The sequence below is a fragment of the Carex rostrata genome, chromosome 5, assembly GCF_964058835.1.
Source record: "Carex rostrata chromosome 5, lpCarRost1.2, whole genome shotgun sequence".
NCBI lineage: Eukaryota > Viridiplantae > Streptophyta > Magnoliopsida > Poales > Cyperaceae > Carex > Carex rostrata.
Window position 1 is genome coordinate 12849738 of NC_135922.1, and position 143387 is coordinate 12993124.

The 143387-nt window shown below is 35.5% G+C and overlaps 13 protein-coding genes and 1 pseudogene across 18 annotated transcripts; 7 read left to right on the forward strand and 7 right to left on the reverse strand.

Moving 5' to 3' along the window:
• Positions 1-5174: 5174 nt before the first annotated feature.
• LOC144553862 (putative disease resistance protein RGA3) lies at positions 5175-5723 on the forward strand. The gene has a single exon (XM_078302055.1). The coding sequence runs from the start codon at positions 5175-5177 to the stop codon at positions 5721-5723; it is 549 nt and encodes a 182-aa protein (XP_078158181.1).
• Positions 5724-25738: 20015 nt separating this feature from the next.
• Positions 25739-26749, reverse strand: LOC144553863 (uncharacterized). The gene is made up of 2 exons (XM_078302057.1): positions 26290-26749; positions 25739-26145 (listed from the first exon to the last, which is right to left on the reverse strand). The coding sequence occupies exons 1-2, from the start codon at positions 26747-26749 to the stop codon at positions 25739-25741; spliced, it is 867 nt and encodes a 288-aa protein (XP_078158183.1).
• A 7620-nt stretch (positions 26750-34369) lies between these two features.
• Positions 34370-37160, reverse strand: SFGH (S-formylglutathione hydrolase). Its single transcript, XM_078302386.1, has 7 exons — positions 36943-37160; positions 36711-36828; positions 36117-36164; positions 35615-35811; positions 35354-35452; positions 34882-34947; positions 34370-34746 (listed from the first exon to the last, which is right to left on the reverse strand). Exons 1-7 carry the CDS (start codon positions 37084-37086, stop codon positions 34570-34572), a joined length of 849 nt encoding a protein of 282 aa, XP_078158512.1. The 5' UTR covers positions 37087-37160; the 3' UTR covers positions 34370-34569.
• A 1747-nt stretch (positions 37161-38907) lies between these two features.
• On the reverse strand, positions 38908-44942 carry GPDHC1 (6-phosphogluconate dehydrogenase family protein). Its single transcript, XM_078302882.1, has 7 exons — positions 44041-44942; positions 43331-43538; positions 42150-42481; positions 41403-41624; positions 40418-40665; positions 39691-39830; positions 38908-39198 (listed from the first exon to the last, which is right to left on the reverse strand). The coding sequence occupies exons 1-7, from the start codon at positions 44192-44194 to the stop codon at positions 39075-39077; spliced, it is 1428 nt and encodes a 475-aa protein (XP_078159008.1). The 5' UTR covers positions 44195-44942; the 3' UTR covers positions 38908-39074.
• Positions 44943-51292: 6350 nt separating this feature from the next.
• On the forward strand, positions 51293-57568 carry LOC144554140 (TCP-1/cpn60 chaperonin family protein). Its single transcript, XM_078302392.1, has 14 exons — positions 51293-51458; positions 52162-52422; positions 52751-52876; positions 53272-53475; positions 54253-54422; positions 54523-54658; positions 54851-54967; positions 55271-55390; positions 55484-55582; positions 55675-55764; positions 55853-55934; positions 56458-56546; positions 56646-56720; positions 57197-57568. The coding sequence occupies exons 1-14, from the start codon at positions 51444-51446 to the stop codon at positions 57293-57295; spliced, it is 1683 nt and encodes a 560-aa protein (XP_078158518.1). The 5' UTR covers positions 51293-51443; the 3' UTR covers positions 57296-57568.
• A 667-nt stretch (positions 57569-58235) lies between these two features.
• On the forward strand, positions 58236-60141 carry LOC144554143 (uncharacterized). Its single transcript, XM_078302397.1, has 3 exons — positions 58236-58510; positions 59452-59748; positions 59913-60141. Exons 1-3 carry the CDS (start codon positions 58374-58376, stop codon positions 59980-59982), a joined length of 504 nt encoding a protein of 167 aa, XP_078158523.1. The 5' UTR covers positions 58236-58373; the 3' UTR covers positions 59983-60141.
• Positions 60142-60275: 134 nt separating this feature from the next.
• LOC144554138 (calcium-transporting ATPase 1, plasma membrane-type-like) lies at positions 60276-68293 on the reverse strand. The gene is made up of 8 exons (XM_078302387.1): positions 67991-68293; positions 66751-66805; positions 65618-66414; positions 63645-64799; positions 62952-63110; positions 62241-62412; positions 61314-61612; positions 60276-60863 (listed from the first exon to the last, which is right to left on the reverse strand). Exons 1-8 carry the CDS (start codon positions 68207-68209, stop codon positions 60555-60557), a joined length of 3165 nt encoding a protein of 1054 aa, XP_078158513.1. The 5' UTR covers positions 68210-68293; the 3' UTR covers positions 60276-60554.
• Positions 68294-76108: 7815 nt separating this feature from the next.
• Positions 76109-78215, forward strand: LOC144554699 (protein ACCELERATED CELL DEATH 6-like). The gene is made up of 3 exons (XM_078303019.1): positions 76109-76585; positions 76776-77314; positions 77480-78215. Exons 1-3 carry the CDS (start codon positions 76123-76125, stop codon positions 78071-78073), a joined length of 1596 nt encoding a protein of 531 aa, XP_078159145.1. The 5' UTR covers positions 76109-76122; the 3' UTR covers positions 78074-78215.
• A 2261-nt stretch (positions 78216-80476) lies between these two features.
• Positions 80477-87713, forward strand: LOC144554139 (CRM-domain containing factor CFM3, chloroplastic/mitochondrial-like). Of its 3 annotated transcripts, none has more exons than XM_078302389.1 (11): positions 80477-80584; positions 80998-81078; positions 81253-82763; positions 83262-83697; positions 83789-83919; positions 84449-84808; positions 85642-85798; positions 86453-86745; positions 87044-87103; positions 87204-87299; positions 87393-87713. In XM_078302389.1, the coding sequence occupies exons 3-11, from the start codon at positions 81444-81446 to the stop codon at positions 87444-87446; spliced, it is 2907 nt and encodes a 968-aa protein (XP_078158515.1). In that variant the 5' UTR covers positions 80477-80584; positions 80998-81078; positions 81253-81443; the 3' UTR covers positions 87447-87713. The 3 variants fall into 3 exon arrangements, with proteins under 3 accessions (XP_078158515.1, XP_078158514.1, XP_078158516.1); XM_078302388.1 differs by having other exon boundaries at positions 80478-80584; positions 80995-81078; XM_078302390.1 differs by lacking the exon at positions 80477-80584 and adding an exon at positions 80626-80696 and having other exon boundaries at positions 80995-81078.
• Positions 87714-88428: 715 nt separating this feature from the next.
• LOC144554142 (NAD(P)-binding Rossmann-fold superfamily protein) lies at positions 88429-91861 on the forward strand. Of its 3 annotated transcripts, XM_078302394.1 has the most exons (4): positions 88467-89018; positions 89065-89281; positions 90297-90360; positions 90582-91861. In XM_078302394.1, the coding sequence occupies exon 4, from the start codon at positions 90604-90606 to the stop codon at positions 91627-91629; it is 1026 nt and encodes a 341-aa protein (XP_078158520.1). In that variant the 5' UTR covers positions 88467-89018; positions 89065-89281; positions 90297-90360; positions 90582-90603; the 3' UTR covers positions 91630-91861. The 3 variants fall into 3 exon arrangements, with proteins under 3 accessions (XP_078158522.1, XP_078158520.1, XP_078158521.1); XM_078302396.1 differs by lacking the exon at positions 89065-89281 and having other exon boundaries at positions 88429-88615; XM_078302395.1 differs by lacking the exon at positions 88467-89018 and having other exon boundaries at positions 89047-89281.
• Positions 91862-92494: 633 nt separating this feature from the next.
• Positions 92495-95017, reverse strand: LOC144554141 (P-loop containing nucleoside triphosphate hydrolases superfamily protein). Its single transcript, XM_078302393.1, has 3 exons — positions 93735-95017; positions 93119-93286; positions 92495-93022 (listed from the first exon to the last, which is right to left on the reverse strand). The coding sequence occupies exons 1-3, from the start codon at positions 94833-94835 to the stop codon at positions 92657-92659; spliced, it is 1635 nt and encodes a 544-aa protein (XP_078158519.1). The 5' UTR covers positions 94836-95017; the 3' UTR covers positions 92495-92656.
• A 27301-nt stretch (positions 95018-122318) lies between these two features.
• LOC144553864 (SKP1-like protein 7) lies at positions 122319-122816 on the forward strand. The gene has a single exon (XM_078302058.1). The coding sequence runs from the start codon at positions 122319-122321 to the stop codon at positions 122814-122816; it is 498 nt and encodes a 165-aa protein (XP_078158184.1).
• Positions 122817-129448: 6632 nt separating this feature from the next.
• On the reverse strand, positions 129449-130817 carry LOC144553865 (BTB/POZ and MATH domain-containing protein 1 pseudogene; annotated as a pseudogene).
• Positions 130818-132353: 1536 nt separating this feature from the next.
• On the reverse strand, positions 132354-138858 carry LOC144554144 (disease resistance protein RGA2-like). Of its 2 annotated transcripts, XR_013511546.1 has the most exons (3): positions 134862-138858; positions 133743-133801; positions 132354-132975 (listed from the first exon to the last, which is right to left on the reverse strand). XR_013511546.1 is itself a non-coding variant. In XM_078302398.1 (2 exons), the coding sequence occupies exon 1, from the start codon at positions 138618-138620 to the stop codon at positions 134889-134891; it is 3732 nt and encodes a 1243-aa protein (XP_078158524.1). In that variant the 5' UTR covers positions 138621-138858; the 3' UTR covers positions 133473-133801; positions 134862-134888. The 2 variants fall into 2 exon arrangements, 1 of the variants encoding a protein (XP_078158524.1); XM_078302398.1 differs by lacking the exon at positions 132354-132975 and having other exon boundaries at positions 133473-133801.
• Between the last annotated feature and the right edge of the window lie 4529 nt (positions 138859-143387).

A 143387-nucleotide genomic window follows, 5' to 3' on the forward strand; every position in this document is an offset into this window, starting at 1 on the left:
CACTGAGGAGAAAGCAAATTCTAATGCAGCCGTGAAATCGTGGCTGGAGAAGCTTCAATCAGCTGCTTATGATGCTGATGATCTGCTCGATGAGTTTTGGAATGAGGTGCTGCACCGCGATGCCGTCAGACATGGCCACAAGGTCTCAATGTAAGTGCCTTCTTTTCCCTTGAAAGTCCTACTCTCATTTGCTATAAGATGAGTGGGAAGTTGAAGAAACTTGTCCGAAAGGTTGATGTTCTTGTTACTCAGATGCGGGGTTTTGGTTTTGTTCATGGCTGGAGTCAAGTGGCCAATCGGATCAGAACTGATTCTCTTGTGGTTGAATCAGAAGTTGTGGGAAGGGATGAAGATAAAGAGAAGGTAGTACGATTATTACTCGAAGGGTGTGAAAGTGACTGAAATTTTTATTAATAAGAAATAAATTAAATAAATATCGATATTAGATAACAGTTTTCAATTTTTTCGAGATATAGAAAAAATGTAATAGTTTATCACGTTCTCTAAACGTTATAGACTATCATGGCGAGGATTACCAACAAATTAATCACTCTCCCTTCTAACTGAACCTTGCAGAAAAAAATCAGAAAAAAAACCAGGACATTAACCTCTACCACGTGAGCGGGATGTCGTAAAAAACAACGTCCAGGTCCGCCAACCCGTCCATTTCGCCCTCTCCCATTCTTAATGTGAGTTTTTTTTTACTAAAATGATTGTAGAAATTAGTAATTTCTCAATAATTTATTGATTTGTTTTGTTGTGAAGAATATTGTTAGGTTTAATTAGGTGAAATTGCATCCTTTAGTAATTTGTGAAGACTATTGTTAGGTTTAATTAGGTGAAATTGCATCCTTTAGTAATTTGTGGAGACTATTGTTGGGTTTAATTAGGTTTAATAATTTTGTTGTGAAGACTATTGTTAGGTTTAAAACAATAGAGGGGCTCTTTACAAATTGGATTGTAATGGTTAGTTTATTACCACCACATGCATCGTGAATTTTTAGGTTTATCTTTTAGGTTTGATTAAAATTTAACAAATATTATATAGGAAATTCCTCATATTATGTAGGAATTCCTCAAAAATGGACACCTGAATCTAAATTATTTAAAATTTTATTTATGTAGCATGGTAGAAAATTTTAGCAATGTGTTATGGATGCCGCATGCACAGCATAAAATCTCATTATTTTCTGATATTGTAAGTTACTCAATGAATCATGTAATATCCAAATTTCATATAATTTTTTGTTAAGAGATATAAATGTTTGAATTACGACATTTTTGTAACCAAATTGTATAATAATGACATACTTGTAATGGGGTGAATGTTCAACACCACCAGGCTGTGATTCCATACCACGAGCTTTGCGAACCAATCTTGCGAAGGCTTGGTTTGTATCAGGTTGCTAGAATACGAAAAATAAATATTAACAAATGACTCATCGCTGACCTTATTGAGCGGTGGAGACTAGAGACGCATAATTTCCATCTTCCAGTGGGAGAGATGACAGTCACACTACAAGATGTTTCATGCCTATGGGGATTGCCAATAAAAGGGGGCTCCGGTGATTGCTTTTGCAGACCTAAAAGTGTCTGAATTAGTGGAGCAGCTTCTTGGAGTTAGGCTTGCAAATCTATTGCTTAAAAAGAAAAAGAGATCGACGCAGAACGAGGAACCTATTTTTCGCACGACTTCTGGATATTCCATAGATCTGAAGCAACTGCGCAATCAATTTGCTGTCATGCCAAATGAATAGCCAGGTGAGCCTACAGAGGAGCAGGTACAGTAGTACACTCGGGCTTACATACTCGACTTGTTCGAGACTATGCTTTTTGCTGATTCTTCGGGAGATTCTGTTCCGGCCATGTATTTGCAATTTCTTAATAATCTTGACTCGCCGACTCAATACAACTGGGGTGGTGCTGTTCTAGCACTACTCTATAGGAACTTGTGTAATGTCGTTGAGCGTAGGACAAAATCGGTGTGGGGAGCAACTATTTTTCTACAACATTGGTGTTAGACCAGATTACCGACCGGGCATCCTTATCCCCTAAACCAAGAGAGACTTATAAAATGTGTCTTCCACAAGTGCAACAACTGATAGTCTTTGACTATCTTTGAATACCGCATTCAACGATTCTGATCCATTAGTAGTTATAATTTTCCAACGAGCACCGCCGTCCATACATTGATACACCTTCCATAGTTTACGAATCTCATTATGGTTGGAATCTTGATATTTACTAATATTCTCTAAGTATGCAACTGCAGCTGGACTTTTCCTTCATGAAATTCGAAGTACTCCTCATACCTTCGTGGCTTCTTTTTGTTCACTAGTATCTTAAATATTTTGCAAATTTTTTATTGTGTACCTTTCTCATCAAATTCTCGGCGACGTGTTGAGAACACAATCTATGAACGTACTCACCACCATTCTCATACCAACCACCATATCTATCGGTGAATACTTTCTTGATCCCCATGTGCCGGTTGAAAACAATGAACATGAACTCATTATCAATTACCTCCAAACGCAACCACCTCATGAACCATCCCTATGTCTAGAATCTCTCTTCCTCGACTAATGCAAAAGTCAGAGGAAGCAACTGGTTTTCCGCATCATAACCACATGCCATCAACAATCTCCCTTGATACCGACCGAACAAGAAACATGTATTAATACTAATGATTGACCTGAGATGAGGAACTGTAGCAATGCACGGACCGTCAGTCCACACAGCTGCCTTAAACAACCTTTTTGTTTGATCTTCTATGGGTTCGTGCGAAACTCCATATTTTGTTCTAGGAGTTGATCTTTTAATTGCTTTCAACAGTGAGGTGAGAAGGTTGTACAAGCCTTCCCAACTACCAAATATTTGTGCGATTGCTAGTTCTCGATCACGCCACAACTTGTTATATTTGGGAATAACTCTCTTGTATGCTTGACGAACTAGCCCTTTAACGCTTAATATTTAAGGTAACATTTTTCCTAATATCTTCTCTTAGAGGAGGGTTTCAATGCCTCATTTTTTTTATACCTCATCATACCTCATATTTTATATCTTCATTTTCTTCATATTCAAAGTCTAAATTGTTGATTCGAACAGTTCAACATGATATCATACTAAAATATGGTTAGGGATGAAATTTTATATTTTTTGGATTTTTTTTGCTATTTTTTAAGATAGGTAGAAAATCACTGTTTTTTGAATGGTTCAAAAACAGTGATTTTGTACCTATCTTAAAAAATAGCAAAAAAATTTCAAAAAATATAAAATTTCATCTCCATGCACATTTTAGTATAAATATTTTGTTGAACGGTTCGGATTGACAATTTGGACTTTGAAAACGAAAATATAAAATATGAGGTATGATGAGGTATGAAAAAATGAGGCATTGAAACCCTCCTCCTTCTCTTATAACATTGACAATCATTTCTGCAGTTAATTGTGCATCATCAGTACGAGAAGTATCGATCAGATATGAGAGATTGTTGATGCATGTTTCTTGTCTGGTCGATATCAAGGGAGATTGTTGATGGCATACGGTTATGATGTGGAGAACCAGTTACTTCTTCTGACTTTTGCATTAGTCGAGGAAGAGATATTCGAGACATAAGGATGGTTCATGAGGTAGTTGCGTTTGGAGGTAATTGGTAATAAGTTTATGTGCGTTGTTTTCGATCGGCACATGGGAATCAAGAAAGTATTCACCGATAGATATGGTGGTTGGTACAAGGATGGTGGTGAGTGCGTTCACAAATTGTGTTATCAACACGTCGCCGAGAATTTGATGAGAAAGGTACACAATAAAAAAAATTGTGAAATATTCAAAATACTTGTGAACAAAAAGAAGCCACAAAGATATGAGGAGTACTTCGAATTTTTACGAAGGAAAAGTCCAGTTGCAGTTCAGACTTAGAAAATATCGATAAATACCAAGATTCCAACCATAATGAGATCCCTAAGCCATGGAAGGTGTATCAATGCATAGAAGGCGGCACTCGTTAGGGAATTATGACTACTAATGGATCAGAATCGTTGAATGTGATATTCAAAGATAGTTGAAGACTGCCAGTCGTTGCACTCATGAAAGACATATTTTACAAGTCTCTCTTGGTTTAGGAGATGAGGATGCCCAGTCGGTAATCTGGTCCAACACCAATGTTGTAGAATAAGAGTTGGTCCCCACACAGATTTTGTCCTACGCTCAACGGCATTACACAAGTTCCTATAGAGTAGTGCTAGAACAACACCACCTTAGTTGTGTTGAGTCGGTGACTCAAGATCGTCAAGAAATTGCAATACATGGCTGGAACAGAATCTCCCGAAGAATCAGCAAAAATCATAGTCCCAAACAAGTCGAGTATGTAAGCCCGAGTGTACTGCTGTACCTGCTCCTCTGTAGGCTCACCCGACTGTTTATTTGGCATGACAGCAAATTAATTGCGCAGTTGCTTTAGATCTATGGAATATCCAGAAGTCATGTGAAAAATAGGTTCCTCGTTCTACACCGATCTCTTCTTCTTTTTAAGAAGCAGATCTGCAAACCCAACTCCAAGAAGCTGCTCCACTAGTTCAGACGCTTTTAGGTCTGCAAAACCAGTCACCAGAGCCCCCTTTATTGGCAATTCCCATAGACATGAAACATTTTGTAGTGTAACTATCATCTCTCTCATTAGAAGATGGAAAGTATGCGTCTCTAGTCTCCACCGCTCAATGAGGTCAACGAGGAGCCATTTATCAATATTTATTTCTCGCATTCTAGCAACCTGATACAAACCAAGCCTATGCAAGATTGGTTCGCAAAACTCGTGGTATGGAATCACAGCCTGGTGATGTTGAACATCCACCCCGTTATAAGTCTGTCATTGTTATACAATTTGGTTAAAAAATATATCGTAATTCAAACATTTATATCTCTTTACAAAAAATTATGTGAAATTTGGATATTACATGATTCACTGAGTAACTTACAATATTAGAGAATAATGAGAACCTGTGCATGCGGCATCCATAACAGATTGCTAAAATTTTCTGCCATGCTGCATGAATAACATTTTAAATAATTTAAATTCAACTGTCCATTTTTGAGGAATTCCTACATAATATTTGTTAAATTTTAACCTAACCTAAAAATTCACGATGCAAACCCTAATGTTTCTATTTAAAACATGGAGCTGCTTCTGAGGCGTTTACGCAATGTTTTAAAAGGAAAACGATATGTTCTTGTGCTAGTTGATGTTTGGAATGAGAATGCCGATAATTGGAAGCGGCTGAGAACTTTGTTAAACGGTGGTGATTCTGGGAGTGCCATTATAGTTACCACAAGGAGCGACAAAGTGGCTACTATAATGGGTACAATAGAAAGTTATAATTTGGGATACTTAGGTGAGGAGGATTCATGGAGCCTGTTTCACGAAAGGGCATTTAACAAGGGGGTAAAGGAATGCCAGGAGTTGGCTGACATTGGTAGAAAAATGATTCAAAATTGTCAGGGATTGCCACTAGCCATTAATACACTAGGTAGCTTAATGAGTTATGAGGTGCGAGAGTGGTTGGTTGTACTCGAAGAAAGCAATATTTGGGAACAAAGGCATGCTAAATATTATGTTTTGCCATTATTGAGGCTAAGCTATGACCACTTGCCTTCATATATGAAAGTGTGTTTCACTTTCTGTGCAGTATACCCCAAGGATTATGAGATGAAAAGGAGATGCTGATCCAATTTTGGATGGCAAATGGATTTATTCCATCTGATGGGTCGAGTAACCTTGAAATGAAAGGCAACGAAATGAGTTGGCGTGGAGGTCATTTTTTCAAGAAGTTAGGCAAGTTGGTACCATGCCCATTTATAAATATATTAAGGATCGATGGGGAGACGGGCATTGTTCTAAAACCACGTGCAAAATGCACGATATGATGCACAACCTTGCTCAATCCATCATGGGTGACAGATGTCAATCTAGATCAAAATTACCAGCACAACATAACCAACCAATGGTCAATGTCCATCATATTTTAGTAAGGACTACTTGCGTAGATATTAACAAAGTCGTTGATTGCTTCCCTTCTATCCGGAGCCTTATTTCATCCTATGATCATTTTGATTCTCGTTATGTAAAAAATATTGGAATTCTAAAATCAAACTCACTGCGTATATTAGAATTGAGTGTAGACCGATTTATTGAGAAAACTAACTTAACGCCCCACAATTTGAAACACCTGAGATATTTGGATCTTTCAAACTTTGAAATTACATCATTGCCTGAAGCGATAATTAAGCACTCTCTATCTCTTGCAAACCTTAAACCTCATGGGGTGTGTGTTTCTTGAAAATTTACCAGAAGGTATGTGATATATGAGTAGCCTTCGGCATTTTATATTAATAATTTACATTATCAATTAAGAAGCATGCCCAAAGGTTTAGGAGAACTAAAATGCTTGCAAATACTGACAACTTACGTTGTAGGCACTGATGTCAATAATGGTATTAGGGGGCTGAAAAACTTGAATAATCTCCATGGTAAATTGCATCTATATAACCTAAGCAAAATTAAGCATGTTGTAGATGCAAGGTAAGCAAATTTGATAGCTAAACAAAATCTGGATGATCTGGCATTATGTTGGGGACCATACAAAATACACTGTGATCCTTTTGAAGTGTTAGATGCTCTTAAACCTTGCAACAAGTTAAAGGTTCTAAGAATCCCAAACTATAGTGGTGACAAGTTTCCTATCAGCTGGATGGCAGAGTACCAGATGTTAGAAAATCTAATTGAGTTGCATATTCTTGTTTGTAGACAGTGCACACGGAAATACTACCAATAGAAAAGCTACCTTTTCTTGAAATTTTCAAATTAGAATATTTAAATAACTTGAGGCATCTTTACAATAGTGAATCCACTAGTTCCGAAATGCCCGAGTAGCTTTTCCATCATTAAAAAACATGGTATTGACATAAATGCCAGAGTTATGCAGCTGGTGTGAAGGTGAAGTTGGCAACAAGTCAGCACTGATTTTTCCCGAGCTAAAAACACTACAAGTCATCAACTGCCCTAAGCTGATTGCAATGCCAATTGTACCTTCCCTTATGACCATGTCTATTAAAGAAAACAAAATCTTGTCGTATCTAGCTACAAGATTAACTACATTGCATAAACTCTCATTTGAGGGCCGTGATGAAAATGAATCTCTATCTTTTCAGCCTTGGGAGTCTCTCAATTATTTATCTTTAACAAAATACAACATATTGTATTAGTAGGTGTAGAGGAGGGAGAGGTGAGTATAACTCTAACAAAATGTCGAAGATTGTATATTTCGGCAGTGTTACATATATCCTTATGGTTCTGGAAGTGTTTTACATTTCTCGAAAGTCTGGACATTTGGGAATGTGACAGTCTTATTCATGGTTTGAAAAATCGGCCGATTCTGAGTCAACTCGGTATCGGACAGGACCGGGCCGAGTTTTATTTGAGTGTCGCGCCTATGCAAGTTTTTCAGCAAAACTCGGATGAACGGTGTTTTACTCGGCCGAATTTTCTGATTTTCTGGCCGAGTCAAGTTGAGTTACATCGAGTCAAGCCGGGTTACACCGAGTTGAGCCGAGTCAAAGCAAAAATGACAGAAGAAAAGAAGATCAATTCCAGCGGCTGTGCTCACTAACCTGGACCGAGTCTTAGCCGGCGGTTGTGCTATCCTAGGTCGAGTAAACAATCGGTAGAAGAAAAGAAGGAGATCGACTGAGGAGATTGGCTAAAGAAAACAGTCGATCAAACAATTGTTGGAGAAGTTCAAACTTCAATTACCTGAGGAGATCGGCTGAGGAGAAGGAAATGAGTCCCATTCGAATTTCGATCGAAATATTAGAAAGAAATGAGTCTGCGGAAGAGAAGGAAATGGGAAGGGGAATAAAAAGAAGAATTACAGTTGGCCCTCCTCATTTTACTATTTTTTTATTTTACTCTAAAATAAAGAGGAATTGGAAATGTTTCTTAAATCTAAGACAATTAGTAGTGCGCTAGTAGAGGGCTTTTGTTTTTTCGTGCGCTAGCAGTGCACTTTTGATTTTACTCCTGCAAAAAGGTAATAAATAATGCATGTGACTCTATAGACTACAGCACTATTCACTACTAACAGTTCACTAAAGTTAAATTAACAAAAGAATGCATGTGACTTCTTGCTCTTTTTTTTTTATTTGACTAAAGTTAAAGTAACTTTTATCTCTTTATAAATTGGAGACCAAGAAGCAAAACAATATCAATTCCACCCGTTGTACACTACTAATAGCTAGATATTCTTTCGCTACTAATTTAGATGCTCAAGTACTTAGCTCATATTTTGTCTCTATAATTTAATTACACAATAAATATAGTACATTTTTTCTTATTATAGATAGTTAATTTTAGATTTTAGTTAAATTTTTTTTCGTTTTATGTTATTTTCTTAGTATAAATTTAATGTTAGGATAGTACATATTTTTTTGCTAGTTAAATTTTAGTATACAAACCTAAGTTAATTACTAATTTTGTTCTCCATTATTTTATTCGACACTATGATCATAGACAAAATAATTAATTTATAATATCTTATTACTTAATTTAAATATGGCTGATAGAGGCAAATCGACATGTAGAGTAGAAGATGTTGGTTAGAAACACTTTGAAGCAGTTGAAGCTAATAAAAAAAAAGGTAAAATGTAAATGGTGTCATAGAATCATTTCCGATGGAATTTCTAGAGGAAAAAAATATTTGGGTGGGATAAAGGGTAATGTTATGGTATGTTCTCAACTTTCAAAAGAATTCGAGTTCAATTTAATCAACATATTCGAGGAAAAAAGCAAGAAAAACAAAAAACAAGGGCACGAGAAGAATTAATAGCAGATGAGTTGACAAGAGTCCCAGAAAATTTATCGAATGAGGATGTCTCAGATCCCGAACTTTATAGGGCTCTAAGAGAAAGTAGAGAGTCCCAAAGGGTTGAACAATTTCAACATAGGAGGAGCGAATGCTCTTCTAGAGCGGAGTTAGGGCGCTCTGCTTCTATGCGTGTGCCTGAAGGGTTTGGTCGTAATAAGAGACTGTTGAACGTAGGGATCGGGACATCTGATAGGCAACCTAGAGTCGATAATTATTTATACTCAAAACAAACAAGTTGACAATCCAAAATTTCTAATGTTGTGCTAAGGGGTATAAAAGATGCAAAACAATATTTAGGTCGAGCGTGAACAAAGTTCTTTGTTCATGATGATATCCCTGCACATGTTGTAGAGAGTGCCTACTCTAAAAAGGCTATTGAAGCAACACAGTAATGTGGAACTAGTGTCTGTGCGCCAAATTCATATGAGAGTTATAATAAATATTTATCAATGGAGGTTGAGGAAATTGAAAACCACATAAAAAACTTTCATAGCCACTATGATGATTTTAGTTGTACCATAATGTGTGATGGATGGACCACTAATAATAAAAGAAATATTATTAATTTTTTGGTTTATTGTGCCGAAAGGTATTTTTGAAATCTGTTGATGCGACGAATAATTACAAAAGTGTAAATTTTTGGTTGGTTATTCTATTTGGAGGGATTTGATGTCTTTACCTAGCACAAATTTTTGTTGGGATAAATTTTAGAATAATTCGGATAGTTATAAATTAATTAAAATAAATCAAATTGAAATAGAGTTATTTATCCTTAAGTATATTCCATTCATTGTGCAAGATGGAACCGCAACCAAGATAATCCGGAATTGTTGCTTCTTAGACACACCATGAAAGCAACTAACAATAACTCTGCAATATTCAGTAGTTGATCAGAATTAATCAAGTTGGATAATTAACAACTAACAAAAAATTGCACTTTTGTAATTATTCGTCGCATCAACATATTTCAAAAATACCGTTCGGTACAATAAACAAAAAAATTAATAATATTTCTTTTATTATTAGTGGTCCATCCATCACACATTATGGTACAACCAAAATCATCCCAGTGGCTATGAAAGTTTTTTATGTGGTTTTCAATTTTCTCAACCTCCATTAGTAGATATTTATTATAAATCTCATATGAATTTGGTGCATGGACACCAGTTCCACATTCGTGTGTTGCTTCAATGGCCTTTTTAAAGTAGGCATTATTTGCAACATGTGCAGGGATACCATCATGAACAAAGAACTTTGTCCACGCTCGACCTAAATATTGTTTTGCATCTTTTATGCCCCTTAGCACAACATTAGAAATTTTGGATTGTCGGCTTGTTTTTTTTTAGTATAAATAATTATCGACTCTAGGTTTCCTATCAGATGGCCCGATCCCTACGTTCAACAGTCTCTTATTATGACCAAACCCTTCAGGCGCACACATAGAAGCAGAGCACCCTAACTCTGCTCTAGAAGAGCCTTCGCTCCCCCTATGTTGAAATTGTTCAACCCTTTGGGACTCTCTACTTTCTCTTAGAGCCCTATGAAGTTCGAGATCCGAGACATCCTCATCTGATAAATTTTCTGGGACTCTTGTCAACGCATATATTATTAAGTCTTCTCGTGCCCTTGTTTTTTTATTTTTCTAGCTTTTTTTTCCTTGAATATGTTGATTAAATTGAACTCGAATTTCTTTTGGAACTTGAGAACATACCATAACATTACCCTTTATCCCATCCAAATGTTCTTTTCCTCTAGAAATTTCACCTGAAATGATTTTATGACACCATTTACATTTTACCTTTTTTTTTTATTAGCATCAATTGCTTCAAAGTGTTCCCAACCAACATCTTCTACTCTACATATCGATTTGCCTCTATCAGCCATATCTAAATTAAGTAACAAGATATTATAAATTTTTATTATGTCTATGATCATAGTGTCGAATAAAATAATGGAGAACAAAATTAGTAATTAACTTAGGTTTGTATACTAAAATTTAATTAACAAAAAATATGTACTATTCTAACATTAAATTTATAATAAGAAAATAATATAGAACGAAAAAAAATTAACTAAAATCTAACATTAACTATCTATAATAAGAAAAAATGTACTATATTTAATGTGTAATTAAATTATAGAGAGAAAAAATATGAGCTAAGCACTTGAGCACCTGAATTAGTAGCAAAAGAATATCTAGCTGTTAGTAGTGTGCAACATGTGGAATTGACAGGGGGGCAGCCCCCCCCCCCCCCCCCCTCTCCTGGATTTTGAGTTTTAGTGGTGATTTATTGGTACTGATCGACATTGCTCCTTCCTGGAAAAATTTTTGCCCTCTAGATGTTTGATTTGTAATTCAGGTTAAATTTAGTGTTAAAATCAAAATAAAATGTTTGAATTATGATTGGTAATATTAATTATAAGTAATGATCAGAAACTATAAGTCAGTGTATTGGAAAATATAAGTCAAAACATTGTTTTTTTATCGAGTACCCAATTAGTTAATGGGTTTAAATCCGATAAGTTATTTAAACCCGATTCGATATTTTTTTGCCCCCCTTATGAAAATCCTGGATCCGCCCCTGAGAATTGATATTGTTTTGCTTCTTGATCTCCAATTTATAAAGAGATAAAAGTTACTTTAACTTTAGTCAAATCAAAAAATTAAAAAAAAAATGCAAAAGTCGCATGCATTCTTTCGTTAATTTAATTTTAGTCAACTGTTAGTAGTGAGTAGTGTTGTAGACTGTTTTTCTCTCACCTTTATGTTTACCACTATGTAAATATTCTTGGGACTGGATTTTTCGAGATTAAATCTGTATCCATGTAAATATGATTACCCGAGGCATGCAAGCAATTGCATGATTAATGCATTCTTCAACAACACCACGATTCCATTGAGATCTAGACCACCATATATGTCAGTTTAAAATTATCAAGTGGTGAGAAACCTCTACGGTTTAGTACACCGTGAACGAACTGCAAAAACATTACCTCGGAATCAAACCCAGATCTATGGTAGTCAAAGTGTAGAGTAGCCATAGAAGTCCAAAGATCTATCCATCTTTTGGACAATATGCACGTGCGCACAACCTCTTCAGTTGTTAGTAAGAAGAGTATTTGTTTTATAAGTGGGTCGGGCAAATCACTTATTATGTCGACGACAAGATCTCTACCATCCATCTTTCACCCTTCAATGAGGAAGTTTGTCGAACACCTCACATAAATGATCTGTGTTGAAATGCAAGAAAACAACAAACTAACCATAAGTAATCTCAAATGTAGAACATGAAACATGAACAATGATATACCACCAAATCGCCGACGGATTTCTAAGGTCATGACAACTAATACAATGATGCACCAGTCAGTCATAGAGAGAAATTGGCCCAAATTCATAACTTTCACAAACTTGGGAAATTATCAAATTATCTAATATAGTTTACTCATAATGATCATGGATTTTATTTTTTTACAGAACCATTAAATTTTGACAAGAATGAAAAATGCATCAATAGAAGAGTATTCACCAAAAGCACTCACAATGCACAAATAAAAGAAATAAAACCTAAATTACAGAAAATTGGGGAGCATCGACTCAAATTAGAAATCTACAATTTGTTAGAAATTTATTTTAAAACTCAAAATTTAAATAATATTTATTTTAAGAGTGAGTCTATGGTACTATGCATATTACGATTTGGCACCATGCAACGGCTCTATATTCGAGTTTCCAAATCCTAACGGTCTATCCGAACCGTTCATCTTGTTCTCCATATTAATGTGTGTTTGGAGACCAAATTTTACATTTTTTTAAATTTTTTTACTATTTTTTTAGATTTATTGAAAATCACTGTTTTTGGATGGTCCAGAATTTTCAGATCAAGTGATTTTCAATAAATCTAAAAAAATAGTAAAAAAATTTAAAAAAATATAAAATTTGGTCTCCAAACACATATTAATATGGAGAACAAGATGAACGGTTCGGATCGACCATTAGGATTTGAAAACTCGAATATAGAGCCATAGCACGGTGCCCCCGTCGGTGCCAACCCGTGATATGCATAGTACCATAGACTCACTATTATTTTAATATTAATGGTTTTTTAACTTTATGAATTATGGAGCTATTTGTGAATTAGTTGTATGATCCAATTTTCATACGAAAGCTCTCTATTACATTGCCACAAAAGATCGAATCAAATATATGTGGTATTTGAGCTATGCATGACCTTTATGTTACCATTCTTCGGTTACTATTTATTTTAATCAATTGAAGAATTACTCAATTGAAATATGCACAAGCAATTAAATTATTTGTCCATTTGAGTTTTATTCATCAATCTCAACGTCTATTTTCTTTAAAACATTCAAACGGTAATATAATTGAATATCACTTTTTAATAGTCATGAATGCACAAATTTCATAAATTCAATTTCTATTCTCCCACAAATCATCTAATAATGAATATACTCTCTTCTTCCTGTTAGCTCCATGTTTCATAAATTCAATTTTTATTCTCCCACAAATAAATATTTTCTTTATAGAAAATATATTATTCTGCTATCATTGTTGAAAGAAGCTACATCAACCTCTACCACGGTTGCGCCCGCATGCAGAGGAATACCGGCGTAACTTGGGACAATCTTAACCGATTATTCATGCGCTTAGGATGAGAAGTTGCCTTAGGTCTGCATTTTACACCTCCGGGTAATAAAGTTTTAATTATATTCTTGATTATATTTTTTTAATATAATTGTTATTTATTTTATTGATCAAAATTCAGATTTAATATTAGTTGGTTAGTTCATATTTTTCCAACAATCTAAGGCAAAAACTCGTAATCTGAATTTGATCAAATTAAAATTCTGACTTTAATTATTTTATAAATTGTAGAATTAATTAGTTTACCAAAATGAAAGATAAAAAATCAAAATCAAAATATTGGTCATAACAAAAACTATTTTCTGATTCGGATGGTATTTTGTATGAACTGTCACTGTGATTTGTGATATAAATTTAGCAGTTATTATTACTATGAAATTGTATTCAATCATTATTATTTGATTTAAATCACAATTGGAGAAGTTAGGAATATAAATTTGAGTTTGAATAGACCGAATTTTTTATAAATATCCAAAATTAATAATAAATTACGGATTTTAACCAATTTTATAATTTATTTTCAAAAGTATCCAACCCGGTCTTCTAATAACCGGAAAACAGTAATCTTTCTGGTGAATGGGTGCCCGAAAAAATTAAAAAAATTCGGTTAGGGGCTAACCGGAAAAATATGAAACCGGTTATTTGTGCACCGGAAATGTAATATATGCACTGTTATTGATTAACCGGTTTTGTGTTCGATTAACAGTGCCCGGAAATTCACTCTACACCCGGTTAATGGAATAGCGCAAATCTCTCCCCACTCGGTTATATAACCCGCAGATAGATCTCATAATTTACTCTGAAGAATTAGAGTCAAGAAAAATAACAGGAAGAAAGTAAGTTTTTTTTTTATAATTAGTAATTAAGTTATTATTTTTTTAACTATCGATTTTTGAAATATAATAAAGATTTCTCCTCCAGTTCTTTGTATGCAAATTATGTCGAAATTTTTATAAATTTTTGAAATATAATTGTTTAGAATTTTTTGAAATATTGTTTAGAGTTATTTGGAATATTGTTTAGATTGTTTAGAATTTATTTGTTTGGAATGTTTAGAATTTATTTGTTTGGAACTGATCAATCAATTACAATCATCCATACAAAAATAAATCAGTAAACAAATATTACTTGCTCTATCAATAAATAAAAAATTATGTTAATTATTTTATCTTTTAACTATCTATCTTTTTTTGAAATTATGTAAATTATTATTTCTTCTAACCGGTTTTGTAATCTACTACAGATACGAAGCACACGATCACACTTAGACGGAGAGAAAGGAAGACACTCAGGCAAAGATAAAGGAAGATAAAAAAAGAAACAGGTAATTTTTTACAATTAATTTGTAATTATTTATGATTTGTACCAATCAAAACTAAAAATAGGTTAATTGCATATATTGTTTGGACTAAAAATAGTTTATTTTTTATTTTAATTTTAATTTGTAATATAATTAATTAGTTCATTTCAACTGGTTCAGGATATTGTCCAAATAATTTAGAATTTTTTCGAACATTCCAAAATGGTTTAGAATATTTTATAAAATTCAAAAATAGTTAAGGACATTGCAAAATGGTGCAGAATAAGTTAGGAATATTCAAAATAGGCTAGAATAATTTAGGAAATTGTAAAATAATATAGAATAATTTTCATAGGTCCGGACAATTTTTAATTACTTATATGTTGTTATTTTTTGAATTGCCAGACCAATTGAAACTAAAAATGGATAGAACTATTTGTGTGAAAATTTATATTGGAGGAGAAATCCAATACAATGATGATGGGGTATATTACAGTACTCGAGCTAAATACTCATTACCGCTAACCGCGAACCACAACTTTGATTATCTTCAGAATGAGATTTATAAATTGGTTGGGTATAATGTTAGTCAAGCAAATCTGGAAATCCAAGCCAGGTTTAATATGTCTACCGATGGGGGATGTGACCATCAGTTAATACCTATAATAAACCAACAATCGTTCGAAATGATTTTAGGAATTGTGTCCTCATTTTCACAAATATTACCGATTCTGGAGTTATATGTAGAATTGGAACCGAACTATACCAATCAGATTCCTGAACCTCGATCCCGACCTAGTACCAGTCGGAATCTTGTGGATCCCGACCCAATACCAGTTAGATCACGACCTAGTATTGGTCGCACTCTGTGCATATACCAGTGATACCCCGACCCAGTATCGGTAGCAACTCTGTGGATCTACCAGCTAGACCCCGACACAGTACCAGTCGAAACTCTGTGGATATACCAAGCACATCCTGACCCAGTACCAGTCGGGTCCGTAGACAGATACGTGATTATTCGCATGTCTCTGTGGATGCAATTGATTCTCACAATTTGGAAAGTGGAGATGAGATGCTCTCAGGTGAGTCATCGGGTTCGGATGATGATATTGAACTGCCCAGCCAGTCACCTTCACAGTACCGTCAAACACATACCCGTCAAGCATAGTACCCGATAACTGGTCGGGAAAGTATGACACATCCGGTTGATAGTTTCAATGACATATCCGGTTTTCGGCCTGCAGATGTCGATTTTTTTGGCAGCTCAAAAAAAACATTCGATAATCCATTGGCTAAGGGTGTAGTTTATGAGTCGAAAACAACTCTAAAGATAGCAATCAATGAGTTTCATCTCGATAAGAATTGCGAGTGCCAGGTCCTTAGAAGCGAACCTAGACGTTACGAGATGGTGTGCAGAGATAATTTTTGTAAATTTAAGGTATACGCGAAGCAGAACGGTCTTTCAGAATCTTGGATTATTACGAAACAAGCATATCCTCACACGTGCACAGTATCGGCAACACGTACTGATCATTGACAGCTTACAGCAGAGATGGTTGCCCTTGCGATTGATAAGACCATTAGAAGGGATGTGTGCTCTCCTATAAATCATATCCGAGATATCGTCATGCAGAAATATAATAAGGTAACCCCCAAGTACAACAAATTATGGAGAGGCCGTGAGCTTGCTATTGCAAATCTGTTTGGGAGTTGGGAGAACTCGTACAACTTGCTTATTCCACTATTGGAAGCCATCAAAAGAACAAATCCAGGAACAAAGTATTGTGTGATGTCGACCCCGATTGACAAAGAAACTGATAGGCACTTCCACAGAGCGGCATGGGCATTTGGAGCGTGTATTGCAGCGATACCGTTTCTCAGACCAGTGATTAGTATCGATGCATGTTTCATATCGGGACGATACCAAGGTAGGCTGCTAATAGCATGCATGTACGATGCCGAAAACCAATTGCTTCCGTTGGCTTTTGCAATTGTGGAGAAAGAAAGCACTGACAACTGGGCATTTTTTATGAGATGGTTAAGATTGGAAGTCATTGGAGATAATCAATTCTTTTGTGTCGTATCGGATAGCCATTTGGGGATTAAAGCCGTGTTCCAGGATCCACATCTCGGATGGGATGAGTCAACCGATCAATGTGTGCATCGGTATTGTTCTCAACATGTTGCTGAGAACCTCTTCAAGCACGTGGGGCGTAAGAGAGAGGTTAGCGATAGATTCATAGCTGGAGTGAACAAATTCAAACCTAGAAGGTTGCGGGAGATGTTACAAGACTTTGAAATTGGTTGTCCAGAGGCTATCGACTATCTTAACAAGGTGGGTAAGAGAAACCCTAATGATGAAGATGAGCTTCCATGTCCAGAGAAGTTGTATCAAGCAGAGGACGGAGGTCACCGATGGGGGATAATGACAACAAATGGGTCAGAGTCACTGAACACCGTGTTCAAAATTAGTCGGCGATTACCGGTTACAGCGGTCGTGGAGGATACATTCTATAAATTGAATAAATGGTTTTTTGAACGATGGAACAAAGCTCAAATGTCATGTCAGCATGGTCAGGTGTGGTCCGACCGGGTAACTAAGTTATTGCAAAAGCGTATCGAGAAGGGAAGGGACATGACTATGATTTCTTATCGTACCTGTCATGGACTTTTTGAGGTCCTAGTTAAGGGTGAAAAAAATCCGGCCAGGCGTAACCAACCGAGACTTGAGTATACTCATAGGGATGTCCGAGATGTGTGCAGATAAAAGAATATTTTCGAGATGAAATATCTGATGATGATTTTGTAGATAAAAAGGTCTGGCGAGCACGTCGTCTGGGAGATATAAAAAAGACTGGCTAGCATTGTTATTAAGTAGGTTGTCGAATTAAGTTTAGTTTGTTTTTAGAAATTATGTTGTACAAGTTGAATTATTTTGTGAAACATTTGTATGTGATGAGAACTATTTTATTTGTATGTGCTAAGAACTATTTTATTTGTATGTGTTGAGAACTTTTTTAGTTTAGAGGAGACGATTTCGATGAAATTGTTAAGTTATAGGAGACGGATTCGAATACCAATTAAAAGACAGAAGAAAATAAAAAATAATTAAAACAAATCAACTGGTTCCAAATCTAACGGGCAGTACAACTAAAATAGATGAATTATACAGACACGGATAAAAGATAAGAAAATAGATCAAAGGCCGGGCATGTGGTCGGGATAATCTGCATACCTGAAGCGCCGTACCGCACGGCGGCACCTATGACCCCTTCCTAGTTGTTCTTTCGGGCTTCTCTCGTCTGCATTACCATCAGATGGACGTGAATGGGATGTGGATGCCCCTGCGTCACCAGTATCGATAGACGGACGTAAATGGGATGTGGATGCCCCTGCGTCACCAATATCTATAGGTGGCCCGTCAAATAACCAACTAGTCCTCGGATGCTCACGTCGCAAAGTCTCCATAGATACTCGTCGTGCAATCTCGATTACCTCCTGCTCCTGAAAATCTAGCAAATCTTTTATGGTGCCTGTGCCTATTCCCTGTCTCTGATAATCCTCCCAAGACGGATTGTGTCCACTCTGATCCTGATTCATCTGCAATTCATACACAGCTTTAATTCGTACAAAAATAACTGTAATTCATAAAAAAATACTTGTTCTAAACGAAAAACATACCTGTCCGAGATCAACATCCTGATGTAGGCTGTAACTCGGCCCATGCGTCTCCAAAAGGCTGTCCGGATTCCAAGCTTGTGTCCCCTGAGAATTTAGTTTGATAAGTTGTGGTTTACAAACAATTTTTTTTAAGTAAAATTACAAATTACCTGTCCGGGGTCTGCGACTGGATGTGGTGGATTTACCGGTGCAAATGCTTCTGATGGGATGTACTTTCTCCATTCGGTGACGTCGTATAACCAACCCTTAAAAGGATCTGGGCCTTCGAATCTAGGCGGTTCTGGATATGGATACACCCCAATAGGAGTAGGCTTGTCCGATGGGATCGCTTCCCAGTTTTCTGGAATTCCCGCCTCATCCATCATTTGCCGGGCACGTGGACCGAAACCTGTATCACAGCAGAAACGCCAGCCTGTTCTCATTAGTTTTTTACCAATCTTTTGCCACCCCTTGGTTAAGAACATCTTGACGCCGTGCGCCAACTCTCCAATCACAGTCAATGCTTGTACACAAACAGTTTCATTTTTAGTAATTATGAGTTTTAACCAACGAGGATAGCAATTTACAGTTCGAGTGCCAAGTGGTCCACTGGAAATGTATCCACTCGGCCCATGCTCTACTCTGTGGAGCCAATTCACACGATCCATTCCTTCCACGTGCTGGCTAAATAGATAGACAGATGCCATACATCTCTTCTGGTACCACTTGCGATAACGCGGAAGGTCGTTTGGCTCAAAGGAGCGACCTTCTCTGATTACTTGCGCCTCATATGCAGTAGCCAATTGAACGTATGTCACGTGTCTTGTGACCCAGGACTCGTTCTTCTTCGAGCCCAACATCAACCTGTTCATAATTTTATAACAACTTAACACCCAAAGGTAACTAACATAAATAAGGAAAATGACGGTGAGTCAGCCTTACTTGTGCAACTCAACATGCGTGTGCCTATTCAGTGGTTGTGGCACCAGAATCTCTTGAAACAATCCGAATTGCCTCATGCAGCGATCCGGATAGGTATGCTCAACGATCCAATAAAATATCAGTGGACCGCAATACAAGTAGTAGGGCTGATAAATTTATCAAGAATGTGAGTTATAATTTATAAATACGGTAACATATAACTAAATAAATAACTAGATTGAAACATACCCTTCCCTACTGGGTCACTGTCGGAAGCTTGTTGTAGACCCTCTCGTACGGCTCCCAATTCACATGATCCTCCGTCAAACTCTGAAACTGGCCCCGCGGGATACGTGCACCCTGGGTCTTGAAGTGGGAGGATGACACGTATTTGTGTGGACCACACCATTTGTACGCAAAAGATGCGCATGTATCAAGCGTTGGAGCGCCCCAGGCAGGTTCCCAGTTTTTAGTTTGAGGCTCGGGCCAAAGAACTGGAAAGCGAGTCCACGACCAGTGCTGCAGAAGCATCACCGGACCATGCATAGATCCTCTATCGGGCTCGGTAGCGACACATAGATGTCGATACAGATATGCAAGAACGGCTCCACCCCAATTGTATGGTATTGGCCGGTCCAAATTCACAATTAGATCGAGATACCACGACGGTATCCCGTCTCCGCTACTATCTGGGAACAAACTGGACGACATCAGGTCCAAGATATATGCACGTACATACCTAGCAAAATTTAAGACAATCATGGAACATTATTGATTGGCTAAAGCACGAATAAATAAATAAATAAATATATATATATATATATATATATATATATATAGTTAGTTACCACTTCAGCGTTTGATCGTTGCGATTTGTCGGTAACTTCTCAAATCGTTCACGAAACTTAGATTTCAGGAAAGTCAATTCCATGCTTCTTTCATTTCCCTCAGGCCCCCGTTTTTTCATAAGTCCACTTTGCTCATGCTCTTTAATTCCTAACATTTCGAAGAGCCGGCCTTTTGCATTCCTACCGTCTGTACTCCCCGTCACTGGGACTCCCGTAATGGGCAAACCCCACAAACAGCTCATGTCCTCCAAAGTAACTGTAATTTATCAAATAAAGAACTATAAATTTCTTCATTTTAATTATCAGTAAATTATCACAAAGAAAAGATTTATTTAAAGTAGTTCTGAAGTTAATACCTGTCATCTCTCCGAAGGGAAGATGAAAGGTGTGTGTCTCAGGACGCCACCGCTCCACGAGTCCGTGTATCAGCGCCGCATCAATTTTTTTGTGAGGCATGACTGCGATCTAGTATAAACCCAATCGAATCAAGAATGAGGCGTATGCAACGTGGTACGCGGTCTGACAACGGTAGTGCTTCACATTTATAACCTCTTTCTTCTACATTACCGAAAATAAAAATTAGAAATTAAAATAAGACTATATTTCTGAACAAGCCAAAAAAAGAAATAACTAATTGCTTACCTCCTCAGAAGCCTGACACACTCTGTGACTGCTGTGCGGTATCCACAACAGATCACTAAAAGTACCCCGCGCCATATCTATTTCATCATTCATTTCGTCTGCCATGCTACAAAATTAATTCAAAGTTAATTCATTATTTTCAAAAATTTTAAACTAATCAAAACTGTTTTGGATGTTTCTAATTATTTCTAAACCAATTTAGATTACCTAAATCATTCTAAACCGTTTCATAACCAATTTGCTGTTTTCTACCATTTCTAATCCGAATAATTTAGAAAACTGCAAATTGGTTATGAAACGGTTTAGAATGATTTAGGTAATCTAAATTGGTTTAGAAATAATTATAAACATCCAAAACGGTTTTGATTAGTTTAAAATTTTCGAAAATAATGAATTAACTTTGAATTAATTTTGTAGCATGGCAGACAAAATGAATGATGAAATAGATATGGCGCGGGGTACTTTTAGTGATCTGTTGTGGATACCGCACAGCAGTCACAGAGTGTGTTAGGCTTCTGAGGAGGTAAGCAATTAGTTATTTCTTTTTTTTTTACTTGTTCAGAAATATAGTCTTATTTTAATTTCTAATTTTTATTTTCGGTAATGTAGAAGAAAGAGGTTATAAATGTGAAGCACTACCGTTGTCAGACCGCGTACCACGTTGCATACGCCCCATTCTTGATTCGATTGGGTTTATACCAGATCGCAGTCATGCCTCACAAAAAAATTGATGTGGCGCTGATACACGGACTCGTGGAGCGGTGGCGTCCTGAGACACACACCTTTCATCTTTCCTTCGGAGAGATGACAGGTATTAACTTCAGAACTACTTTAAATAAATCTTTTCTTTGTGATAATTTACTGATAATTAAAATGAAGAAATTTATAGTTCTTTATTTGATAAATTACAATTACTTTGGAGGACGTGAACTGTTTCTGGGGTTTGCCCATTACGGGAGTCCCAGTGACGGGGAGTACAGACGGTAGGAATGCAAATGGCCGGCTCTTCGAATTGTTAGGAATTAAAGAGCATGAGCAAAGTGGACTTATGAAAAAACGGGGGCCTAAGGGAAATGAAAGAAGCATGGAATTGACTTTCCTGAAATCTAAGTTTCGTGAACGATTTGAGAAGTTACCGACAAATCGCAACGATCAAACGCTGAAGTGGTAACTAACTAACTAACTATATATATATATATATATATGAGTTAGGCTGGGGTGCTATGGATAGCATAGAGGCCTCTATGCTACGGCTCAATATTCGAGTTTTCAAAATCCAAACAGTCGATCCGAACCGTTCATCTTATTCTCCATATTAATATCTGCTTGGAGACCAAATTTTACATTTTTCTGAATTTTTTTACTATTTATTAAGTATTTTACAAAATTGTTGATCAAACGGTGGCTGCACAAAACAGTAAAACCGTTGGATTAGCGATTTTCAAAGTGGCTTAATAAATAGTAAAAAAATTCAGAAAATTATAAAATTTGGTCTCCAAGCAGATATTAATATGGAGAATAAGATGAATAGTTCGGATCGACCGTTTGGATTTTGAAAACTTGAATATTGAGCCGTAGCACGGGAGGCCACTATGCTATCCATAGCACCCCAGCCTAACTCTATATATATATATATCAATTTATTTGTGCTTTAGCCAATCAACAATGTTCCATGATTGTCTTAAATTTTGCTAGGTATGTACGTGCATATATCTTGGACCTGATGTCGTCCAGTTTGTTCCCAGATAGTAGCGGAGACGGGATACCGTCGTGGTATCTCGATCTAATTGTGAATTTGGACCGGCCAATACCATACAATTGGGGTGGAGCCGTTCTTGCATATCTGTATCGACATCTATGTGTCGCTACCGAGCCCGATAGAGGATCTATGCATGGTCCGGTGATGCTTCTGCAGCACTGGTCGTGGACTCGCTTTCCAGTTCTTCGGCCCGAGCCTCAAACTAAAAACTGGGAACCTGCCTGGGGCGCTCCAACGCTTGATACATGCGCATCTTTTGCGTACAAATGGTGTGGTCCACACAAATACGTGTTATCCTCCCACTTCAAGACCCAGGGTGCACGTATCCCGCGGGGCCAGTTTCAGAGTTTGACGGAGGATCATGTGAATTGGGAGCCGTACGGGAGGGTCTACAACAAGCTTCCGACAGTGACCCAGCAGGGAAGGGTATGTTTCAATCTAGTTATTTATTTAGTTATATGTTACCGTATTTATAAATTATAACTCACATTCTTGATAAATTTATCAGCCCTACTACTTGTATCGCGGTCCACTGATATTTTATTGGATCGTTGAGCATACCTATTCGGATCGCTGCATGAGGCAATTCGGATTGTTTCAAGAGATTCCGGTGCCACAACCACTGAATAGGCACACGCATGTTGAGTTGCACAAGTAAGGCTGACTCACCGTCATTTTCCTTATTTATGTTAGTTACCTTTGGGTGTTAAGTTGTTATAAAATTATGAACAGGTTGATGTTGGGCTCGAAGAAGAACGAGTCCTGGGCCACAAGACACGTGACATACGTTCAATTGGCTACTGCATATGAGGCGCAAGTAATCAGAGAAGGTCGCTCCTTTGAGCCAAACGACCTTCCGCGTTATCGCAAGTGGTACCAGAAGAGATGTATGGCATCTGTCTATCTGTTTAGCCAGCACGTGGAAGGAATGGATCGTGTGAATTGGCTCCCCAGAGTAGAGCATGGGCCGAGTGGATACATTTCCAGTGGACCACTTGGCACTCGAACTGTAAATTGCTATCCTCGTTGGTTAAAACTCATAATTACTAAAAATGAAACTGTTTGTGTACATGCATTGACTGTGATTGGAGAGTTGGCGCACGGCGTCAAGATGTTCTTAACCAAGGGGTGGCGAAAGATTGGTAAAAAACTAATGAGAACAGGCTGGCGTCTCTGCTGTGATACAGGTTTCGGTCCACGTGCCCAGCAAATGATGGATGAGGCGGGGATTCCAGAAAACTGGGAAGCGATCCCATTGGACGAGCCTACTCCTATTGGGGTGTATCCATATCCAGAACCGCCTAGATTCGAAGGCCCAGATCCTTTTAAGGGTTGGTTATACGACGGCACCGAATGGAGAAAGTACATCCCATCAGAAGCATTTGCTCCGGTAAATCCACCACATCCAGTCGTAGACCCCGGACAGGTAATTTGTAATTTTACTTAAAAAAAATTGTTTGTAAACCACAACTTATCAAACTAAATTCTCAGGGGACACAAGCTTGGAATCCGGACAGCCTTTTGGAGACGCATGGGCCGAGTTACAGCCTACATCAGGATGTTGATCTCGGACAGGTATGTTTTTCGTTTAGAACAAGTATTTTTTTATGAATTACAGTTATTTTTGTACGAATTAAAGCTGTGTATGAATTGCAGATGAATCAGGATCAGAGTGGACACAATCCGTCTTGGGAGGATTATCAGAGACAGGGAATAGGCACAGGCACCATAGAAGATTTGCTGGATTTTCAGGAGCAGGAGGAAATCGAGATTGCACGACGAGTATCTATGGAGACTTTGCGACATGAGCATCCGAGGACTAGTTGGTTATTTGACGGGCCACCTATAGATATTGGTGACGCAGGGGCATCCACATCCCATTTACGTCCGTCTATCGATACTGGTGACGCAGGGGCATCCACATCCCATTCACGTCCATCTGATGGTAATGCAGGCGAGAGAAGCCCAGAAGAACAACTAGGAAGGGGTCATAGGCGCCGCCGTGCGGTACGGCACTTCACGTATGCAGATTATCCCGGCCACATGCCCGGCCTTTGATCTATTTTCTTATCTTTTATCTGTGTCTGTATAATTCATCGATTTTAGTTGTACTGCCCGTTAGATTTGGAACCAGTTGATTTGTTTTAATTATTTTTATTTTCTTCTGTCTTTTAATTGGTATTCGAATCCATCTCCTGTAACTTAACAATTTCATCGAAACCGTCTCCTCTAAACTAAAAAAGTTCTCAACACATACAAATAAATTAGTTCTTAGCACATACAAATAAAATAGTTCTCATCACATACAAATGCTTCACAAAATAATTCAACTTGTACAACATAATTTCTAAAAAAAACTAAACTTAATTCGACAACCTACTTAATAACAATGCTAGCCAGTCTTTTTTATATCTCCCAGACGACGTGTTAGCCAGACCTTTTTATCTACAAAATCATCATCAGATATTTCATCTCGAAAATATTCTTTTATCTGCACACATCTCGGACATTCCTTTTTATCTCTTGTAGTGAATTGACAGTTGTTTTTATTTTCCTCGGTCTTTTCTCGATTGTTACTGTCCATCTTTATCGTCTACAATTTAAAAATCAGCAAATTAAAATATTTCTTAGCACATACAAATAAAATAGTTCTCAACGCATACAAATAAAATAACACACAAGTTAATTTCTACGACGCAGACTGAAATGTTGTCCGAGGGTGCGCCAAACAGTTGTACTTGTTATTGCTAGTTGCTCTGCCGCTGCTTGCGCCTGTCTTGCTGCCTCCTCTACATGTAGTGTAGAGCATGTATTAAATTGTGAATTTAGTTAAAACAAGTATTTATAGTTGATTGATCAGTTATACCTGCAGCATTCCGATCAATTGTCTCACGATGAGGCTGGTGTCCGAGTCTCCGACCACGCATTCTGTCCATTTCCATCGGTATGCGGTCGTGCCGTCTCCTTCCCTTTTTGATCAGTCTCGACTTAGGAATAATTTTTGGACCATTGTATATAGGTCATTCACATTGGTTGCCTTTCGGTTCCCAGTGTCCACTCCATGTTTGTACAACTATAGATATACGGTACAAGGGGTTGACGTACAAATTTACATCATATCTCATTTCGCGGACAATCGCCATGAAATGAGAACATGGTATGCCGGTCAATTGAGGCTTCTGACATTCACATTCAACCTTGTTATTGTCCTTAACAACAACCCTATACCAGAAATCCCTATGAGTATACTCAAGTTTCGGCTGATTACGCCTTGTCGGAATTTTTTCACCCTTAACTAGGACCTCAAAAAGTCCATGACCAGTACAATAAGGAATCACAGTCATGTCCCTTCCCTTCTCGATACGCTTTTGCAATAACTTAGTTACCTGGTCGGACCACACCTGACCATGCTGACATGACATTTGAGCTTTGTTCCATCGTTCAAAAAACCATTTATTCAATTTATAGAACGTATCCTCCACGACCGCTGTAACCGGTAATCGCCGACTAATTTTGAACATGGCGTTCAGTGACTCTGACCCATTTGTTGTCATTATCCCCCATCGGTGACCTCCGTCCTCTGCTTGATACAACTTCTCTGGACATGGAAGTTCATCTTCATCATTAGGGTTTCTCTTACCCACCTTGTTAAGATAGTCGATAGCCTCCGGACAACCAATTTCAAAGTCTTGTAACATCTCCCGCAACCTTCTAGCTTTGCATTTGTTCACTCCATCTATGAATCTATCGCAAACCTCTCTCTTATGCCCCACGTGCTTGAAGAGGTTCTCAGCAATATGTTGAGAACAATACCGATGCACACATTGATTGGTCGACTCATCCCATCCGAGATGTGGATCCTGGAACACGGCTTTAATCCCCAAATGTCTATCCGATACGACACAAAAGAATCGATTATCTCCAATGACTTCCAATCTTAACCATCTCATAAAAAATGCCCAGTTGTCAGTGCTTTCTTTCTCCACAATTGCAAAAGCCAACGGAAGCAATTGGTTTTTGGCATCGTACATACATGCAATTAGCAGCCTACCTTGGTACCGTCCCGACATGAAACATGCATCGATACTAATCACTGGTCTGAGAAACGGTATCGCTGCAATACACGCTCCAAATGCCCATGCCGCTCTGTGGAAGTGCCTATCAGTTTCATTGTCAATCGGGGTCGACATCACACAATACTTTGTTCCTGGATTTGTTCTTTTGATGGCTTCCAATAGTGGAATAAGCAAGTTGTACGAGTTCTCCCAACTCCCAAACAGATTTGCAATAGCAAGCTCACGGCCTCTCCATAATTTGTTGTACTTGGGGTTACCTTATTATATTTCTGCATAATGATATCTCGGATATGATTTATAGGAGAGCACACATCCCTTCTAATGGTCTTATCAATCGCAAGGGCAACCATCTCTGCTGTAAGCTGACAATGATCAATACGTGTTGTCGATACTGTGCACGTGTGAGGATATGCTTGTTTCGTAATAATCCAAGATTCTAAAAGACCGTTCTGCTTCGCGCATACCTTAAATTTACAAAATTTATCTTTGCACACCACCTCGTAAGGTTCGCTTCTAAGGACCTGACACTCACAATTCTTGTCGAGATGGAAATCATTGATTGCTATCTTTAGAGCTGTTTTCGACTCATAAACTACACCCTTACCCAATGGATTATCGAATGTTTTTTTTTAGCTACCAAAAAAATCGACATCCGCAGGCCGAAAACCGGATGTGTCATACTTTCCCGACCAGTTATCGGGTACTGTGCTTGACGGGTATGTGTTTGACGGTACTATGAAGGTGACTGGCTGGGCAGTTCAATATCATCATCCGAACCCGATGACTCACCTGAGAGCATCTCATCTCCACTTTCCAAACTGTCAGAATCAATTGCATCCACAGGGACATGCGAATAATCACGTACCTGTCTACGGACCCGACTGGTACTGGGTCGGGATGTGCTTGGTAGATCCACAGAGTTTCGACTGGTACTGTGTCGGGTCTAGCTGGTAGATCCACAGAGTTGCTACCGATACTGGGTCGGGGTCTCACTGGTATATCCACAGAGTGCCGACCGATACTAGGTCATGATCTAACTGGTATTGGGTCGGGATCCACAAGATTCCGACTGGTACTAGGTCGGGATCGAGGTTCAGGAATCTGATTGGTATAGTTCGGTTCCAATTCTATATATAACTCCAGAATCGGTAATATTTGTGAAAATGAGGACACAATTCCTAAAATCATTTCGAACGATTGTTGGTTTATTATAGGTATTAACTGATGGTCACATCCCCCATCGGTAGACATATTAAACCTGGCTTGGATTTCCAGATTTGCTTGACTAACATTATACCCAACCAATTTATAAATCTCATTCTGAAGATAATCAAAGTTGTGGTTCGCGGTTAGCGGTAATGAGTATTTAGCTCGAGTACTGTAATATACGCCATCATCATTGTATTGGATTTCTCCTCCAATATAAATTTTCACACAAATAGTTCTATCCATTTTTAGTTTCAATTGGTCTGGCAATTCAAAAAATAACAACATATAAGTAATTAAAAATTGTCCGGACCTCTGAAAATTATTCTATATTATTTTACAATTTTCTAAATTATTCTAGCCCATTTTGAATATTCCTAACTTATTCTGCACCATTTTGCAATATCCTTAACTATTTTCGAATTTTATAAAATATTCTAAATCATTTTGGAATGTTCAAAAAAATTCTAAATTATTTGGACAATATCCTAAACCCGTTGAAATGAACTAATTAATTATATTACAAATTAAAATTAAAATAAAAAATAAACTATTTTTAGTCCAAACAATATATGCAATTAACCTATTTTTAGTTTTGATTGGTACAAATCATAAATAATTACAAATTAATTGTAAAAAATTGCCTTTTTCTTTTTTATCTTCCTTTATCTTTGCCTGAGTGTCTTCCTTTCTCTCCGTCTAAGTGTGATCGTGTGCTTCGTATATGTAGTAGATTACAAAACCGGTTAGAAGAAATAATAATTAACATAATTTCAAAAAAAGATAGATAGTTAAAAGATAAAATAATTAACATAATTTTTTATTTATTGATAGAGCAAGTAATATTTGTTTACTGATTTATTTTTGTATGGATGATTGTAATTGATTGATCAGTTCTAAACAAATAAATTCTAAACATTCCAAACAAATAAATTCTAAACAATCTAAACAATATTCCAAATAACTCTAAACAATATTTCAAAAAATTCTAAACAATTATATTTCAAAAATTTATAAAAATTTCAACATAATTTGCATACAAAGAACTGGAGGAGAAATTTTTATTATATTTCAAAAATCGATAGTTAAAAAAATAATAACTTAATTACTTAATTATATAAAAAAAACTTACTTTCTTCCTTTCGTTTTTCTCGACTCTGATTCTTCAAAGTAAATTATGAGATCTATCTGCGGGTTATATAACCAAGTGGGAAGAGATTTGCGCTATTCCATTAACTGGGTGTAGAGTGAATTTCCGGGGCACTGTTAACCGAACACAAAACTGGTTAATCAATAACCGTGCATATATTACATTTCCGGTGCACAAATAACCGGTTTCATATTTTTCCGGTTAGCCCCTAACCGAAATTTTTTAATTTTTCCGGGCACCCATTCACCGGAAAGATTACTGTTTTCCGGTTATTAGAAGACCGGGTTGGATACTTTTGAAAATAAATTATAAAACTGGTTAAAATCCGTAATTTATTATTAATTTTGGGTATTTATAAAAAATTTGATCAATATTGATGTACGCTTAAATACAGTAATAGTATGTATTCTCAAACTTTATCCAACGAACTACATTACTTCTTTATTAAAAATATATATATTTTTAACTATACTAATATGGGTACTGAGACTCCTCTAAGTCTTCTATATATACAAATAAGAAATATGGTTATTAAAATTTATGTCAGTGAAGCAATTAAGTCATTGTATTTGCTAAATAAGTGAATATATCCGTTTTATTTTTATATTACATTAAGATAATTGACATCTAAAATAAAACAAATAAAAACTCCAACATACAATTCTCGGATCTGATTAATATTATAGGATTCAAATTTTATAGATATAACAATAAATCAAAATATTTAATATTTTGTTGTCATATATGAGATTAAATATATATTATTATAGTCTGAAAGACTACTAAAATAAAATTGATAATATTCAATACTTCTGAAAATAAAGAAGAAAGAGAAATGTGGGGGTATAATTTAAAAATAATATTAATTAAAATAATTGTGATTAATTTTATTCATTGAGGTTCATTTTAATCAATTAATCATGATGACTAGTTAGCATACATGATTCATAATGTTATGTTAGGACATAATTAAATAAGATGTCAATCTTATTATTTTATATATAACAGAAAAATATGAGGGTTAATTTTTTATAATATTTTATAGACCAACCTTAAGTTATATATGGCATGAAATTATAAATGCATAAATTAAATCTTAATTGCACAATACTGATTATGCATTTATAGAATGCTTTAACATTATGTTATATACAGTTAATTGTGGAGATTAAATGTTAAAGAAATATTAAATTAACCCTACGATATGTATGACATGAATATTGAATATATGTCCTTGATTTTAATTTTATGAGGAATTATGATAAACTTTAATAAGAAAACGAAATGTGCGGGTGTGAAATAAAATGTACTCATTTAATTATTGATCATGATAACTAATATATGTATATATTGATTATAATTATAGCTAATATGTATTAAATGATATTACATTATAGTTTTCTCATCTATTGCAAAAATTACGAAAATTTAAATATATCATGACATGAGGTGATAAAAATTCATTGAGATCTACTATGCTTAATATATCATGATGTTTTAAATTACGTTGATTATATTAGAATGCATGATTTTGACATTTTAAGTATTATTGTTGTTAGCTCATATATTTTATCCTAAAGTATGTGTGATTAATTTAATGTCACAAGATGCTACAAAATTAATGATATGTTTTTGAAAGCATTATTTCTAATTATAATAATTTGGTGAATATTATTTTGCAAGTGATTTATAAATAAAAAAAAATTACTTGCATGCTTGAGCAATAAATGATAATTCATTGACATAAAAATGTTAATGATGGACTAAAAGTTAAAGTCCATGTGTATATAGGACGAAAGTCCTAGAGTCATCGAGGGGGATGAGATTTAGCCTAATGGGCCAATCTGGTGTGAGAACCCAATCTCTGTGATGGGCGATCCCCTGAAGGGGGTTCAATGGGTAAGAACAAGCAGATGGGTTGGCCAAGGAGCACAAGAATATTTAGATATGGAACTTCTGTTCCAAACCCATCCCTATGGTGATCAGTGCTTCTGTGTAGTGTAATAAGATGAGTGTCCCAAGTCAGTAATTCGCGAGATGTGACTCTACACACATCCCAGAGGAAACTCTTTTATATGAGAATGACCGTATATAAAAATCAAGTTAATGTGCATGGCCTCAAACGCACAACTCGCGATGTAGTTTTCTGTACTGTGTGTGTAATAATGTAAGTTCCGATCAAAGAAATCGTTGTTCAAGACCTGGTTCACTCCAATCTCCTCGGACTGAAATTATTGACACTAAGCGAAATCAAAATATTTTGCCCAATGCACAGTATAAACAATGGTAGCAGAAATATTTATATATATGTTTTTTTAGTTTATTTAGTTTTTTTTTGTTAAATTAAATTTTGAATTTTGTGGGGGATTGTTAGAAATTTATTTTAAAACTCAAAATTTAAATAATATTTATTTTAATATTAATGGTTTTTTAACTTTATGAATTATGGAGCTATTTGTGAATTAATTGTATGATCCAATTTTCATACGAAAGCTCTCTATTCCATTGCCACAAAAGATCGAATCAAATATATGTGGTATTTGAGCTGTGCATGACCTTTTATGTTACCATTCTTCGGTTACTATTTATTTTAATCAATTGAAGAATTACTCAATTGAAACATGCACAAGCAATTAAATCATTTGTCCATTTGAGTTTTATTCATCAATCTCAACGTCTATTTTCTTTAAAACATTAAACGGTAATATAATTGAATATCACTTTTTAATAGTCATGAATGCACAAATTGATTGATATCTATGGTTTTACTTATAAATAACACGTATCATTTGAAGAGCAATCATCTAATAATGAATATACTCTCTTCTTCCTATTAGCTTCATATTTCATAAATTTAATTTCTATTCTCCCACAAATAAATATTTTCTTTATAGAAAATGTATTATTCTGCTATCATTGTTGAAAGAAGCTACATCAACCTCTACTACGGTTGCGCCCGCAGACAGAGGAATATCGGCGTAACTTGGGGCAATCTTAACCGATTATTCCTGCGCTTAGGACGGGAAGTTGCCTTAGGTCCGCATTTTGCAGCTCCGGGTAATAAAGTTTTAATTATATTCTTAATTATATTTTTTAATATAATTGTTATTTATTTTAGAGGAGGGTTCAAATGCACCCAAATTTTTGTGCACCCAAATGCACCCTATCCTTTTTCTCCGTTTTTAAAGTCCGAATAGTCAATCCGAACCGTTAGATGCGATCTATATATTAAGATGTGCTTGGAGACCAAATTTTATATTTTTTGGAATTTTTTTACTATTTATTAAGCCACTTTGAAAAATCGCTGATCCAATGGTCCAGAAAATGTAAAATCAGCGATTTTCAAAGTGGCTTAATAAATAGTAAAAAAATTCCAAAAAATATAAAATTTGGTCTCCAAGCACATCTTAATATATAGATCGTATCTAACGGTTCGGATTGACTATTCGGACTTTGAAAACGGAGAAAAATAATTTGAAAGATAGGGTGCATTTGGGTGCACAAAATTTGGGTGCATTTGAACCCTCCTCTTTATTTTATTGATCAAAATTCAGATTTAAAATTAGTTAGTTAGTTCATATTTTTTCCAACACAATTACCATGAAAAACGTCACTAGAAATATCTCGAGGGTCTAAAACTGAATTTAATCACATTTACAACAATAAAACCCCCAAAAGAGATGATTTCAGCAAAGTTAATAGACAACCTATTTTCCTTTAGTCTGGCCACACTTCACCCCATTTTGCATTGATATGCCACAACAGATCGAGGAAGAGAAACGGCTTTCGTCAAAGGACGACAAATTTCGGATAACTTCATTGCCACTCGTGAATTTTTGCAATACATAACCTCTAATAGAAAGACTGTAGCTGGTTATAATATGCAGACAGGTTAAGGATATGTAAGATGGTGTAACCGAATTTCTATATATTTAAAAAAAAAAAAAAAAAAACTGAGATAGGGAGAGAGACTTGTGGATACCAGCAGCGAAGAAATAGTAATGACAAATTCTGAGTTCAAATGGATCTCTTAATCTGGACGTTTGAGTAGGTTTTTAAAATAAGATACGGTTCAAATTTTCTATCTTTAAGGGATGTTTAGTTTTTCTATTTTGTATATCAGTTTTGTCTCTAATTAAGTTTGTGTATATATTTGTTAAAATTAGTGAAAAATTAATGTGTTGTCGGTTAAAAAATTTCTATTAAATGAAATGCTTCTCTTGATTTTGAGTTTATTTTTTTATCTTTATAACAAGAAAATATGAAAAATATTAGTTGCATTTGTTCCAAAAAAAATCTGTTTTTTTTTTTCTCTAATCAATATATTATTCATGTCAATAAAGAAATTAACAATGATTATGGAATAGCAAATTCAGGAATTTCGATCAATATAAATGTGACTGAAAATAAAGAAATCCAAGTGCGTCATCACTCAATTTGACTGAAAAAATAAAGCCATCAATGTGAAAAACAATGACAAACAAAATGAATAATAGAGTACTCAAATTAAATAATAAAATAACAATGAAGGCACTCAATACGAAAAATAAATATCATGATTTAATATCGATCAGTCTATATAAATTCAGTTCAAATATTTTAATATTTAGTCTTTATACTTTTATTATTCAAGTTTTAATTCTTCAGTATATTTTTTGTTTTTTTTATTATTCAATTAATTAAAATTATGGTTTAACATTTATCTGTGTTCTTTAGTTTAAACACTTTAATATTTAGTTTATATGTTTTTTTATTATTTATTTTCAAATGCTTTCGTATGTTGTCTGTATATTTCAGTTTAAATTCCTTATTATTCATGATGTGTCTTTCATTGTTCAATTTAAATGCCTTATTGTCATATCTTATCTATAGTTTTCTAAAAGCAATTGTTATGTATTTGAACAATCACAAGATTTTTACTTTATTTTTAATCAATTTCTTTAATTTCATAAATTAGAATTATGTTTCATCACGATAAATAAATTTTAATTTTTAATCTAATATCTTGAATTGAATTTATGATTCTATATTGTACATGAAATGAGTCATAGGTGTTCGCCCAATGAAGTTATCAGTACTTTTGATGAATTATCAACAACAATACAGAAATGTCATCACAAATTTGATAAAAACTTGATACAGAAATTCCAACTCACCTATTAACCTTTTTAGGTTTGAATTATTTGATTAAATAGGTTATCATAATATGGCATCATCAATTAACTATCTAAACATTCTAACATTTAGATTAACGATAGCCACAATAAACATAATATAGTTTATCAAAACCAGTCCTTTTTTCACTAGGGAAACAAAAACTGATACTGGTGTTACTGTCAACTACTCCCATAATTAATCAAATAACAGAAAGGCTCATTTCCTTCATAATATTTATTTCTGACAAAAACAGAATATATATTCAAGCAAGGGCATTGGCATGGTGAGAAATGTGGTCGTCAATAAAGGTAGCAATGAAATAATAGGAGTGGTCGTAACCCGGTTGCATGCGAAGAGTCAACGGTACAGATGCACTCTTACATGCCTCCTCAAATTTATGTGGTAGCAGCTGATTCTTTAAGAAATTGTCCTCCTCCCCCTGACAAAATGTAAATTTCAAATGTTATACAAGCTAAACAGCTGTAACAGTTATTATACAATCACAAGATCTTTTATTTTATTGAATTTTTCAATGTGGCTTGTAATTGTGGTCATTTGGTATTTGCTCAAGTACCTGATCAATGAGGATTGCAGCTGAGATTTTGTTGAACTTTGAAATCAGGCAAGTAGCATCATATTCCTGACCAAAAGAGAAAAAGAGGGAAAAAAAAAAACTCAGTTACAGTTTAAATTGCACAAAATTGCAGTACTGTTTTGACTGTGGTCTAGTACCAGCATGTATCAGCCAGTATATACTGTTTAAGCTAAATGGCCAGTTCTTCAATTCTCTATGGCTAGATTCACAATTAGTGTACAATTAGAGTGCACTAAGATAGAATTGATTTATTGAGGAATAATTACACTCCGTGCATAAAATGATGCAGTATCAGGATAGAATCAGACAAATTGTACACAACTTGAAGCTCAATTATGGTTTAATTAGGTTTAATATGTGTTAACTTCACACGAGCAAAGCCCGGGTACGCAACACACTAGCAAAGTCCGGGTAAAAATGACCATTGATTTTACAAATGTAAAGAGCATACCTCCCAGTCTGATTTGTTGGTCCCCAAATAGTTTGAAAAGGCCTTCTCACCCCAAGGACAATTTATAGGATTCACAATTGGTGCAAAAGCTGAGACCGACTGGAAATTTGAAGGAAAACAACAATGTTAGAACAATACAATAGAATATGCACAGTATTGAATTTCTTATCTATTTATTTTGAGGCATCATCAGTATCTTATTGCTTAAAAACCTCATTTAATGCCACTCAAGATATTTATGCTACTGAGTACACCAAGTACCTTGTATTTGTCTAGGTTTTTCAGGTAGATGGTCAATGCACCATGTCCGCCCATGGAATGACCGGAAATCGAGGCACGTGAGGTGTCCAGCTGTTCAAAATTTTCACTCAGTAATGTTGGTAACTCCTTCACCACATAGTCATACATGCGCCAATTCTTCCATTTCTCATTGGTCGCGTTCAGATAAAACCCAGCTCCTAATAAGACATAACATAAGAACAAAAAATCAAAATCAAAATGATATTAAAATAAAATAAAGGAAAACCAATAAAATAAGGGACATGGCAAATGTGGCATAAAACAGTTGCTTGTGTTTCTCTTTCATGTTTTAATTCGAGTAACCAAAAAGGCAGTTAAAATAGGCAAGAGTGAGGACTACTTGGATAACTTAAACTCAAAGAAGGCTTAACAAGAAAAAAAGAATATGAAAGGTGAAAACTTGTTTAACATTTAGTAATGTGATTATGAAAATAACATAAACGGCACTGCCTAGTGAGCTTACCAACACCCAAATCCCAGCTGTCAGATTCTCCTTCTATATTCAACCCCCCTGAATCAAATAAAGAGATTAACTATCAATTGAATAGCATCAGACAAACTAGCAAATACAGCACAACATAAAGTGAATCATTTAATTAATGGATCAAAATGGTGGTGAAAATTAACTACTAATGTAACAGATATTTCAAATAATACGACAATTGCACTCTCATTTCTAAGGACAGGTTTGCAGACTCGACTTATGGGGACCAATAATGATATTATGAGGACTAATTAGAGGCCACAAGCCTGAAAATTTTCCAAATTTTACTTGTATGCACAGTTTAGAGATAATAGAACCACACACAGAAATAAATGTTAGGTATCATCATCTCCTAAGTGAAGCAAAATGGAAAATTTAATTACTTCTGAAAAAATAAACAAAGGTTTAGGCGTTCAGCTACATGTCCACCAAGCAAATCTCAGAACCATTTTGGTCACCAAAATCTCTTTTTCCACATTTCTTATGAAATTATCACAGTACCTATTACTATTTTCTGATCATTAAGCCAGAGAGAGAGAGAGAGAGAGAGAGAGAGAGAGGATGAAAACATACTTGGAGACGTGTCAGGCGCAACCAAGGCGATGCCTTTGGCAGCAGCCATGCGCTGTGCTCCGGACTTGATAATGAAATTCTCGTCCGTACAGGTGAGTCCCGACAACCAGTACAAAACCTAATAACAAACCCCAAATCAGATCATAATTGAAAAAAAGTAAAATCAGATCTCGAGCGAAGGATAACTAAGAGGTAAATACAAAGGGAACTGATCGGATGGTCGATTTATTACTGGAAGCTTTTGGGAAGGTGGGGAAGGAGGGAAGAAGACGGAGAATGTCATGGCACAGCCGAGCGTGGGGCTGTAGTGCTTGTAGCGCTTGTTGTACCCGCCGAACATCTTGTTGCTTCCGATCTCCATTGGCGTCTCCTCCATGGCCGCAATTTTTCGCTCGCTCTCTCTCTCTCTCTCTCTGATTTGGGAATGAAGCTAAGGATGAGGAGTGAAGTGTCACATAATGTTGGAGATCCCTGATCTTCTGTTACTGATTTTCTAGGATATTTCCTGTAATAAATCAAATACATGAAACTCACGGGCTGGGTTATGATCATCTGCTATTCTGGGACCCACATGTCACTGATTGCAACTATAAATTTTTCATAGACTGCCACAGTGAGTCAAGTCGGACCGATGGCAAGTTGATAAAACCTTCGTATACAGATCAGAATATCAGATCATCTTCTACAAAATCCCGAATTCGTATCACCTAAGGTAACAGGGTATTTCTGTTTGGATCCTGACCGTCCAAACATAATCTGCACGAATATTAACGGCAACCGTTCGTTTTATCTCGGACTGACCCGAATTTTGATCATTTTATCCCGTACCAGCCCCCCCCTAGATTTCGAGTTTTAATGGTGATTTATTGGTACCGATCAACTTTGCTCTTCCTTGGAAAAATTTTTGCCTCCCTCTAGATGTTTGATTTGTAATTCGGATTAAATTTAGTATTAAAATCAAAATAAATTTCTTAAATTATGATTGGTAATATTAATTATAAGTTATAGGATTATAAATTATAAGTCAAAGTATTGAAAAATATAAGTCAAAACATTGTTTTTTTTATCGAGTACCCAATTAGTTAATGGATTTAAATTCGATAAGTTATTTAAACCCGATTCGATATTTTTTTGCCCTTCCCTGACGAAAATTCTGAGTCCGCCTCTAATCATGTACCATCAGAGGTGGATGGTAGTGAAGGGGAAAAGGGACTAAAAGCCCCATAAATTGAAATTTTGTAATTTTTGCATTCATTAAAATGAAATTTTTGTAATACTTCTTAGCCCCTCTTATAAAATATGCATCCAATGGTTTAAATCACGCCAATTCACCTATAACTCATTTCATGTACATTATAGAATCATATATTCAATTCAAGATATTCGATTTTAAATTATAAATTATAAATTTGTACTTGAAGTACAGTATTTCACTGACTCTTGTATTTGTGATACCATACCAAAAACAAAAAAAACCAAAAAAAAATTGATGCCTTAATGTGATTGAATAGAATTTTCATGCAGAGCCAGTAAAAAATTTCCTTTCTAAAGAAGAAAATGCTAAAATCCCTAGTAGAATGATGTTCTTTTTATAGACATGGAAAATCATTTCTTGCTTATATGTTAATTTTTCAGCAAGTATTTAAATGCCGCGACTGTCATGTCGCTCCTAGTTCATACAAGTTTCATGAGAATTTCCAAAAAAATAAGTAAAATAAGTAAAACCCAAAAATGTGTTCTTGTACTAGTACTATGTTCATAAAGACCAGTATCCTCTGTACCGATTCATTTGTTACAGATTTTGCACTGAACACAGAAGCTTCCAAATAAACTGAACAGTACTAGAAAATATAAATTTTTTATGTTAATTTTTTTTTCTCAATAAAACAGGGTGTCTCAGCTGCGTTTTATAGAACTATTTACATACTAATACATGAAAAATAGCTATTTTCCTGTTATACCCTCTGGGGATTCTACATTTCCTTTGCATATGCAATTCAACCAGTATACTGTTGTACCTTTCTTGACCTGGACCTTTTTAGGCATTTTTTTTTCCCATTGTTCCTGGCATGGTTATCTGTATTCAAAATTTATGTTATTTTAACAATGAGATAATGGTACACACAGGGGCGGAGTTAGAAAATTGAAATTGGAGATGTTAAAAAGATAATTGTAGCTTCATAATAGGCAAGCAACATTATTACTGAATATAGTTTCATACTTCCATTACATATATGTTTCTTATACATCACAAGGCCATTCAAGCTTGCTTGAGTTTAATTACCTTAAAAGAGAAAAATAAATAAATAAATAAATAAAAGAAATAGCTCTCAGCTATAACAAGCCATATATCAAACCATTTCTTTAAGGTTTGCCGAGAAGAGACGGCCTATAGAAGGCATGGCTTTGTGCCATTTCTATCCTTTCTCGTGGGTCGGTCACAGTTTCATCTCGCAATGCTTGAAGAATATCCTTCGGTAACAACTCCCTTTAAAAAATAAAATCAAATTCAATCATGTTATGTGTCATTTACCATTATCACACAGGAGCGGATATGGGTGCTAAGCCACCCTAAGATTTTAAAATTTTAGTTATGTATATTGAAATTTAATTGGATTTTATTTTTTTTAGAACATTTTATATAGTCTAGCCTCCCTCATAAAATATCACATGTCTATTTATAGCCTAGTGGTTAGAGCTTACTTTGTGGTTGAGGAGAGCTTGGGTTCAATTTCTATCAACAACATATTGTTTATTTTAATTTTAGCACCCCCTATCATGAATTTCTAGTTCCGCCCCTGTTATCACATGGAAAATTTGGAAGAAAAGTACCTAAAAAAGCCAGGTCAAGAAAGGTACAACGGTACACTGGTTGAATTGCATATGCAAAGGAAATGTATACAGTGCCCAAAGGGTACAATGGTAAAATAGCTCTTTTTCATGTATTAGCAAGTAAATAGTTCTAAAAAATGATTTTAACCTTTTGATAAGTATCTTGTAAAGTCTTTTAAGGATTGGGCAAAGCTCGGCAGGAGCGACCGGCTTGTTTTCCTCGGGATGTAATACACTCAGACTTGGTTGACTCAATAGCTCATAAAATGCACCAATTGCTGACACACCCTGTTTTATTGAGAAAAAAAAGTATCAACATAAAATGTTTATATTTTCTAGTACTGTTGAGTTTATTTGGAGGCTTAAGTGCTTAGTACTAAATGTGTAACAAATGAATCGATACAAAGGATGATGACATATTGTTAGTGCAAGAACACATTTTTGGGTTTTACTTATTTTGTCTTATTTTTGGAATTTCCTAATGAAAAACGTGTATGAATAAGGAGTGACATGACAATCGGGGTATATTAGATATTTCTTGAAAAAAATAACATACAAGCAAGAAATGTTTTCCCATTTTTCTAATAAAGAACATCTACCTTGGCCTTCTACTTGGGTAATTTTATCATTTTCTTCTTTAGGAAACTTTTACTGGCTTTGCATAAAAATTCCATGCAATCACACTAAGGCATCCAAGCTTTTCTCGGTATGGTATCACATATACAAGAGTCAATGAAGTACTGTACTGTAAGTATCAAATTCAGTTTTTTATAACAGTGAAAAAAATGGATATTAAAATTTCAGCGAAATTCTTTTTAAGACAAAATTGCCTAATTGTACAAAAATAACACTTTATAAAATCTCAGATGAAGTACCTGAATCATTCCTTTTCCTTTAATACTATCACCCATGTCAGGGCTGAGTTCTCCCTTTGCTAGCATTTGACCGTACCAGGCATTCCGTCCTTTTAGTAATGTCACATAAGTATCGGCCAGAAGCGGGCCCGCTAGCTTCTCTGGTTGTTCCGTCAGAAGGTGTGTTATGAAAATCATCTCCGATGTGCAGTGTGCAAAGTACACCGACTTACTTGTCGCGCTCTCATTAGTCAAAGCTGCCACCATTCCTACAAGCAAAGAAATGTATGCAGTAGATGGTAATTTTAGTAATTATATACTGGTATGAGGTATTAACATACTTTTTAGTCCAACTTTTTGTTTCCATTTTACTTTTCTGATTGAGGCTATGGTACTATGCATAGTGCGAATTGGTCCGTACTATGGATAATTTTTTTGTTTTTAAAGTTTAAATAGTCGATCTGAACCGTTCAACGTGATATCCATATGAAAATGTACTTGCAAACTAAATTTTACATTTTTCAGAATTTTTTTACTATTTTTGTAGATAGGTAGCGAATCACTACTTTTAGACAGTCTAGAAATTTTTTTTTTTTAAGAACCAGGCAGAGGCTGCCATGTGAATGGTCTAGAATTTTTAGATCAAGTGATTTTCTAGATGTCTAAAAAAATAATAAAAAAATTGTAAAAAATGTACAATTTGATCTACAGGTACATTTTTATATAGAGATCAGGTTGAACGGTTCAGATCAATTGTTTGGACTTTAAAAATGGAAATATGATCCATAGTGCGAACTATTATGTGCTATGCATAGTACCGTAGCCTCACTCTTGCTTTCCTGGCTAATTTGAGTATATACCTTCACAGCATAGGTTGGGGGTTTCAAAATCGGCTCAAATTGCGAACTGTGGGTTAATATTAGCTTAAATTAGGTTTCAATAAACACTTCAGAAAAAAATGTGTCAAATTGTTGTTAAAAGACTGACACAGAGGATCGATATTTACCAGCGCCAATGGCATAGACATTTTTAAGGCCCCCCATGACTTCATGTGTGACGAGGTCACTGTTATCCCACACAATAAAATGCGGTTGCCTTAAAAACTTGGCAAGAGGGTTTCGCCACTTATGGGACCCACATATTCGCGCATTTGCATACTCTTTGTTGTATATCTCCGCTGCAATGTTTGGGCCTCCAAGATACAGAATATTCTCCACTGGAACTCCCGCTACAAATAAGTTAAATAAAAAAATTATAAAAAAGGCCATGGAGTTCTATTTTGTGCCCCCTATAAAGTATTGGGTATTAGTATAAAATATGTCCCATCCAAGATAATTAGAGACCCACATTGCCCCTCCCTGTTGTAGGACAAATTTCTAGGATACCCTTCAAAACTTTGAAATTACCTCATATATCCAAACCCTTCAACATTTGTTACTCCCAGAAATGCATTTTTTGGGTGGAGGCTATTTTGTATTCACATCCCCTGAGATATCTCAAAATTTGAGTTGATATGTGGAAAATCTGGACCGTTCAAACCCTTTCTGCATGAATCTCAAAGCACAATAATACAGGCCCCGTGCATTCTGAATAAGCACCAAAAAAATTTGACCCAGCTTTATATTTAACTGGTTGAGATATTTCAGAGGATACTAGGCTGTTTTTGGGTTATGAGTTACCTTGTATCAGTATTAGTCTAGTTATAATCTAGATAGAGAAATAGAGGGGAAGAATAAAAAGAAAAAATAATTACTAGCAGAACTAATCATCTGAGTGGGAGTAATGATACGGGGCACCGGGTCAAGTGACGCCTCAATCCCCTTTGCTAAAGAAATAATCACGGGATACCCGATCCTCTCCTTCCAATATCTACTAATCTCTTCAAAAACCTCTCTCGTCTCGGTCGAAGGCAGAGCATTGACAACTATATCGGCATCCCATACCGCCTCTTGGAGGTTGGTAACGACTTTTAATGGACAAAGTGGCGTCTCAATCATGTTCAAGCAAAATCCGTCTCGAAGGATTTCATCAGCATAGAGGGTTCGGTCTCCTAGACGTGCCTCCACATATTTTAGGTACCCACAACTGGAAAAGATATTGTAAAAAGTTTATTAGGAAACTTGAGTGAGGCTACGGTACTACAGATAAATATTTTTATTTTTAAAGTGCAAATAGTGAACTGTTCAACATGATCAAAAATGTACATGCAGATTAAATTTTACATTTTTAGCATATTTTTACTGTTTTTCTAGATAGGTAAAAAATCACTACTTTTGAATAATGTAGAATTTTTAGATCAAGTCCTTTTTTACCTATCTAAAAAAATAGTAAAAAATTCTGAAAAATATAAAATGTGATCTACAAGCACATTTTCATATGAAGATCATGTTGAACATTTCAGATCGATTGTTTTTACTATTATTTACATTTTCATATTTGTGACATCAGTGAAGAATCTATGCTTGGGTGTAAGTTCATAAAGTAAGCCTGATCAGTAGAATCACAGTCAGGTTGAACCTAAAATATAGCGATTATGCATTCAACATGTAATATTTTGGTGTGAGTTTGCAAAATAAACTGACTAACTTAAACCAAAGTCAATTTTGCCAAAAAAAAAAAATATAGCTCAATCCAAATCACACACACAAAAAAAAAAAAAAAAAAAATGGATCACTTAATAATAAGTTGATAGACATGGAGATCAAGGCTAACTTGGATTATTTTGTTTCAATTTTGGACCAGAAGAATATCATTTACTGGCGTAAATGGCAAAATGGTAAAATATTAATTGGATACATCTTCTCCATCAATCTGATCCATGGATGCATGTTGTTTGCAGGTGCTAAAAGTTTTGGGCATTTCTTGCAAATGTAGAAAACTATTAGACTTTATTTGTAGAAGAAAAACACAAAATATATAAAGAAATGTATTTACCGGCGAATGAGGCGCCTGAGAACATCCTCTCTTGAGTTGATGACTTCAAACAAGTTCTTGGCTGTTGACCGGTCAACTGACCGACCGGGACGGCGCCAGATCCTGACCTGAATTTTATCCCTAAATTGCCCATAGGCATCTTGCAATAAAGCCGCAAAAACACTGCCCCATGCACCAGCACCAATTCCCACAATCTTCAATAAATCCCCTACATTTCAATCAAAATGATATAAAAGAAAAATTAATAAATGAAAATGATATAAACAGATGAGGAGTATACGACATACACGGTACCTAAATTCATGTTTTTTGATGGAATTGTTTTACCAGCATGGCGTATGCTGGTACCAGGCCTGACCAGTATGGTACCAGCTAGTGGGAGTTCTGATTTCGGCCATTTTAACTGAAAAATGTCTAAGGATCAGTTTAAATACGATCCATAAAACACCCTGGAACCAAAGTAACAAGCTATAAAATGGTGAATAACTCCGCTATAGTATTAAGCAAAATGTTATTCAAAATGAGATGAAAATGTAGGTATGTGTCCTTAGTTATTATTATTATTATTATGAGCCATTTTTATAGGAGTATGGCCAATATGTTATAAGCAAATGCCATATTGATCCTTGGTTTTCAAAAACCAATGAATAATAACTCCACCTTGCCGTCTCTGTAAATATAATTATATAATGATAAAATCAACAAATTACCTTCAGATTTACCGAGGCGGTGGCGAAACTCATCTAGCCGTTCCTCTGATGTGGCACTGGAGCCATTGCTCTGAGATGACCCGTTTGAGTGGGTGTGGGTTGACCCATTTGTGCGAGCAATTGGGGAATTGTTATTTTCTACACTGCCCACCATTATTAAAATTCTGTATATATTCCACTCAAATTGGGTGTTTGTACTATTCACCACAAATTGTAGGTTTTATAAGGATTAAATGAAGAAAATGATAAACCCAACAACTGTGATTTTGCTGAAATTCGATGAACTACTCTCAATTCTTCCAGTCCTACCAACCAAAACCTTAAATAATAATAATTAACACTACAAAATGGTCTCTTACCAAAGTATTCTCTAAAATATTTCAAACTGGAGGAGGAAAGAAGAAGACACTTGAAATTTTATAAATTTTCAATCCAAGCCCAAGCACTCAACTACTACCCCTTATAACACCTAAGTTTGACAGATCACCTCTTTCCTTAAAGCAAATCAAAATACAATAGTATTTAATAATACAATAATTGACCCTCAAATTGAGTCTCAGATATCTTGATCCCTGGAGAAAATGTTTGGTTATCCACCTCACCAACCAACAACCCAGTGCTCTCTCTCTCTCTCTCTTTCTGAGGTACATATAATCTGAGAAACTGAGTCAAGCGCAAGATAAGATGCAGTGAAGAATAGCTGGCACAAAGTGTGGTTGGAAAAAGCAAATAAGTAGTTGGGCTTCTTCAAAGAAATGCATAAATGACAAACAAACGGATCGGGTCTAGAGAGAGAGATAGCTTCTCTCATATCTTGGGATGAGAGAGAAGTTGGGTAGAGCCGTGGAGTCATTAAAGAGATACACTACAACTGTCCCAAACTTTAAATAGAGACTCTCTCTCTCTCCTTCTAACTCTGATAAAAAAAGAAGGTATCTTTTTTGGGTGAGATGCAAAAGAACTGGAAGGAGAAATGTACCAGACTGGTACTGATAGTTGTTTTCCCTTTTTCACCTTTTTGAGAAAATGTACCGACTATAGTTGTTGAACTTGTTGGTATTTACTGTTTTTTTTTATATGAGAGTACTGGAGACTGCAGTGGGGGTGTGTAGGGCTGGCAAAAAAAATGGAGGTTCGTGATTCGATTCGGGTTCGATTCGGGTTTGATTCGAGTTTAATTCGATTCGAAATGAGTTTGAATTGAAACGAATCAAACCAGGTTCGGTTCGGAATTAATTTAAACCAAACTCAAACCTAACCTGGTTCGATCGAAATAGGTTCATGATTTTTTTGTGGTTCGAATCTCATAAAATCACCGGCCACTCATTTACCTGATGAAATTAAAATCCAAGATAGAGAGTCATAATTTAATTTAGCCGACACTCCCTCGCTCTCAAATCTCAATAACCTAGTTCTCTCTCCACCTCTCCCTAACTCACTCTCCCTCTAGCTCTAAAATCTAGCCGATGCTCTTGGCGACTGGCTGTCTCTCCGGCTGTCACTCCTCTCTCCGGCCTAGATGACTATCTCTCCTCTCTCTTCGGTCGTCTCTCATAGTTCATACCAGGAAAGTCGTCTCTGATGTATTTTTTCATGAATAATTTTTCAACTTAAAAACACTTATTTCATAGTTTATACCGGTAAAAGGAAGCCATGTGAATTTTGTCCCGCGAAAAAAAAATAGTGTATAAACTACCGGTATAACTAGGGCTGCTAAAAAATAATTTAGTTCGTGATTCGATTCGGGTTCGATTCGAAAAATGTGTAGTTCGCAATTAATTCGATTCGAAATGAGTTCAGTTCGAAACGAATCAAACCAGGTTCGGTTCGAAATTAATTCAAACCAAACTCAAATCTAAAGTAAATTCGATTCGGTTTGGTTCGGTTCGGTTCGTTGCCACCCCTAGGTAGAGGTTTGCTAAACCCCTAACGGGTTGAGCCCGTTTTGCCCGACCCGTACCCGTTACCCGTGGTACCCGTACCCGTTGCCCGGGTACAGACGGGTAGACGGGTACGGGTAATAAACGGACCGGACACCCCTATTTTGAAAAAAACCCATTGTACCCGTACCCGTCTACCCGCCAACCCGTACCCGCCTACCCGTACCCCTATACCCGCCTACCCGTACCCGTCTACCCGTACCCGTTACAAAATTTGAATTTCAAAATTTTTTTGGCGGCACCCCTATAGAATTCAGATCCAGTGCAATACCTGACTTAGTAGAATGAGATCTGAGGCATCAATTTTAATTTGGCATGAATCTCAAAACGGACCCCTATATCTAAACTCCATCCATCCATGTCCTTTAACTTGGCACGAATCTCAAAGCATACAAATTCAGAAAAAAACAGAAAAGAAAAAAAAAAAAAAAAAAAACCCGCCCGTACCCGTCAACCCGCAACGGGTACGGGTAATAAACGGGTAGGGTAGAGGTTTTGGGAAAACTACCCGTCTACCCGTTGCGGGTTGTACCCGTACCCGTCCTACCCGTCTACCCGCCCTACCCGTTACCCCTAACGGGTTACCCGGAACGGGTCACGGGTAACCCGTTAGCAAACCACTACCCCTAGGGGTGTGCAATGGTGTTAAAATTTTAAATAAATGTTGAAAGGTATTGTAGAGTACATAGTACAGACAAAGTGGCAGAGGGAACCAAAGAACTGCTCGTGTCTCATGATCTCAGCGTGGATCATTTGTGGCGAATATTATGTAGTCCAGCTTGGTGCTTCGCTGAAAAGATTGTTAATTTTTTGACAATAAAGTGTTGTCACCAAAGTAAAAATAATTATAAATAATACAATTATATTTGCCGCTCTTATTATTCAGAAAAAAATAGACAAATATTTATTCTGATTCATCTGAGTGTTTATCTTGACTAAAGAAAAGTATATTTTAAAGAGGTTCGAAAGATGAATAATATATTTTATTCAAAGCTAAAATACAACGGTGAGTGTTCATTTCTGTTTCAAATTAATGTATATTCTAACTGTAGTCCAATGTTCTCAATAAAATTTAATTAGAAAAAGTTGATCCGAATTTGAATCTCTAAGGATACCTTTGAATGAAATGAGAATAGCTAGAATAGAGAGCTATTTTAGAATATGAGCTATTTGGAATAATAATGTGCATTCAATAGATATTTTTGTTATTCGGAATTGTTAAAATAGCTGCTATTCTCTATTCCTTGTAAATGTTGGAATAACTACTATTTGAAAGTGTGAAGAGAGAAAAAAAAAATTTCTTTCTCAGATTTTCGTTAACACAGTCCCGAAATTATAAAATTAACACCACTTCTGTTATCTCTACGTTGTGACAATTCATTTGAGACCCCACTTGTCTATCTTTCCTCTTAATTGGCACTTTGTTAACACTATTTTTTACCGGTTACAACTACTCATTATTCCAAATTTACAATCCAAACAATATTTTTACTAATCTGAATAGCATCAGTTTTATGCTAATATGAAAATTACTAATTATTTTCAATTCTCATTTACTATTCTTAAATTTCACTTATTTTAATTTCCATTCAAACGTACCCTAAGTAATTAATGGCCGAATTTTTAGATAAAGGACGAGGTTCTCTTCCTGTCCATTTTCTTTCATGCTCGACTTTATTATTATTATTATTTTGAAATAAAAAACGAAACCTCGTTTTGCATGCTCAACAAAGGCAGGACTGTCAAAAAAAAATATTGTAGCTCGTGGCTCGCTCCAAACCGTTCGAAAAAATTTGTAAAGTGACTAGTTCGATTCTGGTTTGGCTCATCTTGCACGAGTTTAAGCTTGTATCTAAGTATGATTCAGCTTGTATCTAAGTAATCAACGCGCGACTCATTAATAGCGTAGTCAAAAAATTTGTATTCATCTATAGATAATTTCCTGTATCGGAATTAGGGGTAGGGGTGTCAATGACACCCGTTTACCCGTTTACCCTACCCGTATCGTATTCGATAAGACGAGTATGGATAAGGTATTTTTTTCGTTAGTTTATTGAGTATGGGTATGAGTAAAGATTTGTTTTCGTTAGATAAACGGGCATGGATACGGGTAAAGATTATTTCGTACCCGTTGGGTAATGGGTAATTATATGAAATATATTATATTCAATTTATTTTTTTTTCTTTTTTTTTCGTATTGTTGTATGCATGTATCAACACTAGAGACATATATATCAACAAATTCATTTTCTTGGTTTATTCCTTATTCATCGTTATTGTCTTTTTCTCAATTCTACAAATAGAAATATTCCATGTTTCAAAGAAAATATATCTTCACCTTATTTTCTGGCAATAATGTATTGTTTGGTCCAAATAAGTAATCCATTAATGTCAGCTCAGGTGTTAGCGTCTGAATTTTGCATCACATGTCAGCTTTCTCAAGGTTATACTATGAATATATATATTTAATAATTGAATGAGATGGAATGAAATGTTAGAAGAAAGAATGTAACAAGTGACAAAATTGACCCTATGCTGTCCGAACCATTATATTAGTATTTTCGTTATTCGCCCACTACCGTTTCGTTACCCGTTAATCATAACAGGTATGGGTAGGGTAGGGTAAGACAAATTCTTAACGAGTATGGGTAGGGTATGGGTAAGGTCAATTCTTAGTGGGTATGGGTATGAAAATGGTTCCACCCTCCCCGTATCGTACCCATTGACACCCCTAATTAGGGGTGTCAATGGCATCGTTTTACCCGTTTACCCGGCGGACCCATGTGGAACCAGAGGGGGATAGGCGTCTTCTCTAGATTTTGAGTTTTAATGGTAATTTGTCGATTTCGATCGACTCTGCTTTTCTCTGGAAATTTTTTTGTTCCTCTCTGGATGTTTAATTTCTAATTCGGGTTAAATATAGAGTTAAATATAGGGTTAAATATAAGGGTAAAGATTTTTTTTCGTTATCATAACGGTATGAAAATATCTCCACCCGACTCATATCGTACCCGTTGACACCCCTAATCGGAATAGACAATATCTCATATCCATATGAGGTTTATACTGATTTTTTAAATCAGAAGTAGATAATTATCTATCTCTGATTAAACGTGACTCCATCATTACAATTTACAATATTATAAAGAGGAGGGTTTCAATGCCTCATGCCTTTCATACCTCATCATATCTCATATTTTATATCTTCATTTTCAAACCTTAAATTGTCGATCCGAACCATTCAGCATGATATATATACTAAAATATGGTTGAGGATGAAATTTTATAATTTAAAAAAAAAATTTACTATTTTTTAAGATAGGTAGAAAATCATTGTTTTTTTGAACGGTCCAAACATAGTGATTTTATACATAGCTTAAAAAATAGTAAAAAAATTGCAAAAATTATAAAATTTTATCTCCAGATACATTTTAGGACAAATATTATATTGAGCGGTTCGAATCAACCATTTAGACTTTAAAAACCAAGATATAAAATATGAGGTATTGGATCCCTCCTCCATTATAAATTGATATTTTTTTTGCTTATGCGTGACTCATAGCACAAATAATTAAACTGATTCAATTCAACTAAAATCAAACTCGATCTGACTCGACTTGACTCGATCGGTTTGCAATGGACAGACTACCAAAATCGACTTGGCTTGCTAGGGACGGGATTACATTATGCATCCTTAGCTGAGTTTGTTTTCTTATTATAATTACATCCAAAATTGGAGGGACGAGGTAAGAAATACTGAGATCGGTAAGGATGAAAAGGTTAAGGGTACTCGTAATTAGTTTTGCTTCATTCAAATGAAATTATATATTAAACGGAATAAGAAATCCTGTTCTTTAGTATTTGAAATTTCAGCTGTTAATTTTCTAAAAGTTTAATCCGAATTTCATGCTTATTTTTAGAAAAATCGGTTAATATTCATTCTGGCATGACATGACTAGACGCAATTACTGACACACTCAGTCCCAAAAATACGGAATTCATATGCTTTGAGTTAACTCAAATATTGAGTAAAGATTTGGACCATCGATTTAGATCCACACTGATATTAAAAAGCTATGTGCATTATAAGCGTGAGTCGAATTGACCATAATTACTATTGTACGGTACAAAAATTAACTCAAACAATATATAAAAAATATATTATTTTCATAAAATAAAAATATCATAATCAATGCAAGTATGTTGTAACTTGTGATGCGAGAATGTAAATCCTGAGATACTTTCTTGTGGTAAAACAATAATAACAAGAATATGTTATTCTAATTCGTTGATATTTGTTGAGATTTGTGCATGAAAAACTTATTTTATTAGAATTCGTACATAAAAAAAAATTGAACAATTAAAATCGAAATAACAGATTCCTGTTATTTTCAAGAAATAGCAACATATTTATTTCACATTGTGTTTGGTACATGGAGAAAGGAAAATATAGAGAATCAAAGAGTTCATTTACTCTAATTGGTTGCATGTTGAATATTTTTTTAGGATCCCGAATTCAATAGAAGGAACAAGATATGGAATTTTGGATTTATTTTCTTCTGTTAGAAATCTACAAGAAGCAACGTGAATTCCATATCTCGCCCATGTTTGCATTTATTTTCACAATTGATGTTTGATCTCAGCCGTCCATCACTGTATAATTTTCTAGTTTTCACTGTTCTTCCCAAAAAAACAATTAGTAGTCAATTATCAATAATGTTGAAAGCTTAGTTGCTATTAATGCTGTCTTTTGCTATGGTAGCTTAACAATTAACAATACTATTGAAAACTGTGCTTAATTTATATTCATCTTTTGCACTGATTCAAACTGTTATTGCATCGAAAAATATTACTATTAATTTCAGAAAACTTATGCATTAAATGGAATACTCCGGTCCGGGAAAGACGCAACAAAAAAAAAATAAAAGGAGCCGATAGTAAAGTTACTGAGGACATGGTATTGTCTTGTCAACGTATGAAAAAAATTCTCATTTTAAAAGGGTATAGATGAAAATGAGCATACATTAAATCGATATTTTCAAGGGTTAAAGATTTTAACAGTGTAGTTTTCGCTTCATGCAGCGCATTAACTATAGAATCGAAACAACGCTGCATATGGTTCGTGCTCTGCATGAAGTCAAAACGCCCTGTTAAAATCGTTACCCATTTTCAAGGGAGTTGAAGAGGAAATGGGCCAATGACTACTATTCTCCAATCAAAGGCCCACTAAATAATAAGGCCCATTTAGGTTTTTATTAACGGGTCAAAGGATGGCATTCAGACCCGACCCGTTTATAGCCCTAAGACGCGAGGCATTCGCCATGGCCGCCAAAACCAAAAGGCTTCGCTAGAAACTTCTCTCAAAACCCCTTCTCTTTCTTTCCGACTTTCTTTTGGTTCTTACAAGCTTCCTATCGACAGTAAACCCTCTCTTTTGCGTGCAATCTTCTCGCCTCGCCTCCAATGGCGTCCATGATGGTAAGTCTCTCTTTCTCTCTGTCTTTCTCTGTTTTTCTGAAATCGGATCTCAAGTGGCCTTCGTGGTGTTTTGATCTAGCGACTCGTCGTTGAGATCGTACACTGTGTGCACCAAAGGAAGTTTTGCTTTTGCTCCTCGGTTCAAGGTTTTAGTTGAGTGATCTTTTACTCGGTGTATCTTGGATTGGGAAATGTATAATCTCAAGCTGTTACTATTTCACTCCTCCTTTGTTTTATGATCTTCATGCATGTATTCCACTTATTATCATTATTATTGCTGTTTTAGAATCAAGTTGCTATTCTGTTAGATTCCTTTTACCAAATGTAAACCCTAAACCTCAGTGCAGCTTTAGCATTAATTAAGATCCGTACAGATGCTTCTGGATAGAACTTAGCCTATCTTCAAATTGTACATTTAGTGAAGAACATTGAGTATTTGTGAAAACTAACTGCCATCAAATCTCACTTGCACCAAAGACCCGTCTTTGATCTCGCTCTCCAAGACAATGTCTAGGAAAAAAATCAGCATCTGTATAAAATTATATATGGTATTTGAAGTACTATAGATCCATGTACTAAAACAATTTTTTTTGTTTTTATATTTTAGCAACCTCAAATAATACTCCTGAAAGTGGGTATGAATTATATATGATATTTGAAGCACCGTAGATGCATGTACTAAAACATTTTTTTAATACTGTAGCAACCTCAAATAATACTCCTGAAAGAGGGTACAGACACGGCACAAGGTAAGGGGCAACTCATAAGCAACATAAATGCATGTACAGCTGTGGCAGATACTGTGCGAACAACCCTGGGGCCCCGTGGTATGGACAAATTGGTGCATGATGACAAAGGCAACACCACAATATCAAATGACGGTGCCACAATAATGAAATTGTTAGATATAGTGCATCCAGCTGCTAAAATATTAGCTGATATTGCCAGATCACAGGATTCTGAGGTGAGTGCAGATTTATACTTTTGATACAGGGAAATTTGCACTAGAACATACTTTTCTTAGTTATTACGGTCTGTATCTTCACATTGTTTGAAGAAAAACTCAATTAACTGGTAGACTTGTATCTTTCGTCTTTTGATATGATTACTTAGATAGGGTTTAATTTTTTCACAAAATACTGGAAACTAGGGGCTCTTTCTGTAATCCTTTGATTTGTGTTTTGCTGATTTCGCATTTGCCACAAGTTCTGAGTAAACCCAGTAATTACACATTTACACCATTGATAACATTACTTTTTTGTTACAATTTTTAAATTTTAAATATTTTTTAGGTTGGTGATGGGACCACCACTGTGGTGCTTCTTGCCGCAGAGTTTCTCAAGGAGGCAAAACCTTTTATAGAGGATGGAGTTCACCCCCACAACATCATAAGGAGCTATCGTATTGCCTCCACTATGGTTTGCTCATCTTGCTATATTTATTTTTCTTTACCAAATTTATTATTTTACTATGTTATATATATCTTTTAATTTTTTAAATGAGCAGTAGGATTTGGCATATATATTTTTTTAATTTGGCTATAAGCTACTTTGATGAAAAAGGTCAGGGTTACTGCTCTTTATGTCTGTATAAGCTGCTGTCTTCTGAAATGTGTTGCAACCATTATATCATGCAACTTTATGAAAATTATTAACCTGTTATTATATTTGACTATGCTACTCTAACTTGCAATGTTATCTAGAGTATTTTCTTATGCATCATTTACAGAAAATGAGAGCTAAGTGAGGAAAGAATAGTTTTGTGGAACAGCCTTTTGATATTAATTATCTATGTGAATTTCATTTTTTTTAAGGCATTAAAAAAGATAGAGGAATTGGCTGTAAGCATAGAAGGGAAGAGCCTGGAGGAGAAGAAACAACTCTTGTCTAAATGTGCTGCAACAACTCTTTCTTCGAAGCTGATCGGCGGAGAGAAAGAGTTTTTTGCCTCTATGGTGGTTGATGCCGTTCTTGCCATTGGAGATGATGATAGGCTTAATCTTATTGGCATGAAGAAGGTATATGTCACCTAGGATTTATATGATCTGTGGTTTGATATTTAGGTTTTGTGTTCTAGTACTGTCCAAATTATCTCTGATACACGATTAGTTACCGAGTAAATACTTTCTTAGGTTTTGATATAGTAAATTAAATGTTACATCTGGTACCAGTCCATGTGTGTCAGGCTGTCAGAGATTCAGGTTGATTGATTGGCTTGAGAGGAGGTTTGTATCTGATACGTGCTTCTGTTTTATCATATCAATTTAAGTTGATTCAAATGTCTCATTTTTTCATGTCTTCATTATGCTTCCACTTTTTAATTCATAAATAACAAGAATTCCAAAACTCAAATGACACAATAAAACTGCTTGATGTGATCTTATATTACTTCCGCTACATAAAAAAAATCATGTCCTTTGGACTTGTTTGGCGGGAACCAAGAACTTGAGAAATTTACATTGTCAGCTGATGCTTACAAGCTTGATGCCTCATAAAAACAATGTCATGATTTTAAATGAGCATGTAGAAAAAGTGTAGGTCACATCTAACGGTTAATTTTTTTATGTGAGTTTTGAATTTTGAACTATTAAAATTTGAATATGGAGCATAGTGGAGGCACCATGGAAACATGTGAACCCTGCTCAGTTTATTTTTTTATTTCAGATTCTTCATAGGGGAAAAATTGTGCAGTTTACCTTAATAGACAGTGATATTTCAAAGGGGGGATTACTTAAGTTTTTGTACATTTGCAGTCTAACTCAACTGTGTATATCTATTTGTGTTCTTTTCTTCAGGTTCCTGGTGGTACCATGCGCGATTCATTTTTAGTGAAAGGTGTTGCCTTTAAAAAGACATTTTCTTATGCCGGGTTCGAGCAACAGCCTAAGAAGTTCTTAAATCCGAAGATATTAGTACTGAATATAGAGCTAGAATTGAAGTCAGAAAAAGAAAATGCTGAAATTAGGTAAGGTTTAACCCCTTTTCTCAACAAACATACTTTCTTTATGGTAGTCGCTTCTTTAGTTGAAACTGTGATTTATTATTATTACTATTTTGCTTTCTAGATTGTCAGATCCTTTGCAATACCAGTCTATTGTTGATGCTGAGTGGAATATAATCTATGACAAGCTAGATAAATGTGTGCAAAGTGGTGCTAAGATAGTGCTATCGAGATTAGCAATTGGTGACCTGGCGACTCAGGTATTTATTCCGTCCTTATTCCTGAAAAAATGTTACCATTACACAAAGTGGGACCAAAAATGTAATGACTATCACTAGTATTCACCAAGTTTGATTTTAGATTTTGTAGTGATTATATTACAAGTGCACAGCAAGTCTCTGATGGTGGTTGAATTAGTGAGATAACTAATGAAGTTGTAATTTACAAAACAGTATTTTGCCGATAGAGATATATTCTGTGCTGGCCGTGTAGCAGAGGAGGATCTGCAACGGGTTGCTGCTGCTACTGGTGGGACCGTCCAGACATCTGTCAATAATGTCATTGATGAGGTTATTATTTAGGAAAAATTTAGAATTCTATTTCGCTGTAATTTTAAAAATATCATGTACAAGGAAAATCAGAGTGAACTATCATTTGTTTTTACCAGTATTTCCCCCCTATTTTTTCAAAAGGCACCTTACAGGAATGCTTAATTTAGTTGTTTTTAGTTGCTATTGGATTTGTTCTTTATTTTTATAATATAAGTTAGTAGGAGAAAGGTTGCCTCTACCATATCAATTTCTTTTCAGTGTGTATAGGATGTGATTGAACTTGGATCTAATAAGTGGTGTTTTTTTTATTGTTGATATAAGGTTCTTGGCACATGTGAAGTTTTTGAGGAAAAACAAGTCGGTAATGAGAGGTTCAACATTTTTAGTGGGTGTCCCTCTGGCCAGACTGCTACAATAGTTCTTCGTGGCGGTGCTGATCAGGTGTGGTGTTGTTTCAAGAATTATAATCGAAGTACTTGGATTACTTGTTACTTTTGTTTGACTAATTATATTATGAATATATCGATGATATAGTTTATTGAGGAAGCTGAAAGGAGTCTCCATGATGCCATTATGATCGTCAGAAGAGCTGTGAAAAATTCGACCGTGGTGCCCGGTGGAGGTGCTATTGATGTATGCAAATATATGCTCTGTAAATTTTATAGTTTGTAGGGCATGTGCATTTTCTCTTGAAAGAAAATGATTTTTTATTGTTTTGTTGTCAGATGGAGATAAGCAAGTACCTGAGACAGCATGCCCGCACAATTGCTGGGAAGTCCCAGTTGTTTATTAATGCATATGCCAAAGCCCTTGAGGTACTTTACGCACTGTGATTTGATTTCTGAAGTTGGTAATGCTTTAACACTGCCTTAAGCAACTTATAGCGGATTCATGATTTATCAGGTTATCCCACGCCAACTCTGTGACAATGCTGGGTTTGATGCAACTGATGTGCTCAACAAGCTCCGACAGAAACATGCATCTGGTTGATTTCTTTGATATAAAACATCATCATTTTGCATGATTATTATAATCATTATTGAGTGAGGCTATGGTACTATTGCATAGCACATATGGGTCTGTACTATGGATCTATCTCCATTTTCAGAGTCCAAACAATCGATATGAACCGTTCATCATGAGGAACATATGAAAATTTATTTGTAGATCGAATTTTACAGTTTTTATAATTTTTTTATTATTTGTTTGGATAGGTAAAAAATAACTTGGATCTAAAGATTATAGACCATTCAAATGTAGTTATCTTCTACCTATCTAAAAATATAGTAAAAATAATTCTAAAAAAACATAAAATTTAGTCCGCAAGTATATTTCATGTGGAAATCACGCTGAACAGTTCAAACTGACTATTTGGACTTTGGAAACAAAAACATTGATCCATACTACGGACCAATCTGCACTATGCATAGTACCATAGCCTCACTCATCATTATTGCAGTTTTCTTGATGTTATTGATATTTATTTACTAATCATATTGTAATGACAGGTGAAGGCGCAAACTATGGAGTTGACATAACTACAGGTGGAATAGCTGATTCATATGCCAACTTTGTGTGGGAACCTGCCGTAGTAAAGGTACAGTTTATTTATTAATTTATTGGTTTATAGTGTTTCCTGCTTTGTTGTTTCAAAATTTTGTAAAAAGAATGTGCGTATCTTTTTCACCTGTTTCAGATAAACGCTATAAATGCTGCCACTGAAGCTTCCTGTCTTATTTTGAGCGTGGATGAAACTGTAAAGAACCCTAAGGTACAACTTTGTAAACAGACCCGTGTTATTGCTGTTACTGTTTTCTTTTTGAGGTACTGTGCTTTGGGAAGTAAAGAGGCTGTTTTACCCCCCCCATATCTTATTTTTCAAAGTTCAAATAGTCAATCCGAACAGTTCAACATGATATGCATATTGAAATGAGCTTGGAGATCAAATTTTACATTTTTGTGGAATTCTTTACTAATTTTTAAATTTTTTTGAAAATCACTGTTTTTTGGAAAATTATGGACCATAATTTTTTTTTGCAAAAAATATAAAAAAAATACTAAATTGTTTCCAAAAATTGCAACTCCAAGTACATTATAATATTGAGATCATGTTTAACGGTTCAAATCGAATGTTTGGACTTTGAAATCACAAAATATGGGCGGAAAGTAAAACATTTACTTCCCAAAGCATGGTAGCCCACCTCTTCGTTTTTGTTAAATTTCTTAATTATTAATGAACTATGTCAGTCTGAGAGTGCACAAGGTGAGGCAGCTGCTAGTGCAATGGCTGGCCGTGGGGGCCCTGGTATGCGTGGTCGCGGTGGCCGAGGCATGAGGAGACGCTGATTGACTGGTTGAAAAGCATTGTTCTTCTTTTGCCTTTTCTTACCCCTAGCTCCTGTCGGTGGGGCCAGATTTTGGATTGGTGTTTAGACTTGATTTGTAGTGTATCACATTGTGTGAGACTTTGTTTTTTTTTTGCCCTTTTTATGATCTAGTGCAGTGTTTTGAGGGAAACAGAGCAGATACGTGTCTTTTTGTATCTTTATATAACTTATTAATTGTGTCAACGTGGATTGCATGCCTTTAGTTAAAGTTGTATTGATATTTTGTTATTTTGTTATTTATTCAAATAACTATCCATATTGTTGAGATTTAAATTCGTATCGACTATTATAGATGTTTTCAGTAGTAAGTCCCTGATATAGAATTCTGTTTTGTCTGATCTAAAACAGGCTGTTCTGATGAACACGAGTGATTTTCTTAATCACAGATGCTAATTTCTCTTTTTGGAATCTGATATGTTATTGATGCAATCTAGACGAACGGAGATTACGGAAGCTACTCTCCTGCTGCATTTTCCCCTTGCAAGTTGCAATTAGCTAAGTTATTGTACCCGCGCTGTTCGGCCCAATAGAGTCATGGGCATATGCTGGGCTAATGGAAATAGCTAGAGCGGGCTGTTCGGCCCACCAAAACACCAAAACTATTTTGCTACTCTATTAGAAAAAAAAATTCAATTCAAATTACACGCAACTGCAGAGGCTAGTACTGAGGTCAGAACTGGTAGAAGCCATAAACCCTTTTTAACCTTTCTGACAAATCCGGATAACCTGAAGTAACACAAATTTTGAGTTTAGATCAACACCATTCGATCAGAATCCGGGCCAATCCGGCCTGAGATGGAATGCATGGGAACGCATTAATACGTGCCAAAGTAGATCGGACGGTCTGAATTCAAACTCAAAATTTGAGGTACCTTAGATTACATGAATTCTTCACCTTTCTCCAGTTCTCCCTCCGGACCTTGTTCAGACTTGCTAATCTGCGCCTTTCATTGAGTGCTTTTAAATCCAAGCTTGACAACAAAGGAACCAAAAGAAAAGAAAAGAAAAGAAAAGGGGCGAAACCGCGAAAATCTAAAATGATGTCTCTAGTAGAATACGATTCGTCAGATTCGGATGAAGAGGCGACAGAGAACAATCCGACCGGACAAGCTCCACCCTTCACCACCTCTCCGCCGCCAACGGCAGCGACTCCGCCTCTCCCCCAACCAGACGAGTAAGCACTCCAAGGCGATCTAAAATCATCCCTTTCTTGTTGAATTTTTTATTAAATTGAGGTCCAGTGAGAACATAATACAGCGGTCATAGAGGATTAATTGAGGTTGAATATAGCTCAGTTTGGCTTGATTTTGCAATAGAAAGTGCCATTAGTACAAAAGCATCATTGTGTTGTACTTGTTGAGTTCCTATATTGGAACTGCAATCCTTGGTTCCAATAATGGAAATCTGAGTCATTTGCTATGCTGTGCCTGAAACCTGAATTTGTGCTTTCAGATTTTTATGCATACTTGTCTATTCATTCAATAACAGGGATTTTGTAGTGATTCTTTATGACCAGGACATTAAAAAATGTTGTAAATTACTTTATAGGCTGGTTGTTTTCTGCAAATGACCCATAAATATAGGTCAAATATCGGGTGTTCTTTTGCAAATACGGATGCTTGATTGCTTTGGTTAATTTGGTTTTAACCGAACCATATTTCTTTTGCTTACAATGGTTCAGTTTTCTGGCTTATTTGGTTTGGTTTGATTTAAAAATATTAGTATTTCGGTGTTTGGGTTTCTGTTCGGATTTGACAATTGAAAGATAGAATTGCAATAAATTAAATAAACCGACATATTAGTAAATGTTACGTTAGAATAGCATTATAGCAATACTACTCATGTTAATAGTAATTAGTAAGTTAGTATTCATGTTTTGGCTTCTAAACTGAATTCTTCATACTCAGTGTAACCATATTTAAGTTTGGTTTACCTCATTTAGGTTTCAATTCAATTCAGTTTTTTTTAGATATTTTGATTGTAATTATGCAAACCGAAAAAAATTTGATTTGAACCAACCAGTAAACAGGGATTTGCAATTACTGAGTAAATGCAAATCTGATACCGAGCTTTAGGTTGAAGTCCTTGCTAATGTATCATGTATCACCTTCCCAGAAACCCTGTGCTGACATCGTCAGATACTGTAGCAGTTCCCTCATCAAGTACTGCACCAACTCGCTCATCAAATACTGTACCGACTTCAACCTTACCGTCACTCGACGAACTCCCTGATGCAGAGTTTCTACTTTCATCTCCTCAAAATGGATCTAGAAAAAGAGAATCCAGTGGAAATGGTGTGGTACCTTCACAACATAAATTCCCAAGAGGTGGGACCCAATCATCAGTAGCACCTTTGAGGAATATTCGTGCACCTTCAGCAGGGACGCTAGTCCCACCACAGCTGACTGGCAGGTTGATTCAATTTGTTCTGGGAATTCAAATGATTTCATGTGGAATTTGGTGCCTTTTTTCTTATATCATTTATTCACAAACAAATAGTTATATGTAAGCCAGATGTCTTGCAATCTCACATTTATATCTTATTAAGATGTTTTTCTTTATTTTTTGGTTGGCAGGAGCAATGTGGTCACAGAAGACGTAAACAAGCTATTTGTAAATAGGCATAGAAGTTCTGGTGGTTTGTAATTTTTTTCATCTCTTGATTTATCTCTATGTTAGAAACTTTTTAGTTCGTTTGATTTAGGAAGTCTGTAGAGTGGTTGAGAGTTGAGAAAAAAATAAGAAACTAGAAACCATAAGCTCTTTACCTCTATGCTCTGGAAATGCAAGCTTCCTTTGTTTAAAGTGCGAATGAGTTTCCTCTTTCAATTTTTAATTTACTTTTGAACTTGATTGAACGCAAATGATTTTAATATGTTCATGAATACAAAATCATATTAAAATCAATGCTAGACATCATGCAAGTCTATTTTGAAAGTTCCATAAATGAAAATGAAAGTAAATTGAAGATAATTGATATTGAAACTTTCCATTTAAAGAACAGTAATTCTTCAAGAAGACAGAAATTGTTTGCTAAAAGTTTGGGGCTACAACCAGCCATAGGATTAAACTAAAATCTCTATAAAAGAAACAAAACTGAAAGAAAATACAATTAATTGAGCCTCTAAAATCTAAGCCAAATTTACAACTGGTTTAGGAGAAATGTCTCCTACTAATCCATTTTAAAGTTACTGAGGCAATAATAAAAATATAGCTGGTTAAACTGAATCAGGACCAGAAGGAATTGGTTCGTATCCATCATGGCCTGATTCACCATTTCCGTCAGAAACAACCGGAATACACTTCAAGATTGCACCGGTGATTAAGCTTACAGATCCAATTAAAATACTATATAACCATAGGGGACTGCTTAACGGGACGGTATTTGCAAAATCCCCAAGAAATTCTATGAGAATTACTTGGAAAATCACTGTTGAAAGAATGATACCTAAGAAAATCCAGCTGTTGAACATCCCTTTGAAAATGTTAATCTTCTCTATTTCACGGCTGTTGATTTCGTTAAATACCTGTTGTATGGATGCATTAGAATGAAGAAATAGCTTAGGTACCTCTGTCAGAAACTGAGCCTAGTTAGAGACCGAATTTCAGTGCATTCATTTACTTACCAGCTGTATGTTGGTGCTTGAACTTAACTAACTAGCACGATTTGCATATGCACACTTAATTATATGCAGAATCAAAATCATAAAGGTTCTTTCTTTCTTTTTTTTTTAAGGTAACTTTTTGTTCTTTTGATCTTTTGCTTATTAAAGCAAACTTTTATTGCATTGCTGAGTAATATGAGAGGTTAACAATATTTTAAGAAAGCCAGAACTGGGAACCTAAATTGATCTATTCTTTTATGTTAACCTCATAATTTAACTTTGTATCTTAAAAAACATTGGATATGGTTTACCCCAAAAGAAAAGAAAAGTTAAAGTAGCAAACAAGGGTGTAATATGCAAATTATAATGTACCTGGCAAAAAACAAAACAGTTGAAGATAAATGTATTCAACGTTTGATCAGCATCTGAACCGTTTATTCCCAGAAGGTGCTTTCCTGTGATGATCAGAACGCCAAGCACAATGAGCTGATACATGCTCTGACCAATGATGTTGCGCCACATGGTCTTGGTGATAAAGTCGTCTAATTTCGAAACAGGTGGCCTTTTCATGAGTTCCTCATTTGGTGGTTCCGTTGCCAATGCCAGTGCGCCTAGTGTGTCCATGATAAGGTTGACCCAGAGCAACTGCACTATTGTGAGAGGAGCACTTCCTGTGATTTAGATAAATTTCCAGACAAGTGAGAAAAAAAATGAGATTCTGAGTGGCATTTTAGTGAAGAAAGTTCTCAAGTTGGTATCTTGATGATTAACTTTTTAATATGTTGAGTGATTTTTTTTTCTTTAAGTTTCCATGGAGAAAGTTCGTGAAATATCCATTATTTTTAGAGTGAGGCTATGGTAGTATGCATAGTGCATATTGGTTCAAAGTTCAAACAATCGATTTGAACCGTCCAACATAATCTTCTTATAAAAATGTACTTGCAAACTAAATTTTATATTTTTAATTTTTTTACTATTTTTTATGAAGGTAGAAAATCACTACTTTTGAATAGTCTAGAATCTTTAGATCAAGTGATTTTCTAGCTACCTATCTAAACGAATGTTAACATAATTCTAAAAAATGTACAATATGATGTGCAAGTACATTTTCATATGGTGATCATGTTGAACAATGCATATCGACTATTTGAACTTTGTAAATGGAGATATTGATCCAAAGTACAGACCATTGTTACACATAGTACATAGCCTCACTCTTATTTGTAATTAAAACTGATCTGTGAAATTTAGCTTATTGCAAAAATACAATAATAGGTATGGTGTAAGGATCTCCTGTACCTGTTATGGAAGCAGAGACAAAGTTAACCACAAGAGCTACTACATTTACTGTGAGCTGAAACTGCACAAATTTCTGGATGTTTATATAAACTGATCGACCCCATTTAGCGAGGTTTGTAATCGTTGTGAAATTGTCATCCATTATTATCACATCTGCATTCTCCTTTGCCACCTGCACATTTCATGCCATTTAATTGAATAGGACATTCCTAGAGTAGTAATTCGGGGGTGTCAACGGGTACGCAATGGGTTAGGTGGAAGCATTTTCATACGCTTACTTGTTATGTTAACGGAAATTTTTTTTTACCCTTACCCGTACCCAATAAGCTAAACTAATAAAAACCTCACCCATATCCGTCTTATTGAATACAGTACGGATTGGGTAAACAGATAAAAGGGTGCCATTGAATGGATATATATAAGCCATGAATAAAACTATATCATGCCATTCATCATCTCTATATAATTATAATTTTTATTTTAATAATTGCTGGATAGGATAACGAGCATGTAATAGTCTTTACTAGTACCCGATAAGTTAAAAGAAAAAAATATCTTATCCGTACTGGTCTTATCAAATACGGTACGGGTTGGGTAAATGGATAAAGGTGTCATTGACACCCCTAATAGTAATCTTGCGGTTAAATTTGATAACTGAATGAAGCTCCCAAGACAATGATAAAGTCACCGGTACATTAAGCTGGTACATACCTCTGTACCAGCAATGCCCATGGCAAGCCCTATGTCGGCCTCGTGCAATGCAGGTGCATCGTTTGTTCCATCACCAGTAACTGCCACAACTTGGTCATGCATTTTCCTCAGATTTGTCACTAGTGTGTGTTTATCCAGAGGCAAAGATCTTGCCATCACCTAAACATTTATTTTACAGAAAGAAAAAGAGTTAAAAAGTACTTGGAATTTATGTACCAAAATCCATTTCTATTACAATAAAATGAAACAACTGTGCTGTAAATTAGGTGTCACCAAACCTTAGCCAAATCTCCGTTTGATGTAAAACAAATACAAGGATAAATTGAACCAAATCTACTATTTTGTAAAGTATAATTATTTGCATTTTGACTTGTCCTATCCCTTACTTGGCTTGTGCTTAAAAGTGTGGTCAAATCTATGTTTGATGTATAACAAATACATAATTAAATTTAATCAAATGTACCAATTCTGTAGAGTATAATTTTTTGCATTTTGACTTGTTATTTCCCTTGCTTGGCTTGTACTTACAATTGCGGTCATTTGAGTTACATATTCCATTCTATAGAAGCAAATATTTTCTTGACAAAAACATAAGTAAAAATAAAAGAAAATATTGATATTTTTTGTTACTTTTACTAAAATAAAAGAAACAAAATAATGGGTACCAAAGAATTAAAGAATAAAATCATGAACCTGAATTTTGGGTATCAACTCCTTCATCTCCTCTGGACTTTTGTTACGAAACTCTGGTCCCTCTATTGCCAATCCATCTGTAAAAATACCACACTCCCTCGCAATTGCCTTTGCCGTGTTAATATTATCTCCTGTTACCATTCTCACCATAATTCCTGCTTCTTGGCATGTTTTTACCGCCTCTTTAACCCCTGGCCTTACCGGGTCTTTAATCCCGAATAGTGCTATAAATGTATACCCGTCATTGGGCATGTCAATCTCTTCTCCTTTAATATCATTATCATTTTCTAAACTGATATCTTTATAAGCAACACAAAGTGTCCTTAATGCATCACACGCAAAAGCATCAATTACCTCTGATATCATCTTTTTCTGTTCTTCAGTCATTTCTCCCGCATTTCCTTCATTGTCGATTATTTTATCACACATTTGTAAAACAATTTCAGACGCACCTTTGCAAAACGCACGTGCCTGCCCGTCCGGTAAAGAAATTATAGTTGACATTTTCTTTTTATCCGAATTGAATGGCTCGACCTTTAGTTTCTTACATTCATTTGCTTCGATTTGAAAAGATTTCTCCAATTCCATTGCAAATTCTAACAGTGCAGTTTCAGTTGGAGTACCCATTACACAGTGTGTGCCATTTTTGTTTCTCACCACTTCTGATGCGGAATTTTCAATAATACCCTCATAAAGTATATTAAATACATTATCTGAAACTGCTTCCTTCAAACTTTTCAATACATCTTTGCTTTGTACCGACTTGTTGATTTCGCACAACCACAGTTTATCTACTACCATATGGTTTGTTGTCAAAGTACCAGTTTTGTCGGTACAAATGCAACTTACGGACCCCATTGTTTCACATGCCGCTAAATGTCTGACAAGGGCCTTTTCTTCCATTAATCTTTGCATGGCAAATGCAAGACTCAGTGTAACTGCTAGTGGTAGCCCCTCTGGTACCGCTACCACAACTATTGTTACCGCAATAGCAAAAAAATCCAAAATGGTTATGGCATCATTAATAGACCAGTGGGTTAGACTCGAGTGCATCGCTTTGCTGGCTATGAAGCGTCCCATCAACACTATAAATGTCACGATTGCGAAAACCAACCCAATCTTTCCTATAATTGTAGCCACACCATTCAATTTGACCTACACAGGATGGAGTTAGTTACAGGGTATTTTTAATCTGGGTAGAAATAGAAAATTGACAAGAATTATAAAGAAAAATAAATGGGGCAAGTATTTTGATACTGATAAAATAACAGGTTTGGACATCTAAATGGTACAGCTAGGCAAAATTTATGATGGGTTCTTAGTTTATGAATTTGTTTAAATAATATATACTGAAGTATGGTTGTAACTGTTTATTTTTTTATTTTTATTTTTTGTGTGTAATCCTTTGAGATTGTATTGCTAACTAAAATGGGTGAGACTACAGTACTATGCATAGCGCACATCGGTCCGTGCTATGGACCCTTATCTCCATTTTCAAAGTTCAAACAATCGATCTAAATTGTTGAATTTTATATTTTTTAGAATCTTATCACAATATTTTTAGATATGTAGAAAATCGATTGATCTAGAGATTCTGGACCATTTGAAAGTAGTGATTTTCTAAATATCTAAAAAATAGTTTACAAATTGTAAAAAATGTAAAATTTGGCCTCCCAAGTATATTTTTGTATGAAGATTATGTTGAGCGGTTCGGATTGACTATTTCAACTTTGAAAATGAAAATATGATCCATAGTGCGGACCGATGTGTGCTATGCATAGTACCATAGCTTCACTCAACTAAATCATGAAACACTCTCCTTTTCTTTAAAACCTTGATACAATTTTTTTAACCATAGTTCATTTTCTATACCGATATGCACGTGTCTGTGAATCAGATATGCATTCAACTAGGACTTGAGATTTAGTGTAATTATACTAAATTAGAACTTGAAATTTTCAACTATATTTCACCTGAAGTGGCGTCTCATCCTCCTCATCACTGCTAAGTGCCTCCATAATGTTTCCCCATTCAGTTCTCATGCCAACTGCTGTGACAAGCATCTTACCAGACCCATCTTGCACTTTAGTCCCTCCAAGCAAGAAAGGGTTCTTTTCGCAAATAGGCACTGGTTCACTTTCTCCTGACAGGCTAGACTCATCAATTACTAAACTATAACCTGATATAAGCAACCCATCGGCCGGCACCTGATCTCCAATTGACAAGTGCACTACATCTCCTACTACCAGTTCATATATCGACACCTTTTGCCGGCATCCATCCCGATTCACTTGCATTGATATCCTTTTCTTTTCTTTATCCAAATCTCTGAATTGCAATGATTGCTTATAATCACTTACTGCAGTTATAGTTACAACCAAAAAAATCGTCAAAATGATGCCGATTCCATCATTACAACCTTTCGGGAATCCTTCTTTCGCAAAACCGACTGTTACAGAGACCACAGCACAAATTATAAGAATTACCAGGGTTAGATCTTGAAATGCGTCCCAGAGAAATTGCCAGAAACTTCTCTGGGGCTTCTCTGCATATTGGTTTCGGCCAAAGATGGCTTGCCGAATCTCAACTTCGCTTGTTTTGATGCCATTTTGTAGGTTAACCCCTAGTTTATGTGAAATCCCTGAGATACCCCCATGCTTTGTCAGGCTGTCGATCTTGTGGTCCCGTGAAACTGAGGAAATTTCTTCTGGGCAGATTTGAAAACCAGCACTGATGACATCATCACTTAGGTGGTATTTCGGTTTACCAGCTGTTGAATTTTATACTTAAAAGTGTCAAATTTGAAATTTAATTTGTCAAAATTAATGAGGAACTCGATATCAAAGTTACAGTAAAAGATAAATATGAGATCTCACTATGGCAAGTATAATGCTGATAATATACATATATACATGTTTTCTCTATTTATACATGGTTAAAAAATGCAGCCAATAATAGAATTCAATTTCAGGAGGTACCAAAATTTGATTTCTGACCAGTATCTGTAAACTGCAAATAAGTAAAAATATTCTGATTTATGACCAGGGTGAGTAAAAGGGACTTTTTTTTTTCCTCTCTTTTTAGTTTGAAAAAGGAAAACCTTTACCATCAATAAATGTCAGAGCTGCGGCCTTCGTTAAAATTGCGACTCGAAGTTTTTCCTGCATGGGTAGAAATAATTTTAATTATGTATCTAAAAGAAAATAGGAGAAGAGGTATAAATTGAGAAAATTTTTCAGGACATAATTGCTAACTGTCATCAAGAGGGTACCCTGCGGTTTTCGGATTTACTGCGATAACTATCAGTTTAATTTTTTATTACTATGCTTTTATTATCACAGAAAATCTGAAAACTACGATCGTTATTTTCACGTGACTCACTTTATACTTTACCAAATGTTTAATACATGAGTTCTTCAATCAAGATAAATAAAGAGAGAAATAAATTGAACGGATGAATATAAATTAATATGTCATAGAAAATTTTAAAACTTTACACTTTCTATGTTATACAAAACATATGGTTGATTATGATACTTGATACTTCATATATAAGTTCAAAGTTTTATAGTTGTATACTTGAAAACAAATTATGAGTTGATATTTAACCACTGGAGGGTTAATGCTTGATTATTGAGGTTAACACTTTGAAAGTTAAGGGTTAATGTTTTCTCTTTTATTTTCCCTATATATTTTTTAAATAGCTGGCGAGTTTGGGCAAGCCCAGTAATTTTCTAAAATAAATCCCTTTTTTTTGTTTATTTTGTAAGGTATGATCAGAGTCTCAAAACAAAGCAAAGGCACCCAGTACCAACGATTGAAATCCAAACAGGTAAAATTAATCTGAATTTATGTCTTTTTTTTACACTCTTCTTTCTCTCCTGATAAAAGCATTCTTACATATATGGTGAGTCAAATCCAAGTCATTGTTGCCTTTCTGAAACTATATATATATATAATATATTTTTTTTTTTGGGTTTAGTATACTATTTTATCCACAGGTTAGTACTATATCTTTATACCTTACTTTGATAACTAAACACATTATATTAATTTTGTCGCATATGTAGATACATACATTAGAAACTAAACTTTTGAAAAAAGCAAAAGATAACATACCGAGATGGACCCAAACTTTTAAATTATGAGAGTCAAAAGTCATTCATATAAATTTTTCATATGAAATATGAGAGTCAATTTTACTATAACCATAATATTTTACTCTAAACTACATAAAAAATAATACACGGACACACAAATTTTGAAAAAGAAAAATAAATGGAAGTCAATTGATCTCATTCATATACTCTAAATCCATCTCTGGAGATATACATGCATGAATATACCTGGGTCTCACGGCGCCTAGACTTGACGCGGGTGAGCTTGGCCTGGGTGGTGGAGCGTTGGTCGAGGTCGGGAATGTTACGGAAGCGACGACGTCGGTTTTTTACAATAGCACCTACAGCCTCCCTCCATCGCCGTTGCGCCTCCTCCGGGGGGTTCTTCCCCACCACCTCGAAGTCCTTCATGATCAACCCCGACTTCCTCCGGATGAACTCCGCCATTTTTATGTTATAATTTTGAGCAATTTTCTTGTCTAATTTTTAAAGATATTTTGATTTATAGGCAGGATGATAGTTGCTAGCTAGATTCTAGGCGGAGAACAAGGTGTGTCATTTTATTTGGCCAAATTTAGCAGAGGATATTGTTGCACATGCATGCATGAGCAATGTTTTTCTTTTCTTTTGTTAATTTTTTTCGTTGATTTGAAGTGCATTCATTGCTTTTTAACAGAAATCTCTGCTGAAGTTTTATTTAGGATTGTAATAAATTATTTTTGACAATGAATTTAAACAAGGATCCAATGATATAGTTATTAATTAATTCAATAATTATAGTAATGACCGTTACTAAATTCTAATTTTGAAATTCAAAATTATGGATGAGATAAACAACATGTAAATAATAAGCACAATTAAAAATGATGAAATTAGATGTATATTTACTTTAAATAAAACAATTTTGATGGAATACCAAATGATATTTGTAAAAAAATAATAATTAAAATCTATTTACATCACCAGTTAATAAAAATTACGACCATTATTAGCCACCAAAATATTTTGACCTATGTGATGATAGTATTAATTCAGGCAATGCAATCTTAATTTGCAACTCTTTGGTTTAAAATATAATATTGTCTTTTTTGAAAGATTCTTGATAAAAAAAAGATAATATTGTCAGGGGCCATTTTGTTCCCTGGCCTTGTAAAAACACACACATTATGGTCAACATAGCCATTAAACCCATCACTGCTGGAGCATCCCTTTAATTGTTATTATAAGGAAAAAAATTTGCTGAAATAAGAAAGGAAATCTGGGTAGATTTCCAAAAAATAAAATAAAAATCCAATCCTGTAAAATATCCCTTTAATTGTTATTATATTAACTATTAGAGCGTCTATTTCACATATTTTTTAAGTTATATGTAATTCGTTGAATTATTCACCAGAATTGGACCAATTCAATTCCGCTTCAATATTTATCAAAAATATTATTTCTGAAAGTTCAAGAAAAGTGATGTTATATTTTTTTTAAATAATTTATTTTATATGTTATTTATAAAAAAAATCTGTAACTTATTTCCGGATACCATTCTGTCATTGGGTTAGATCCACATCTGAAAAAGAAAAATAGCTTGATGCACAAACACACACACATAATGCAGATAGAGGAAGAAAATAATTTCTTCTATCTATTGCTTTTTTTTGTACTATTTTTTTATTTTAACAAATAATTTGAGTTGTTGAATACTTGAATGTGATCTAAGTATTGAAATTTTATTAAAAAAAAATGTACTTTTGAGATTCTTTTTGTTAGTTTTTAGATTAGAAAAAAAAAAACCATCCATGTTGACATTTCATCATTTTGTAGATCGAGGGATTTTCTTACTGTCTTAAAAATAGTAAAAAAGAAATATTGAAAAGAGAGATAAAGGTTACCTCAACCAACTATATAATATCTGCAAAAAATCACTTGTGAGTTCGGCTAGTATGATATTGGTGTTATATGACTAATTCAAATCGATTGGATAGACTTCAAATGACTAATTCAAACTGTTCAAACCGATTTACTTTATGAGTGATGCGTTTACATGCATTTTTTTAAAATATTTTTTAGTTATTTTAGTATCAAATCAAGCGGTAAAAAATATTAAAAAATGAATGTATTAAAAGTAACTTAAAAGCTCGCACATTTAACTGCTTGACTTGATACTAAATAAATTAAAAAAAATTATAAATTTTGTATGTAACACACAACTAATGAAATAGATGGGTTTGAACGGTTTGGATTCATCTTTTGAAGTTGAATCGATATGTTTTGAAGTTTGTATTATATAGACTGAAATGACACTAATGTCATACTAGCCAGACTCATCACTCATTTGTGTTTTAAAAGACTACTTTAGGGCAGAAAGCATTAACACTTTCTTTGATGGATATGTCAATTCAGTTAACTACTTTATAAATAAAATTTTATCATTGAATTTTTATTTGAAAATTTAATAATATTTGAACTAAATACAAAAATCTGAGAAACAAATTGGGCCGCTCTTGACTAAAACACGGAATATCATACCGCAATGCCACAAATAATCCTGTGTGTGCAAGGTGTTCGACGAAATGCCATGCAGAGTGTTTGGCCAGCTTAGTAAGAACATAAATCTCATTTAATTTGTAGTTTCCTTTCCTTGGTTCTGAATCAAAACCTCACCTGAAGTCTTATTTTATCGCCCATTTCTGAATCTAATTGTGATATCCCTTATAGAGAATAGCACAAGAAATTACTGAATTTAAGTGAAAAATGAAAATACTGGTAAATTTTGGGTAAACTTCTAATAAGACAGATACAACTCCATTGTTCTCATACACGATACATAAAACTTAGAAAAAGAAGATAGAGCTTTATATATCCCCATCCTAGCTGGAATTACAATAAATTAAGATAAATGGCAAAAGCCTGAGAGAACGATTTCTTCAGTCCTTCAGACTTTGTCTCCTACTCTAATCTTTCCTATCAAGTATCCCCTTCTCCATTACCTCGATTCAGCTGAGGTAAACGATCTCTAATTCATCCTCTGGTGACATGGATGCCACTTACCATATCATAACGATACCATTCTGGCTAATGAATACCAGAAATAATACATTTGTAAATTTGAATTACACATTTTTGAAAAAACTGAATTCAGGTTGAGAAAACCAGCAAGATAAGAAGTTGCATGCATAGTGCACAGGGATTTACATAGCGGGTGCAGATACAAAAATGACCGGGTCTGAGTCTGTGTCAAGCTTGAAGAAATGGTTCATACCAGACTCTCATGCATTCAATACCTCCCAGCACACAGCAAAGGAATAAAATTAATAATTATAATTAGATTTGATGGATTTCTCTCCTTGTCCCCAAGTTCAAGTGAATCCTTTATCCCGGAAATTGCCAGTATTCCCGATCAACTTCTTTTCTTGAGGGTAAGCAATTGCCATCATCACATTTTTTATTGATTAGGAAAAGTTATTTACAGCAGATCCTAAACATTACATAGACAAATTATAAAACTACAAATAATTATGTACATTCCTGATAAGGTACGCTATGATGCTATGCACATATACCTTACTCTACCAGTACTTATCTAGTGCACTAGCTCTGAGTCAGCAGTATTCCCGATCAACTTCAATTCCAATTCCAATTCCAATTCCAATTCCAATTCCAATTCCAATTCCAATTCCAATTCCAATTCCAATTCCAATTTGAATTCTTGTCGGGGTTGGTGTTTGCATTGGTGTAAAAGTAAAACCCGAGAAGTTCCAATTGTGTATGATTGTTTTGCGATAAAAACCAGTGCTGTATTTGGAGAAACAATTCACAGACACTTTCATACAGACTGCACATAGCCACGGTTTTGCAACCGTGTACAAACTCAGTTTTTGACCGTGTATAAATAAAGAAATATGTAATAGTGATTGTAGAATGAAATATGTAGTTTTGTACTTGAGAGAATTATACGTAGTTTTTTAAGAGTTGCATTGCACTTTATTAGGCACATTGATTACACACATCTCTTTGAAATGAGGACTAGAGAGAAACGTGATACATGAGGTCAGGGGTAGAGTAAGACTTTTTGATTATGGAGATCAATCATATAAAATTTTTATGCTATGAATGGAGGTCAGTTTGTAGTATTCGTACTATTTTACTCTAGATTATAAAGAAAACTATGTATAAATGTAAAAAAATTTGAAAAAATTGGGGGCAAATTGAACTCCATTGGCTCTTACTCCCTCCGTGTCTGCATGAGTTATCTGATCTAGATAAATCTGCGATAAAAACAAAATCATAAGGATATAACTATATATAAATAGAGTAGAACTAGGGTGCTCTTAAGCTCACCAAAGTTTTGGTGAGCTTAACTCTAAAACTCATCAAATCAATTTTAAATGACGAATCCGAACTGTTGAAACCTGCCTACCTTACGTGTAATGCATCTACATGTGAAGTTTTTAAACATTCGAATTAATTTAGTATAAAGTCAAGAGGTAAAAAAACGTTCAAAAAATGAATGCACTAAAATTAATTTATTAACCTTCTAATTTTGACCGCTTGACTTTATACTAAATTAATTCGAATGTTTAAAAATTTCACATGTAGATGCATCACACATAAGGTAGGCGGGTTTCAACGGTTCGGATTCGTCATTTGAAATCAATTTTATAAGTTTTAGAGTTAAGCTTACCAAAACTTTGGTGAGCTTAAGAGCACCCTAGTTCTACTCATATAAATAATATGACATGATTATAAAGTTTGGAAGTTGAATTATTTTTATGTATTATAGATTAATTAGGTGGAAGAAGGTATATTTTTATGTATTATAGATTAAGTAGACTAAATAAATCAATATATGGATTGAAGCAATTTCTAAGAACATGGTATGACAAATTTAGTTTTTATTTAATTTCTTGCAATTTCAAAGTGCTGACCATTCCCTATTTATCAATTGTGATGGAATCAATACAACCCTAATTCTAATGTATGTAAATGACATTATAGTTACCGAATAATTTAGAGCATATCCAAAAAATCAAAAGACAACTAAAAGAAAAATTTGACATAAAAGATTTAGGATACCTTAAATACTTTTTAAGAATATAAGTTTTTTCAAATAACGGGTTTTTTTATCTCACAAAAAAAAATATACACTTGATTTATTAAAAGAAACCGATAAACTAGAATGTAAACTGACCTCTACCGCAATTGATAATAAGTGTACATTAAATAGTGAAGATGGTGAATCTATAAAAGACATGGACCAATTCTAAAGACATGTAGGAAAATTGATCTACCTAACGGTTACCCGGCTAGATATATCTCTTTCCGTAAGTCAAATTAGAAAGTTCATGCACTCACCTAAAACACCACATTTAGAGGCTATAAATAGAATTTTGAGATATTTAAAAGAGAATCCCGTAAATGGCATTTTAATGAAAAATAATAATTCTAACAATATATGTGGCTAATCCGATACAGATTAGGCTGTAAGTTTCGATAGAAAATTGACAACCGGCTTTTATACATTTATAGGTGGAAATTTAGTCACATGAAAAAGTAAGAAACAAAATATTGTGGCACATTTAAGTGCCAAAGCAGAGTATTCTGTCATGGCATCAACCGCAAGCAAATTAACTTAGATTAAGCAACTCTTATCAGATATGTGATTTAAAACTCAAGGACCTATGAATTTGCGATAACAACTTGACACGACACATAACATCAAATTCCGTGTTTCATGAGCGAACGAAATACATAGAAGTAGATTGACACTTCATTAGAGAGAAAGTTCAAGCAAAAGAAATAGAAACACCATATGTTAAAAGTCAAGATCAACTTGTGGATATCACCAAACTTGAACCCGAATCCATTTGAGATAATTACTAGCAATTTAGGACTGTATGATATATACATTCATAACTTGAGAGGGAGTGTTAAAATATAGACCTCATTATTTAGTTAATATAGAAATAGAAATTTGATTATTTACAAATATCGAAATATAACGGTAATGTGTACTGTCATTACTAAAATAGAAAATAATACCAACAGTTAGTTTTAAGCCTTCGAGTTATAAAAAAAATCTTGTAATAAAAATTCTACACATTCTCAATATATTCTCTCTTTACAAATTGTTATCTTACTGTCTCCTAAATTCAACAAAATTAATAAGGGCTGGCAACTTCCGGGAAGTTGCTCATAAAAAGAAATAGGGGAGTGCTATACAGAGGGCAACATTTGAAATTTTGAGAGCTAAGAAAAAATTTCTTTCTAAATACCAATTTTGTCCCTTAGCTTTTCTCTCTCATCTTAATTAATAAAAGAAGTAAATAAAGAAAAAGAAAGTTACTTCTATTAGAAAAATCAGCCCCATAGATCCTTCTCTTCTGTCAAAAAACTCACACCCCAAAAATCCTTTCCTTCCATGATTTTAAATCCTTAATAATCCTTCTTCCCATGATTCCCTTTCTCCTTCAACTTTTTTTTTAAATTCGAAATTGTTGTTTAGCGTGTACAAAAATTAGAATGAATCACACAATATCAATCGGAGAGGAATATCAAACTTGTTTCAATACAAAAATTGCTTCTCAACACAATATCAATATCAAATCGGAGAGGAATATCAATACAAAAATTAGAAATGAATCCACGAATTTAATATGAAATCAAATCTGTTTATTTAGAGAGAAACTGTTGAATTAAAAATGAGTTGTTATTCACGAATTCTCTCTAAAAAAAACAGATTCAGTGCAACCTGATAATTACTTCTCGTCAGGTTGCCAATCTAACAGATTGACCTAACATCTTAAAAAAGTTGAGGCAGCAAAATAAGATCAATTAAAAAATAAAAAGAATCAAGTTTGGAGGCATCTATGATTGATTAGCATTTTATGTTATAATTTGATTATTACGGTTTCAAGTATCAAAATGATTTATGTAAATATCACGATGAGAACAAAGAACATAGAATTTTGGAAGTACTACAAATGTTGCATATTAGCAAAAAAAATGTTTTATATTAGTAAAGCCCCAATTTGATTACAAAGATTTATTTTCGTGAGATTGTAATTTTGGTAAAATTTTTTTATCAACTATTATGGCTAAATAACCAGATGTTTGTTGGGGAGTACCAACTGGTGCAATAGTAATGGTCACAGTACCAACTGGTACAATAATTTTAGAAAACGTTAATGCTACTTATTTACTAAATAGTTATGTATTTTTTAAGTTCGATTGAAATAATATTTATAATATTATAATCCAATTTTATATTTTCAAAATATGCAATATACAGTTTTTTTTTAGAAGGGCATTAGTACAAAAAAATGCCAAGAATAATATATAGTTTCTTCGACTAAGGATAAAGAAAGTTATCCATGTGATGAAATTATGTATTTACTAAGCGTTCATTTTAAAGAAGAATAGAGGAAATGTAAAATTTTAAATAAGTTAGACTAAGGTATACTTTTTGCTTTTGTGGTAAACAGATTGTTGTAATTGAATTTTGTTGTACTAGTTATAATTGGGCATATAAAGAGAGAGAGATGTTTGTTACCAAAATTAACTTTTTTTTAGTGGAGTAAATTTTTTTGTTATTTTTTTCCTTAATAGATTTGTATATTAATTGTGAAGATAAGAGAGAGCAGAAGGACAAAATCGGTATTTAGATTGAAAAAATTCTCTCAGCTCTCAAAATTTCAAATGTTGCCCTCAGTATAGGACTCCCCAAAGAAATAAGAGTCGAGACGTTGATGTCTCACCCAACATCAACGAAATTAATAAAGGTGGCAACTTCCGGGAAGTTACTCATAAAAGGAAATAAGAGTCTAGACGTTGATGTCCCACCCAACATCACTCAATTACAAAACAAAAAAATAATTTAGTGATTAGATAACTGTCCAGGCTAGAATGTGAACGGATTAGAAAAATGTCAAATTAGGGAATAATTAAAAAAAAAATTAGCTCAGGAAGGAACAATAACAATATGAAAAATTGTTATTTTCGTGTCGTCCATGTGTTAGTGAGTAGATAATTGATGACCAGTATGATTGCCTCCTAATTAATTAATCAAATAAGGTGGAAAGTGGTTACCATCACTAAATTACACCGTGATGGATGGAGGCCAGGTCATTGTTATATAGTTGTATAGGCGAAAGAGAAGGGACCTAAGCAAGCAAGAATTAAAATTAAATCTAACATCAGCTAAGCTTAGTTTGCCCCGTCTGCCCAGCTGATATATCATGATGGATCGACAGCTCCTCAAGGCATGCGACAAAGGTGATCTCAGCCTCTGCAATGACTTGATTCTCACCAATCCTGATGTCCTTCTCTCTACCACTCCTCACTCCAACAACTGCCTTCATATAGCTGCCATGCTCGGCCATGACGAGTTTGCAAAGGAGGTCTGGTCCAGAGCCCCTTCCCTCTTCTCTGGCACCAACATTGATGGTGAGACCCCACTGATAGCTGCTCTGATGGCGGCTAATCTTTCGTTGGCTTCTGAAATCATCACTGCTGCAACAAAATATATGAAACATGATGATTTGGAGGAAGGGAGGCCGTTGAACTGCATGCTCTTGAAGGTTGATAGGCGCAAAGAAAACGCGTTGCATCATGCAATGCGGAATGGTTTTGAAAATTTGGCACTGCAGCTCTTGGACATAGAGCCACAACTGTCCAAGCAAGTTATCAACAATAATGAGTCACCGATGTACATGGCAGTCCGTAGAGGATATTCTAAAGTTGTAGAGCGATTGCTAGAAATCCCATTTTCTGCAGATTCTGGCCCACATGATGAATCAGCTCTACATGCTGCAGTGAAATTCGGCCACACAGGTTCATTACTTATAAGCCCAATTCTGTGCAATTTCTTTTTCATACTAATTAATTAGAGATTTTTTATACAATTGTACCAAGTACCAACTATTGTAGTTAAGTCCTTGTGCACTTCATTTGAGAAAAATATTATTTTGCCTTCTGAACCAACTCAATTTGACTCTAAATTTATCGTGTCATGTACTTTCAGGTATAGCTAAACAACTTTTGGAACAACGACCCCGACTAGCATATCATAAAGACACAAATGGAAACAATCCGCTGCAAAGAGCTGTACTTGCAAACAATCTCGAGCTGGTGAAGATCTTCTTAGAATACGATCATAATTTGGCATATATTAAGTATGAAGACACAGAAGTTACTCCATTTAGTTTAGCAGCGCAAAATGGCTATGTGTCGATTGCAAAAGAGATAATGAGCACTTGCCCGGACTCTGTTTATACTCCCGACAAAGATGGAAATAATGCACTTCATCATGCTATTTTATATTCTGAGAATCCGGATTTAATCAACTACATACTCAAAACACCCCAGCTTCATAGGCTTATTAACCAAGCCGACAACATTGGTGACCTTCCCCTGCATGATGCTGCTCGCAAGTGTGACCCGAAGCTCCTTCGTTCTTTGTTATCCCATCCAGGACAGGATTATACTGCTGTTAATGTTCACAATAATGATGCAGTTAGCATAGTTTATGGAAAGACCGCCCTATGGAAGACTTTGAATTGGGTAAGTTAATTAATTTACATTGTTCTTACCCACAATGTACACTTGCTTAAATTCAATACTAAATTTTTACATCTCCTTAGTTCCAATTTATGTATCTAGTGTTTTTCTATACAAGGTCAACAAAAATCATGCATATATTTTATTATTTATTTTTTGTTGTCACAGAATGAGTCGTTCACATTGTTGTTAAATGTAATTCCCTCCATATGGAAAGTCAGAATACAAGATACTGCAAAACAGACAATCAAGAAGCAAGCAATTCAGGAGGTCAAGGCACTTACAACAAAGTATACTTCCAACACATCTCTGGTCGCTGCCCTACTCGCTACTATCACTTTTGCTGCTGCTTTTACATTGCCAGGAGGATTCAGTTCTGATGTCACCGATGCTGGACTACCCATTTTTGTAAGGAAAGCAGTTTTCCAAGTGTTTCTCATCTCTGACACTATAGCCATGTGTTCTTCCCTTTCTGTTGCATTTCTCTGCATTTTTGCGACATGGGAGGACTTCGATTACCTGCTGAATTACAGGAAAACAACAAGGGCGCTAATGTGGTGTGCTTACGTGGCTACCATAGTTGCGTTCGGTACCGGTTTGTTCACGGTGCTGGCGCCCAACAACTTGCCGCTTGCAATTATCATACTGGTACTCTGCACCATCCTTCCACTACTCTCCAAGATCATTGGTGAATGGCCCCTATTAATGCTTCGCTACAGAGTTCATGGTCTTTTTCAAAAAGACCTCCTTCCAAATATTTGAAAAGGTAGCAAAAAGTGATATCATAGGTTCAAAAGACCGTGAGGGTAAATTTTGCATCGAGGCATATTTATTGCTTTTTGCTTCTAGCAAAAATTATATCATAATTGTTCAAAAGACCATGAGGGTAGCAAAATGTTGAAAAAGTAGAAAAAAGTGATATCATAATTAAAATAAATTATAAAGAGCAAAATTTAATGGTAGGGAGACCGGGATGGTATTCAGAAGTAAACTAAGTAATTAAAATGATAAATTGTTCCAGCACCTATAATTGGTAATGCAATTTGTCCCTGTGATGGTAAAGCTTTATCTGAGTTACTGATTGTACCAGTCGGTATCTGTACAGAGGTGCTTGTTGGGGTATCACTTATCACCAATAAGTAAACAAGATAACCTACCCTTTCAGTAGAGAAAAGATCCATCAAATGTGAAGAACGCTCTTGTTCTACAGAAATTATTTAAAAAAAAAAAAAAATCCTTAACACACAACAACAAAAATAATTTATGTATTCTTTTTTTTCTGGGGACAATTTATAAATAATTAGTTTTTATTTTTCTTGAAAGGCATAAATGAAAACCTTCCAAATAATCCGTTTGCTTGCTCTTGTAAGCTTGGAAAAGACAATTAGAAAAGTTCCCCTTTGCATCATTTACAGATGGGCCCTCCAATTTTTCAAGAGAGAGAGAGAAATTTGTAATAATCTCTTGGATTTGAATGCTAGTTTCGTTGGAGCTCGACTGGTTTAATTGCAGCTTTGATATTAAAAATAAATTGCAGGTAAATATACATGCCTTGTTCTTCTTGAAGTGAGAAGCAAAACTAAGAGCTAGGCTAAATTAAGACGGTGTCGAGTTTTCAACGATATTATCAAACCAGAAACAATAAATATAAAAAATAAATGTAGTAAAATGTCAAATGTAATATGTCCATTATATTATTAAGCACGTTGGGTGTCCGATCTGCCAATGGCTACAATTGAAAGATCAAATTTTAGATTTAATCTCAGTCCTCTAATTACATAATCTATCTTCTTTTGATTAAATGCATTTAAATAATGTGTAGAAGTTTAAATTTAACTAAAAACATTTTTTTTTTTTTGAAAATCTTCGTAGAAGCTACGAAGTCATGAGGGGGAATCAAACTCTCAACCTTTGAATACAACAACTTTAGGACTTTTTTTAGCCAACCGTACTACCTCCCCTTTCTCAAATTTAACTAAAAACATACTCGCTACACAATGCATTACAATTAAAATTAAATAAAATATGAAATTTAGCGATATAATATATTTCTTTATTTCATTCATTCCTTATTTCTCCCTTTCTAATTTAGTGATGTAATTAAGTTTTCTTATTTCTTTCATTCCTTATTTCTTTCATTCCTTATTTCTCTTTTATGTTTTTATAACTACTATCATGAGAAATCTAGAAATATTATCAATTTTGTTTTTATACAGATCTATACTCAATTAATATTATATTATATTTATTTTTATACTGATAAATTCGATACAATAAACACAAAGATGCCGGACAATATAAGTTAATGTTCCACACAATAATAAAAATAAAGCCCGTTAATATTTAGCACAAATATGCTTGACTGTTTGGTACAATAGGCATAGTCTTGCACAATAATAATGAAATATAGCCCGTTAATATTTAGTATTTTGATACTTGACAAGCAAATTTAGTTAAGTTTATTTCACCAAAGATGGTTGACAATCTAAGTTTTAGATAAACTTTAAAAAAAATATTATTTATCATTTCAATAAAGATGTATGTTTAAAAAATAAAATTTAGTATTAATAAATTTATAGAATGATGTAAAGTTTATCATTTTAATTTTAATAAACGTACTGCAGTTCCTGCTTTGCAAAAAATTGAAAAAACCTATACCAATTGTCAAACATGCTTTTCATTGATTTCTTCTTTTTAATATCCATGAATATTTTTAAATAAATATTTTTTCATTGATTTTTTTTTATGAAAATTTGTTATTTTGTATGAGAATTTAATTTTGTTATCTTATAATATATTCCGTTGCAACGCACGGGTACAATACTAGTTTTTATATAAACGGTCGCATTTTGAAATTCAAATAATTTTTTATATATGTATATTGAAATTTGAAAAAGCTAGATTAATTTTCATCTTTCTTTAAAAAAGTATTTATCATAAAAATTCTAATACCTCACATATTCATCCAATATAATTTAAATATATAGCATCCATAATTCAAATTAATTGTATTTAAGATTGTAGAAACTACAATCAATAAAGGATTGAAAATTCGAAACTAATCAGCGGTTTAGGGTGAAACACGGACTATCACACCGCAGTGCCACATGTAATCCAATTCCATGCCACATCGCATCAGGATATGATAATTAAACGCATCCTTTCTGTGCAGTGTAGTAGGAAACCAAACACGAGAGCATAATAACGAAAAAGCGAAAAGGAGACGTAGAGAAATAGAGAGCGAGAAAGAGAGAGATAAAGAGGAGAGAGGAGGTTAGTTTCGTCTCCTACTGAATTTCTGTTGTTATGGTTCATTAATTGTGCTTAACCGGTTGTGTGTGCAAGGTGTTCGACGAAATGCCATGCAGAGTGTTTGGCCAGCTTAGTTTGCTTTCTTTGGTTCTTAATGAAAACCCCACCTGAAGTCTTAGTTTCTCCTCCGTTTTTGAATGTAATCCTAATGGCAACTGTAACATAGGTCCTGCGTTGATAAACCCCGTCAGACTTATTATCTCGTTAAGTGTTTTGTATTTTCGAAAGTTTTGAAAATTTTCACATTTACTTTCTTTTTGGTAAAGAAAAGACTCGTTTTTTTAGTATTACATGGATAATTTCATGAAACATAGTTTATTCCAATGGCAATTGTGTACAATTTGATTGAACAATTGGTCTCTGATAAACAGCAGTAGAAATCAAAGTGGTAGATCGGGTTGACCGGTGAAGGTGAACAACTTGCTCTACTGTTTATCTTCCTTCCAGTTCCAGTGGTAAGATTACTTCTCTTCTCCTTTATTTCTAAAATTGGTGACATGGATACCACTTATCATATCATATGATGCCATGCTAGCTAATAATTACCAGCAGTTATGTCCAAAATTGATCCCCAGACATTGTAAATTTTGAATTACACATACTTTTAAACTTTTAAAATCTGAATTCAGGTTAAGAAAACCAGCAAGATAAGGAATTGCTTGCATATTACACAAGGATTTACATAACGGGTGCAGATACAAAAATGACTGGGTCTGAGTCTGTGTCGAGCTTGAAGACATGGTTTTTACCAGTCTCTTGTGCATTCAATACCTCCCAGCACACAGAAAAGGAATAAAATTAAAAATTACAATTAGATTTGATGGCTTTATCTCCTTGTCCCCAAGTTCAAGCGAATCCTTTATCCCGGACATTGCCAGTATTCCCGATCAACTTCAATTCCAATTTGAATTCCTGTAAGGGTTGGTGTTTGCATTGGTGTAAAAGTAAAACCCGAGAAGTTCCAATCAGTTTACTTGTAGCATCAGTGTCAGCGGGTCCTCCTTCGCAATCCTTATCTGAATCCCTTGACTCAGATGCCATATTCAAAATCAGAGACAAGTTTAATAATCACGATGATAGTTATAATAATGTAAAGGAGGAGAAGAAGAAGAGGAAGCAAAAACTCCGACCAGGCTTTAATGATGTAACCATGCAGAGGTGGTCCCGTCACTCCACTTCTCAGCGCCGCTCCTTTCCCTGGCAGACTCAGCGTCATAGCAACAATTTCGATTCCCCCAATTTGGGAGATAAACCCCAAACCCAGTCTGAGATTGCATTCGGTGAAGATACAAGTTATACTGCAGTTGCATCCTTATCACAAAATCTGACCAATTCTTTCAATGAGACAGAGGCTGATTCTCATTCCCAGCAAACTTCTCTCCCAAGCAAAAACACTAGTCAAATTCGGATAGTAGGGCTTCATAAAACTTTATCCGGTAAGCCTACAGCTCTCAAGAACTCGATTCCCCTAAGGAATAGTGCTACTGCCAGCGCTACCCCTTTGGCCACTTCTCACAACGAGACACAGGCTGATTCTCATCCCCAGCAAACTTTTCTCCCAAGGGATAGTGCTAATGCTAGTGTTACCCCTTTGGCTAAATCAATACCTATTATAACCTCTGACAGTTCCTTTGCTGAGACAACAGTGAGTCTCCCATGGGTAAGGGAAAGAAAAACGACCAGTGTTACCCCTTTGGCCACTTCTCACAACGAGACAGAGGCTGATTCTCATCCCCAACAAACTTTTCTTCCAAGGGATAATGCTAATGCCAGTGTTACCCCTTTGGTTAAATCAATACCTATTATAACCTCTGACAGTTCCTTTGCCGAGACAACAGTGAGTCTCCCATGGGTAAGGGAAAGAAAAACGACTACTGATACCGGTGACCTAAACCAAAACAAGTTGCGTAAAAAAAGAAGCCACACTGAGCTGGCAGAGCGGACCCTACCCGAACTGGAGTTGCAAAGGCTAAGAGATGCTGCTCTTAGGATGAAAGAGAGGATGAAAGTGGGGCCCGCTGGGGTTACCGAGGCTGTCGTTCAAGCTATTCATGATAAGTGGAAGGAACAGGAAGTTGTCAAATTGCGGTTTGAAGGACCTTCTTCTCTGCGTATGACGAGAACTCATCAAATATTAGAGGTTTATAAACTGTTATGATGCCCTTTTTTTTGTGATGATTTATTGTGTTACTTGCACTAGTAGAGTGCTTTGCAATTTTCAAAGTCCAAACAGTCGATGGAGATCAAATTTTACATTTTTTTTTTACTATTTTGTAAAATAAGTAGAAAATCACCTAATCTAGAAATTCTGGACCATCCAAAATAGTGATTTTCAACCTATCTAAAAAAAATAGTAAAAATATTCTAAAAAAAAAAAGAAGTAAAATCCGGTCTCCAACTACATTTTCACAAGGAGATCATGTTGAGTGGTTCAGATCGATTGTTTTAACTTTGAAAATAGAGATATGAATCCATAGTACAGGTTGATCCGTACTTTGCAAAGTACCATGGCCTCACTCCTAGTTTACATGTGTGTTGTTATCTCTTTATATAGTTAACATCTAAAAACTGTGCTTTTTAACCCAAGAAAAAAGGAAAAACAATTCAATTGAATTGTGGTTGCTATTAATTTTCCCAGGACAAGACAGGTGGTTTAGTGATATGGAGGTCGGGCAGGTCTGTCGTGTTATACCGAGGAATGGGTTATGAGTTCCCTTGTGTGAAGTCATATGCTACTTCCAAAACTGTCGCTAGTGACCCGCATCACAGTCCGGACCAAGTACTTTTGTCTGACAAGAAACCGTCTTTTGGGGGTTACGATTGGAGTGGTGAATCAACATCTGCAGCGGATGTAAATGCCACTGAGAGGTTGCTAGATGAGCTGGGTCCCAGATACAAGGACTGGTCGGGGTACGGCCCAATTCCGGTGGATGCTGATTTGTTACCAGGTCGTGTACCCGGTTACAAACCGCCATATCGGATGTTGCCATACAAGACGAAGAATAAACTGAGGAATTTCGAGATGACTGAACTGCGCCGACTTGCTAGAAGCATAGCACCTCATTTTGCTCTAGGTATCATGCTATTTGTTGATATTTCACATGATCATTTTGTATAACAAGTGTTAGTTGGTATCCGATGATTGGATAATGATAAATCAAACAGGTAGAAATAGGGAGCATCAAGGACTAGCAGCTGCAATAGTGAAGTTGTGGGAGAAGAGTGCTATTGCTAAGATTGCTATCAAGCGGGGTGTGCCGGTTACTAATAACGAGATAATGGCCGAAGAAATCAAGGTGTTCTTTTCTTATGCCACCTTCAATTTCGGCTAGCACATTTCACGTATTTTGTGATTCCTTACTTCCCCTAAATGTACTCAGACTAAAAGAAGAGTGAGGCTATGTTACTATGCATAGCGTGGATTGGTATGTACTATGGATCAATATCTTCGTTTTCAAAGTTCAAACTGTTAATCTGAACCATTCAATATGATCTCCATATGAAAATCTATTTTCTGACTAAATTTTATATTTTTTCTGAATTTTTACTATTTTTTAGATAACTAGAAAATCACTACTTATGAATGGTCTAGAATATTTAGATCAAGTGATTTCCTACCACTCTAAAAAAATAGTAAATCAATCCTAAAAAATGTAAAATTTGATCTACAAGTACATTTTCATATGGAGATCATGTTGAATGGTTCTCTAGACTTTGAAAATGGAGATATTGATCCACAGTTCGGACCAATATGTGCTTTGCATAGTACCATAGTCTCACTCCTAAAAGAATTAAGAAAAAATAACTGTGTGATGTAATGTGCAGAGATTGACAGGAGGGACACTAATGTCAAGGAACAAAGAATACCTAGTTTTCTACAGAGGCAATGACTTCCTGTCCCCATCTGTCAGAGCTGCTTTAGTAGACAAGCAGCAACAGGCAGTGATTACACAGGATGATGAAGAACTGTCCCGGCAAAAGGCGCTCGACTTGTTGTCTTCTAACAGTAGACCCATTAAGGGGCATTTGGTTGCGGGCACACTGGCAGAGACAACAGAGGCCTTATCAAAGTGGGGTCACAACCAGCATTTGATAAGCGAAGAGGAAAGAGAAGCGATGAGGAGAGACTTGGCTGTGTCTAAACATGCCTCTCTTGTTCGCGTCTTCCAGAGAAAGCTTTATCTTGTGAGTTCTCTTTGCCACTAGGGGTGTTCATTGGGTCCGGTTTATTTGGTTTTCAACCCAACTTAAAAAGTTTGGATTAAATGGTTCCATTTTTCGGTTTAAATGGATTGGTTCGGTAATTAGTTCAGTTTTTCTTATTTGGTTCGGTTTAGATTTTTCAAAATCGAAAAGACCGAACCGACCGAAGATTTGGATATTTTATAACATCTACATATTTTGTTTGGAATTGAACAATGTGTGTAATGTCAACAACTTGTAGATATAATTCATGTTTATTTCTATGATTTCTAAATGTATTTGTGTATGTATTGAGTTTTGACCTTTTTTAAGTTTAAACTCTCTTATTTCAGTTCAACCAAGCAAACCTAAAATTACTGTGGTTATTTTGTTGTGTTCTGTTGTTATTTTGGATATTTTACAACATCTACATATTTTGTATGGAATTGAACAATGTATGTAATGTCAACAACTTGTAGATATAATACATATTTATTTCTATGATTACTAAATGTATTTGTGTATGTATTGAGTTTTGACCTTTTTAAATTTAAACTCTCTTATTTCAGTTCAGCCAAGCAAACCGAAATTTACTGTGGTTATTTTGGTTTGGTTGTTATTGGGTTGACAAGTTTAATTCGGTTTGGTTCAGATATATTTTTTAAAAACACCGAATAAAATTTTGGTTTTATTATTTTGATTTGGTTTTAACCGAACCGACCCAATGAACACCCCTATTTGCCACCCTCAGCACCTCTCTATACGCTTATAGGATAACACAGTCCCAAGATAATTTTTGAGTTGTGACACTTTGCACCCTTATCTCATCTTATCAGGCAAAGAGGAAATTTGAAAAAGCAGAGAGAGCTTTGGCCAAAGTTCAGGAGGCCCTTATTCCTTCAGAGCTTCCAACTGATTTAGAGACTGTTACAGATGAGGAGAGAGCCAAGTTTCGCTCAATTGGTCTTAAAATGAAAGCCTTTCATTTGCTTGGTATGTTATTTCCTGTAAAAACCTCAAATGCATAGCACTTATAAACCAAATTCAGTAGTAATAAAATGTGATAGTGATGGTTTCATATGATCTAACATGATTCTAGGTTTCTGATATTTCCATATCTTTGTTCGGTCTGGGGCAACACATGATATTAATAGGATGAGTGATGCTATGGTACTATGCATAGTGCACTTTGGTTTGTACTTTAAATCAATATCTTTGTTTTCGATGTTCAAACAATTGATCCAAACTATTTAAAATGATCTTCATATGAAAATGTACTTGCAGATTAAATTTTATATTTTTTAAAATTCTTTTACTATCTTTTTAAATAGATAGAAAATCACTACTTTTGAATGGTCTAGAATCTTTAGATCAAGTGATTTTCTATCTATCAAAAAATAGTAAAAAAAATTATAAAAATTATAAAATTTGATCTACAAGTACATTTACAAGTAATTTTTCATATGATGATCATGTTGAACTCGACAATTTAGACTTTGTTGATTGATCCATAGTATGAACCAATGAGTACTATGCATAGTACCATAGCCTCACTCTAAATAGTATACTGAAGTTAGCTTGATTTAACTATGTATAAAACAAACACATTTTTTAATTTTTACATTCGGTATATATGTGTTATTGCAGGGAGAAGGGAGATTTTTGATGGGACAGTACAAAACATGCATTTGAGCTGGAAACACAGAGAGTTGGTTAAAATTATTGTGAAAAGAAAAAACTTTGCGCAAGTGAAGCACATTGCCATCTCTCTCGAGGCAGAGAGTGGGGGTGTTTTGATCTCACTTGATAAGACAACAAAAGGTTACGCTATCATACTTTACCGTGGTAAGAACTACCGTAGGCCCCATATTGTCAGGCCCAAGAATCTTCTCACCAGGCGGCAAGCTTTGGCACGCTCTATTGAGCTCCAGAGACGCGAGGTAGAATAAATAATATAATAATAATAATGCTAATAATACTACTACTAATAATAGTAGTAGTAGTAATAATAATAATGGTAATAACAACAAACAACAACTTGTGCTTGTACTCGTGCCCCAATTTTTTTCCAAAAAACTTGTGCTCTCGTGTTTTTTTTTCTTTCTTCTTTTTTCATTTGATAAACCCTGGATGCCAAATCTGTTTTGGGGAAGACTGGAAAATGAAAAGACAACCAAGATCACTGCATTTATTTTTTCAATTTCTGATTCATATTTATATCTTAAATTTCCTTATCAGGCACTGAAGCATCATATGTATGAACTGCAACACAAAATTCAGACAATGAAAGATCAGCTAGTATGGATTTATTTTATTTTATTTGTATATTTCATTTTTTATTACCTTGTTGGAAATTTATCTGATTTATTACCTATAAATGTGGAAATGTTCTCTGCAGGAGCAAATGAGGGCAGGTCCAGAAACAAAGGGAAATCACCTTTTGCAAGAAAACAATACTTTCTTCCCAGACGACGAAAGTGATGACGACTTTGATGTATGTCTTGATATGCTTTGATGATTTGTTTATTTACTGATAGAAAATTCATGTAATATTTTGTTCTGATAGAAAATGATTTTGTTATTGCAGGATGAAGGAGAGGAGGCCTACCTTAAAACATATGTCAGTGAAGACGAGGATTAAGATATGATCAGATCGAAAAAATAGGATTGGATGTACCAAATGTAATGATGTGATACATTCTTTGTAATTGCCCAACTATGTTGAATGTATATATTAGTTTTGACAGTTCCAGTTTAGATGTAATGTACCACTCGTTTTACTGTAGCTAGTCATGTGGACAACTGGTAGTCATCAGTCATCACTCGGACAGAGGAAAATAGTAACGTGTCACATAATTCCTATGTTTTTTTGTTTTTTTTATTAAAGGTCTATGTATTCCTTGCATCATTGTTTATAGAGTAGAACTAGAGTGTTTCTAATCAAGCTTATTTGTAAATTTAACTCTAAAATTTATCAGATTAGTTTCAAACAACAAATTCAAACTGTTAAAATTCTTCTATCTTATGAGTGATGTGTCTACATGAGAAAATTTTGAAGTTTCGAAATAATTTAGTATGAAATAAAGTGGTTAAAATTGAAAGCTTTATAAATTAATTTTAATGTATTTACATGAGAAAATTTTGAAGTTTCCAAATAATTTAGTATGAAATAAAGTGGTTAAAATTGGAAGCTTTATAAATTAATTTTAATGTATTCATTTTTTGAACGTCTTTTGATCATTTAATTATATACAAAACTAATTTAAATTTAATTTTTGTTATGTAGACGCATTACTTGTTAGATAGAAGAATTTTAATGGTTTAGATTTGTTATTTAAAGCCAATTCAATATATTTTATAGTTGAGTTCACACAAACTTAGTAAACTTAGGAAAATCCTAGTTCTACTGTGTTTATATATGTTATACAATTTAAAGGTTATACAAAGCGTCAACACAAAAATCTGCAAGAGAAAAGTGCAAGCTTAAAAATGAAAAAGAAAAAGAGTAAGAAAGATGCAATATAATAATTTTGAATACAAGCTAAAAATGAACAGTATTATTGACACATGAATCCTTCATTGACACGTGGGTCCCACTTCAGTCCAATATCACTGTTCTCTAGTCTCTTCGCTGAAATCATTTTCTGGTCTTCTCTGTTGATTTTTCTCGTCCCCTTCTCCTTCCTCTCTTTTTCCTCTCTCCGCGTCTACCTTCTCCTTCTCAGTTGGCTTCCTTCAACCCTTGCACACCTTCTCCGTCCCTTCTCCTTCTCTGCTCATCTCCCTACCAGCGTCAATGCAATCACCAAGGTAATGAACTAATTTTGATCTGTAACTACCTTTTAAATTAGCAAAGTTGCTTCCATAATTTCCTTTAGTAATTCAATGAATAAGGTAATGGGGGGCACACTGGGGTTAATTGAAGTTAAATTGGTTGTAATTGAGTCTCCTTTAGGTTTATAATAAATAAGGTGGTTGTACCACTTCTATAAATTAAGAAACAATTTCTGAGGAATGGATGCACAAGCCTCATTGTTACAAAAACTACCAGACCTCCGATTCAGCATAAGCCTCAATGTTGTAAAAGTTTGCTTCAAGATAACACAGATGTGCAATTATTTTAGTACCGACCTCTACTTCAAATGTTAACTTGAAGAGTTATTTAAGTTTACATACCTTTACTTCAATTCCTGCTCTATTGACCAAAAAAAGAGTTCTCGGTAGCAGCTTCATATGTTTTTCATATTTGTAAAATAAAGGCCAGTGTTTTCATTTTTGAGGTACCTGCAAGCAACACCCAACTAATAGGTTGTCGGGATGAAAAAGCTGTATACTGTTAAAACTTGACAATTTTGCCCCCGACTTTAATGAGTTTTTGTTTTTTAGAAACCTTAACTGAACTAAGTACATCCAAAGCATTTCATGCTTAATTAAGATAACAATGTCTTTTGCAGCTGATATCATATTTCAGAAAAGGTTAGTACACTGTTGCCTTTCTTAATTTATCTTCAATAGCATATGCTTATTTCTCTGGTGATATTACTACCAGCAGTGGATCTGATGTATTTGGGGCTCATATAGTTCCCTGTGTACATTGAGCTACAAGTTCTTTGCCGAGTTGCCGCCTTAGGAATATATGTTGCATTTCGTTTAACCAAATCTTTATATATCCCTGATTAATCAAAGTACTTAATATGTGTGTTTGAAATTAGATTATGAATATCTACCTGAAAACCTTGCCTTTATGAAAGTATGCTGTTATTTACAAATCATTAGTTCTAGAAAAACCAATGCCTTCTCAGGTTTACCGTTCTTGCACAGCCAAGCTATAAGAGTGTTGTAGATCACGACATTGGGCTCATGCCCTTCTGAAATCATATTATCAAGAAAATCCAATACCGCCTCACTTTCACCTTTCTTGCACAGCCCATTTATAAGTCGACATTAGGCTTTTGCCCTTTGGTTGGACAACCCATTTGTAAGTGTTTAGGTTACGAGATGCAACATTAGACTTCATGCCCTTCAGAAATCATGTCATCTAGAAAAACCAAGGCCTTCTCAATTTCACCTTTCTTGCACAGCTGATTTAGGTTACGAGATGATTCTTTGCAGTCTAATCTGATCAGATTGTTAAAATATTAAATGTTATTGAATTAAAAACAGTTTCTGGAACTTTAATTTCAATCTACAACCTTGATCTAAAGGAAATACAGAATCTGAATAGCCAAACCCTAATTAGAATTTTTTTTTAGTATTTGGCATTGTAATTGGATTAATGTTTTCTTATTTTGACTATAAGCAAAAGTATTTTTAGCCAAACCCTTGGTTATTGTAGTATGTACTGGTACCAGCAGAGCTTATCTGTATTTTATGGATTGACAGATAATAAGTCAACAACCAACTTAAAAGTACTCACACCTTTAGACCATTAATATTGACACATGCAGCACTAATCATTGTATTTTTAAACTAATTTTCCTTTGATGAACAGGTCGTGAGGTAGTGTAGCTCCTGATAACGTATTTTGAACCCATCAAAGACCAAGCAAGTTGAAGGTACATTTTTGTAAAATAAAATTGCATGTCATTATACATTACAATCTATTTTATATTACAACTATGTTTAGAGTTAGAAATGTAGGGACAAAATGGTACACACATCTAATACTTCTAGGTGTACAGCTCTTGTTATGTCCTGTCTATTTAATGTTTATGTATAGTTTTTGTTCTACCTTTGCACTGTATCAACTATTGATCTATATACTTTTCTTATCTAGTTACCTCATAAGGCTCCCATCCATGGCATCTCCAGTCCTTCCCCTGCCTTCCTCTCACCCCTGTATTCACCTCGATTCCCCCACACTCCACACTCTTCTCTCCCCTCACCTCCTAATCCCTCACTTCCTCACCTCCCTCCCCGCCTTCTCTGTTTCCATCCACTCCCCTCCTCGCCTCTCCTACACGCTTCCGTCCCCTTCCTCCTCCCCTTCTAATGCGCTCCTCCTCATGCCCTGCTGGTCAACCGATCCCGGCCTCCCCTACCTCTCTGTCAAGACCGTTACTGTGTTTCCCTCCAATTCCTCCCTCATCCATCCCCTTCCAGGCATCCATGCCACAGTTTCCCTTTTCCACTCCTTGACTGGCTCTCCCCTGGCCTCTCTGGATGGCACCTCTCTTACTTTTCTCCGCACCTCAGCTATCTCTGCCCTTGCCTCCTCCCTCCTCTCCCTCCCGTCCCCTCAAATCCTACTAATCATCGGCTCCGGTGGTCTCTCTCCCTACCTCATCTCTGCTCATCGCACTGCCCGTCCTTCCATCAACCACATTTTCATCTGGAACCGAACAGCCTCCAAAGCACTAGACCTCATTCATGAACTCCGTAAGAAAGAACCCGAGTCTTCTACTGTTACCTTTGACTACGCTGAGAAATTAGATGAAGTGATTGGGTTGGCAGATATAGTGAGTTGTGCGACCAGTTCGTCCAGCCCAATTGTGAAAGGGAGGTTACTTAAGCCAGGTGCACACCTGGATTTGGTAGGTGCATTCACACCGACAATGAAAGAGTGTGATGATGATGCGTTGTTGAGAGGTAGAGTGTTTGTTGATTTTGAAGTTGCAATGGACGAGGCAGGGGAGTTGGTCGGGGCATTAGAGAGAGGGGTTTTGAGAAGGGAAGATATTGTAGGTACATTGACTGAATTGGCTGGAGGGAAGAAGGAAGGGAGAAAGGGTGATAATGAAGTGACTGTTTTTAAGTCTGTTGGTACTGGAGTGGTTGATCTCTTGGCCGCACAATTGGCATATGAGAGCTATATCAAACAGTGAATTTGCCTCTCAAATTTTGGCATTGTGTAAAGATATTAGGTGCATTGAAATTTGACTAGGCTTTATTGTTACCTCTGGTTGTGCGTTCAACCATGCTTAAAGAATGTTGCAGCAATGGTTTCTCAGCACTTCTTGTATATTATAAATATTGTCAAAATAGTATGTACTCTTTTGGGTTTGAAATTTACAATACTAAAGAGAATAATCAGAAATGAAAATGATTCCAATCAATTTAGTGGATTAACTGGGTATGGAGCGAGGAAAAACTGTTAGAGAACAAATAGGGTACTAAGTTGCTTGTTACCGCTGGAATGATGAACAATGCAGTAACATTTGGTTATTAAATTTGATTTCATTCTATTTTGCTCAATTATTATTTTTAACTTTGGTTACTCTTTTTGTGGCAACAAATCCTAGTGTTTTGAAAGCCTGTTCATGATTCCTGGATGGTTTTGGGACACCCATAGATTTGCTATAATCGTTGTTATTGACTAATACTTCAAAAAAAAAAAAAAAAAAATCATCAGAAACACCGAGACACAAAGAAGCCCCAAATCCCCAATAAAGCCGAAATTCTAAAAATAAATCGAATCACTCTGCTACTACCTTAATGTACATGGCATACATGGGAAAGGGGTCAGTCCGGTGTCCGTTCAGAGCTGTTTGATCCGCATCAAGATTACACCCCTTCTAGATTCACAGACATAATTTAAATTGTTTGCACAAATCTTAATGTGGATCAAATGGCTCTTACTTGACATCAGCCCATCAAACCAAATTCAGTACGATGCCCATCAAACCGCCTTTCCTTCTATAATGTAAGTGTAATTATAAGAAGCAAGACCTCTCATCAAGCTACACATAATTGACAAGCAACATGATTTATCATACCATAAAAAAAAACAGAAATTATTCCAAAAAAAGAATGAAAATATACATTTTTAACTGTTCAGCAAAAATGTCAAAGACTCGACTGTTGGAAAACTCTTTAACCTGCAATCCAAACCATGTGAAACAACACTACCCGTCAAGCATCGACAATTGGATCAGAAGACTTGACTGCATTTCCATCATCAAATTTCTTTCCAGATTTGTTAACCCGTTTAATTTTATCAGATGCTCTGTCAGCCTGAGAGACGATCTTAGAGACAGAGAAGCCAGGTTCCTCGAAAACTGCAGCCCTGGTGTGTATGAGAGAGCTTCTAGAAAGAACCTCTACTCCATCGTACGTCCATACACCTAACACAGCTTCTCCTCTAAGACTGATGCCAAACCAGCCCAGACCCGACACAGCAATGTCCACACAGTTGGAATCCCAGCTGTTGCCACAAATTTTGAACTCTTTCCTGACCCATTTGCCAAGCTCCTTTACCCGGTCCTTCCCTATTGGAGGCTGCATTAATTGGAAACAAAACAATTAATTTGTAGGCTGAATTAGTTTGTATAAAAGGAGCAAAATTAATGACTAATTAGTCAAGGGAATGTGAACCTGTAACTGCAACCCAAAGTGGTTTTGAAACAAAGAGGAAGCGTGTTGGGTCTGACCCATGTGTAGTGGGAGGAGAGATGATGCCCAAACTGTCACATACGCGGACCCCACTGTCAGTTCCTCTATATCCATTCTAACCAGTCCTGCAGCATGTATGGATTGCCCCACCTGTTACTTGGCCAAAATCAATACTTTCTTTTAGTCTGTGCAATGAATACAAGTCATCCAAAGGTACCTTTTTATTTATTTAAAGAATGCAGCATCCAAATTCCGAAATGCTTCAATTGGCAGTAAAGTAAGCCAGGACGACAAATATAACATCTCAATTACACATGCACGTAACACTAACACTCAATATTCCATGAATGATGAAACTCCAGAAATGCTGAGTTTTACAAATCAACAGTAAATAATATGCCAGTATGAACTAATACAACTATTAGTTTGTTAATGATTGCAATTTGCAATTTCATCCAGAACCTTATTAATACGCCCCAGACTATACCCCTATGCGTAAGCAATAACTCCTTTCAGTTGCACAAGGCATATGGTTTACATAGTTACATGACCAAACCAAATATGTAAAACAAAAAATGCAGGTGTTTATGCTACTTACCTTTATGCGGTAAGTGCGAGGTCGGAGAGGTTTGGAGATTTGCACCAGCTTCTGCTCATCCCGGTTGAGGCAGGTCGTGATCTGACCTGGATTCAGTATCCCAGGTGTATCATACAGCTTTGCTCTGCCCTCTAGCACCCCATCCACTTTCATTACCCCCAGTGTGGTCCCCGGCACTGGAGACTCTGTCAGCCGGGCCCCATCACCAGCTGCAGGGCCCCACTTAGCCATGGCATTGATCAAGGTAGATTTACCGACATTCTGTGAACCCACAGCCCACACATTCCCCCTGGGTCCAGCCAGGCTGTGCACTCGGTCCAGGAGTTCTCTGACGCCCCAATTACGCATGGCACTGGTGATCTGGATGCCTGCCAGGGGAGCAGTGAGGCCCCCATCGCGGGCCCTGCTGCGGGCCCACTCCTCCAAGTGGCCAGGGGGTAGCCTGGGCAGGAGGTCAGCCCGGGATACAACAAGCAAAGGGCGAGGCAAATTGGAGGGCTTGCCTTGCTTCCAGGCTTCACCATGGGAGTCATGGGAGGCGGAGATGAGTCGGGCGAGACCTCTGGGAAAGGACCCATCAAAGTCAGAGGCGTCAGCAAGGAGGAGGAGAAGGGAGGGGGCACCGCAGGGGGAGGCCAGGCGAGGGGCAACAGAAGCCTGGAAATCAAATTCCGGTAGAAGGCGGTCGGCGGAGGGGTTCTTGACACGGCCGTAGTGACGGAGGGAGTGGCAACGAGCGCAAACCACTGGCTTCTTTACTTTGATCTCAGACTCAACCTCAGGTTCAGGTTCCGGTTCAGGCTGGAGGGATTGAGTTGAGAGGTTGCCGGATTTGAATGTACTGGAGAGGAAGGGGAATGAGTTTGATAAGGAGGTGGAGGAGGTAGAGGGGATGGTGAAGTAGCCGGGGAGGGAAGAGGAATCAGACTGCATGTGGACCCCACACCCGGGGCAGAGACATGGAGGCGGAGATGTGTCGGATAGAGGAGCAGATGAGAAACGGCAGAGGAAGGAAGGAGAGGAGGAGAGGTGTCCCCGCCTCCGCCCTCGCCAGTGGCGCGCAAGAAGAGATGTATATGAAACCATGGTGTCTACTTTCATGTCGTTCAATTAGTTACTATCTCAGCCTTGCTTCACTCGACGAGTCTACGACTACGACTACTCGCAACAGCAACGGCAATGGGTTTATGAAATTATGGTGATGGTATTTTCGTGCTACTTTACTGATCACGCAATGCAAAGCATGCACGAGAGGTGTTCGAGATGAGTACCCAGGGGCGGCGAGAGGGAGTATCCAGTATATTGAGAAAATAGAAAATAAAAAAAGAATTAAGGAAAGGTTGTTGGGTTGGGCTTGGGCTTGGGCTTGGGCTTTAGCTTTACTGGGCTTTCTGCCTATCTTCCAAACAAATCTCTGTTTTGCCATCTCTCAAAATTATTAGTTATTGAGTATTCTGCTATGAATCTGATCACATACGACTGATCATTTTTCGTTCATTTTTTTTTTTTTTATAATCCAACGGTCAGTAGTCTTCTTCATCCAGAAATAATAATTTTCCAAACAAATCCATACGATTGTTCATTTTTCGTTCTCTTTCTTTTTCTTTTGTGACATACATTCCAAACATTTTTCGTATCAATGATTCATTCATATACATTGACCGCTGCAAATTTTGGTCCATGGAAAACTCACTTTGCTTTATTAAATAGATAGATAATTACAAATCTGAACTTTACTCGGTCAAAACATCTAAATGTTTTTCCAATGGACCAAAATGCTCTTGATAATTGTGAGCTATTAGCCAAGAGGAGAAATTCCAATACAAAAGCAAGCAAAACAAATATGTGCCACTTTTTTTTTTTTTTTTTGAAAAGACTTGGTAGAAGCTACCAAGGAAAATATGTGCCACTTGATGTCATTAAAGCTTAGTGGCTTCCACAACTCAGCACAGCCTTGGTCTTCCATTCAGTTCACAATTTACATTTTACCCCTTAAGTAAAGTTTGGAATTCAAATATAAGTTTATGAAAAAACCAAAAAAGAAGTATATATGGGTTTATTACAACTATATTAACGATTGAAAGCATTATTAAATTAGGATTATGCTAACAAATTGATCTCCTGCTAACAACCAGCTTATAGTTAGAATTTTCCGAAAAATCTGACATGTATTTTCCTATCATTTTTAGTTTACAAGGAGATTTTCACAAAGTTTTCCAATTTTGGTACCTAATAAATAAAGAAAATATAGATACTCAAAGATATATTACCTAATAAATATAGCTAATAATTAATCTCAATCGATGCTATATAAATCACTTCAAACGCCATTTGACTACCTAGATATATATATACTCCGAAAAAAAAAGACTAATAACGCAGCTTAAAAGTTTCATTTGAATTTAATTTGTTTGAGTGGAGAAAGTTGAGATGGGGACTTCTAATGAATCAGATCACGAAACAAGGTAAACTTTTAGATGAAATTCATTTTACTGTTACTTATTAGGAGAATTTTTTTCAGGATTGCACATACCTGATAGAGATGCTGAATAGACAACTATGAGAAGATAGACAAGTATGAGAGAAGATGCAGGTCCCTCTTACCCAGTGAGGGATGGCTCAAGTGCATTAGAGTCAGAAGCATTCGTAGATGAGCTTGCATACGTCTTACCTCACTTCTTTACCCAAGAACTTACTTTCTTTAGGTACAATTTGGCAACAAGTTGAGGTGACAATACTGATCTTACTCATTCCACTTCTACTTAATTACCGCGGAGCGAGCGAGTGGGCGGGCCCCGGACAAAAATGGAAATCAGCACTTAACGTTCCTGATGAAATTTCTAGACTGAATCAAGTTCCCCTTCTGACGCCACAACCAAAGTAACACTAGTGGAAAAACATGAATCAGGATCGGCCTATCTGGATCGGTTATATGAAACAACCGATACTAATACCTATCTGGATCGGTTTTCTGAACAAAACCGATCCTAAAAACTAGTTAGATCGGGTTTTTTAGTCAACCGATCCAAATTTGTGAACTATCAGGATCGGTTGTTCTAAAAAACCGATCCTGATACTATCAGGATCAGTTGTTCTAAAAAACCGATCCTAATAGTTAAACTATTAGGATCGGTTGTTTAGAACAACTGATCCTGATACTATCAGGATCGGTTTTTTTATAAAACCGATCCTGATACAATTTTTTTTTCAAAATTGGTTCTGCAAAAAAAAAAAAAAAAATCTGGGTCGGTTTTTTATTAAAAACCGACCCTATTTTTTTTTTTTTTTTTTTTTTTTTTTTGAAAAAAAAAAATTGTATCAGGATCGGTTTTATTGCTAAAAACCGATCCTGATAGTATCTGGATCGGTTTTTAGCAATAAAACCGATCCTGATAGTATCTGGATCGGTTTTTAGCAATAAAACCGATCCAGATAGTTTTTTTCTTTTATTTGGAAAATCTTTTCATATGGTTATGTTTAAATAAATATAAAAAATTACATATTAGAAATATAAGTTAATTATTTAATAGAAATTTTAGAAAGCGTGCATTTTTTTTTCTCAATCCAAAATTAATGCATGTATCTAATAATCATGACTCATGAGAGATGAACCATATATATTATACGAGTAAGGCTGGGTGCTATGGATAGCATAGAGGCCTCTATGCTACGGCTCAATATTTCATATTTTAAAATCCAAACGGTCGATCCGAACCGTTCATCTTATTCTCCATATTAATATCTGCTTGGAGACCAAATTTTACATTTTTATGAAATTGTTTACTATTTATTAAGTATTTTACAAAATTGTTGATCCAACGGTGGCTGCACAAAACAGTAAAACCGTTGGATTAGCGATTTTCAAAGTGGCTTAATAAATAGTAAAAAAATTCAGAAAATTATAAAATTTGGTCTCCAAGCAGATATTAATATGGAGAATAAGATGAACGGTTCGGATCGACCGTTTGGATTTTAAAAACTTGAATATTGAGCCGTAGCATAGAGGCCTATATGTTATCCATAGCACCCCAGCCTTACTCATATTATACTTACCACTATATGTATATGAGGCTTACATCATTTGTCATATATATATATATACATTAATTAAAAAAAATGTAAAAGTTTATTGTCTTATTATTAATGATATTTGAGAATCTTAAAGTCATTTTGGTCGTTCTTTTGACGACCAATAACAATTCTAGTATAAAGAGCAACAATATTGGTCGTTGCAAATCTGATCATTTCAAACCGGTCAAAATATACATAGAAATTAATGAATTTGACATTGGTTGTCAATTGTTATAAATCAGAGAGAATCTCCTACATAAAAATCATATAAATAGCCATTGTTAATTTATTAACCCGATAACTGTTGTTTTAATAAGAAAGTTTCTTCCATAAATTATTATTGTAATTATACATATACCACAATATATATCTAAAGATAATCAAATTAAACATATAGCTGAAAAAAAAAAATCCCCTTCCTTCATTTTATTTAAGTGTTGAAATGGAAAATAAAATATATTATATGGCACAAGTCATTGATGCATAACCATATGAAAAGAAAATATATTATATGCACAAGTCATTTGAAAATTAAATCAAATTTTTATTAAATAATTAACTTATATTTCTAATATGTAATTTTTTATATTTATTTAAACATAACCATATGAAAATATTTTCCAAATAAAAGAAAAAAACTATCTGGATCGGTTTTATTGCTAAAAACCGATCCAGATACTATCAGGATCGGTTTTTAGCAATAAAACCGATCCTGATACAATTTTTTTTTTTCAAAAAAATTTCTGCAAAAAAAAAAAAAAAAAAAAAAAAAAAAAAAAAAAAATCAGGGTCGGTTTTTAATAAAAAACCGATCCTAATAGTATTAGGATCGGTTTTTTATTAAAAACCGACCCTGATTTTTTTTTTTTTTTTTTTTTTTTTTTTTTTGAAAAATAAAAAATTGTATCAGGATCGGTTTTTTATAATAAAAAACCGATCCTGATACTATTTTTTTTTCAAAAAAATTAGTATCAGGATCGGTTTTTTTATAAAAACCGATCCTGATACTATTAGGATCGGTTCTTTATAAACAACCGATCCTAATGATAACTTTCTATATAACCAGCTTAGCTAGGGTTCTTCTTATTTTCATTTCGCGCCTCTCATTTTCAATTTAGCGTCTCTGTCTCTGTCTCCGTATCTCCCTCTCAAATCCTCAGTACTCTCTCTCTCTGTCTCCGTCTCTCTCTCTCCTCCGTGTGTCTCTCTATCTTTCTCTCCGTCTCTTCCTCTCAAATCCGAGCATCTCGCACCTCCGGCTCAATTGTGCCAATTTTTTATTTTTTTTATTGTTTCAAAAATGAATTAATGGTGTTTATATATTGTTTTACAGTTTTGAGGACATCTCTCTCAAGTTACTTAATCATCCGGCCGATCAACTATCATGGTATTAGCTTTATCTAATTTTCTCATTATTATACTTTTAAAACACATTTTTTTGTATTTTTTATTGGAAAATGTTTTTCTATCTAATTGTTACCTTTGTTTTTGTTTTTAGGATTTTTTTTAATCTCAAGTGATGTGATTGCAAAAGAGGTAATTATTGATTTTTTTATTGTTGTGCTTTACATTAATTGCATAATTGTGTATATTGCATAAATGTGTGTTAATTGAAGAAATAGCCCAATTAGTCACTTGTATGTTTGTTAATTAATTTTTTTTTTGGATTTAAATTTATTGTTATAATATGTAATGCTTCACAAAACTTTGTATGAAGTACATGAATTTTTTGTAATAGTTTAAGATGTGTATGATAATTAATTTAGAATGTGTATATGATATTTAATTGATTATTGCTTCTTACTGTGCAAAAAAAAAAAATTTAGGATGCTGGCCAGCAAAATATATATGGAAGCTGGTCAAATAAATAAAAATATTTTTTTTAGCCTCAATAAAACATCAGGATCGGTTTTATATAAAAACCGATCTTGATAGTACGTATCAAGATCGGTTTTTATTCAAAAACCGATCTAGATATGTAATTTTAAAAAAAAAAATCGAAAATACTATCAAGATCGGTTTTTATATAAAAACCGATCTTGATATGTAATTTTTAATTAAAAAAAAATATCAAGATCGGTTTTTATATAAAAACCGATCTTGATAGTACTATCAGGATCGGTTTTTAGCAATAAAACCGATCCTGATACAATTTAAAAAAAAAAAAAAAAAAAAAAAAAAAAAAAAAAAAAAAAATCAAGGTCGGTTTTTAATAAAAAACCGATCCTAATACTATTAGGGTCGGTTTTTTATTAAAAACCGACCCTGATTTTTTTTTTTTTTTTTTTTTTTATGCAGAAATTTTTTTGAAAAAAAAATATTTGTATCAGGATCGGTTTTTTTATAAAAACCGATCTTGATAGTACGTATCTGGATCGGTTCTTAGTCAAAAACCGATCTAGATAACAACTATTAAGATCGGTTTTGTTAAAAAACCGATCCTAATAGTTTCTATTTGGATCGGTTCTTTAAAAAATATAAAACCGATCCTGATAGTATCAGTATCGCCTTCAACAGGATCGGTTGGATTCCGATACTGATATGTGTATATAACCGATCCTGATTCCATATTTTCCACTAGTGTAAGACATGCAACCTATCCATTTGTTCTTGTTACAAACTATGGTTTAGTCATTTAACTAGAGTAAGCACTATGTTGTTACCATCGTTATTAGTTGAAACAAATTAAAAAAGGATCATTCTGTTTGAGTTACGTCAAGAAGCCTCTTTGTTTGTTGAAAACTGGATCGGTCCAATTATTTCATAGCAAGATCAACGAAAAGGAGTTTAGATGTGGAGATGAAGCATCTTTTTTGCTTTTCTCTTTTTCTTTTATTCAATTTTGCTCATTTAAAGGGAGATCTCCATTTGAAATAAAGGGGAATATTTGTCTAAATAACAAATTTAATGAACAAAAGGGGATAAAAGAAGAATGTTAGATTTCTATGGGGATATTAAATATTAAGGTGTTTTCATGGGGAAATTAGCTATTTTAAAAGTTTACATGGTTATACTTGAAATTTTTCCTATTTATTTGTGTGTTACTGAGAAAAAATTAAAATGTTTTGGATTTCAGTTATTGATCTTGATTCAAAAGTCACTTCCGAATAAATAAGAAAATTATTGTGGTCCTTCTAATACATTCAAATTCTAAAATAAATTGATTTGACATTTCGACTCTACTTTCCACTCATGAGTATTATTAACATGAGTACAGATTTTTGTCTTTTGAAACTAAATTGGTAAATTTTTATTTAGTTTATTATTATATCCGGGAAATCAACAATACATGACTAAAATTTTCTGAACATAATTGCTAGTCCATATCGTATCTCTTAACGTTCTAAAATATTTTTGTTTCTGTTGTCTTATCAAAGCGTCAAAAGAAAAAAAGTCTATATGATATTAACAAAAATACATATAATTTATGAGGAGGGTTCAAATGCCTCAATTTTTTGTGTCTTCACCATGCTTTTATTTTTAAAATGCTAATAACTCAAAATTTAAATCATAAACATCAAAATAAAACTGTTAGATGTGATCTATGTATTTTCTACATCATTTTATATATTCACGTGTAAAAAATTATGGCATTTCAACCTTGTTTTGGTTGTCATCAAGAGCTTATATAAACGTACTAATGTGGACAATTTCTAGACGTTGATTTTTCATCTTATTGATTCACATATAAACAAAAGGCACAGTGGAGGTACAAAAAATTGAGGCATTTGAACCCTCCTCATAAATTATATGTATTTTTGTTAATATCATATAGACTTTTTTCTTTTGATGCTTTGATCAGACAGTCAGACAACGGAAACAAAAATATTTTAGAATGTTAAGAGATATGATATGGACTAGCAATTATGTTTAGAAAATTTTAATCATGTGTTGTTGATTTACCGGATATAATAATAAACTAAATAAAAATTTACCAATTTAGCTTTGAAAGACAGAAATCCGTACACATGTTAATAATACTCATGAGTGGAAGGCAGAGTCGAAATGTCAAATCAATTTTATTTTAAAATTTGAATGTATTAGGATCACAATAATTTTCTTATTTATTTGGAAGTGACTTTTAAATTGAGATTAATAACTAAAATTCAAAACATTTTAATTTTTTTTCAGTAACACACAAATAAATAGGGAAAATTTCAAATGTACCCATGTAAACTTTTAAAAGAACTGGAGAGGAAGGGGAATGAGTTTGATAAGGAGGTGGAGGAGGAAGAGGGGAGGGTGAAGTAGCCGGGGAGAGAAGGGGAATCAGACTGCATGTGGACCCCACACCCGGGGCAGAGACATGGAGGCGGAGATGTGTCAGATGGAGGAGCAGATGAGAAACGGCAGAGGAATGAAGGAGAGGAGGAGAGGTGCCTCTAACCCCGCCAGTGGCGTGCAAGAAGAGATGTATATGAAACCATGGTGTCTAGTTTCATGTTGTTCAATTAGTTACTATCTCAGCCTTGCTTCACTCGACGAGTCTACGACTACGACTACGACTACGACTACGATTATGACTACGACTACTCGCAACGGCAATGGCAATGGGTTTATGAAATTATGGTGAGGGTATTTTTGTGCCACTTTACTGATCATGCAATGCAAAGCATGCACGAGAGGTGTTTGAGATGGGTACCCAGTTCTCGCGTGGGAAGACGTAGGGACCAGGGAGTCCGCATCGTCTGCATTAACTCAAAATAGCATCTTTTGGGTTGATGCATTTCGGGTGTCTGATTTTAATCGGAGCCAAGCCGGTCACAGCCTGTAATTCAAGGTCCCTTCAATGGTTGTGTGGATCTAGTCAGCACGAATCAGACTGTTTAGATGCATAAACTTCTTTTTTGAGTTAATGCAGATGATACAAATTCCGGGTGAGGAGGCGGCGAGAGAGAGTCTCAGTTTATTGAAAAAATAAAAATAAAGGTGCTTGGGTTGGGCTTTAGCTTTACTGGGCTCCCTGCCTATCTTCCAAACAAATCTCTGGTTTGCCATCTTTCAAAATTATTAGTTATTGAGTATTCTGCTATGAATGATGAATCTGATCACATACGATTGTTCATTTTTCGTTGATTTTTTTTTATAATCGAAAGGCCAGTAGTCTTCTTTATCGAAAAAATACTATCAAAATTTAACGGTGATTATTTTTGGAAGGGTAATACCATAATTTTACACTGAAGCGTTCTCTTTCTTTTGTGACATGCGCGCATTCCAAACATTTTTCGTATGAATGATTCATTCATATACATTGACCGCTGCAAATTTTGGTCCATGGCAAACTCACTTTGCATTATGAAATAGATAGAAAGTCACAATTTGAACTTTACTCAGTCAAAACATCTAAATGTTTATCAAATGGACCAGAAGGCCCTTGATAATTGTGAGTTATTAGCCAAGAAGAGAAATTCTAATACAAAAGCAAGCAAAACATTTATGTGCACTACCGGTTTGAGAGTCGTCGAAGAAAATTTCCACCGCTCGTCTCCTCTCCCCTCTCCCATCTCACCCACTTACTGAGTAGACGAGATACCCCTCTTTTCGTTATCTTTGTCCACCACTTTATCTCCATTGAGTTGGCGCTTCCTCTTGGATCTGATTGTCTTCATAACTTTGTCTCCAGTCGATCGATGCTTCCGTTTCGGATTTGGTTACCAATCACTATCACCTCGTCTCCGTCGAGCCGGCGCTTTCGTCTCGGATCTAGTCGTAGCTCATTCACTCCGCCTTGTTACGTACGTCACTCCGCCTCGTCTCGATTAAATGGGTTCAGAAGAGAGTGTTGTTGATTCGCCCCATTTTTACTAGTAATATATATCCACTATATCTACGATTAAATAATAAGGTATGTTTATAGTTAATGATGATGACCCTTTCCTATGTTTTCTTCTCCTTCTTCCTATCTCCATTTTCTCTGTTTCCTTTAAAATAACTTAGGTACAAAACTCATTTACGCACAAAGGCTCTTATGGATACTCCTGCTTAGCTTTGATTACAACATCACTGTTTGTGCTAAAGACAAGGAATAATGTTGGCTCACAATCTACAAATCCGAGCGTAAACATAAAAAATTATGTAGGCTCACTATCTGATATCTCCATATTATGTCTAATTTATAGCCCTAATTTGTACTTAAACCTGTGTTTTAAAGCCTATAAATGTGGACTTTTTACTTATATTTCGAAGAAATGTGGTACTGCTATGTTTTGTTTGGTATTTTGCAGGAAAAAGGGCGAAAAACTGGATCTGACAATTTTTCATACGGCCTGTATGACATACCCTACGGGCCGTACAGGATCTGCCCAACCACACAGAAGATTCCACAACAGAGGCACATAGTCTCCAAGACAAAACATAGCCCTACGGGCCGTATGGGGTCCCCTACGGGCCGTAGGGTGCTAAATCGGAAAAATCCAGCAGGATCTGAAATCAGCTGAAATCAAGGAGGCCGAAAAGGAAGCCTCTGCACACGCGATCCAGGGCATTAAATGAGATATTTCCTCACCAAAAAAAGGGAGATTCACCACTGGAACTTGGACAACCTTTCTTGGAGCAAAAGACAAGAGGAGGAGAAGAGGAAGAGAAGTGAAAAACGCGAGTTTGCAACGGATCTTCGGATTTCTCCACTGTTTTGTCATGAACTCTTTTATTTTCTGTTATTTGTGTTATCTTATGAACATGAGTAGCTAATTTACTTTGTTTCTAGGGCTAAGATGTAGTTTCTAGTTTGGTTTTGTTTGCATGCTACTTGGATTTTGTGTTGAATGCTTGTTTTTACTTTGTTGAGTAGTATTTTGATTGCTTTATTTGTGCTTGCTTGAATTGATTAGTCATCCCGTTAGATGAATGCGCACATCTAAGTGTTAGGAGCCAAGTCTATGATATTTAATCCAACCGAATAAAGTATATGAAGTAGGGTTAAACCAAGGAGTACCCGAAAGGTGAAACTTTCCTTGAGGCGAAAGTCCTTGGATACTTTTAGTAAACCAACAAGTAACTTAGATAAATTAGGCCAAAATGCGAAAGTTGAGGTTTAACGCATTTAAGAGGGAAGTATTTGAGTCCGGTAATCGGGTACTAGGCCAAAATGCGAAAGTTGAGGTTAGGTATCTAGATCTGGTCGATAGAAACCCTAAACATTAGTATCAACACAGAAAACAGTAGCTGCAGCATTAACTCGGGGTCCCCTACGAGCCGTATGGGAAGCCATACGGGACGTATGCCTCGGGGCTGAACAGAAATGAAATATGAACCCTGGAAACGCCTTTTTATTAATTGAAAACAACTTTAATTCTTTTTATTGCTTTCTAAACTTGTCATAAATCATTAGAATTGTTAGAACTAAACCAAATCAATTTCTCTCACTTCTAGAATTTTAAGTAATTTTAGGATAAGTCCGGTTATTTTCTTCCGTCCCTGTGGATCGATACCTGAGCATACTCATCGATAGGATAGTACACTTGCTATCTGATTTGACAGAGTGTAACAAAGGTTTAAAAGGTATAGCTTGCTATACTGAAACTTTGTAGCATATATTCTGTGCGAACAAGTTTTTGGCGCCGTTGCCGGGGAACGGCAAAGAAAATTCTAGACTTTTTCTTATTTTTGCTTGATTCTAGATTTAAATTTAAATTTTTCTTTTTCTATCTTTGCAGGAACATACTGGAAGGGTCACTGCCCAAGAACCACTATCAACTCAGAAGCAAAGGGGAGACTTCCAACTCATTTGTTCCAGCACCACCGCATCTGTCACCTCTCCGTACGGCCCGTAGGAGATTCATACGGCCCGTACCAGCCGACAACAGAGGCCAGACAGACCTAGAACAGGACACAATGAATAACGGCGGAGTTAATCCACCCATCACTGATCCACCCGTTCAGGATCCACCCATCCAGGACCCTCCCGTCCAGGACCAGTTCTCTGATGATGAAGGAGCAGACTATGCGCCCAGGACATTGCGAGAGTTTAATGTCCCGAGAGCTGAAGATGTTAGAGGAGCAATCCGATTGCCAAGGATTGCTGGCAACCAGCCTAACTTCAATCCGGGTGTTGTCAACATCGTCCAGCAAAACACATTCCATGGCATGGATCATGAGGATCCACATGCCCATGTTCAAACTTTTCTTGAGTGTTGTGCCACCATTAAAATTAATGGCGCAACAGCTGATTACATTAGGCTTGCTTTATTTCCTTTCACTCTTAGGGATAAAGCCAAGAAATGGTTAGGGTCACTACCAAGAGATTCAATTACAACTTGGAGGGAACTGTCCAAACTGTTTTTGACCAGATTTTTCCCCCATAAAAGAACTGCCGAGATTAGGACCCAACTGACCAGTTTCAGACAAAGGTTTGATGAACCACTGAATGAGGCCTGGGAAAGGTTTAGGGAATTACAATACTCTTGTCCACATCACGGTATTCCCGAATGGTTACTTGTTCAGTCTTTTTATTCTGGTTTAACTGATACCACTCGTACTTCTGTTGATGCAGTTGCAGGTGGAGCTCTCATGGATCGAGAGGCTACCGAGGCAATGAATTTAATTGACAATATGGCAACTAACCAACAATGGTCCGGTCGAGGGAGCACTCGAGGAACTGGAGGAGGCCGAATTGAGGTCGATCAGATCACCGCTCTCACCGCCAAGATGGATGCCATGCAGAAGGCTTTTGACAAGATGAGTGTCAAAGCGCTTGGTAATCAGCAACCACAACCTTGTGTTATGTGTGGGGATGATAGACACGAGTATGAGAATTGTCCGCTTGCGCAAAGAGATGAAGAGCCCGAGCAAGTGAATTCTCTCAACAATGAGCCATCTTACTTCCCAAAACCTCCTTTCACCCGAACCTATTCTAAGGACCCGATTGAACAACAGAACTGGAGGTGGAAGCAAAGCAACCCCCCACACTTCAATAACAACCCTTCTGGCAGCAACAATAACAACCGCAACTTCTACAACAATGCTGCATTCAATAACTCGAACAACCGTGCACCATACTCAGGACCATCTAAACCCTATGTTACCCCTGCTGTGGAGAACTTTATGCATGAGCAAGGGAAGATGAATCAAATGCTCTTCGAACAGATGCAAGCAATCAACGCTCAGTTGGCTAGTTTGGCCGCCCAAAACAAACCTCAAAATGGGAGCCAAACCGCACCACCACAACCTGGAATGCTACCAGGCCAACCAGAGATTAACCCTAGGGAAGAGGCTAAGGCAGTGACATTGCGAAGTGGGACACAGTACCAAGGACCAACCATGCCTGTCGAGCCAGAAGCCGAACCTACGGCCCGTATGAATCCAGTACGGCCCGTAGAGACAACCCCTGAGATTTCTGAGCAGCCAGTATCTGATCCGATTGAAATTGTGAATGAAGAGACAGACCATACGGCCCGTACCAGACCCGTACGGCCCGTACCAGATGAAGCTGACAAGCAGAAAAAGAAGGTGACCGAGAAGCCACCGCCCTACCGGCCACCAGTTCCATTCCCACAGAGATTAGCAGAAACCCGACTCAATGAACAGTTCTTCAAGTTTATTGAAGTTATGAAGCAATTGCACATTACAATTCCATTCACCGAGGCATTGACCCAAATGCCCACCTACGCTAAGTTTCTCAAGGACATCCTATCCAATAAACGAAGCTTGGGGGGGCGTGAGACGGTGAAATTGACTGAACAGTGCAGTGCTATACTGAGGAGTGAACTTCCACCGAAATTGGAAGATCCGGGTAAGTTCTCTATTCCATGCACGATTGGCAAGGCCACCATCCGACGAGCTTTGTGTGATTTGGGGGCTAGTGTGAGTCTCATGCCGCGAACTATCTTCGAACGACTGGGTATGGGCGAGCTTAGACCCACACGAATGACCTTACAACTTGCGGATTCTTCGGTGAGACTACCACTTGGCATAGTGGAAGACGTACCGGTGCAAGTCGGTAAGTTCTATGTGCCCGGTGATTTTGTTGTGATGGAAATGGAGGAAGACAAGGAGGTCCCTATCATTTTGGGACGACCATTTTTGAGGACCGCTGGGGCGCTGATTGATGTGAAAAATGGGACTTTAACCTTGAACATCGGAGATGAGAAAGTTCACTTTCAAATCGACCGAGCAATGAAGTACCCCGCTCAACCCGAATCGTGTTATATGATCGATGTGGTTGATGAATTGGTTGAAGAGAATTTTCTGGAGCAAGTCGACAACTCGCTAAGGTATCATTTCGATTTTTTATCTGATTTGCAGGATAAAACAAGCGAGCTTGAGACGATTTACACGGCAGACGCAGCACCTGTCTGTCTGGAAGGATATCCATACGGGCCGTACCCAGATCATACGGGCCGTAGACCAGAGGAATTTCAAACAGAGAAGCTAGAGATTGAGAAGGAAACGAAGGCTCAACCTGAAGCTGAAGCATACGGCCCGTACCCAGATCATACGGACCGTACGACCAGCCAGACAGAGCAGATCACTCCCGAATTAAAACCTCTCCCAGCCTCTCTCAGGTATGAATTCCTTGATTCAGAAAAGAAATATCCTGTTATTGTAAATGCAGGATTGACCCCTGACCAAACCGCCAAGCTCATGGAGAAGTTGAGAACCCACAAAGGCGCGATTGGATATTCTATCAAGGACTTGAAGGGGATCGATCCAACCATTTGCACACACAGGATCTTGCTAGAGGATGACCACAAGCCTTCAGTTGAACACCAAAGACGGCTCAACCCAAATCTGAAAGAGGTAGTAAAGAAAGAAATTTTAAAACTTTATGAAGCAGGTATTATCTACCCGATTTCTGACAGCAAATGGGTGAGCCCCGTCCATGTGGTTCCCAAGAAAGGAGGAGCAACAGTGGTGAAGAATGAAAAAGATGAGATGATCCAAACACGCGTTGCAACCGGTTGGAGGATGTGCATTGACTACCGGAAGCTCAACGCGGCTACACGCAAAGATCACTTTCCCTTGCCATTTGTTGATCAACTCCTTGAAAGGCTTGCTAATCACTCATATTTCTGTTATCTTGATGGTTATTCAGGTTTCTTTCAGATTCCCATTCATCCGCAGGACCAAGAGAAGACCACATTCACATGCCCATACGGTACCTATGCATACCGTAGAATGCCCTTTGGTCTTTGCAATGCACCTGCGACTTTTCAGAGAGCCATGATGGCTATTTTTTCTAATTTTATTGAGAAGGAAGTTGAAATTTTTATGGATGATTTTTCTGTATATGGTACTTGTTTTGATTCTTGTTTGGCTAATTTGTGTAAGATTTTGCAGAGATGTGAAGAAGTGAATTTAATCCTCAATTGGGAAAAATGTCATTTCATGGTTCAAGAAGGAGTAGTCTTGGGACATGTTGTCACCTCAAGGGGGATTGAGGTTGACAAAGCAAAAATTGAGGTAATTGAGAAACTCGAAATCCCAACAAATGTCAAGGGGGTTCGAAGTTTTCTCGGACATGCAGGTTTTTATCGCCATTTCATAAAGGATTTCTCGAAAATTACGAAACCATTAACCAATCTACTTATTAAAGATTCTGATTTTGTTTTTAATGATGATTGTGTCAAGTCTTTTTGCAGTTTAAAGGAAGCCCTTATCTCTGCACCTATCTTACAGCCACCCGATTGGTCACTACCGTTTGAGTTGATGTGCGATGCAAGTGACTATGCAGTTGGGGCAGTTCTGGGGCAGCGGAAGGACAAGAAGCCATGTGCTATCTATTATGCTAGCAAGGTGTTAGATCCGGCCCAAATGAACTACACCACAACCGAGAAGGAGCTTCTCGCCATTGTTTTCGCCCTTGACAAATTCAGATCATATTTGGTGGGCTCGAAGATAGTGGTCTACACCGATCATGCTGCACTAAGGTACCTTTTGACTAAAAAAGATGCAAAACCAAGGCTAATAAGATGGATTCTTCTTTTGCAGGAGTTTGATCTTGAGGTAAGAGATAAGAAAGGAGTCGAGAACTCTGTGGCGGATCATCTGTCCCGGCTTCGTTGGGAAGAGGACACCACAATCGAACTCCCGATCAATGACTCATTCCCCGATGAACAGCTCCTCGCATTCAGTTCTGACCTGGAGGACATCCATACAGGCCGTACAGAAGTTCATACGGTCTGTATGATTTAGCATACGGCCCGTACGCACTTCCATACAGGCCGTACGCAGACCAACCAGAGTAAACAGCAAGCTCCCTGGTATGCCGACATCGCGAATTACCTGGTCTCTGGAGATTTGCCTGGCACAATGTCCCACCAGCAGAAGAAGAAACTCAAGTCTGATGCCAAGTACTACTTTTGGGATGAGCCCTACCTCTTCAAGATTGGAATTGATGGCATATACCGACGCTGTGTTCCACACGAGGAAACAAGTTCTATTCTTGCACATTGCCACTCATCCGCTTATGGAGGACACTCTTCATACTCCAAGACTACTGCCAAGGTATTACAATCTGGTTTCTTTTGGCCCTCTCTTTTCAAAGATGCAAGATCTTTTGTTCTAGCTTGTGACAGGTGCCAAAGAACCGGAAACATGACGAGACGAAGTGAAATGCCTCTCAACTTTATCCTAGAGGTAGAGATTTTTGATGTTTGGGGCATTGATTTCATGGGTCCATTCCCTTCCTCTCGAGGGAATGAGTATATTTTGGTGGCAGTAGACTATGTGTCGAAGTGGGTAGAGGCAATGGCATGCCGCAAGGCTGACTCGAATTCTGTGAAAAGACTTTTCAATGAGATCATTTTCCCTCGTTTCGGGGTACCTCGAGCTGTTATCAGTGACGGAGGCAAGCACTTCGTCAATCGACAATTCAACAGTCTCTTGAGCCGACATGGGGTGACTCATAAGGTATCCACTTCTTACTATCCTCAAACTAATGGCCAAGCCGAGATTTCTAACAGGGAAATCAAGTCGATTTTAGAGAAAACGGTGGCAAGGACAAGGAACGATTGGGCTTTCAAGCTGCATGATGCACTTTGGGCCTACCGCACTGCATTCAAGACACCAATTGGCATGAGTCCTTACAAGCTGGTGTATGGAAAGTCGTGCCACCTCCCTGTTGAAATTGAGCACAAGGCATTCTGGGCCACAAGAGCAATCAACATGGACCTACTTGCAGCTGGAGAAAAACGTGTCCTCGACTTACATGAGTTGGAGGAAATGAGGCTGCATGCGTATGAGAATGCTAGGTTTTACAAGGAAAAGACGAAGCGATTGCATGACCAACGCATTTCGCCTCGCCAATTCAAAGAGGGAGATCTTGTACTTTTGTTTAATTCTAGATTGAGAATTTTTCCAGGTAAACTCAAGTCAAGGTGGTCCGGCCCATTTCAAGTGAAGAAAGTGTATCCTTTTGGAGCAGTCGATATCTGGAGCACGGAAAGTGGTACCTTCAAGGTGAATGGTCAGCGCCTCAAGCATTACGTTGCTGACCACCTGATGAATGAGCGGAGCGTTCAGTTTCTTTCTGACCCCGCTCCGATTGAAACTTAATTTGCAAGGTGGTCTAGCTAAGGACCTAAAACAAGCGCTTCTTGGGAGGCAACCCAAGCACTTTTTAATTTATTTTTATTTTGTTTAGTCATTTCTTTTATTTTAGTTTCAGTTTTTGCATGTTTAATTTCGTATTAGTTTAATTCTGATTCTTTGATTTTTAGTTATCTTTCAAACCAGATCAGATAGGAGAAAAATACAATTCTGGGCGTTCATACGGCCCGTACCAGTTTCCTTACAGGCCGTAGGGCATCCATTCGGCGCGGACACCCAAGAGTCGCGACTCTCTCTCTTCGCGTCCCTCCAACTCACCCGTCTACCTTTTTATACCCCCCCTCCTGACAGTACCCGACAAACCCTGACCCACCAAACCCCACCTTGTCGTCTTCCTCCTACGGGCCGCACGAGAAGCCGTACCCCTAAACCCTAGCCGCCGCCACCTTCTCCTCCGCTCGCCTCCGCCACTAGCCGCCCGATCTCGCCACTGCAGAAAGGACCCGCGCTGTTCTCCACGCTGACCCGACCGCCGCCGTCTCTCTCTCGCCATTTTTTCCACCACACTCACCCGCCGGCCGCCTCCCCTCCTTCTTCTCCAAGGTAAGCACCCTTAGCTTTCTCCTTTTCTATTTTTACTCATTTTCTACCATTTTTCTTTGTTTTTCCACCTTCTCCTCCGATCTCTCGACCACCACTGTCAATCCACCAGTCGAAACCCAAACCCCAACCACCAAGACCCTACGGCCTGTACACCAACCCTTACAGCCCGTAGACAATCCCTGCCGAGACCAACCAAGTCTACCATAACCTTACAGGCCGCACCCACAACCTTACAGGCCGTACCAGAGGTACCTGACAGCTATGTCTAGCGAACACCGCAGAAAGAGCCGCCAAGACCGCACACCACCACCACCACCCCATCCAGTCCCTGAGCCATATGACTCTGGCTCTGATCAAACATACTCTGGGGAATACACCGACCGATCCAACCGCTTCGCGGAACGGTATTTTGAGATGCCCACTCGTCGGATGTACGAAAACTTCATCAATCTCCAAAAGAAGAAGTTTGAGAACACAGCAATGGTAAACCTGGACACACTCCACAGTTTTGGAGTGGAGGATGATTTCGTCCTCCTCACTGCTGGGATTGGATTTGGCATGGATTTTTGGAACCTCCGCCTCCCAGCCTACGCAATGGACACAAAGGAATTTCTCTCTTCTCTCGAGCTTAAGAGGGACAATCAAGATGTCCCCTTTATCAAATTCCGGCTGTGCAATAGAACTCACCGAGTCTATTTTCCTACTCTTCGCGAGTGGTTCAGTTTCGTTAGAGAGCCCACTACTGACACTCTCAGTTTCCGTGAGGGGTGGGATAGGGATACCTTCTGGGGCATGATCACCGGCTGCCCTAGATCAGCCAGTTCAGAATACCGAGCCCGCTTCATCCCCCACCCCGTTCTCCGTATCATCCAGCGCGCCCTCGCTTCTACCATCTTTGCGCGAGGAGAGACTCTGAACCGCGCCAACACATGTGATCTCATGCTTATGGACACTATGCTCCGTCCAGATCCCGAGTATCCGGACTTGGCCCTTTTCATGGTCCAGCACTGGATCCAGCAGCGAGACAACAAGAAGAGCGGTGGCAAGATTAAGATGGGGGCCTATGTAGAACTCATCAAGCGAAAGCTTGGATTGGGAGCAATACCAGGTAGAGAGCCATGCACCGGTCCCACCATTATGGATGCTGACAGCTACCGCCAGGGCCTATTCCTCTCTATCTCCCGTGGCCCAGCGGGTCACCAGGACCTCTATGATTGGCGCTTTGAGAATGGTGCCTCACGCAGGTTACCATTTGGCCCCTCCATCTCACCACATGACCCATCCACCTGGTTGATCACAGCTCCTCCACCACCGACCTCTGATGCACCCAGCTCTTCTACCCAGCCACCACCATCACAGTCTGCACCCCCACACCTGGCTGACCCTACTCTTAGGGATATCTACTCCATCATGAGGGACATCAGGGATACTCAGCTGGAGCAGGGCCGTCACATCACAGCTATCCAGCAGCAGACGGACATTCACGGCGAGCGCTTGGATGAGATCAGTGGCCACATGTTTGATTATGCTCAGCGCCTTGGTGACATTGAGGACCAGTTTCGTGACTGGCGCTTCGACCCCTCCTATGACTACTGATCAGGTTTGTTTTCACTACCCCAGCTTTTATCTTTTTATCTTAGTTTACTTGCTTGCATGTCTTGAAGCATTGAGGGCAATGCTCAGACTAAGCTTGGGGGGGTGATTAGTTGATTTGTTTAGTTGCATGTAGTTTTGTTCTTTTTGTTTTTGTGTTTGCATGTTTCGAGGATTAATTTGTGTGAATTGCGTGAATTAGGGACCAAATTGAGAAATTTTGATTGAGAGATGGTTGAATTTGTGAAATTGGAAGTAACCACACATTTGGTTGAAAGAACTGTATATGATAGTTTGTTTTGGGACTTTGTAGAGCTGAGAATTGAATTGTACCAAGAAAGCATTTAAAACCGAACTGTGCCTTGTAAAAATAGAGAAATGAGATTTGAAAACAATAGAAAGGTTGGGATATCCATTGGTATGAGAGAATACCATTGGATATGTGTATTCATGATATGTGCAAACAAATTAAAATATATATATATAAAAAAAAAAAAGAGAAAAAGATGGAGAAAATAAGAGTACTGGCAATAAGTCAATTAAGGGCGCCTTTGAGCTCGTCTCCCAAAAAATAAAAAAAATCTTTGCACATGTCAACACATGTAGTCCGCGACTTTCTGACCTAAGCTTGTTCCAAGCTTGGGGGGGGTATGAAAGAAAAACAAATCACTACAAATGAGGGCATAAACTTGGTAGAAAATGAACTATTGATGCGTTTGATTACTTGGTGCTTACAAATAGCAATACATTCTTGAATATGGGGTTTTGATTGATTGAATTGTGGGGTGAATCAAAATGGACCAAAAGAAACCAAATCACTATCCAAAATGACTCTAATAGGTTTCTAACGAACGAAAGACCATGCAAATTTTCCTCTTAGTAGATTAACTTGCATTTAGGTAAGTCCAACAACCAGAATCACACCTAAGTTAGAATTTTTGCTTGAGGACAAGCAAAGTTCAAGCTTGGGGGAATTTGATATCTCCATATTATGTCTAATTTATAGCCCTAATTTGTACTTAAACCTGTGTTTTAAAGCCTATAAATGTGGACTTTTTACTTATATTTCGAAGAAATGTGGTACTGCTATGTTTTGTTTGGTATTTTGCAGGAAAAAGGGCGAAAAACTGGATCTGACAATTTTTCATACGGCCTGTATGACATACCCTACGGGCCGTACAGGATCTGCCCAACCACACAGAAGATTCCACAACAGAGGCACATAGTCTCCAAGACAAAACACAGCCCTACGGGCCGTATGGGGTCCCCTACGGGCCGTAGGGTGCTAAATCGGAAAAATCCAGCAGGATCTGAAATCAGCTGAAATCAAGGAGGCCGAAAAGGAAGCCTCTGCACACGCGATCCAGGGCATTAAATGAGATATTTCCTCACCAAAAAAAGGGAGATTCACCACTGGAACTTGGACAACCTTTCTTGGAGCAAAAGACAAGAGGAGGAGAAGAGGAAGAGAAGTGAAAAACGCGAGTTTGCAACGGATCTTCGGATTTCTCCACTGTTTTGTCATGAACTCTTTTATTTTCTGTTATTTGTGTTATCTTATGAACATGAGTAGCTAATTTACTTTGTTTCTAGGGCTAAGATGTAGTTTCTAGTTTGGTTTTGTTTGCATGCTACTTGGATTTTGTGTTGAATGCTTGTTTTTACTTTGTTGAGTAGTATTTTGATTGCTTTATTTGTGCTTGCTTGAATTGATTAGTCATCCCGTTAGATGAATGCGCACATCTAAGTGTTAGGAGCCAAGTCTATGATATTTAATCCAACCGAATAAAGTATATGAAGTAGGGTTAAACCAAGGAGTACCCGAAAGGTGAAACTTTCCTTGAGGCGAAAGTCCTTGGATACTTTTAGTAAACCAACAAGTAACTTAGATAAATTAGGCCAAAATGCGAAAGTTGAGGTTTAACGCATTTAAGAGGGAAGTATTTGAGTCCGGTAATCGGGTACTAGGCCAAAATGCGAAAGTTGAGGTTAGGTATCTAGATCTGGTCGATAGAAACCCTAAACATTAGTATCAACACAGAAAACAGTAGCTGCAGCATTAACTCGGGGTCCCCTACGAGCCGTATGGGAAGCCATACGGGACGTATGCCTCGGGGCTGAACAGAAATGAAATCTGAACCCTGGAAACGCCTTTTTATTAATTGAAAACAACTTTAATTCTTTTTATTGCTTTCTAAACTTGTCATAAATCATTAGAATTGTTAGAACTAAACCAAATCAATTTCTCTCACTTCTAGAATTTTAAGTAATTTTAGGATAAGTCCGGTTATTTTCTTCCGTCCCTGTGGATCGATACCTGAGCATACTCATCGATAGGATAGTACACTTGCTATCTGATTTGACAGAGTGTAACAAAGGTTTAAAAGGTATAGCTTGCTATACTGAAACTTTGTAGCATATATTCTGTGCGAACACTATCTACTAATCTAAGCGCAGTAACTTTGGTTCTGCTTTTTTCTGTTTTTTCTTGTCTTTTGTAAAGAGATTTCAGTTGTAATAGTATAAGTATTAGTACATATGTTGTATGTACTAGTACAAAACGATGTGTAATTATTTTTATCCTGATTAATGAAATATTGCCTAAGGGCTTTTAACCAAAAGAAAAAAAAAACATATGTGCCACTTGATGTCATTAAAGCTTAGTGGCTTCCACAACTTAGCACAGCCTTGGTCTTCCATTCAGTTCACAATTTACATTTTTACCCCTCCAGTAAAGTTTGGAATTCAAATATAAGTTTATGAAAAAGAGAAAATGTTTCTGTCCACTGAATTTTGTCCACCATCTGTCCACAACCTTATCCAACTTCCATTCTAATTGTCGGTCCCCCACTTTCTTCTAACGAGCTCTCTTTCTCTCTTTCTCTCTTCTTTCTCTTTCTCATCTCTCTTTCTCTCTTCTTTCTCTCTTTCTCATCTCTCTTTCTCTCTTCTTTCAATTGAATATCTCTCTCTCTTCTTTCTCTCTTTCTGATCTCTCTTTCTCTCACAGAAACAAAAGTTCCGATCTCTCTTTCTCTCTTCTTTCTCTCTTTCTGATCTCTCTTTCCGATCTCTCCTTCCCCTTATTCGATCCAGATCTTCACGACACCGCCTATGACAAGATGAAGAAGGCGCTGGTGTTGAAGTCCATTAGCGACAAAGGAAGGAATGGGAATAAGATTTCCATCAATAAAGCGGCTACCAGTATCATTGGGAGCACATAGATATCCACATACTCAAGGTTACACTTATTCTTATAATTTTCTATAGATTTATGATATTTTGACAAATTTCTTTCTGAACTGTTACGATTTTGTGATTTTCTAGTTTAGATTTGCGATTTTGATATTTTAAAAATGTGAAGTACATTTTTGTAGGATTTGTTATTTAAGTTACAGCATTGAATGATGAATTTTACAGTATTGGTGCATATTGAAAGTTTCTGGATGTTTGAAAATTTGAATGACATTTTTTATAAGATTTTTTATTTAAGTTACAGCATTGAATGATGAATTTTACAAGATTGGTGCAAGTGAAATGACACTTTTTCTTTATGTTTGAAAATTATTATTATATTATTTTAAGCAATGTCCTAACAGCAAGGTCCTAACACTGATCCCTTTCAAGCAAGGTCCTAACAGCGCCAAACGGGTGGCAGCGACGGAGTACGAGCGTACGACTACTCGGTGGCGCTTTCTTCTCTTCGATGGACTTCTCAAACATCTCTCTTAGATTCTAATGGAGAGAGATGATCTAAGAGAGGCGATCTGGTGGAGAGAGATGAGAGCAAGGCGATCTAGAGAAGAGAGATCTAGCAGTAACAGATCTCTGTTGAAGAGCACGGCAAAATTTGTTGAAGAGCACGGCAAAATTCAAATCTAGTAAGTTATTTCTGTTGAATTTGTTGTTTTCGTTGTATGCAGTAACAGATCTAGCATTTCAAATGAAATATGGAGGAAAGAGATGATAGAGAGGCGATATGGAGTATTGATATGTTAATATTACTGTATTGCCCCGTTAATTTTACAGTATTCATCTTGATGAAATCTGAAGGAAATAGATGATAGAGAGGCGATATGGAGTATTAATCTGTTAATTTTACAGTATTGCCTTGTTAATTTTACAGTATTCATATTGTCATTTTACAGTATTCATCTTGTGGAAGTCTGAAAAAAAAAGATGATAGAGAGGCGATATAGAGTATTGATATGTTAATTTTATAGTATTGCCCCGTTAATTTTACAGTATTTATCTTGTCATTTTACAGTTTTCATCTTGTGAAAATCTGGAGGAAAGAGATGATTGAAAGGCGATATGGAGTATTGATTTGTTAATTTTACAGTTTTTATCTTATAATTTTACAGTATTCATCTTGTAATTTTACAGTATTCATCTTGTGAAAATCTGGAAGAAAGAGATGATAGAGAGGCTTCTTACTCATCTGAACAAGATTTAATTGAAAATTCTACTGTATGCAAGATTCAATTTTACAGTTCTGCTGATTCAATTTTACAGTATACAAGATTCAATTGTAAATTTTACTGTGTAGAAGATTCAATTTTACAGTATACAAGATTCAATTTTACAGTATACAAGATTCTATTGAAAATTTTACTGTATACAAGATTCAATTTTACTGTATACAAGATTCAACCCAGTGCGGACGCTAATAATGAACTCTAACTGTCTATAACCGCTAATAACAGCTAATAACTAACTCTAACTGCCAATAACTTCCTATAACTGTAATTTTTGAAAGTACAGTTTGAAAGTACATTTATTTTGTCCTGTTGTGCAAGTTGCAATCTTTTTCTAACTATCATGGGACCACTTCAAATAGTTGCTGGATGTTTTGTGATTAACTGATATATTTTATGTGATATATTGTATAATTATACAGCATGTAGAAGTAATTTTACAGTATTCGCGCAAGTTAAAGCTGTGGACAAATGGTGGACAAAAGGCTGTGGACAATTAGACGCTTCCTATGAAAAAACCAAAAAAAAGAAGTATATAATATGGGTTTATTACAACTATATATAGTTGTCACCTGAAAATTGAGATAAAAGATTCTCACAAAAAGGAGACCTGAAAGCATTAATTGTTCAAGAGCAACAATACCTCCATTAAACTATGCTAAAAATTGAAAGCATTATTAAATTAGGATTATGCTAACAAATTTGATCTCCTGATAACAGCCAGCTTATAATTAGAATTTTCCGGAAAACCTGACATGTATTTTCCTATCATTTTTAGTTTATTAGGAGATTTTCACAAAGTTTTCCAATTTTGGTACCTAATAAATAAATAATATATAGATACTCAAAGATATATTACCTAATAAATATAGCTAATAATTAATCTCAATCGATGCTATATAAATCACTTCAAACGCCATTTGACTATCTAGATATATACTCGAAAAAAAGAGACTAAAAACGCAGCTTAAAAGTTTAATTTGAATTTAATTTGTTTGAGCGGAGAAAGTTGAGATGGGGACTTCCAAAGAATCGGATCACGAAGCAACGTAATATAAACTTTTAGATGAAATTCATATTACTGTTAAGTATTAGAAGAATTTTTTGGTAGAACTTCATATTTAAAACAATATAATGAGTAGGCTTTTGACACCACCAACCTATTCAGTGAGTAAATTTGAACATCACTAAAAGTTCTCTTTTTTACTGACATAATTTATCATAATACAAAATTATATATTTAATTACTATCTTGATCGAACAGATTATTTTATAATCATTATGTTCATTAAAAGGATGGTAAAATGGTAGATCTGAATAATTTTATGGTAATTATTACCTTGAAAACAAAACAAGGTGGGTATTGAAAACGGATCAGATAATTATTATGAACGGTTTAGGGTTTCTATGTGTTATTGGATATCCGTATCTAATTTTCAAATACGGAGCCAGATACGGACGGATAATATCCAACCCGTTTGTACCCCTAGGTTGATTTCGTTTTCCTAATTCTTCTTCTTATTCTTCAGGATTGGACATATATACCTCCTCTCATGTCTCAACGTTCCTGATGAACTTTCTGGTACTGAATCAAGTTCCCCTTCTGACGCCACAACCAAAGTAAGACATGCATCACAAACTAATTAAACCAACAAAATCAACATATATACTGGTATAAACAGTACTTAATTCCTTTCCTAAATCTTCTCTACAATTTTTCAGGGCTTGTACAGTCGTTCCTGTTGAATTTGCAAAAGTCGAAAGCCGTTACCACTAGTATGTCATGTAAAACCATTAATAGTGATCTTTGCAGTCACTTGTTATGCCAGCTTGCTTGTGGTCGCTTGGCACATGACGAGGTTTATAAGAGCAGAACCTGTTTCGAAAGATAATGTCGAAATGGTTTCGTATTATGCGTGGATGATTTGCTGGATAGTATTATTGTTTGCAGCATCGGGTGCTAATTAATATGACACTCATATTTTGCACAATAATATATTAGGTTACGCTATGTTAATTGGCATAAAATCAGTAGAAGATGTATGTATTTTTTTTTATATGTTGTGACAATTAATTAAATTTAAGAGAAGGATAAAGTAAGGTTGAATTCATGGTTATTTTGATATACCAAATATTTTTTAGTTTAATTTTTTTTCTTTGGTCCTACACCAAAAACACAATTTTTTATTATTATTAATAAAATAAATCAAATTAACGAAAATAATACCAGTTTTTTAAAAAAATCTATAATTAAATAATATTTTTACTGGATAATTTAGCAGAAAACATGCCAAATCCGTTGGATAATCCAACATAATTAAAATACGAATGAATTTTGCTAGAACCAGCAGAATTGGACCAATTCAATTCCGCTAAATAATCCAATAGAATTGGCCTCACTGGAATATCCAGCGGAAAGATTCAATTGTATTTGAAAAATTGATTAAAACCATGTTACTCTGTTTAATTTGATTATTTTATATGTTATTAATAAAAATTTCTACGAAAAGGGAGGTAGCACAATTGGCTAGGAAAAAGTCATACAGTTGTTGTACCCAAAGGTCGAGAGTTCGATTCCCCCTCACGACTTCGCAGCTTCTGCGAGCTGCAAAAAAGCAATCTGCTTATAGTTAGTAAATTTGATGTGTTTGTGGAGGGGAAGAATAAGGGCGCAAAATATATATATCGGATCATGAACTTGGCAATCCAATTACAAAAATTGCCATTAATCACCCGAAAGATTTTCATTTATAGCATCATCATGCAAATATTCCAAATATGGATCAATGGCAATATAAAAATTTTATTATGTAAGAACAACCACAAAAAATAACTTAATTTTAAAAGAAATTTAATCGTAAAACCAACCACAAATTATGTGTTGCATCTCAAAAAACTGGGAACCCTATTCAGAATTTAGTGGATATTTTATAAATTTTTTATCATCTTTAAAAAGCATTTACACTTTTCTTAATATCATGATTGTGTATTAAACTTTATTTCGAACAAGGTTTAATATTGAAGAAACGTTAATTTTTATAAAGAAATATGTTGCATCCGAAAAAATATTGGACAGACAAATATCTTTTCCGAAATATTAAAGACATATTTTATAGTTTTTTAAGAAGAATCTTAAACTTGTACATTCAAACACTTGTTTTAAATATGGCATCATTAATTATTTAACTGGCGCCATCCAATAAAAAAAAATCAGACAGATTAAAATTCTAATTCTAAATTCTATGGTATTTGTTTGATAATATAATTCTCGATAGGAATCGAACCCCTAATATGTAAAACATTCACTTGCAATTTTAGATAAGATTGTAATTGTTTGATAAATATTTTGATTTAATTCATGCATGTTTCTATTCGATTTAAATTGATTTCCACTAATATTTTATTTTAACATTCATTTGCAACTTTAAATAAATGTATGTGTATAGATGAAACATATAGATTTTGGGAACATTTGGCAAATAATTTTGTATTTTGTATTTTGATTTTGATTTTTAAATAAATGCATGTGATGAATTGATCAATTTTTGCTATTCATGGCTCATCTAATTAAATATGTAGGAAAATTTTTATTCATGGCTCACAGAAAATGAATCATATATTGGAGTTAGGCTGGGGTGCTATGGATAGCATAGTGGCCTCTATGCTACGGCTCAATATTCGAGTTTTCAAAATCCAAACGGTCGATCCGAACCGTTCATCTTATTCTCCATATTAATATCTGCTTGGAGACCAAATTTTATAATTTTCTGAATTTTTTTACTATTTATTAAGCCACTTTGAAAATCGCTAATCCAACGGTTTTACTGTTTTGTGCAGCCACCGTTGGATCAACAATTTTGTAAAATACTTAATAAATAGTAAAAAAATTCAGAAAAATGTAAAATTTGGTCTCCAAGAAAATATTAATATGGAGAATAAGATGAACGATTCAGATCGACCGTTTGGATTTTGAAAACTCGAATATTGAGCCGTAGCATAGAGGCCACTATGCTATCCATAGCACCCCAGCCTAACTCCATATATTGTCTAAATAAAGAAACTCTTATATCAGTTTATAGAAAACTGCATAATTAGATGAGCCATGAATAGCAAAAAAACAATTTAATTTAAACAGCAAATATAAAGGAATTGGTACATATTTAATTATCTATAATACGTTTTATTAGTCTTTTGCGAGTATATTTAGAGTAATAAAAATAGTAAAAATTTAATTTCTCTAATTGCAGATGTGCCATATATAATTGCAAATTCTAATTTTAAATCCTATGATGATACATTATATAAGTCTTGGAATTTAACCCCTAAAATGTAAAACCTCAACGAAACTAAAATGTCGACGAAACTACCTGAGGATATGTGCTTCCTCGCAACTTCCAATGGAGAAGAGTTTATGGTGACGGAGATGTTCTTCCTCTTAACCTCCGATGGAGAAGAGTGTCTGGTGATGGAGGCAATAGCAACTATGTCTCCAGCCATATGCAACGTGATCAAAGACGGCAACCCTGACGCCAACATTGAGCTGCCCAACATCACCTTTGATATCCTCCGTATGGTGTACGAGTATTGTCAGATACATGTCTTCAAGAAGAAGATGACCAAACCTTGTAAAACACCGGACGGGAGCCCGATAATCATGACTGAGAAGGAAATCGAGAACTGGGATAAGGAATTTGTGAATCGTGATAGTAGACTTACGACGCTTTTTCGTCTTTGGATGGCAGCATTTGATCTTGACATCCCGCAATTGGCGAATCTTGCTGAGAAAAAGATAGACGAAGAATTGAGGATAGCAGGGGATAAGTTGTTTAGTTATGTAGATACTTGTTAGGAAGAGAGAATTATTACAGTTACAACATCTGCTTAAATTCTTAATTAGTCCCTAAGTGTTTTTAGGAAGAGAGAAATTAATGCTGATTAATATGTAATAGGAGGAGATTTAAATCGGATTGTCAATGGATGTTGTTTTCTATATATTATAATGCTTTAATTTATATGCATGCTTTGAATATTTGTATCCTAGATCAAGGTTGATAAGGGCACAATGGATTGAAATATATTGAGGCTTATATTGTTGCACTGTTGATGCTTAATTTTGCAATTAAGGTCTCGTTTTGGATTATTGAAATCCTTAGGGCCGGTTTTGAAGATTTTGGAGTCCGGAGCGAGAGAAAATTTTGAGCCCTTTTATATATATTGGTGTTGTAAAAAATGGTCTTAACGGTCGATTATATGTTTTTTTAATCGTTAACGACGGTCAAACCGTTATGAATACACTTATCGGAGATCTATTAGTGGATTTTTCTAATTCAATCGGCTGATTATTCTCAATTATTCTATTTATTATCGTTTGATCGTCCGTTTATTTTTGAGGACCTCTTGTTTCTATTCAATAAAATCAAATAAGGACTTTGATCCTTATTAATTTTTACTCAAAAGAAATTATAAATTTTAAGTTTTCTCAATTTTCTCATTCTTTTTCGCTTTAGACTTGCTCGATGTTAATGATTTTCTTCTATGGACTAACTTTTAGATTTATTTTGTCTTATTGCAATTTTCAGAATGAATAAAAAACTTCTCTCAACAATGTCAATCCATATCATAAGAAAACAATATAACTTCATCTTCATTTAATGTAATTAAACTTCACTTGAATTATATTAAAAAAGAAGAAGATAAAAATATAAAATTCGTCCTAGTTTTGATTAATTTCTACATATATACCTCGGTATTATTGTATTCTACTTCCAAAATTCTTTCGGCATGCATGTATCGAATATGGCTGAGATTCCGTTGAGACAATCGAAGAATTAATCTAACGGTTCAATATTTAGAAAAAGAAAAATATAGTATTATAAATTTATAATCAAGAAGAACTTTTAATTTCAGTACCCATACAGAAATAAATTAAAATACTTTTAATCCTCGATCGTCACTTTTCTTTAATTTTTTTAATTAGAACTCTAATATATTACATATAATCTAATTAGAACTTTAATATATTAAATATAATATAGTTGTTAGAAAGTATTTGTGGTTGCATTTCAAGAAGCCCAAATCGATAGGTGTTATTATACTGCTATCAAAAAACATCAACAACAATAAAAACCATCATCATAAATAATAATTAATAATAAAAATTACAATAAATGCAATAATAACAAAATATGATATTCATTTTATAACCTGAAAGAGACCTACATTTCATAATTAGGCCCAAACCATCCTTTACCCAAACTCATACAAATTAAAAATGAAAAACGGAGTTAAAAATATATTCATTGGGCAACATAATTAATGAAAAGGACGAAGACGAACCTGTCGTTAGTTAATTAAACAGGGAGTATTCATGGGTATGTGTTAGTTAGGAAAAAGGTGGGCCTCATATATAATACAGAGAATAGAAAGAGATTTGTAAAATGAATCTTGCATTGATTGAATATTTGAATGTATTTCTTTACATGTACATGTATATATGGACAAATTAGATACAACTGTAATTAACTATTCTGAACCGTCTGTCAGTTACAATCCTAAATCTCTTCTCTATTGTTTAATTACTCAGTACAATATCTATTGTTTGACTTCATCTAATTAATACCCCTCAAGATGAACCATCCTGTGCACAGAGTGTCAACTTGTCTTGCAGGAAAGCTAGCCGTGATATGGACTTGTTGAATATATTAGCGAGTTAGTTCTTGGTTTGAGATGAATTGCACTATCAATTGTTAATTAGCGGCTAACTTTTTTCTAATGAAATGATCGATAGTCAATTTCGATGTGTTTGGTACGAGCGTGGAATATCGGATTTGAGGTAAGAACAGTTGCACCAAAATTATCACACCAAAGAACTGGTTTAGAGACAAGTGGAACGTCTAGTTCTTTGAGAAGTTATTGTAACCAGATAAGCTCTTGACATGCACTTGTCATACTCCTATACTCGGCTTTGATACTTTACCTTAAAACGATATGTTGCTTTTTGGATCTCCATGAAAGAAGATTGGTGCCTAAAAAGAAACAAAAACCGGATGTCAATCGATAATCATCCCGACATCCCGCCCAATTTGCATTGGTGTAGACATGTAAGGTAACTTCAATCAAAATCGGTCTCTTTCAGATTCTTAGGAGTCAATTTTAGATTCGTGCTACGATCCTTTATAGCACAAGAAAAATATAATAATTATGGATATGTATAACAGCAGCTACAGTCTTCACCTATCATTATCTTGAATTTTTATTTACCAGCACTTGTTTTTTTATATATTTTTCTTATTTGTTAAGACTTAGTTTGAGAAAGATTAAAATATTTATTAGATTAAAGAACTTTATTATTTTGTATTTATATTGATTTTCTCAAATATCTTAATAGATAGTTCAATAAATATATATATATCTATTTTTTTCACACATTTCAAGCAACATACTAGTGAGACATAAAACCTTAATTATTGAACTAGAATAATTCGATAAATTTAAAAGTCATTGTTTGGAGAGATTTATACAGAGGAGCATAAGGTATTCATTCATTTAATCACACCAACTTAATTTGTCATCACCTAAATATCGTGAAACATGAAGTTTATATGACTATAAACAATTGAATTGTGAATCAAAATAGGGAAAATTAGTTTTATGCCACTCCAAAACATTGAAATTATGAAATTGCCACCCCAAAACTTGAAATTAGTTTTTTGCCATCCCAAAACTTAAAAATTTATGAAATTGCCACATCTATACAACTAATATACATATTGAATTAAAAATATTCTGAAAAATATTGTATAAAACATGTATTTTCATATTTCCAAAATTACCCTGATAAAATTGAGAAATTGAGGCCTCCATTCCCTTCCCTTCATCCCAAACGGCCTCCTGCCTTCCCCTTCGCCTCTCTCTCTCGTTCCTCCGCTCTTTCACCCTTCCTCATCCTGCCTTCTCCTTCGCCTCTCTTTCTCTTGTTTCTCTGTCAGAATCATGAACTCTCCCCTTCTTGACAGTTGGTTCCCATGGTTCGCTCCGATCAGCGCCCAGACGTTAGCCGGTTTATTCCAGGGAACTGTTGTCGAGAGCCGGGTTTGCTGGGAGACTGTGCTCCGAGTGGTCTCGTCAGGTTAGTTTTAGCAATATTTTGATTTTTTTTATTTACAAGGAAAGGAATTTTGTTTGATTATTTATTAGACATCAATTTGTCCATAAATTCTGGTACACTAAAAGAATGACAACAGGGTTATGCTTCCCTGCCATTACTTCTGAGGTTTATTCAAACTCAATCGGATGATCTACTTGATTTCGGAGGCAATTTTATTCTTAACATGAATGGATTTATTTTTGTAGGAAAAAACTTTCATTGGATCAAATACACGACCTACATGGTGTACGCCTAATTTTAGAGACAAAGGGAGTTTGCTACTTGGCACTTGAGTTAATTAACGAACTTGGTTTGAGTAGCTGCCACAGAAAATGCATAATCTGTCAATTCTGTATTGTAAATATTCACGTTGTAAATATGTTGGTAGTGTGCAAATAAAGTAGAAATTTGGGTCCTTTGAATTATTCAAATTTGGATTGTACTTGAATCTCCAATTTGATTTGGTTTTGAATTAATTAGAAATATGCAAGATTCTGGGACAGTATAAATGTCTAATGGAAGGATTAATACACTGTGAAGCTATAGAAGAGCTATAGAAGTTTACCAGTACATCTCAAATCCAAATGTATATGCACAATTTCAGCCCTTAGAAGTTGAAGAAAATATAAAATACGACGGACAAGTTGGAAAATTTATTTTCATTTTGATTAATCAAGAAGACAAAATTATACTAGGACCTGGGGACAAGCAAATTAAACCCAAGCATCTATCCCAGAATAATAATCTAACCAAAGAAGAAAAATACTAATCATAATCAAGCCATAATTAACTGTGGGCATTGACATATATAATCAACTATTCCTAAATACACTGCTACACTACTTGCAAATAATTACAATCAAAATACTTCGCATGCCCACAACTCCAAGTACTTCGCTTGTTTAATCAAGTACTTCACTTGTTTCGTACATTAGCTTCCATTAGTTTAATCAAATACTTCGCTTGTTTCGTACATTAGCTTCCCTCCTCCTACAAATGATTGAAATCCATTAGTTTAATCAACATTTGTGTAAATTTAACTCTAAGAATGTATTAAAGTTGAAATAAGTCGTGCTTACTGGTCCGAGATATTGGATTATTTGCAAAATATAAAACACAATAATGAAATATAACATAATTGTATCATTTTACTCCAATACAAGATATGAAATATAACATATTATCATTTTCACAAAAAAAAGTTGGTTTTCTGTAATGTTGCATCTGCGTACCTACTGGTACCGCATCTTGGATGGTACCAGTTAATTGTCTTAGCACCGATCCTTCCCTGATTTGTCCTGTACCTTCTATCAGTTCACGTCTATGCAATTCTAGTCTTCTTGGTTCAGTTCGGGCCTTTTTTCATTATGAAATTGACAAAATATAGAACCAAAACATATAAATATAGGAAGGACATGAGCAAAAAGGTAAAGAGCGTAATTGTACCAGTACCAGGAGTGCTTTGCAAGGCTGTTGCTTGAGAAAGGCGAGCAATGCTTTATGTACCTTGGCAGGTTATCAGTTTCCCATGTGCCATACTAACTATGATTTGAACCAGCACAAGTAATTATTTTAGTAGGCCCCTGATTAGATATGTGCATGGATAAATATAAGGGTTGAGGTTGATTTGAAAGCACTGCTGGTGGTGGAGAGGGCCGGCAGGAGGTTCGGCGGAGGAGAGGTTCGGCGGAGGAGGAGACGGAATTAGTTTTAGGGTTCCCGTGATTTGGCGAAGGAGGGGGCGTGATATGAATTCAATTACTGGGAGCAAATAGAAATATCAGAGATGAATGGAGGCCTCAATTTCTCAACTTTATCTGTTCACAATGAAGGGTAATTTTGGAAATATGAAAATACGTGTTTTATACAATACTTTTCAGAATATTTTTAATTCAATATGTATATTAGTTGTATAGATGTGGCAATTTCATAAATTTCTAAGTTTTGGGGTGGCAAAAAACTAATTTCAATTTTTGGGGTGGCAATTTCATAATTTCAATGTTTTGGAGTGGCATAAAACTAATTTTCCCATCAAAATATGATGATAATTTTTGGTACTCTTGTGAGTATTTTTATTTATATGAAAAAAAAAGATGTGGTATGAGCTTTAGAAATCAGGGTATGCGTGGAATATATATTATTATTGTTCCTTATCAAATTAATGTTAAACCGAAAATGAAACACATTTAATTCAGTAATCTCTTTTAAATAATATAATATTATTGGCTATTTGACTTTATACAAAATTAAATTAAAATTTAAAATTTTTCTTATTTAGACACATCACTTGTAAGGTACAAGCTAGCATGCATTTCAAAGAGACATAACAAATGACGTAACATACTAATTTTTTTTGTACATTAATTTTCATGGAAAAAATGACGTAACAAATCAAGTACTCGAGTTAAAATATTTTTTTTTTGCAAAATTTTTAACATTTTACTTTTGAGTTTTGTCCAAGATCATGTTTCTGTGCAAAAGTGCGAATCGGAGAAAATTTTTGTGAAACAGAAAGTGAAATAAAGCAAAACGAACCAACGGGTATGTCACAGTCATAAATGCATGCTTGTTGGCTGCAACCTATCTTTGCCTGAACAGTAAACCGATGTTAATTCTCAAATTAATCTTATTTTTCTGTCGAATATATTGTTATTATTATGTACATACTTGTGTGTTTGTTCTTGAACCCGTGAAAAAAATGTATTTGCACTGTAGTTCTTGAAGGTGAAAAAAACTTCATCACTGGCCTAATTTCACGACATGACCTAACTGAGCCCAATAGAAAGCCCAATGATGGCCCATTAAGGCGATTACATATACACTCTCCCTCTTGAAAACTCATCCACACAAAACTTGATCTGGACAAAATTAAGAACCTAAAATGTGTTCAAGTAAACTAATTATGAAGTGCACCTAAAATTAACCTTGATTAACAAGAGAACGAAATTTCAGGTAAAAAAACAAGACATGTCATATATGGAGGAATTTTTCTATATTTTGGATAACGATTCACTAAATTAAAAAATATTGAAATAGCAAATTAATTAGACGAGCACTTATGGACCTCACATTTTTCAGGGACATATATTTTCAAATCTTGTGTTATAATTGTAAGAAATTAATTTTATATATTTCTACCGAGTATTTTAACTATTCTTAAAAATGGAAATCATTACAACACACAAAACACATACATTTTCATATCAAATTAAAAAATTATCACAATTATCTAAATTATAACAAATAACACGATTTAACCAGAGATTAATTAGGTATAAAAGACAACATATATCTTACTAAGAATTAAATGAAGAAATAACAAGTTTCATCTAAATTATAAAATACTTCAACAAACTTAATTAACATAACAAACAGATTTAACACATTCATATATAACCATCTCAGGTTCTCCTGTTGCTGTCAACCTTTACCAGAAGCTCCTTGTAAACTGATGGACAACTCACCGTAAAGCTTGCAAATACATCAGTTTCTGTGAAACTATGCAAAATCTTAGAAGAAGAAATATAGTTGAGACATATTTCTCTGAGTTGTTGGCAGTTATGTTGCGCAGCTAACACCAGTGTCGTTACCACATTGTCAGCACTAATTTTCTTGGCTAACCTCTCCTCACAAATGAGCCTTAATCTGTCCAAATCGTACCGATCAGCTGCTACAGTTAAATGCTGAGCCGTGATATCTTCATCCACGCCTTTGTCGGTATGGTCATCATCACTATCACTTGGAGGCAACATGTCAGTATATATAAATTGCAACATGGCCTTGAAAATCTGGGGCTCCATATCTTGAATCTCAATGCACTTAGCTTTGCTTTCACTCATAGAGCCGAAAAGTTCAGCCCGAAAAACAGATGAACGGGAGGCTAAGATAATTCGATGGGCTGAAAATGTTTTATCTTTTACCTTAAAGCAGATGTCAGCACCTTCTCCACTTTGCAGCAAATGATGGAAATGCTGGTGCATATTGGATGGAGGCACAGAGATGGAGCTATTGTTGTTTACTTCTTCTCTGGATGGCTCAAGGATTTGTAAATTGCACTCAACTGTAAAGCTATCATCCTTGACAATACCTAAACTATAGAAACTTTCTTTTGTGATAATATCAATGTATCCCTTCGTATCTCCTTTTTTAAAAACCTTGCTCTGTGTCCTACAATGTGATGCTTTCCCGTTTTGGTCTATTAGACTGAAAGAAAAGAGAACCATAACATCTTTCACTAATTCGCTCAGTAATTCAACACCAAATGATATAATAGGTATACATTTTGGAGACAGGCCAAATGGGTTGTACAATGTTGCCCATCAGTACTCGCCAACTGTGAATGTGCTACACTGAATGCTATTGTCACGTCTGAAGAAGAATCTGGTCAGGGACTGAGTTTTTATTTTGACACGGTGTGTGCCGCTACTTACTGTTTTCATTTGGAATACAGCTGAAGATGTAAACGAAGAAGCCATGCATAAGCTTTTTAAAACTTGATCGAGAGGAAGCAAGAGCTTATATATTTAGTGATTTGGAAGATAATTAACAATGGTGGTGTGTATATATATATATGGACCAATAAGTTAAAGTTGAAGAGTCGTGAATAAAGAAGATTAGACTTAGCTTTTATCAGTCATTAAGTTACTAATTAATTAATTTTCCTAGAAATCACCGATCATCAGAAAGCAACCTTTCATTAGCCATCGTATTGCTGTTGTTCTTAAAGATACACAGCATGATCGATCTATCTGATGGCACAAAATCTTAACACTACGATCCGACGGTAGAGATAGACACTAGAACTAATTGGTCTCAATTTTTATAAGAGTAAAATAGGAATTAATATAAAATTAATGTTAAATACGATGAATTTGATAAATATCCGAGTATCTAAAATTTTAAAGGATAAATATGTAATTATTAGTTTTAAAGGGGAAAATACGTAATATTAAAGTTTTTGAAGGGGATACGTGAAATTCACCGTATATGTTATTAAGGCGTGAGCATTATTATTTGAGGGAAAAAATAATTTATTTCTGCGGCTGCTCGTGTTTGCACTTAACATCTTTTTATCAAAATATATCAGGTCCGGAAGAATTTCAATGTTTTTCAGCTGTGTTTTGTGAGGTTTTCCAATGACCTAATAAACATTTACTATGAAAAATAATAACACAACGTTACTAAATCTATGCTAAAGAGATAATAGAAATATATCAATGTAATAAATGAATTAATTAATTAAGTTGAAGAGTCGTGCATGAAGAAGATTCATGAGCATGATCCCTGGCCACAAGAGTCAAGAAACGAAGGGACTACATCTTAATCAGTAATTTAAAATCTTTAATTATTTTGCCTCGTGATTGGATACCGATGATCAGAAAGAAACTTTTCACTAGCTAGCTAATATAATTAAAGAGAGAGAGAGAAAATACTCAATGAAAAAAAAGAAAATTAATGCTTTTGGATGGTTCAGAATTTTTAAATTCATTAATTTTTAACTTATTAAAAATTAGTAAAATATTTCAAAAAAATGCAAAATTTGGTCTGCAAGTACAATGTCTTATGAAGATTGAACAGTTCAAATCGACGGTTTGAATCTTAAAAGCGGACATATGATTCCATAGCACGGGCACAATGCATATTACCATAGCCTCACTCAACATTTAATATGAAGAATTAATAATAATAAAACTAGAAAAAAAAACCACCTTAAATTCTACTAGGAGCCCAAAAAGTGAAACAATTAATCTATACAAGTACCCGGAATTGGGTGTGTAAACAATTTATTGAAACAATATACATACTTCATTAGATATTATTGTATGAAATACCCTACAATTTCAACATTCAACATTTTAATTATGTAGAGTATTCCGTTGGAACAAATTCAACGTCATTCTAATGATTTCAATATTTACAAAAAAAAAAAATTTATATAGAGTATTATTATGAAGAAGAACTTTAAAATTCAGTCTATATACTTTTAATTTCTTGTCACTATTTCTTTTTTAAAAAAAAGTTTTAACTATAACTCTAATATGATAAAATAAAAACGCGATCAAATAGAATCTAGTTGTTAGAAACTATTTGTGATTGCAATTCAAGAAGCCCGAATTTAAAGGTGTTGTTATATTACTATCAAAATTGCATTAAAAGAACAACTCTATACCAACAACCATAACAATAACAACCATCATCACAAATAATAAATAATAATAAAAATTACAATAATAGCAGTAATAACAAAATATAATGCTGAATTTATAACCTGAATCTTTCAAACCTACATTTCATAATTAGGCCCAAACCATCCGTTCCCCAAACTTCACAAAAATGAATCTTTCAAACTCATAAAAAAAAAATGAAAAAGAGAGTAAAATATATTCATTGTGCAACATAATTAATGAGAAGGAAGAAGATGGGCCTGTCGTCAGTTAATCGTTAGTTGATGGAACAGCAGGTATTCATAGGCCAGCTTATGCAATTACTCGTAAAAAATAGGGCAATCCTGGGAAATTTGGATCCCTAAAGTAACACAAATTTTGAGTTTTGGTCCTCGGATTGATCCAGATTCTTAACAAACGGTCATGATGCAGATCCAAAATTTAAGTTACTTTAAGGGATCTAAACCTATGGGATCGCCACTTAAGAAAATTGTGTTTCTATACTGATAGCCACTATCAGTTTTTCAAAAACAGAAAAAAAAAATTGCGTTTCTTCTCAGACTTAGGCTTAGCTGGATCGAGCTCAGCGACGGCCGAAATCGATTCTCTTCCTTATCACCTTCAGATCCGAACTGCAAATTGGTTCGTATTCTGATCGAACGGTGCAGAGACCATAATCCGAATTCCAAATCCGTATTCTGATCGAAGAAAGATGGTTAAAAAACAGTTAGTATTGGATATCTTTACTGACTGTTTTTTATCCGTCAGTGTTGAGTACCTATATTGACAACAACACCTCAATAATAGTCAGTAAATGATTTTTTTAACAGTCAGTAAAAAGGTTTATTAGTGTGCCCATCTAAAATAACCAATGTTTTCATAAAAATAACATAATATTCAATATCTCCACAAAAACTTATCATTCTTTTTCTATCCCCTGTTATTTAGTAAATCTTTTATTTACTTATTTTAAAAATTAAATTGACAAATATACTCTTTTTAATTTTACCCTCCCATGCTTTAAGAATTTCAGGATGAGGAATGTTCATCATTATTCGCAATTTGCTAAAACTTAAGCCTGTTTCCTTGGAAGAAGAGATGGAATACCACTAAAACTAATTAAATTGAAGAAGAGATGGGATACCCGACTCGGTACCGCACACATCATTGACTGAATCTATGAAAAAAAGCAAAAGGACCAGCACTCCTTATTACAAGTTCTATTAAGCAATACATCACCACATCTCAAAATTACAAAACTGGGAAGTCTGAGATTTGTAACTCCTAGCGAACAGCAATTGCCACCCGTTTTCCTTTCCGCTGTTAGTATTGCTTAATTAACCATCTACCCACAAATAAATAAATTTGATGTATAATATGTACCCATGTAAATCCCTAATTAACCATCTACCCACAAATAAATTAGTGATATAGCCAAGCTAAAGATCTCACAACTTTTCGGTACCTTTTGTTTGAAGCACGCTTTGTTCCTTTCCAATCAAATGGTCCGTCCAAAGAATGGCACTGAATACAATTGAATAGAGCAATTGTTAAAATTCTGCCATAAGCATCCGAAATATGCATTCTTTATTTATTCATATTTGAAAAAAATCATTGAGGGAATGTCAAAATCCAGAAGCAATTTCCAAATGTTAATGAACATAAGGGAAAATAGGTAAATGTGGTCAAATGATTCTTTTATCATACAGGAACAGAAGCAAGAATCCCCTTGACACACTGATCTCTTTCGCTATACATAAAAATTAACAAGAATACACAGGGGATGTGCATTCTGGTGAGGGGCATAATGGGCAGAGTCATGGGTACAACATGCTGTTGTGGGAGAGAGGAAGGTAAAGATAAAAAAAATTCTGCCATATGCATCTGAAATATACATTCTTTATTTATTTGCATTTGAAAAAAATCATTGAGCAAATGTCAAAATCCAGAAGCAATTTCCAAATGTTAATGAACATAAGGGCAAAAAGGGAAAAGATGGTCAATTTATTTTTTTGTTATACAAGAACAGCAGCAAGAATCCCCTTGCCACTCTCTTTCGTTCTACATGAAAAGTAACAAGAATACACGGGAAGTGCAAAGTCACGGGTACAACATGGTGTTGTGGATACATGAATCAGATAATGATTTCCTACTAAGAGCATACATGAATCTTTGTGCATCAGTAATGACTGTAAAATTATGCATTTGTTACCATAAACAAAGATGCAAATCAGCAATAAAATATAAAACATACAGAAATAATTTATTGTCTACTGCATTGCTCATGCTCGTTCTTACATTTCATGTTTTAATGGACCGTAATGCAACAATTTTGTCTCTTTGACTTCATCAAATACAATAGAAAGAAAAAAGAAGAATAATCATATACTGATAAGTACCACTCGAGCACTGGGGATACTCTCCTGTTGAACAATGTTTGTAACAGTTGATATGCATGTATATATATTACTTTGTAAGTCTACTTGGTTCTACATGTATAATTTCTTATCCTACAGGACATTTGTAAGTGAAAGAAAAACATTTAAAAAATAATTTAAAATGATATAGTTTGGATCTAGTATACCTCAGATGGTAATTATGATATATTGGTTTAGGATCGTGCTGAAGAGCAAGTGATTTTGCATGATGCAAATGATAGTACTGCGAGATCCTTTAATATGTCTGATCTTCTTTCTTCTCCAATTTTTGTAATCTGAATCTCAGTAATCAAGCGCCGATACTTTCCATACTTTCGACAATGCCTCTCCAGGTGAGGACAACCTTTGATCCAAAGTTGATTGAGGTTCTTTAGCTGTGGTAACAGACCTTCAGGAAGAACCCTTATCTTTGGGCACTTTTCAATCCTCAGCATCTCAAGTGCTTTAAGCTCTTCCATTCCCTCAGGAAGGACCCTTATCTTCGGGCATTCTTCTATCTGAAGGATTTCCAGACTAGCAAGGCCTCCTATGCTCCATGGTAAGGAGGTCAAGCTTTCACATTTTGTAACATCTAACCCTTTGAGAGCAATCATGCTTCCCAACCATTCTGGTAAGCATTGAAGTTTTGGACATTCATAAATATACAATTCTTGAATAGATGTTGAGCATTTGGGAATTTCGACCAGATTTGGACAGCTCCTGATATTAAGATATTTAAGCATAGGCAATAGCACTTCTATGGTTGACCTCCCAACTGGGGATTGCAGTTGTGATCCAAGAAAGTTTGGACATCCAATGACATGAATGTCTCTTAGGCAGTTCAAACTTCTGAACTCTTCCTCTGGCCAATAAATAAGGTTGTTACAATCCTTAATGTACAGAAAATCCAAAAATGTAAAACACTTCCAGAACCACAAGGACGTATTCGATGGAATATTTGACCCTATCAGAAACAGAGATCGACATTTTGTTGTTATACTCACCTCCCCCTCGTTAGCCCCTATTGGTACAATATTGTTGTATTTTTCCAAACGTAACTCATTGAGAGACTCCCAAGGTTGAAAAGAAAGAGATTTAGTTCCATCATGGCTCTCAAGTGAGAGGTCATGCAATGTAGTTAATCCTGTTGCAAAGCATGACAAGTTTTTATTTCCTTTAACAGACATTCTCATGAGCGAAGGTACAATTGGTATTGCAGTTAGTTGAGGACAGTTGTGTACTTTTAGTGTTTCTAGCTTGAAAAAAGTTAGTGATGACTTGTTGCCAACTTCACCTTCACACCAGCTGCATAATTCTGGCATTTCAGACAATTTCATGTATTTTAACGATGGAAAAGCTACTTGGGCATCTTCACCACCTTCGGCACTAATGGATTCAATATTGCAAAGATGCCTCAACTTATCCAAATGTTTTAACTTGAGAATTCGAAGAAAAGGAAGCTTTTCTACTGGTGGTATTTCTGACCACTCTCTGCATTCAATTATATACATTTCAATAAGATTTTCTAGCATATGGTACTCTGTCATCCAATCTGGAAGCTTATCACCTCTATATTCTTTGATTTTGAAAACCTTTAATTTATTGCAAGGTTTAAGAGCATCCAACACTTCAAAATGATTGCAGTGCATCACCTCCGGACCATTTGATTTTGGTAAATTGGAATCAACTCTTTGAGGATGCTTAGGCATTCCCCAGCATAACGCCAGATCATCCAGATTTTGTTTAGCTAACAAATTTGCTTCCATTGCATCTACAATATTGTTAATTTTCCCTATATTGTATAGATGCAATTGGCCATGGATATTATTCAAGTTATTCAGCTCCCTAATACCATTACCAGCATTGGTGCCAATAATGTAGGTTGTCAGTATTTGCAAGCAATTTAGCTGTCCTAAACCTTCTGGCATGCTTCTTAAATTATAACAGCGTTCAATATAGAGATGTCGGAGGCTACCCATATATCGCATACCTTCTGGTAGCTTTTTAAGATCATTACAATAAAAGAGCCTTAGAGTTTGCAAGAGATAGAGAGTGCTTATCGCTTCAGGCAATGATGTAATTTTATAGTTCGAAAACTCCAGATATCTCAAGTGTTTCATTTTTTCGGGTGTAAAGATAGTTTTCCAAATAGGTTCTACATGTAATTCTAATATACGCAGAGAGTTCGATCTTAGAAATCCAGTTTTTTTGACATAGTTAGGACCATAATAAAGACTGGATGAAATGAGACTCCGGATAGAAGGGAAGCAATCAATCACTTTGTTAATATCTAAGGGAAGAGTCCTTAGTGAAATATGATGGACATTGATCATTGGATGGTTAAGCTTTGCTGGTACTTCTAATGTGGAGTGACATTGAGCACCCATGATGGATTGAGCAAGGTCATGCATCAAATCATGCATTTTGCACTTGGTTTCAGAGCAGTATCCTTCTCTCGTTTGATATTCAGGGTACTCTATCCACCTCCATGAGACTTGCCTAACTTCCTGAAAAAATGACCTCCAAGCCAACTCATTAAAAATATCGTTTCCTTTCATTTCAAAGCTACATAACCCATCAGATGGAATAAATCCATTTGCCATCCAAAATTGGATCAACTTCTCCTTGTCCATCTCATAATCCTTAGGGTATACTGCACAGTAAGCGAAACATTGTTTCATGTATGAAGGCAAGTGGTCATAACTTAGCTTCAATACCAGCAAAACCCCATCTTTAGCAGGACTTTGTTTCCATATCTTGCTTTCTTCGAGTACTGCCAGCCACTCTCGCACGTCAAACTTGAAACTCATTAAACTACCCAGTGTATTTATGGACAGTGGCAATCCCCGACAATTCTGAACCATCTTTCTACCAATCTCAACCAGCTCTTGGCATTCCTTTACCCCTTTGCTAAATGCCTTTTTTTGAAACAGTCTCCATGAATCCTCCTCACCTAAGCATCCCAAATTATAACTCTCTACTGTACCCATTATAGTAGCCACTCTGCCGCTCCTTGTGGTAACTATAACAACACTCCCAGGGTCACCACAGTTTAGTATAACTCTCAACCGCTCCCACTCATCGACATTCTCATTCCAAACATCATCTAGCACAAGAATATATCTCTTTCCACTTAAAACTTGGCGTAATTTACTTTGGAGTAGCTCCATGTTGTCAATAGGAAGTTTGCATTTCTTCTCGACTAATTCAATGATTGATTTAATAAGATGACCAATATTAAAATCGTCAGAAACACAAACCCATAATGGTAAGTTGAAGTATTGTTTCACTCTAGGATCATTGTACACCAGCTGAGCAAGAGTGGTCTTGCCGAGCCCACCCATGCCAACTATTGGAACAGCCTTGAGATCATCACTTTCACAGCCTTCAAGCAATAATCGCACTATCTTATCTTTATCTTTGTCCCTTCCCACAACTTTCGATTCAACCACAAGAGAATCAGTTCTTATCCGATTGGCCACTTGCTGACTCTGACCATGGACAAAACCAAAACTCCGCATCTGGACAACAAGACCATCAACCCTCCCTACAACTTTCTTCAACTTCTCACTCATCTTATAGCAAAGCAGAGGATGACTTTTAAGGGAAAAGAAGGCACTTACATTGCTGACCTTATGGCCACGTCTCACAGCATCCTGGCACAGCTCCTCGTAACGAAACTCATCAAGCAGATCATCAGCATCATAAGCAGCTGATTTGAGCTTCTCAAGCCAAGATTTCACAGCTACGTTAGAATTTCCTTGATGTTCGGCATCGGGAAGTACAGCCTGGATTTCGAGAAGCATGTTGTGGAGCCTCTCGCGCTGGTCATTGATGCCCCACATCTCTCCGATTCGCTGAAACAGTGAGTCTGCCGCTTTCCTCAGCACTACTGGAATCAAAGCTGACAGCAGTAGATCTGCCATTGGTGGTTTGGGAGGTATTTGAACCGACAAGGAGTGGAGAGAGGTTAATTTTTATCTCAAATTTGAGGGCAGGATGGTTTTTGACAGAACAGTTGACTGGAAATGGCTTGCTGATTGCATATACAATGTGAGCTTTATTATGCCAGAGAGAATTTGTTAGATATCTCCCTGGTCTATGAACAATGTGAGGTGCAAAAGAGTGTTTCGGAAGCTAAGGAGATAAGATATGCTTGGGGGATATTCTTAGGAAGACTATTCTGAAAGTGTGGATATTTTTCTTTCTTTTGGAGCAATTTCGGGGTTTCGAAAGTTGGTGCCGCTAGAGTGCAAAAGGGAAAAATCAAAGGAGTATTCACCCAATGCGCATAGAAATCCATATCCTGTGACGTAAGAGAAAATTTGGGTTTGAATCAAGACCGTCCGATCAGAATTCGAGGCAACCAGGTCCGAGGTGCAATGCACGGGTTCCCTTTAATATTTGTGCCAAAGCAGAGTGGACGGTCCGGATCCAAACTCAAAATTGCTGTTGCCTCAGGTGATATGTATTCATGCGCATAGACCCAGGCCCAGCAGAGCCCAGTTAGAGGATTAGACCAATTGACGAAGCAATCAACTGAAATCGCTCTCCTCTGCATCTCAAACGCGTAGTACTCGGCTTTTTGGGACATTATATCAATCCGATTTAAAATGAATGGACCAATTTCATGCGTCAAATTAAATTGGGCCTGGAAAGTTTTATCTTCTAATTTTTTTGGGCCTTTGACTAGGCCTAGTCAAAGCTCAAACCCCATGCATCTTTAACAAATAAATGTGCTTCTGTTGTGAGATCGAAAAAAGGAAGCGGCACTAGGGTGAGGCAAAAAGGGAAATTTGAGGAGATACCCCCAATAAAATCTCAGATTTGGAGATACAGAAAACTTTTGTTTCTCTGCAACATTTATTTATTTTATTTTTATTTTTTTTGGGGGGGGGGGGGGGTCATAAACAACACGGCGAAGAAAATAGATGAAATAAATGGAATTAATAAGAGTATCCATTTAATTATAGCATAATATATTTTTGTGCATTCACGTACCTTTTTTGAAATAAATGCATGGTTTGTTTTTTAATTTTATAAGTAAAGTAATTTTCATATCTAACATCGAATCATTTTACAAGAATGTATGTTTTTCAAATTTAATTCAAGAAAGTTTATTCCTCAGCTATCAAATCACTTAAAAATAAGAAAATGGTTGTTTTGCACATAAAAAGTGGACTAAAGCTAGCGTTCTGTTTAACTTACTATGTTTATTTTTAAAATATATGGGATTGGATGCAAACGATGAATTCATCAAACCGTTAAAACCGATCTTTACATATTAAGTTTGTAAAATTTTCAATTTCATTTAATATATAGTCCATAGGTTAAATAACGATGAAGAGTGGATATATTTAAATAACTTATAAATCTTCAATTTTTTACTGTTTGAGTTTAATTAATTAAAAAAAAATGATCTTAAGGTTAAATAATGATCCCAATATTAGGATGCAGTACGTTCTTGCATGCATGATCCCCTTTGCTCTCGCCTAAAATTTGCTCTAGCAGGTAGCAATTCAGCTGAGTATATCGAACATTGTCTCGTTAATTAGGTATGAATTGATGGAGATGGCCTATATTAGCATGGAACTTGTTATATATGTTTTCTTATCTCTTCTCTGTTTTCATTATGTATAATCTTATTTTGAGATAATTTCTCTATTTCATTTTTTTAATGAAAACAATCGACCCCTCCTACTTCGTGTTATTATTTTTCTTTACAAGCTAACACCTCCGTTTTATGACTTCAACGTTATATCTTCTTTTATTTCCTTATTGTGATCCTCCCGGCCAGGCTTGAGAATAACAAGAATTACGTGATGATGACAAACCCAATTAATTTCTTATACATTTAATAGTTTTCTCAAATATCTTAAAAAGGAAAATATATATAGCTATATCTGATTTTCATACCTAATTGTTAATTTTTCAAGTAACAAACTACTGAGAAATATGAAACCAAATTTAGGGAACAAATTAACTTCAAAACGTGAAAACATTATTGGCATGAGAGATTTATGTAGAAAATAGTACATAAGGAATCCATTAATTGGATCATATCATTTTAATTTGTCACCTAAACAATAAGAGACATGAACTTTCTATGACTATAAATTCTCCACATGCATGCAATAGTTGTTATATATTGACTGAAAATGTGATGATAATCTCATAAAAAGGTGTTACTTTTGTGAGCATTAGGATGTATAGTGGGTTTATCCATTTTTGGAATGAATGAACTTTAGGCCTGAATACAGTAGCATCCAACTATTAGGTCTTTTTTTGTGATCAAAACACGAGAACATTTTTGTCATTAAACATGAACTTATTTTTTCAGATATAACATTAAACTGTATTAATAAGATAAGGATTGTGACACTACTGGAACTACCTATATAACTTGAAATAAAATTACATCAAGCCCTAGGTTGCAAGGGTAGAACCAGCCTATCTATCAGTCAAGGAATGGGAAACTCAATAAAATAAAATGTAGGCCCATTGCTCCTAAATTGAATAATAATATTAGACGCGTGATGCAACGTTTCAAATTTGAAATCCTATCACCTAGAGTGCAAATTTTGAGTTTAGTTTCAGATTGTCAGATTTGTTTGGACACAAATATTAAAGAAATCATGTGCATTCCACATTCTGATCACACAGTCCGAATCTAAACTCAAATTAACGGAGAGGACCCCGGACTCAAATTTTTATGGTATTTTTTTTTTTGAAGTTGATTGATTGTCCACATTAATTGTTATTGCTTCACCATAAAAAGAAATCTCAGATAGTTTTTTTTTTTTTTTTAACCACCATTTCAAACAGCCCCTAATTAAATCAAATTAATGCCCAAATATAAAAGATACGGTCCCAGATAACATAAAACATCAACCTCAGTGACAAAGAGTACTCTGCAAAGCACCAAAAATGACAAAACCAACTTAAACAAGTTAAATGACTAATTGGTGAGCTCCATGATTGCACTAACAATATCTCCATCAGCAGCCTTGACAACCTTGACAGCCTTCGACCAGGACATGGGGGCCTGATCAGTCATGACGAGCTCGATATCCTTGGGCTCGACATTGGTCTCATTGCATTCCTCATCTTCGTCGTCTTGTGCAATTGCTGATGTCTGAGGCTTGGCGACCATGTGGCAATGCATTGGTCGATGACATATTTATTCTTTATTATTGCTCTTCCTCGGACTTCTCAGGAGCTGGGGGAACAAGTGAAAACATTTTGTAGAAAGGTAAATTTTTGTTTGTGGACATTTTTTTTTCTTAATTCTTTGCAAATGCAGACTAAAGGATATGTTTGGCTGGTCTAAATTATTTTCTTCATAATATATACCAAATTTAATGATATTGTCATGGTTCAAAGATATTTTTTCTAAGCCATTTGACAAATTAACAAAAAAAAAAAAAAAACTTTTGATCTTAGAATCCTGCATTTTGCTAATTGATTGATTGTCTTTTATCATTAAACCAAAAGTGTTTATCATTTCCTCAATCATTAAATGGTTTTGTAAGATAAAAGTTAAAAATTAAATTAAACTATCAATTGCATATTGTAAAGTTAATGCCATTGAGACTTCCCTCTTAAACTAAAAAAATGTTAAATTGAGTTATGGCCGGGTTGTCAAAGTCATATTGGTCCTGTTGAGAAATGATCCATGTTTTTGTGGGTTATAACAAACATGTAAGTGCTCCTGGTCAGGAGATGAATTGATTGATATGGGCCATTTTAATATGCAAGATGCTATGATTTCTTATTTTATCTTTGTTTTCATGCTGTATAATCAAAATTTTAGTTAATTTCTTCATTTCATTTTTTTTTCCTGATAACAATGTGCCCACATACCTTTTTGTCATTAGTTTTCTTTACAAGCTAACACCTCCTTCGTACGACTTCACCGTCACATGTTTTTACTGGGTTTTAAAATAACAAAGACTCTGTGAATACAATGAATCCAATTGTTTTCTTGTACATTTAATAATTTTCTCAAATATCTTAACAGATTAATATGTATATATAAATACCTAATTGCTAATTATTCAAGCAACAAAACTACTGAGAAACATACATAACCTAAATTATTGAACACATAATTAAAATGTAAAAACTATGGTCATGGTAAATTTAAATAGAAATACTTGTCATGTATCCATTTGATCATATCAATTTTATTTGTCACCTAATCAAGATACATGAATTTCCTATGACGGTAAACTCTACACATGCAATAAATGATATCTCTTGACTCAAAATGTGATGATCATAAGATCATTGTTACCCTCCTCTAAAAGATTTTATAAGAAAAACAAAAGGTATTACTTTTGTCATCGAGCTTTAGAATGTATAGTGTGTTTATCCATTTTTTTAAATGAATGAACTTTAGGCCTCAATTCTGCAGCATCAACTATTAGGCTTGCTTGTTTCTGAGATAAAAAAAAATGAAAACCTTTTTGTCAATTTCTTATACATTAAATTATTTTTCATATATAACAATGAATTGTATTATTAAGGATAGTGGAGCTTGAACTACCCTATAAAAAAAAAAATTACATTAATCCATATGTTGTTCAAGTAATATTGGTCTCTTTGGCCTTACCAAAAATCATGTTTTTGGTTCCATCAAATATAACTATATCGTTTCTCCAAATTATGCTGTAATTGTTAGCTAATCATTA

Excerpts from the sequence above, each read along its gene's own strand:
- LOC144553862 (XM_078302055.1), top strand. The coding sequence starts at position 5,175 with ATGGAGCTGCTTCTGAGGCGTTTACGCAATGTTTTAAAAGGAAAACGA.
- LOC144553863 (XM_078302057.1), bottom strand. The coding sequence starts at position 26,749 with ATGTACGATGCCAAAAACCAATTGCTTCCGTTGGCTTTTGCAATTGTG. Across the intron at positions 26,146-26,289 it reads GTATCAAGCAGAGGACGGAG|CTCAAATGTCATGTCAGCAT; the intron begins GTCACCGATGGG and ends GATGGAACAAAG.
- SFGH (XM_078302386.1), bottom strand. The coding sequence starts at position 37,086 with ATGGAGGAGACGCCAATGGAGATCGGAAGCAACAAGATGTTCGGCGGG. Across the intron at positions 36,165-36,710 it reads TGCGCCTGACACGTCTCCAA|GGGGGTTGAATATAGAAGGA; the intron begins GTATGTTTTCAT and ends TATTTGATTCAG. Across the intron at positions 35,812-36,116 it reads CAGCTGGGATTTGGGTGTTG|GAGCTGGGTTTTATCTGAAC; the intron begins GTAAGCTCACTA and ends ATGTCTTATTAG.
- GPDHC1 (XM_078302882.1), bottom strand. The coding sequence starts at position 44,194 with ATGGTGGGCAGTGTAGAAAATAACAATTCCCCAATTGCTCGCACAAAT. Across the intron at positions 43,539-44,040 it reads CCGCCTCGGTAAATCTGAAG|GGGATTTATTGAAGATTGTG; the intron begins GTAATTTGTTGA and ends ATTGAAATGTAG. Across the intron at positions 40,666-41,402 it reads TGTCTATGCCATTGGCGCTG|GAATGGTGGCAGCTTTGACT; the intron begins GTAAATATCGAT and ends CTTTGCTTGTAG.
- LOC144554140 (XM_078302392.1), top strand. Across the intron at positions 55,765-55,852 it reads CATATGCCAAAGCCCTTGAG|GTTATCCCACGCCAACTCTG; the intron begins GTACTTTACGCA and ends ATGATTTATCAG. Across the intron at positions 56,547-56,645 it reads GGGAACCTGCCGTAGTAAAG|ATAAACGCTATAAATGCTGC; the intron begins GTACAGTTTATT and ends CACCTGTTTCAG.
- LOC144554143 (XM_078302397.1), top strand. The coding sequence starts at position 58,374 with ATGATGTCTCTAGTAGAATACGATTCGTCAGATTCGGATGAAGAGGCG. Across the intron at positions 58,511-59,451 it reads CCTCTCCCCCAACCAGACGA|AAACCCTGTGCTGACATCGT; the intron begins GTAAGCACTCCA and ends TCACCTTCCCAG. Across the intron at positions 59,749-59,912 it reads CCACCACAGCTGACTGGCAG|GAGCAATGTGGTCACAGAAG; the intron begins GTTGATTCAATT and ends TTTGGTTGGCAG.
- LOC144554138 (XM_078302387.1), bottom strand. The coding sequence starts at position 68,209 with ATGGCGGAGTTCATCCGGAGGAAGTCGGGGTTGATCATGAAGGACTTC. Across the intron at positions 62,413-62,951 it reads TGGGCATTGCTGGTACAGAG|GTGGCAAAGGAGAATGCAGA; the intron begins GTATGTACCAGC and ends TGAAATGTGCAG. Across the intron at positions 60,864-61,313 it reads ACTGTTTTGTTTTTTGCCAG|GTATTTAACGAAATCAACAG; the intron begins GTACATTATAAT and ends TCCATACAACAG.
- LOC144554699 (XM_078303019.1), top strand. The coding sequence starts at position 76,123 with ATGCTCGGCCATGACGAGTTTGCAAAGGAGGTCTGGTCCAGAGCCCCT. Across the intron at positions 76,586-76,775 it reads AGTGAAATTCGGCCACACAG|GTATAGCTAAACAACTTTTG; the intron begins GTTCATTACTTA and ends ATGTACTTTCAG. Across the intron at positions 77,315-77,479 it reads TATGGAAGACTTTGAATTGG|AATGAGTCGTTCACATTGTT; the intron begins GTAAGTTAATTA and ends TTGTTGTCACAG.
- LOC144554139 (XM_078302389.1), top strand. The coding sequence starts at position 81,444 with ATGGCTTTATCTCCTTGTCCCCAAGTTCAAGCGAATCCTTTATCCCGG. Across the intron at positions 84,809-85,641 it reads TCCAGAGAAAGCTTTATCTT|GCAAAGAGGAAATTTGAAAA; the intron begins GTGAGTTCTCTT and ends TCATCTTATCAG. Across the intron at positions 87,300-87,392 it reads AAAGTGATGACGACTTTGAT|GATGAAGGAGAGGAGGCCTA; the intron begins GTATGTCTTGAT and ends TTGTTATTGCAG.
- LOC144554142 (XM_078302396.1), top strand. The coding sequence starts at position 90,604 with ATGGCATCTCCAGTCCTTCCCCTGCCTTCCTCTCACCCCTGTATTCAC.
- LOC144554141 (XM_078302393.1), bottom strand. The coding sequence starts at position 94,835 with ATGAAAGTAGACACCATGGTTTCATATACATCTCTTCTTGCGCGCCAC. Across the intron at positions 93,287-93,734 it reads CTCGCACTTACCGCATAAAG|GTGGGGCAATCCATACATGC; the intron begins GTAAGTAGCATA and ends GCCAAGTAACAG. Across the intron at positions 93,023-93,118 it reads ACTTTGGGTTGCAGTTACAG|CCTCCAATAGGGAAGGACCG; the intron begins GTTCACATTCCC and ends CAATTAATGCAG.
- LOC144553864 (XM_078302058.1), top strand. The coding sequence starts at position 122,319 with ATGTCGACGAAACTACCTGAGGATATGTGCTTCCTCGCAACTTCCAAT.
- LOC144554144 (XM_078302398.1), bottom strand. The coding sequence starts at position 138,620 with ATGGCAGATCTACTGCTGTCAGCTTTGATTCCAGTAGTGCTGAGGAAA.